The sequence below is a fragment of the Mesoplodon bidens genome (genome assembly GCF_964165515.1).
Source record: "Mesoplodon bidens genome assembly, chromosome: 4".
Lineage (NCBI taxonomy): Eukaryota > Metazoa > Chordata > Mammalia > Artiodactyla > Ziphiidae > Mesoplodon > Mesoplodon bidens.
Window position 1 is genome coordinate 117,694,512 of NC_138160.1, and position 121,896 is coordinate 117,816,407.

The window sequence follows — 121,896 nt, forward strand, 5'->3', positions numbered from 1 at the left end:
CCTGGTAAGTCCTTCCCTCTCCCTCCCCCCCACCCCCCCTCCTCACCAAGGAAGCTTCTACTACCTCATCCCCATTCACCATTGCCTCACTTTTTCTCTTTTTGGTAGGTCAGTGAACAATTTCCTGATAACAGGTCCCAAGGTAGGATGATCTCCTGCTCCTGTTTTTACCCATCCAGGTTCCTAAGGGAACTCTTTTGGGGAAGGAAAAGAGGGGAGAGGAGATAGTGCCAGAAGTCACCCACCCAGAGGAACCTATGATTGATTATTCCCTAATGGAGAGCTAACCCATTTGAGTCTTGCTTGCACCCTCTGACCCAGACGACCTGACTAGAGCCAGGGTTGAAGCTCACATCCTTTTCCCTCTGCCAGGCCTATCTGACCTACACCACCAGTGTGGCCCTGGGTGCCCAGAGTGGCATTGAGGAGTGTAAATTCCAATTTGCTTGGGAACGCTGGAACTGCCCTGAAAATGCTCTCCAGCTTTCCACTCACAACAGGCTGAGAAGTGGTAAGTTTGTGCACCTGTACAAGGGGGTATATGTCCATGAAGTTGGGCTTGAAGTATATATGTATGTGTAACATGTATGTGTACAGTGAAATGAAAAAGTTAGCAGTGATCTGCCACTTCCTTGTTGTGTGACCTCAAGTGAGTTACTTCTCCCTCTCTCAACTTCAGTGTTGTCATTTGGGTCAATAAGGTCAGCTGCTTAGCTCACCAGGAGTGTTGTGAGGGTTGAATGAGGTGAATACAAAGGTATCTCTAAAGAAATTAATTACTCTATTTTTTAATGCATGTCTGTATTTGTGTTTGTATACACTTATCTTGTACTGATTTGCATGAAACAAAAATGGGGAAAGGGCTCTGTGTTTGCAGCCTCTGAGGGAGTTTCAACTGTCATAAAATCCCAACAACAGAGAAACTGAGAGATCACACATGGAGCTATGCTTCAACTTGAGTGTGTGTGTGTGTGTGTGTGTGTGTGTGTGCAGTTGTTTGTAACTATGTATAGTAGTTTGCATGAAAGTTGTTTATGTAGAAACTATTAATGAAGAGAGTTGCCTGAGAAAAGCTGGGAGGAAGGGAGTAAAGAAGATGGGGAAAAAAGTATCTTCCTGTGGGGTATACAAATAGGATGAGAAATAAAATGGGACAATGTTTATAAAGAGTTAGGAAGATACAAGCTCAGTAAGTGGTAGGTATTATCATGATGATTATTACATCGCTCCAACTCCATGTCAGAGAGAAGAAAATACCCTTCTCTCTTTCATAAGCCAGCCTCATAGCTCTGAGTCCTCACTGCCTAAGGACAAGAAGCAATGGCTAACGAACAGAGGCCTAGGCTGGATATCAGGGGGATAGTGTCCTGGTCCCAACACCATAACTGGTGAGGAGAGTGGCCTTGGTCTCATCACTTTATCTCTGGGTTTTACTTTCCCCATCTGTAGCATGGGGATGCTCATTCCTGCCTGGATGAAGTAAGGATGCTGGAAAGGCATGCACTGTTCTCTCAAGTAGAAAAGCATTCTCTTAATAAACCCAAAGAGGGAGGGGGACAGGAGAGAGAAATGAAATGGCATTGCTTTTCCAAAAACTCTGCTTTGGGTCATCAGGGTCCTGGTTTCCAGCCCCCTCTTTCTTTCCAAAGCCACCAGGGAGACTTCCTTCATTCATGCTGTCAGCTCTGCTGGAGTCATGTACACCATCACCAAGAACTGTAGCATGGGTGACTTTGAAAACTGTGGCTGTGATGAGTCAAAAAATGGAAAAACAGGTAAGTTGTGCTCTCTGATGGGGGTGGGAAGGGGTGAGGGGTATAGAGCTGAGCGTAGGCTAAACTCTTCCAGGGAAAGGCTGAGGGACACAGCTTCTTCAAACCCCTAGACTCTAGCAGCAGCTTCATTGGTGGGAGCTCCTAGATCTAGACCCTCCTAAGAACTGAGCTGGATCCATGATTCCAGGATCAGCAAGTAGCACCAAGCTCTAAAGCCAACAAGGCATCTAGAAAGGAGGCCAAAGAGAGTTTAAAGCTAACCCTTGTATTTCAGGCTTAGAATGACTTGTACATAATCCAGAGCTACCCAATTATCTGCAGACAGCCTAAGAGACTTAGATTTGTCACTAATGAGGGAGGAGGTGGCTCTAACAAGACTACTGTAGCATAATGGTACAGAATTCTAGAATGTTTGAACTGCAGTGAACATTTGAGATCCTCTAGGCCAGCCCCAGCATGCCTACCTTTACTTTGGGTATAGAGTTGAACTGTCTAGAGTTGGGGAGTGCCTGAAGGGTGGGCAGTTGGCTTTGGGAATAGGACTACCCTCCACTCCCACCCAAAATACCTCCATTTCCCTGTTTCACCTTTTTCTTTTTCCTTTTTTGGTTGCCCTGCGTGGCTTGCAGGATCTTAGTTCCCTGACCAGGGATTGAATCCCAGCCTTTGCACTGAGAGTGCGGAGTCCTAACCACTGGACTACCAGGGAATTCCCTCCCTGTCTCACGTTTAGCTATAGCTTTACACACTTCTAGGACTCTTGGGGATGGTTTGTCTATGTCAGCTAAAATGACCTTGATTCTTCTCCAGGGACTTAGCAGGAAGCTATATGCAGAACTTATTCTTTCCTTATGTGTAGGAGGCCATGGCTGGATCTGGGGAGGATGCAGCGACAATGTAGAGTTTGGGGAAAGAATCTCCAAACTCTTCGTGGACAGTCTGGAGAAGGGGAAGGATGCCAGAGCCCTGATGAATCTTCATAACAACAGGGCAGGCAGGCTGGTATGTATAAGAGTTGACCAATGAGCCAACAGGCTCAGTATTTACAAAAGCCTCACATCCATACAGACCTTCACAACTTACCAAGAGCTGTCTCATACATGTTTCATCCTCACACCACTCAGCAGGACTGGGATAGCTACCCCCATTCACTGGATGACAAAGCCAGTTAAGGCAGAGCTGTGGCTTGGCCAAGGCAATACAGCTAATAAGTATCAGAACCAGGCAATGAACACAGATCTTCTAGCCTAGTCCTTTTATCACTAAACCTTATATGCTAACTCCTTCTACAGGCAGGTTTCTGAGAACACAGAACAATACAGAACAAAGGCCTTGCTTCCATGACTTAAAATTTTAACCATTTCAACTGCATTTCTAGGAAATTAACAGGGGTTTATCATACAACCTATGTCCTAATGTCTTTCTGGGCTTGGAGGGGTTGGGACTGATCTAAGCTTCTCTGGAAGGTCTAATCTCCCCCAAGACTTCTGGTGGGGTAGCAATCCTTGGAGTGTTCTGAACTGAAATCTGGAGTCTAGTTGTATTAGAAGCTAAGAGCATAGAAATTTCCCTTTGAACCTATACCTAGATGTCCTGGTTGCCCATGGCAAAGGGAAGAGGTTTTCAAGGCAATTACAACCATGGGTAATCACCTTGGGGGTAGGGATTCAGAATCCAGAGCTTCCTTCCCTCTGGGAGAGGGCCCAAAAGACAAATCCAAATACCTACAAATACTCTAGCCCCCAGCTTCAACACAATAACAGTGCCAATGATCATGTTTTTCATTTTTAATTTACAAAATACTTTCTTGATCATTCTTATTCTTATGGGCAGAAAGAGAAACAAGCTCACAAGTGATGAAGTTGGGCCTTCAGCCTAGGTTTCCTGACTTCAGTAACCTTCTCAACACTTGCCTCACTTCTTCCATAAGAATCACTCAGGGGAACGTTAAAATCACCAATACCATGGCCTTTAAACCTCTGAACTTCCTAATTGAGAAGATATGAGGTAGGGCCCAGATCTTCTTACGGGACTCCCTCATAATTCTAACGTACTCTAAAGTTAAGAAGCACAACTCTAAAATATTCCATTGATTGCTAGCCTTTGGTCTTCTCTACCCAGAGCCAATCTCCTTTTGTCCTCCCTCTCTCTTTCTCTCTCTGTGAAGGCAGTGAGAGCCACCATGAAAAGGACTTGCAAATGTCATGGCATCTCGGGGAGCTGTAGCATCCAGACATGCTGGCTGCAGCTGGCTAACTTCCGGGAGATGGGCAACTACCTAAAGGCCAAGTATGACCGGGCACTGAAAATTGAGATGGATAAGAGGCGGCTAAGGGCTGGGAACAGTGCCGAGGGCCACTGGGCACCCACTGAGGCCTTCCTTCCTAGCGCAGAAGCTGAGCTGATCTTTTTAGAGGAATCGCCTGATTACTGTACCCGCAATTCCAGCTTGGGCATCTATGGCACAGAGGGTCGGGAGTGTCTGCAGAACAGCCACAATACATCCAGGTGGGAGCAATGCAGCTGCGGGCGCTTGTGTACAGAGTGTGGCCTGCAGGTGGAAGAGAAGAGAACTGAGGCTATAAGCAGCTGTAACTGCAAATTCCAGTGGTGCTGCACAGTCAAGTGTGACCAGTGTAGGCATGTGGTGAGCAAGTACTACTGCACGCGCTCCCCAGGCAGTGCTTGGTCCCAGGGCAAGGGCAGCACACGATAGCACCCCATAGGAACTTACTTGCTCAGTTGCATGACAATGGAGGGGAGACACAGCTTTTCTCTGGGAGAGAAGAGATAAGAAAAACAATTGGAAGGTCACAGGGTTGATCTGTAGTCCTCTTGATATCTGCTGTACATGGGAAAATGGAGGCCTAAGATTATACAGCATGTTCTTGACAGAACTGAAATGGGAATCTGGGCTTGGGTAGACCCCATTTCATCTTTCCTACAAGTTACTTCCTGGTCTTTCTGCCTGTAATTTTGCAGCTTGCTAAGGGGGAGTTTTGGTTTGGGGTCCATATCCAAAAAGACCTTCAAAGTACTTGCCCCTGGAGTTTCAGACCATGTCCAACCCAGCTGTGTGGCTGAGAATCAGAGAATGGAAGCCAAAAATGAGAGTTCTGTCCAGACTCCTGAAGGAGCAACGTTCCCCGCCTCTGGCAAGCTCCAGAAAGACCAACTACAAGTTCATACAGATAAGTGGGGCAGAGGCTACATACCTGCCTAGAAGGAGGTATTTAAGGTGTTGGGTTTTTCACCTCAATATGCACTTTTGAAAAGTTCACCCCACCCAACCCTGGGGAAACTAGTACCCAATATAACCTGATGACTTTTCCAGCTCAGAAACTAGCTCTGGAGCCATGGAGAAGGGATGGTTACAGTAAGTGGACAGATGACTACAACTTACCTGTTCAAGGCCCCCCAAGAGGGATTTTCCCCCAAAGAGCTGTACAACAACTCTCTTTTGTTATTTTCCCAGATTGGGAACTCATCTTCATTCTGCAATAAATGCTTCTAGAATATATATTTAATTGAGACCTTTTATTTCTCTCCTTGGAAACCTTAGGATCAGAAAGGGAATGAGAAACCCTGCTTCTATATCCCAATTATACACAAGGCTAAAAGGAGAAACTGGAAATATCCAACCCCCTTGATATCAGTGTTTGTCAGATAATAAAATTGAGACCCAAGAACTGGCCTATAGGAAAAGAATCCAGATTTCTGGATTTGGAAAGTACTATTTTAATGCAACCTAAGCAACTTGAGGAACAAGCAAGCCCTTCGAACTTGAATCATATTCAAAGTGTGTTTGCTCTCTTAACTTGGGCTTCCTGGGGTGTCTGTATGCCAAGGACCTGGGCCCCAAGGCAAGAGACTAGGAAAGTTGTGGATTCTACCTTCCTCATTTACACTTCTACATCTTCTACTGGTAAGCTTTGGGGGAGGAGTAGTTTCCCATAAAGAGAGCCCTAGGGGCTCAACCACTGGTCTCCTAAATCTGAGCATCTTGGCCTTTGGAGTCTCCCCTCTCTGCAAAGGTCAAGCACCCTGCAGGGGGCACGTATTTCAAAAATGTTGAATAAACAAGTAAAATGACTGGTCACCAAGAGTGGGAAAACATTCTTAGCTTAATGTTTTAAATTAAAAAACAATTTAAATGTTCAACATCAGGGCAAACTAGTTAAGTCATGGCTATACAATGGAATATTAGCCATTAAAATAATATTCTGAAAAATATTTAGTAACATGAAAAACATGCATGATATAATTAAGTGAATAAAGTTAATTGCAAAACAGCATGTTCAGGATGAACCCAATTTTGTTTTAAAAATAGGAAAATATTAGCTATCATGTAATACCAAAATAGAGTGGTTTGTTTTCCTTTTTGTGTTTTTCTGTATTTTTATATTTGTCTACAATAAACAAATATTTTTGTCATCAAAAAATTAATAGTAAGTTATTTTTTTAATGTCAGCAGGGAATAACCAATCCATTTTTTTGTTTGTTTGAGTGAAAAGGAAGGTGAAATGTTCATTAAGGAAGTTGGCATCTCAGGAGAAAACATAAGCAGGTGCCTTGAAAGTCTACCCTGGTATCTATTACTTCTGTGCATTTAAAACTACCACAGATGCCAGACACCAGAGATAAAGAGAAATCCATAAAAATGTAGCCTATGTCAAGGAAATGGAAGATTTCCTCTACCTCCCTCCTTCTAAGGAAGGTTAAAAAAAAAAAAACACTACAGTTAGCAACGAAGAAGTGTGTATGTGTGTGCGTGTGTGTGTGTGTATGTGATGGTGGTGGTGGCAGTGGTAGAAGGGAGAATGGAAGAGATACCATCTAAGCACAAAAATTGTGGTGAAGCAATAGGCAACCAAAAGAAAAGATTATTTCCCTGGGGCTCAGACAAAAAAATAAAAAACAAAATTATCTAGCTTGATGTTAAACCCTCAAAACCCTCAGTAAACACAGACAATAAACACAGACGCCAAATTACTCATGAAACCTGTGTTGTGACACTGCCAAGGAACTGAACAAACTAGACTTTTCTCTTTATTCGTAACTGAATCTCCATCCAAAGACCTCAGGTATCTGATGCTTTGACATTTTCCCCAGGACCTTGTTGACATTCCCAAATAATCTTATGGGGGATTTTCAGAAACAAAACCATCCCTGATGCCTGGTACAAACTGTCATTCATGGAGAACATGCCTTGTGTTTTCTACGGGTTTGTATCTGAGGTTTTCACTAATGAAACTGAGAACAATTGGGAATTCCATGAAAAGTTTGCCTACTTCCCCAAAAAGCTCATAGTCCCACTCCTCCCAAGCCTCTTCCAACCTCATTCATTTTACCCTCATGGTAATCAATCACATCAACCAATCTTCCCACATGGACCCTGGGCCAGAAACTAAAGGAATTTGGATTTCTCTGCATCCATCACCTTCCTGTCAAGGACTCATTCCAAGGCATTACAGTGGCATTCAGATTCATTAGTTACAACCATACACTCCTTCCCTTTTGGCTCATCCTTAACAAGCTGGCTATCATTAAGGTGACAGAACAGTAAAACCCCCGTGTTCGTTAGGTCCAGGGCCCAAGACAGGCAGGTTGGCAGCCACAATCTGAAAGTAGATCTTGAAAAGCTGCTGAAAAAGGAATTGACTCAATGAGAGAAACCTGTCCATGAGCCTAGTCCCACATTTCAGTAAATCCAGGCACTGATTCACATTGCCTGGAGAACAGAAGCCTGTATTTTCTCAGTCTATGCTTGCCAGGCCCCTACAAAACTTTTTCTCCTCCTCCTCCACCTCCTCTTCCTTCTTCTTCTTCCTGTCTGATCTTTGCCATGGGCAGAATTAAGAATACCCTCAGGGCCTATTCCCAGAGTTTCCCATGGTCCCCTGCCAGTCGCCTCAGGGCTTGCTGGTGGGTGATCACAAGGGTGGAAAGGGAGTAACTGAGCACCTACTAAGTGTCAGGTACTTAATATATACTATATCCTTCAATCCTCAGAACAATACAGTTAAAGAGTTACATTTATTTCCCTCTTACTACTGAGGAAACTGTGGCTCAGAGAAGTTAAGCACCCAACCTAAAATTAAACACATGGAGGTAGATTTGAATTCGGACCTATTACCACATAAATCTATACTCTTCCTTTATACCACTTACACTCTGGGACCCCAGGGATCTCTTGCGACATTCTCCAGCTGTCAAGACAGCTTTGTAGAATGACTCCATTTATATGCAGTGAAAGGTGTCCTTTTCCTCCCTCTTCTACAAGTAGAAGAGTCACATTTCTCAGCCCTTCTCCAGAAAGAAGAAACCTAACTTTTGACTTGCAAAGGCCTTCCTTAGAATGATAAAGCAGATAGCCTGGCTCCTGCTGACTTGGGAGGGCAGAATCCTGGTTCTCCAGGGGGTACTCAAAGAAAAAGGCTAACCATTGTGGTCAACATTGGAGGTCAAAGTTTCAAAGGAATGTCAAAAGAGGGGTGTTTATTTTAGAGGATAGAGGAAAAAAATACAGGATCCTGAGAAAGACAAATTTCTAGCCCCAGATCACAAACTACTCATATCATTGATCACAAAAGACAGTGACCAAGGGCCCAGATAAAGAGGTTTGAGGTGCGGGGGATGAAACGAAAAGAAAGACCAGAGCAAAGACTTCCAGAAGAAGTTAAAGACCTTCGGGTGGGACTAGTGCTCTACACAATTTTAATTCAGTAGCATTCCCTACCACAGGAGGTAAGCTAGGTTTAGAGGAGGAAAGTTCCCCCGCACCCAGGATCACCAAGTGAGATAGCTGAACGTTAGACTCCAGGGCTCTGAACACTCTCCATGGCTGGTGCCCTGCCCACCCTGCCAGGCTGCCCTTTTTATCAGGAAATGAATGTATGATGACCAATGAAAGCACTGAAGAAATTAGGCCCAGGCTCTGGGAAGCCTCAGACTGCACTTGGTCAGTGAGGGAGGAGGGAGGCTGTGGGTAAGAGAAGTGGAATATGGGTACGGGGTGGGTGGGCTGTGGGTAAGAGAAGTGGAATATGGGTACGGGGTGGGTGGGATGTGGGTAAGGGAAAGGTGGTACACATTCCTCTCAGATTCTCAGATACCTGCCTAGATCTATGATAGGACTAGGGGATCCTAAAATGGCCACTTCTTCATCAGGAGCTTCTTGCAATCTATAAGAGATCACTTGATTCAGCTACCTGCTTCTTAACAGGAGAGCTCCTAATCTAAGGCCTAAGGAAGAGGAGCACATTTTACACTCTGTGTTGAAAGACCATCAGAGCGGGAGGGAGAAGCTAGTACTTCCCTACCTGGGATAAAGTGCCTATTAGGACATTTGCTGCATGCCTAACCTGAATCAGCACTGCTATATTTTAGCAGTACAACCAAGTGAATCAGCTATATGTATACATATACCCCCATATCCCCTCCCTCTTGAGCCTCCCTCCCACCCTCCCTATCCCACCCCTCTAGGTCACCACAAAGCACCGAGCTGATCTCCCTGTGTTATGCGGTTGCTTCCCACTAGCCATCCATTTTACGTTTGGTAGTGTGTATATATGTCAGTGCTACTCTCTCACTTCATCCCAGCTTTCCCTTCCCCACCCCACCCCCGTGTCCTCAAGTCCATTCTCTATGTCTGCATCTTTATTCGTGTCCTGCCACTAGGTTCATCAGTATCGTTTTTTTAGATTCCATATATAGGCATTAGCATACGGTATTTGTTTTTCTCTTTCTGACTTACTTCACTCTGTATGACAGACTCTAGGTCCATCCACCTCATTACAAACAACTCAATTTTGTTCCTTTTTATGGCTGAGTAAGCACTGCTATATTTTAAGTCTATGAAATCTTCTAGGACCTCTCATTATGGATTGAGGCCTTCAAAATACTCCTTTTCTCCAAGCCGAATAACCCTAATTACTTCAGTTTTTCACTAATTCTCTCTCACACACTTTTTCTTAGACCGTCTTCAAATGTACACCAGCTTTGGGTTTCTGTGAGGGGTTAGGTGAGGGTGTGAGCCAGAAACCCTTCTCAAACCTCAATTGCCATCACCTCTTTGCCCTCAAGTATCTGAAGAATCTGCCTATTCTTGGCTGTCACAGAGCTTTGATTGTCCCATCAGGCCCCACTTGCATTTCTCCATGGCCCAAGTTCATGTCTAACCCCTTCATTTCAGCCAAGTAGCCTTGATTCCCAGCTGCATCAGCTGGAACCTCAGTCATCAGGGTCCTCCTGTGCTAGAGGCTTGCAGGCAGTGCAGGGCAAGAACATGAAACTGACAGGACACACTTCCTTCTCTGCTCTCACCCGTGAAGCATTTAGCTACTTTAAAATTCCAGTTTTATTTCTGTGCTGATGATTCCAAAATCCCCACTTCTGTGCAAGGTCTAGGCACCACAGCTCTAATATTCCATGGGCTGTTTCAACTTGAGTGACAGAATTGATTTTCTCTATGATTCCTCTGCTTCCATCAGTAATCTAATGAAACTTTGAGTGACTAAGGCTTACTAATGAGTCACCCCTCACTTGTCCCTCTGCTCAACTCTTCATATTGTACCTGAATTTTCACTAACTCAATAACTGATATTTTGCCCCTCAACTCTCCACCTAACACAATGCTACCATACTTTTCTTACTAGTACACTACATTCAATTCATCATTACCTGATTAAAAACAAAAAACCTGCAGTGTCCTAGAGAATACAATTCCAGTTCTTTGGCCTGACATTTCAAGTCTCCTAAACTTGACACTATCTTACTGTAAACATTAAAAATTTTTTTCTATAAATATAATCTCATAAAAATCCAAAAAATTTAAAAGTAAACAGACCAAAAAGTGAATAATACCTTCACTCCCTTCTTCCCCCAGCTCACTGCCCTCCCCAGAGGTAACTGTTCCTATTTTGCTTTTCCAGTTTTATTCCTTGCTTCCTCAGTTCCAGCTAGACCAGGTTATGACAATTCTCTGTATATGCCATTCCCATGCAATTTCTGTATCCCAGTTGAGACCATTTCCCTCCCTGAGATACCTTTGCCTCCTCAACTTCAAATACTCCCTCCTTAAGGTCTATCTGCTCTTTGAAATGACCTGCCATTTATTTGAAAGAATCTAAATTTCACTGCCTATGATATCTAGGCATTATGTATTTCTTTATGCCTCAACAATAGAGCTGACAAGTCTCCTCCTTGGAGGTAGGGCCATGTTACCTACCTTGGTGCCTCTGCAAGCCTCTCACAACACTCTGCATTTGGTGGGTGATTATTGCTCTCCAGACATTAGCCAGTCTTGCCCAAAGGTGGTGTTAAGTGTACAGGTCATGGAATTTCAGAGATGGAAGAGACCTTAGACTTCATCTCCTACAAACCTCTCACTTTACAGAAGAGGAAAGACATTTGCCCAAGGTCATTTGCCTAGTTAAAGGTCAAGTTGAGGATAGACCTCAGGTCTCCTAATACCAAGTTCAAGCAACTGCTAGGACCTCTGCTCTTGCGGGTGGGGGGAGTGGCCCCAAATACTCTCAGGACCAATCAGCTAGGCAGTAAATCAGACAGGTAACTGATGGGGGAGGGCTTGTATATGGTATGTGATATTAAAAAAATTTTAAGTTTAAAGAGAACACTTGAGGTTCCCAAACATACCATTACCACTTGAGCCCAAAGCAAAGGAAAAAGTCAGCCCATTCATTCCCCCTGCTACACTACACTTCATGGCATGTACCCCTTTTCCGCCTCCTCGGTATTCACCTTAAATTGGCTTCACCTGAATAAAAATGTTGAAGGGCACAAAATCAGAGTCATCTTGGATGCTGATATCTCTAGAAATCCAGTGCTCTTCCTATTGCTTCATGGTTTATGCCTGCTGTCCCAAGTATAATTGTAATTGCGCTTCCTTTCACTCCAAAAAGTGTATTGTTTGATGGCAATCATATAGTCCTCCTATTTATAAACCAATTCATCCATTCAATAAACATTTCTTGACCACATATTCTGTTATAGGCATAGCACTAATGTGAGAGATGAAGAAGTTCATGACATTGACAAGGTCTCTGCCCTCATGGAACTAGCATTTTCATGGAGGACACATACAATGAACAAGTTAAAAAACAGATTATTATAGATTGAGATAAGTGTCATGATGGAAATAATAGGGTTCTTATAATAAGGTGGCAACATCTTAAGAAAAAGTGGTCAGAGAAGGTTCTCTGTGAAGTTGACATTTAAAGTTATACCCAAAGGAACTAGTTATAAGAGCTTCAAGAAAACATATTTCAGAGAGAAGCATTAACAAGCAATAAGGCCCAAAGCAGAAAAGAGCTTGGAAAATTCCAGGAACTGATAAAAGTTTGATATGACTGGAGAATGCTTTGCATGTGGTGGCATGAGATGAACTTAGAGAAGTAAGCAGGGGTCAGATCATTGAAGACCCAGTCGGTCACAGTAAAATGTCTGAATTTTGTTCCAGAGAAATGGAAAACCATTAAAAGATTTTAAGCTAGGGGATGATAGGATCCTATTTACCTTGTAAGAAAACTGGATGTTATCTGGAGATAGTCAAGCGTGGAAGCCTGAAGACAAGGAGGCAGTTGTATTAAGACAGGCAAGAGCTGATAGTGACTTGGACTAAGGTAGGGATAAAGTGAACAGAGGGAAGAAGGAAGACGGGCAGTATGTATAAGAGAGGTAGAACCAATAAAATTTGCTGATGGATTGGATGTGATGGGTGAGAGAAGGGGAAGGATCTAGGGTGACCTCCAGTTTCCTAACTTTAGTAACTGAGTGGCAGGTGGTGCTGTTTATGGACATAGGCAAAATGAGAGGACCAGGTTAGGGCTAATGGGAAGATGGGGATCAAGAGTTCCATTTCAAGCACATTAACTTTGAAATTTTTCTGAGACATTCAAGTGGAAATATCAAGCAGGCAATTGGCTATTAAGTCTGGGAAAGATACTAAATAAACTAGAAAAGAAATTTGAGATGGAGATGCAAATTTAAGAGTCGCCAATACAGAGAGAGTTTCTGAAGCCATGGGAGTAAATGAGATTTCCTAAAAGGAGTAGGAAGTGAAGGGAAGAGGGCACAGGTCCAAAGAAGCACCACACCTCTCCCATTGACAAGTGCCTATTGAATAACCTGAGCAACTGAGCCTCTTTCTTATTTTAGGAACAGATGGGTTCAGATTTGCCAGCAGGTAGGGAAATATGAGCTAATCTTTGTGGGGGGCCTCCATCAATCTATTCAATCAGTAAATGTCTTCTATGGGTCATGATGGACTGTGCTAGGTGCCTGTCTGGGAGGTAAACACGAAGGGACACGTTCCCCCCCAACCAAGAAGGAAAGCACACCTATGCCCATAAAAACGTGGTGTGATATTCTAATAAAAGTGTGTACAAGGGGGCTTCCCTCGTGGCACAGTGGTTGAGAGTCTGCCTGCCGATGCAGGGGACATGGGTTCGTGTCCCGGTCCGGGCCGGGAAGATCCCACATGCCGCGGAGCGGCTGGGCCCGTGAGCCATGGCTGCTAAGCCTGCGTGTCCGGAGCCTGTGCTCCGCAACGGGAGAGGCCACGACAGTGAGAGGCCCGCGTACCTCAAAAAAAAAAAAAAGTGTGTACAGGGGCAGTAGGAACATAGGGATGAAAACAACCAATCTCTGCCTGGCCCAAAACTGAGGCAAACTCATCCAAGTAGTGAGAGGAGTTGAACATTAAAAGGGTGCTCTGAAGCCAGAAAGGCTTCCTTGCACCCTGTTTGCTTCTGTTTTGCTTTAAAACAAATCTCGTACTTCCTAGAATCAAGGTAAAATCATGACAGGTTGGTATGGGTAAAAAAGGAGGCTTTGGCTCTCTGTCCTTTGACGACAGAGACTAGCCCTTTCCAATGAGCCTTAATCAGGTGTGGGGTGGGGGTAGGGGTTAGAGGAAAAAGTGGAAGAAGAGAGTGGTTTATGGCTGTTCACAAAAAAAAAAAAAAAGCAATAAAATACTTTGCCCTGAGCTGCAGAAGGGTCATAATTGGTATGATAAGCTATCATTTAACATGAGGAGGAAATTGAAGTTTCATTTCCTTGCTTTTGTGGCACCCCTTGAATTGGGTTGATGACACCATTCAGTCAGTCAGCATGAGGCCTGCCTTACCAATTTTGTTTTGCAAAACAAAGCCAGTCACGGTCAAACTCAGTTGGTCAATTCCATAGATTAACATGAGAGACCCCTGGAAAGCAAGACAGCTGGGTTAGCTCTGGCTGGGAAATGACGGGTTAATCCTAGGCCAGCTAGGCAGGGCGCTTTCATAAGATCTTTCAGGCCCCTGGCACCCTCCCACTCCTCACCCCTCCAAGAGCTTCCCACACTCACCAGTGTCCTGGGGTTGACTCTAAATAATCTCCAGAGTTTGAAGGACAGGGCTGAGCTGAGAGTATGGATGCATTTCCCCATTGTGCCATATGTTGATTGTCATCTTCTCGTCTTGATATTTTAGATGCAGACTGGGTAGTATGGTGTGACAGAAAAAAAAGCAGGCAGGAATCTATATGAGCACAAACTGGGAAGAATGAAATTTTCTTTAAAAATTGACAATAATACAAAATTTCTCTCTAATTCTGGGCTCTAATAGGTGTAACTACTCATTCCACAACCTAAAGAAAACAGCAAGATGAAAATTTTGTTAAAGTTCTACTGAACAGCCAGACAGTTTTGTTGTCTCTATGGCTAAGACATTAGAAAAGAATCGTTGATTCTCTTAGAGAATGATTCCCATTCTGATTCCTCTTCATGTCCAGAAAGTTGCTGAAAAATCGAGGCCACTTCAGAATAGATCACAATCTGGAGACTTTCAAAGTTCCCATTTAGCTGAAATAATTCCATTTTTCTCTCTTTCTGAAGTCTGATGTTTCTGGTGAAAAACAATTTTGCCAGTAACACATAAGGACTATCAAAAAGCCAAGAAAATCTGCACATGCAATGAAGTTGCCTGAATAATAATGGGGTTCATGTTCCAAAAGGAGATTAAGGTAATGTTTAATTTTAGTTCCCTGAAGGTTGTCTTACATTTTTCCAAAAGGATTTATTCCTGCGATCTTCTGTGACAATCAACACAATTTAATTCTGAGGTAATCAAGAGAGGTAATTTAGTATTGTGGGGAAAGTGCTGCTGATTTTGCCACAGATTTTACTGTAAAGCCATGCAAATCACTTTTTGTGCTTCAAAATCTTTACTATAAAAAAGAAGGGAATTTGATTAGATTACATTAGATATTCACAATTTTTTTTTCAAATTCTAAAATTCTATTTTGAGCCTCTAAATTTTTCTATCCTGACAGTTCTGGCCTTTATAAGATGTCCCATGCCAATTGCCATACAGAATAAATTAGAACCCCTTCTGGTTTCAAGAAACATATAGCCTGTAAAATAGCAATAGTCAGATGTTCTTCATGTACACAGAGTCTTATGATTAGATTTTACTAATTTGAATTTAGTGCAGAAGGAGGCTTCTTTGTACATTATATGTTACAAGGATTTACTATTAAATTACCACAAGTAAGATGGCAGGTGGAGGTTTTTAACTGCTTATGACAATAATATTTTCAAGTGCTTCTTCTCAAGGGGTTCCTGGTATAATGAATATCACTCTGGGTATGAGCCAAGAACATGGATCATCAGCCATTAGCTTTATGTGTGACCTTGGGCATGTCTCTTAGCTACCCTGAACCTCGTTTGCTTCAATTATAAAAAAAGGGGTTGGATTAGGTGGTTTAAAATTAATTAGTGGGCTTCCCTGGTGGCGCAGTGGTTGAGGGTCCGCCTGCCGATGCAGGGGACACGGGTTCGTGCCTCGGTCCGGGAAGATCCCACATGCTGCGGAGCGGCTGGGCCCGTGAGCCATGGCCGCTGAGCCTGCGCGTCCGGAGCCTGTGCTCCGCAATGGGAGAGGCCCATGTACTGCAAAAAATAAAAATAAAAATAAAAAATAATAATAGCTAACTTTAACTGAGTGCTTACTCTGTGTCACAAGGCACTGTTAGGTACTTTTACACATTTAATCCTTAAAACAACCCTGTAAGGTAGGTACTATCATTATCCCCAGTAGAGAGATGAGGAAACAGACTCAGAGAGGTTAAGCAAATTTTCCCACAGTCACAGAGCTAGGAAGACATGGAGTTATGATAGAAAACTGCTTTGCTGTTTCCAAAGCCCAAATGCTAAACCATTTCACCATATGTCCAGTACATTATGTCAAAGGAGTATATTATTAAGTGCCAGATAAGTCAGCAATTAAGCTGTATTAGAGCAAAACTATATGAAATTGTCTCCTAGGCTAGGAATTATACAAGCATAAAAGAATAGGAGAATCTTCAGTGTTTGTGATGTAGGATGGCAGAGTAAAGGAAAGAATGGCTTTAGCAAATGAGCAGAATTAGGAATGAGCAAGGTGAGCAAACCGACCACTCTAGCTAGAACAGTGTCCATAAGGCAGGTTCTGGGGATATATGTTTGGAAAGATAAGCATTGACCAGTCTGTGGGAGCCCTGAATGCCAGATTAACAATTATAAAATATTTTTCCAGCATATTATGTATATACAAGATAATAAGTATTTGTTGACTGTCACAAAGTAGTGAACATTAATTTCAAACAGCTACCCATGGAAGTAGGAAACCTGTTTTCTATACGGACAATGTCTATTCAACTTGGGTTCCCCTGACCAAATTGAATAGGAAGAAAACATGTTGGCACACTCTTTTTAACTCTTTCACTCTGTGATGTGCTTCATAATTTCAAAATCTTTTTAAAAATCATATTGCAATATAACTGACATATCAAGATCTTTATAGCAGTTTATGGTCAAGAATACTAAACTCACTGATAAAGATAAAGGGAAATGATCAAGATGAGGACAGGAAAAAAGATGAGGAGACTTTTAAAATAATAGAGCTCTAAAAAGGAAGAAGAGTATTCTAAGAAGATACGAGGGCATGGAATCCAGTGAAAAGGTCAGCTCAGATGGCATAGGAGATCCCAGGGTCAGGCCTCAGACCTAGGTAACTACTGAAGAGCTGAGGACAGGTTGAGGGCACCCAGACCTACAGGAAGCTAGACAAAGGGTCTGGCTTCCTAAATACAAGAGTGTGTTCAGGTTGGACGTACAATATTAGCAACAGAAAGAGGAATATAACAATGTGATTTCACTAATGTGCCTAACAATATTACATTTTGACTTAATTTAGTATATTGTGTTTCTTACCATAAAGATTACAATGGTTTCAAATAATCCATTTTCTCAAACCATCTCTGAGAGGCATGAAGGAACTCATAATGGTTTGCTACTTACGTGTTGAACTTGTATCTCTGAAAGGTGCAAACAAGTTAGACTAGAACTTGGGGGTCCTAGTAGATATTTTATTTTAATGGAACTTTGAAAGACTGAAGCTTTAAAATCTAAAAATTTTCATCTGGGATGTTTAGTCTGTAGCTAGTCATCGGATGGTTAGAAGTTTGGCATGACTAATTCTTCACAGTCCATTTGTTAAATGACACATTATAAAAGCAAGCACCACTGAAAAGGATGTGCTTGTTTCCAAAGCTTCAACCTCATTGTAGACTGAGTGTTTTATGTGGGTCCGTGGCTAACCGTTTTATGGTGCAAGAGGCTCTAACCACATATATATGTTAAAGACGCCTTGAAATGTTCTCACATTGGCAAGGACTAGGAACACTAGATAAAGACCAGAGAGGCTGTCATTCTGGCCCCAACATAAAGGCCACCCAGAAGGATCAGGATTTTATAATCCTGATTAAAATAAGATTTATTAACCCCTGAGATGCTTATTCTTAAAAAATAGCTTTACCCTCTCTATCCCAAAATTAGAAAACTTGGGCTGAAACGTAACTAGGTCTTAGTAGAACAGTTGAGAATGCTTACTAAGTAAGTTCAGTAGGGCTGCTTCAAAACTAAAGAGTTGAGCACTGAGAGATCCAAACAATGATGACAGAAAGTTTAAAGAAGGATCCAGAAATTGTAGTTTAGGTTGACATATTGTTGGTAGCTGTGTCTTTAAAGGACTTTGTCTATTTCATCTAATTTGTCAAATTTATAAGCATAAAGTAGTTCCTACTATTCCCTTATTGTCCTTTTACTACTGGTAAGGTCTGTAGTGATTTGACAATATTGGGCTACATAGAATTGTTTGAGAAAGAAAAAAAAGGGAGGGAAATTTGAGATTGCTTTATGTGAAGCCATAACTTTTCCAAGGAGCATTCCATCGCCGTCTCAGCCAAGAAATGCAGATGAGGCAAGTGGGGGAAAAAAGGCATCTTTTTTTTTATGGTTCTAGTGATGGGCTGTTGGTTGGATTAGCTGCCCATTTGTTTGCAAGCTGCTTTCTCCTCCCATTCCGAGCTCCCTGCCATCACAGTGCAGCTGCTGGCCAGGAAGCCTGAGGAAGGGGCTCCCTCTGGAGCTGATGGCAGTGGCACTTTGGAAAGTGCTGGCAGGGGGTGGGCTATAAAAAACAATTTGGTCTGGGAACAAAAGGCATCAATCACAGCAGTGTCATCAACCCTTGATTTGGATGAGGGGAGAGAACTTTCTGGGTCATCCTGGAAGCAGGAAAGGAACAGACATCATATTCAGTCATCTCCCCTTTCCAATGGACTAAAGTATGTAGTTAATTTAATAGGAAAACTATGCTGGACTGCTCCACAAAGATTTTTTTCTTTAGTTATGTCCTCCAGTGAGGTGGGAGAAAGCTATCTCCCTTACAGTATTTATCTGAAATTGCCAAAAATCATTGGACACTACCTTTAGAAGTGAACTTCTCTACTAAAGGCTCTCATAAGCCAAGGAGTTTCTGAGATTTAGTTAACTTCTGTAAAGTAAATGAAAGGTGCAAAGTTAGTACAGTGAATGTTATTAGTAAGGGGACTAACAAAAATAAAGAACCCAAGATAAGTACCTAAAGTCAAAGAAGTAGCAAACAAAGAAGAATTGAGCCATCTCTGAATGAAAATTCAAAGCTTAATCTAAATAGTTCTTATATAGAGTTAACAACAAGAGAGAAGTGGCAGTATTTCTGAGATGGAAAAGTACTTCTCGAAAGTATCTGTGACACTTTCAAATCAAGCTAATCTGTGGCACCCTTAAGCCAGGGCAGATAAACTATTGCCCTGGGTTCTCCAAATGGGGGGGGGGGGCTTCTACATGTCATCCCAGATCTAAACTTCTAAAGAAGTAAAGAAAAATCTAAACTTCTGTTTAGTCCCAAGTCATAAGAGAACTGCATGCTTGCTTGCTTTTTTCTCTGATCTCTTTGAGTCCTAGAGAAAGAAACTAAATGAAGTGGTATATCTTGATTAACCAGAATACCACACTATCATTCAGTGCAAGAGAAATGCATTAAATCACCACTACTGAACAATAACAAATGTGTACACAGGACTTTGATACCACCTGACAGGTTATATCAGAAGACAGTCTTCTCATTTTCTTATTCATTCTATGCTATACTTTCCAGTTCTGGCCCATGAAATAATGACCTCAAATGTGTCACAAGTTTAAAAATCCTATGGATAACTACATTGTTTTCCATCTGCATGTATTTTTATCTATTTTTTCTCCAAAATGTATCTCAAATTAGTCTGTTTTCTCTATTTTTTTCTTCCACTTAAAAAAAGAAACCAAAAACAAATGGCAGATCTGACTTCCAGTATAGAATTTTTCTGCCATACACAGTGCTGCCTCTTTTTTGCACAAGAGGAGGCTCTTGTGGTGGAAATGACCTCCTGAAGCTGGAATCTCATTGTAAAAACCGATTTGCTTTTTCCTATATGCTCTTGACCATTGCTCAAAATATAGCCATCCACTTTTTATCTTTGCTTTTAAGATTTTAGTTTGTCTTCCCAACACGATGTTAAAGGTGTTTTGAAATACAGTGGGCACAACAGTCCCAGGAGGAATATGTCCAAAAATTCATATAAACACCATGACTGAGAACTCATAAAACATCTTGGCTCTAGATAGCTTAAAGATAGTCTATTAATAAGGAAGTGTTTCTAACCCTTTTAATGTTGACAACCATTAAGATATTTATCTTTTTAAACCCTTTAAAAAATGACAAAAGCAGTAGTATGAACACTGTAGAAAAATTAAAATACAGCTAAGCAAAAAAAAAAAAAAATCAGTGTATTCCCACCATCCAGAGATTATATAATAACATTTGAGTGGGCGCCCTTCTACATCTTATTCCACACATATACACATATATGTATTTCTTCATCAAAGTAAGATCTCACTGGGCTTCCCTGGTGGCACAGTGATTAAGAATCCACCAGCCGGGGGGGTGGCCGCGTGGCGCGGGGGGATCGGCTCGGTGCTTTGTGGCCGCCTGGAGGGGTGGGATGGGGAGGGTGGGAGGGAGGGAGATGCAGGAGAGAGGGGATGTGGGAACAGATGTATATGTATGACTGATTCACTTTGTTGTAAAGCAGAGACTAATAAAAAAATAATAATAATAATTAAAAAAAAAAAAAAAGAATCCACCAGCCGGGGCTTCCCTGGTGGCACAGTGGTTGAGAATCTGCCTGCCAATGCAGGGGACATGGGTTCGAGCCCTGGTCGGGGAGATCCCACATCCCGCGGAGCAACTAGGCCCGTGAACCACAACTACCGAGCCTGTGCATCTGGAGCCTGTGCTCTGCAACAAGAGAGGCCGCGATAGTGAGAGGCCTGCGCACCATGATGAAGAGTGGCCCCCACTTGCTGCAACTAGAGAAAGCCCTTGCACAGAAACGAAGACCCAACACAGCCAAAAAAAATTAATTAATTAATTAATTAATTATTAAAAATTTATTTAAAAAAGAATCCACCTGCCAAAGCAGGGGACGCAGGTTCAAACCCTGGTCCAGGAAGATCCCACATACTGCGGAGCAACTAAGCCCGTGCACCACAACTACTGAGCCTGCACTCTAGAGCCCGCGAGCCGCAACCACTGAGCCCGTGAACCACAACTGAAGCCTGTGCACCTAGAGCCTGTGCTCTGCAACAAGAGAAGCCATGGCAAGGAGAAGCCCGGGCACCGCAGCAAAGAGTAGCCCCCACTTGCCACGACTAGAGAAAGCCTGCACACAGGAATGAAGACCCAGCGCAGCCAAAAATAAAATAAATAAAATAGGGACTTCCCTGTTGGCGCAGTGGTTAAGAATCCGCCTGCCAATGCATGGGACACGGGTTCAAGCCCTGGTACGGGAACATCCCACATGCCGCGGAGCAACTAAGCCCATGCACCATAAGTACTGAGCCTGCGCTCTAGAGCCTGCGAGCCACAACTACTGAGCCCGCGTGCCACAACTACTGAAGCCCGCGCACCTAGAGCCCGTGCTCCACAATGAGAAGCCACCGCAATGAGAAACCCACACACTGCAATGAAGAGTAGCCCCTGCTCTCCACAACTATAAAGTCCATGCACAGCAATGAAGACCCAATGCAGCCAAAAATAAAGTTAAATAAATTTATAAAAATAAATAAATAAATAAATAAAATTGATTAAAAAAAAAGTAAGATCTCACTGTACATATTGCTTTGTAATGTGTCTTTTCAGTTAACAATCTTTACCTTCAAAGACAACACATTTTCATCGTATCAAATACTCAGTCTAGATTCAAATCTTCCCAGTTATCTCAAAAATGTCCTTTGCAGGGCTTCCCTGGTGGTGCAGTGGTTGAGAGTCTGCCTGCCAATGCAGGGGATACGGGTTTGAGCCCTGGTCTGGGAAGATCCCACATGCCGTGGAGCAACTAGGCCCGTGAGCCACAACTGCTGAGCCTGCACGTCTGGAGCTTGTGCTCCGCAACAAGAGAGGCTGCGACAGTGAGAGGCCTGCGCACCTTGATGAAGAGTGGCCCCTGCTCACCGCAACTAGAGAAAGCCCACACACAGAAACGAAGACCCAACACAGACATAAATAAATGAATGAATGAATGAATGAATGAATGTCCTTTGCAGCTTGTCTGCATAAATGAGGGTTTAATCTAGAAACTAGTGTTGATTCTGATTATGTATCTCACGTCTCTGTTAATCTAAAAGAGTCCCTTTTCTCATAACACCAATTTGTTGAAAGACCAAGGCAGCTGTCCTACAGAACATCCCATCTTGTAAATTTTTGCTTCTTTATGGTATCATTCAGATGGCCACATTATTTCCTACTACTGTAAGCAGGAAGGTGGGCCTAAAGGCTTGATAATTTTAAGGTACACGTTTGGCTAAAACACATCACAGATGATTAGTATATGTCATTTTTATATCAAATCAAGAGCTATATAGTATCTGAATGGTTCCCTATCAACAATGTGAAAAACTGATCACCAGCTTTTGATAATAACATACAGATCTTTTTTCCCCAACTTCATTTGTGAATAGTTTTAAAGCACAGAAAAGTTGAAAGAATAGTACACTAGAGTGCCCACCACCTAGACTGAAAAATTGTTAATATTTTGCTAACTTTGCTTTATCTTTACATGTATAAAAATATTTCTTGCTGAACCATTTGAAAATAAGTTGCAAACATCAAAAAATTTCCCCTAGAAATTTCAGAATGCATCACCTAAACATGATATTCTTTTATGGCCATATCATTTTGACCCTTTGAAATTTAGCAATTATTCCCTAATATCACCTAATATTTAGTCCATATCTAAATCTCCTTAATTGTCCCCCAAATGTCTTCTATAGATGTTCTTTTAGTCAAGAGCTACTCATTGCTTTTGGTTAAGGTGTTTCTTTGGTCTTCCCCATTTCCATTTTTTGTTTTATAATGACATTGCCTTTCTGAAGAGATGAGGCCAGTTTAATTATTTACTCTTAAAAAAAGCCTTTTACAACTTGGATCTTTTTTTTTTTTTTTTTTTTTTTTTTGCGGTACGCGGGTCTCTCACTGTTGTGGCCTCTCCCATTGTGTAGCACAGGCTCCGGACATGCAGGCTCAGCGGCCATGGCTCACAGGCGCAGCTGCTCCGCAGCATGTGGGATCTTCCCGGACCGGGGCACGAACCCGTGTCCCCTGCATCGGCAGGCGGACTCTCAACCACTGCGCCACCAGGGAAGCCCTGGATCATTTTTAAAGTAAATTAAAATTTCTTTAATAACTGAGAATTTTCATTTTTTGAAAACTAGCACTTCATCACAAAAACATAATTGAGAAATATTAACCTAAAGACTTTGGTAGAGGGACCAATCATTCCATTTTGTGAAGGATTAAGGGGCCTCACAGGATGCAGGACTTTCAGTGATACAACCAGAAATGAGTTGTCATGCTACTGTCTGGTCACCCTTGTAGGGCACTTATTAATGTTGAGGAAATTGTTATATATGACTGGTTAAAACTATAATTGAGTTCTAACCATTTTCATTTTACTCAATATAGGTAGCCCCCCTTTCTGAAAGTTCACTTGATGCCACTTTGCTCTTACAAAAGACCTGCATTCGTATCTGTTTTCACTAACCAAAAGAAATCTGAAGAGGATTTTTGCTTTTATGATAAAAGGCAAAAAGGGAAAACAGAACTATTTGTTTTGCAATGAGCCAATTCAAAGGCAGTGTGCACACCGAGCAACAAGAGTAGCACCACCGATGTCATTCCTAGGGAACTACACTCAGAATCCCAGCATCCCAGCATCAAGCCGTGATAGCTTTGAACTGTCAGTGAGCACCTGGGCTTTATCCCAATTTATTCTGTGCATCTGTGAGCAACTTGTGAACTAAGGTAATTGATTCTTCACATTACACCCTTTCAGCTTATGAAAGGTTTCATAGGAACACTCTACTATTGGACAGTGGAAAAAACCCGTAATTATTTATATACTTATACTTTTTAAACTCAGCTGTCTGAACTATGCATTAATTATGCATGTAGATATAGAATATAGGCTAGGGAAAATATAACGGAAATTCCACATCTTCTCGAAATTAAAAAATAATAAGCAATATCTTACATCAGCCTTTTATTACTTAATGCTTACATCATTGTTAAAATCATATCCTAAATTGACAGCCATTGCAACACAATGAGCTCCACAGAGACAGCACCAGGGCAAGTGAGAGTCAGATGGGCACTGGATGACTGTGACTCAGGAGGAAAAATAACTAAATATGAGAAAGGATATCCTAAGAGACCAAGAAGCACCATCATATGCATTCTTTGGGCAAACCTGCCAGAAGGAGCACAAGAAGTACCCAGTCACCTTCTCAGAGTTTTCCAAAAGTCCTCAGAGAGATGGAGGGCCGTGTCTTGCACTGTAAAGCTGTGCAAAACTTGTTTTTAAACTGTATAGTGTCTTTTGTGTATAGTTAACATACTACCAAATGTGCCTTTAGCTACCCCTGTCCTGGTGGTATTTTCAATAGCTACTAACCTTGCCTAGTACATTATGGGGGTTGTAAATCGGCAGAGAAATTTAAAGTAGGTTCTTATTGGTGCACAGCAAAAATCAGTTATATATAGAAATGGTATCTTATTATCTTCAGTTGTCTCTGATGCATCCTATATGAATTATTGTTCTCTTAACTGAATACCACTTTGTAACTGTAAAAATAAAAAGTTGCAGTTACTTTGTTGACATTCTAAATCCTGCTAATACAATTTTCTTATTAGAAAAAAAATCATACCCTAAACCAATATTTTACTTTAGATAATGTTATCTGCTGCACGAAATAGTTATTCTTTTAAAATTTATTTTTAAGAAATAATTTATTTCACATGTAGTTACTTAAACCCTTAGGAGTTACTTCTTTCTTAAGTAGAAGCATGCCTTTTACAGTGAGATAGTTCGTGATTTGTTCTTTGAGGGCTTTATTTTAATAAGGTTCTTCTGCAACTGGATGATGACAAAGTTTGGGTTTGTTGGGATTATTTTTCAGCAACCAATCAGCCAGCCAAATCTACGGAAAAAAGAAAAAAAACCCTTACGTTAATTAACGTTTACATATTTCTTCAATATATACTATTTCAATTTAAAACAGTTTCCAAAATCACTTTAAGAATAATAAGAAAATGACCATTAAAAATTGAAACAGGGGCCTTCCCTGGTGGCGCAGTGGGTAAGAATCCACCTGCTAATGCAGGGAACACGGGTTTGAGCCCTGGTCCAGGAAGATCCCACATGCTGCGGAGCAACTAAGCTCATGCGCCACAACTACTAAGCCTGCACTCTAGAACCCGTGAGCCACAACTACTGAGCCTGTGTGTGACACAACTACTGAAGCCCACGTGACTAGAGCCTGTGCTCTGTAACAACAGAAGCCACCACAATGAGAAGCCCGCCCACCACAAGGAAGAGTAGCCCCCACTCGCCACAACTAGAGAAAGCCTGCGTGCAACAACAAAGAGCCAATGCAGCCAAAAATAAATAAATAAATAAATAAAATTTTTTTAAAAATGAAACAATAAGTTTTACATTAAGCAATATTGTCAAGTATAGATCCAAATTGGAAAGGAAGGTAAAACTATGTCCATTCACAAATGACATGACCCTATTATATATAGGCAGATCTCCATTGGTTTATTGCACTTTGCAGATACTGCATTTTTTTTAATACAAATTGAAGATTTTTGATCACTCTGCATTGAGCAAGATTATTGGCACCATTTTTCCAACAGTATTTGCTCACTTTGTGTCTCCATGTCATATTTTGCTAATTCTCACAATATTTCAAACATTTCCATTATTATTATATTTGTTAGAGTGGTCTATGATCAGGGATCTTTAATGTTACTATTGCAAAAAAATTATGACTCACTGAAGGTTCAGATGATGGTTAGCATTTTTTAGCAATAAAGTATTGTTGCACACTTAATTGACTACAGAATAGTGTAACCATAACTTTTATACCCATTGGGAAACCAAAAAATTTGTATGACTTGCTTTACTACAATACTTGCTTAATTGTGATGGTCTGGAACCTAACCCAAAACATCTCCATGGTATGCCTGTATTAAAAAAATCCCAAAGAATCAAAGAAAGCTACTAGTGCTAATAAATTAATATGGCAAGGTTGTAGGTTACAAGATCAATTCACAAAAATCAATTGTGTTTCCATATATCAGCAATGAATGATTCAAAAAGGAAATTAGGAAATCACTTTCATTTATAATGGATTTGAAAAAAACATCTAGGAATAAATTTAACAAACTTGTGTCCTGAAAATATAAAACATTGCCAAAAGAAACTTAAAAACCTAAATAAATGGAAAGACATCCCATGTCCATGGATAGATTTAATAACGTTAAGATGCTAAGATGTCAATATTACTCAAAGTGATCTATAGAGTCAACACAATCCCCATCAAATTTCCAACAGTTGTTTTTGCAGAAAAGGAAAGGACAATCCTCAAATTCATATGGAATTTCAAGGAGCTCCAAATAGCCAAAACAATCATGAAAAAAAAATCAAGTTGGAGAATTTGTTCTTCCCAATTTCAAAATCTTCTATAAAGCTACAGTAATCAGGGCTTCCCTGGTGGCGCAGTGGTTGAGAGTCCGCCTGCCGATGCAGGGGACACGGGTTTGTGCCCCGGTGTGGGAGGATCCCACATGCCGTGGAGCGGCTGGGCCCGTGAGCCATGGCTGCTGAGCCTGCACGTCCAGAGCCTGTGCTCCGCAATGGGAGAGGCCACAACAGTGAGAGGCCCACGTACTGCAAAAAAAAAAAAAAGCTACAGTAATCAAAACAGTGTGGCATATAGATATACACATAGATCAATGGAATAGAATTAAGAGCCAGAAATAAACCCATATATATATGGCCAACTGATTTTTGACAATGGTACCAAGTCCATTCAGTGGAGAAGATATAGTTACTTCAACAGATGGTAGTAAGAAACTGGATTTCCACATGCAAAAGAATGAAGTTGGACCCCCTATCTCACACCATACACAAAAATTAATTCAAAGTTAATCAACAACCTAAATATAAGAGCTAAACCCATTAAAATCTTAGAGGAAAATATAGGAATAAATCTTCACGACCTTGAATTTGGCAGTGGATTTAGACATGACACCAAAAGCAAAGGAACAAAAGAAAAAAGAGATAAATTAGGTTTTTGTCAAATATTCAAAAATTCCATGTGTCAAAGGACCTCATTAAGAAAGTGAAAGGATAACCTATAGAAGAGGTGCATATATTTGCAAATCATATAAGGGTTTAAAATCTACAACAGGGGCTTCTCTAGTGGCGCAGTGGTTGAAAGTCCACCTGCCGATGCAGGGGACGCAGGTTCATGCCCTGGTCCGGGAGGATCCTGCGTGCCATGGAGTGGCTAGGCCCATGAGCCATGGCCACTAGGCCTGCATGTCCAGAGCCTGTGCTCTGCAATGGGAGAGGCCACAACAGTGAGAGGCCCGTGTACAGCAAAAAAAAAAAAAAAAAAATCTACAACATATAAGAACTCCTACAACTCAACAACAAAAAAACAATTAAAAATGGGAAAGAACATGAACATGAATAGAAGTTTCTCTGAAGAAAATATACAAATAGCCAGTAAACACATGAAAAGAGGGTCAACCTCATTTGTCATTAGGGAATTGTAAACCAAAACCACAATGATAGGCCATTTCACGTCTAATAGGACAGTTACAATTATTAAAAAACAACAAAAAAAAAACAGAAAAGAACAAGCATTGGCCAGGACATGGAGAAACTGGAACACTCATACATTGCTAGTGGGAATGTAAAATGTTGCAGATGCTGTGAAAAACATTTTAGTGGTTACTCAGAAAGCTAAACTTAGAATTACCATATAACCCAGAAAATCCACTCTTAGGTATATACCCCCAAAGAAATGAAAACAGGTCCTCAAACAGATACTTATACACCAGTGTTCACTGCAACATTATGTACAATAGCTAGAAGGGAGAAACAACCCAAGTATCCATCAACAGATGAATGGATAAACAAAATATGATATATACATATACAATCAAATATTATTCAACTATAAAAGGGATGGAATTCTGATACATGCTACTACATGAATGAACTTTGAAAGCATTATGCTAAGTGACATAAGTCAGACACACACAAAAACAAATATTATATAATTCCACTTATATGAAATATCTAGAATAGGCAAATTTATGGGGACAGAAAATAGACTACAGGTTACTAAAGGCTGGGGGAAGGAAGTAATGGGGAGTTATTGCTTAATGGTTACAGAGTTTCTGTTTAGGGTGATGAAAAAATTTTGGAAATAGGTAGTGATGATGACTACACAACATTGTGATTATAATTAATGCCACTGAACTGTACACTTGAAAATGGTTGGGCTTCCCTGGTGGCACAGTGGTTAAGAACCCGCCTGCCAATGCAGGGGACATGGGTTCAAGCCCTGGTCCAGGAAGATCCCACATGCCGCAGAGCAACTAAGCCCGTGTGCCACAACTACTGAGCCTGCACTCTAGGGCCTGTTAGCCACAACTACTGCAGCCCGCATTCCTAGAGCCCATGCTCCGCAACAAGAGAAGCCACCGCCATGAGAAGCCCGCACACCGCAACAAAGAGCAGCCCCCACTCAACGCAATTAAAGAAAGCCCATGTGCAGCAATGAAGACCCAATGCAGCCAAAAATAAATACATAAACACATAAATAAAGAAAGAAAATGCTTAAAATGGCAAAGTTTATCTTATTTATATTTATCACCAAAAAACTTGTTAAGTATATACAGAAGTACTGAAAATGCTGTTAAAAGCAATTGTTTATTGTGGTACTGTTGTTAGAACATACAGATCCATGTAACAGAATACATGCCCATATATAGAATTTAATGTGTGATAAATGAGGCTTCAAAAATCAATGTACAAGGACACCTGGTCAGAATAAAAATCAATTTAGATCTTCATCTTGTAATTTATACAAAAGTAAATTCCAGATTCATAGGAAAGTTAAATATAAAAAAACTAGAAGAATAGTGAATATTTAGCAAAACTTTCAATGGGATAGAACTTCCTAAACTTAAATGGTAAAGTCAAACTCACAATATGAAAAAATCAAGGTTTGACTTATTAAATATTACTTAAAAGGCAAAATTAAAATTTAAACAAAAAGGGAAAAAATTTTGCAGCAAGTATGACAAAGGTTGATGTAACTACTATATAAAGAATTCTTACACGTATCCTTCTCAAACTCTTCCAAAAAACTGAAGAGGAAAAAATGCTTCCAAACTCATTCTATGAGGCCAGCATCCCCCTGACACCAAAATCAGACAAAAACACCACCAAAAAAGAAAATTACAGGTCAGTATCACTGATGAACGTAGTGGCAAAAATCCTCAATAAAACGTAGAAAGCTGAATTCAACAATACATTAAAAGAATCATACACCATGATTAAGAGGGATTTATTCCAGGGATGCAAGGATGGTTCAATACCTGCAAATCAATCAATGTAATACACCACATTAACAGACTGAAGAATAAAAATCATACAAACATCTCAATAGATGAAGAAAAAGCTTTTGACAAAATTCAACATCCATTTACAATAAAACTTCTCAGCAAAGTGAGTATAGAGGGAACATACCTCAACATAATAAAGGCAATATATGACAAGCCCACAGCTAACATCATACCAGAATTCCCACTTTTGCCACTTTTATTCAGCATAGTATTAAAAGTCCTAGCCACAACAATCAGACAAAAAAATAAAATAAAATAAAGTAATCCAAATAGGAAAGGAAGAAGTAAAACTGTCAGTGTTTGAAGATGACATGATACTCTACAGAGAAAATCCTAAAGATACCACCAAAAAAAAAATTAGAACTAATAAATGAACTCAGTGAATTTGCACAATACAAATTTAATACAGAAACCTGTTGTGTTCTATACACTACCAACAAAAAGATAAATTAAGAAATCAATCACATTTATAACTGCATCAAAAAAAAAACCCTAAGAATAAATCTAACTAAGGAGTAAAACACCTGTACTCAGAAAACTATAATACACTGATGAAAGAAACTGAAGACACAAATGGAAAGATATGTCATGCTCATGGATTAGAAGAATTATTATTGTTAAAATGATCATACTACCCAAGACAAAATTCAATGCAATCCCTATCAAAATACCCATGGCATTTTTCACAGAACTAGAACAAATAATTCCAAAACTTGTATGGAAACACAAAAGACCTTGAATACCCAAAACAATATTGAGAAAGAAGAACAAACCTGGAGGTATCACATGTCCTGATTTCAAACTATACTACAAAGCTAGAGTAATCAAAACAGTATGGTACTGGGGGCTTCCCTGGCAGTCCAGTGGTTAAGACTCCATGCTCCCACTGCCGGGGGCATGGGTTTGATCCCGCATGCCATGCAGCATGGTCAAAAGAGATAAAATAAAATAAAATAATAAAATGTACAGTATTGGCACAAAAAGACACATTGATCAATGGAAAAGAACAGAGAGCCCAGAAATGAACCCACACTTATATGGTCAATCAATCTATGCCAAAGGAGACAGGAAATACAATGGGGAAAAGACAGTCTCTTCAATAAATGGTTTTGGGAAAACTGAACAGCTACATGCAAAAGAATCAAACTGGACTACTCTCTCACACCATATACAAAAATAAACTAAAAATGGAATAAAGATTTAAATGCAGACAGGAAACCATAAAATTCCTAGAAGAAAACACAGGCATTATGCACTTTGAAATCAGTCTTAGCAATATATTTTTAAAAATTTTATTGAACTATAGTTGATTCACAATGTTGTATTATTAGCAATACATTCTTGAATATATCTCCTCAGTCAAGGGAAACAAAAGCAAAAAAAACCCAAATGGGATGACATAAAACAAAAAAGCTTCTGCACAGTGAAGAAAACTATCAACAAAATGAAAAGGCAGCTTACTGAATGGGAGAAGGTATTTGCAAACAATATACCTGATAAGAGATTAATATTCAATATATACAAATGACTCATACAACTCAACATCAAAAAAACAAAAACTGAATTTAAAAATGGGCAGAGAACCTGAAGAGACATTTTTCCGAGGAAGACAAACAGATGGCCAACAGACACATGCAAAGATGCTCAACATCACTAATCATCAAGGAAATGCAAATCAAAAACACAAGGAGATATTACCTCACATCAATTAGAATGGCTATCATCAAAAAGAACAAATAACAAATGTTGGCAAGGATGTGGAGAAAGGGAACCCTGGTGCACTGTTGGTGGGAATATAAATAATTGATACAGCCACTATAGAAAGCAATATGGAGGTTCCTCAAAAAATTAGAGTCAGAACTACCATATGATCTGGCAATTCTGCTTCTGGGTATCTTTCTGAAGAAAACAAAAACATTAATTTGAAAAGATATATGCACCCCTATGTTCATTGCAGTATTATTTACAATAGCCAAGATAGGGAAGCAACCTAAGTCAATAGATGAACAGATTAAAAAGATGTGATAGAGGGCAGACAGCAGAAGCAAGAACTACAATCCTTCAGCCTGTGGAACAAAAACCACATTCACAGAAATATACACAAGATGAAAAGGCAGAGGGCTACATACCAGATGAAGGAACAAGATAAAACCCCCAAAAAACAACTAAATGAAGTGGAGATAGGCAACCTTCCAGAAAAAGAATTCAGAATAATGATAGTGAAGATGATCTAGGATGTCAGAAAAAGAATGGAGGCAAATATCGAGAATATGCAAGAAATGTTTAACAAAAACCTAGAAGAATTAAAGTACAAACAAACACAGATGAACAATACAAAAACTGAAATGAAAACTACACTAGGGCTTCCCTGGTGGCGCAGTGGTTGAGAGTCCGCCTGCCGATGCAGGGGACATGGGTTCGTGCCCCAGTCCGGGAAGATCCCACAAATCAAAATCAAAAAATACCTAGAGACAATACCTAGAAATAGAAAAATACCTAGAAATCAAAAAATACCTAGAGACAAATGACAATGAAAACACAACGATCCAAAACCTATGGGATGCAGCAAAAGCAGTTCTAAGAGGGAAGTTTATAGCTATACAAGCCTACCTCAAGAAACAAGAAACATCTCAAATAAACAATCTAACCTTATACCTAAAGGAGCTAGAGAAAGAAGAACAAACAAAACCCAAAGTTAGCAGAAGGAAAGAAATCGTAAAGATCAGAGCAGAAGTAAATGAAATAGGAACAAAGAAAACAATAGCAAAGATCAATAAAACTAAAAGCTGGTTCTTGAGAAGATAAACAAAATTGATAAGCCATTAGCCAGACTCATCAAGAAACAGAGGGAGAGGACTCAAATCAATAAAATGAGAAATGAAAAAGGAGGTTACAACAGACACCACAGAAATACAAAACATCCTAAGAGACTACTACAAGCAACTCTATGCCAATAAAATGGACAACCTGGAAGAAATGGACAAATTCTTAGGAAGGTATAACCTTCCAAGACTGAACCAGGAAGAAATAGAAAATATGAACAGACCAATCACAAGTAATGAAATTGAAACTGTGATTAAAAATCTTCCAACAAACAAAAGTCCAGGACCAGATGGCTTCACAGGTGAATTCTATCAAACATTTAGAGAAGAGCTAACACCCATCCTTCTCAAACTCTTCCAAAAAATTGCAGAGGAAGGAACACTCCCAAACTCATTCTATGAGGCCACCATCACCCTGATACCCAAACCAGACAAAGATAGTACAAAAAAAGAAAATTACAGACCAATATCACTGATGAATATAGATGCAAAAATTCTCAACAAAATACTAGCAAACAGAATCCAACAACTCATTAAAAGAATCATACACCATGATCAAGTGGGATTTTTCCCAGGGATGCAAGGATTCTTCAATATATGCAAATCAATCAATGTGATACACCATAATAACAAATTGAAGAAGAAATACCATATGATCATCTCAATAGATGCAGAAAAAGCTTCTGACAAAATTCAACACCCATTTATGATAAAAACTCTCCAGAAAGTGGGCATAGAGGGAACCCACCTCAACTTAATAAAGGCCATATACAACAAACCCACAGCAAACAGCATTCTCAATGCTGAAAAACTGAAAGCATTTCCTCTAAGATCAGGAACAAGACAAGGATGTCCATTCTCACCACTATTATTCAACATAGTTTTGGAAGTCCTAGCCATGGCAATCAGAGAAGAAAAAGAAATAAAAGGAAAACAAATTGGAAAAGAAGAAGTAAAACAGATGACATGACAATATACAAATAGCTTCCTAGAGATGCCACCAGAAAACTACTAGAGCTGATCAATGAATTTGGTGAAGTTGTAGGATACAAAATTAATGCAAAGAAATCTCTTGCATTCCTATACACTAATGTTAAAAAAACTGAAAGAGAAATTAAGGGAGAACTCCTATTTACCATTGCAACCAAAAGAATAAAATACCTAGGAGTAAACCTATCTAGGGAGACAAAAGACCTGTATGCAGACACTGATGAAAGAAGTTAAAAATGATACAAACAGATAGAGAGATATACCATGTTCTTGGATTGGAAGAATCAATATTGTGAAAATGACTATACTACCCAAAGCAATCTGCAGATTCAATGCAATCCCTATCAAATTACCAATGGCATTTTTCAAAGAACTAGAACAAAAAATCTTAAAATTTGTATGGAGACACAAGAGATCCCGAATAGCCAAAGTGGTCTTGAGGGGAAAAAATGGAGCTGGAGGAATCAGACTCCCTGACTTCAGACTATACTACAAAGCTTCAGTAATCAAGACAATATGGCACTGGCACAAAAACAGAAATGTAGATCAATGGAACAGGATAGAAAGCCCAGAGATAAACCCACACACCTATGGTCAACTAATCTATGACAAAGGAGCCAAGGATATACAATGGAGATAAGACAGTCTTTCAATAAGTGTTGCTGGGAAAAGTGGACAGCTACATGTAAAAGAATGAAATTAGAACACTCCCTAACACCATACACAAAAATAAACTCAAAATGGATTAGTGGCCTAAATGTAAGACTGGACACTATAAAACTCTGAGAGGAAAACGTAGGAAGAACACTCCTTGACATAAATCACAGCAAGATCTTTTTTGATCCACCTCCTAGAGTAATGGAAGTAAAACCAAAAATAAACAAATGGGATCTAATGAAACTTCAAAGCTTTTGCACAGCAAAGGAAACTACAAACAAGACGAAAAGACAACCCTCAGAATGGGAGAAAATATTTGCAAACGAACCAATGGACAAAGGATTTATCTCCAAAATATATAAACAGCTCATGCAGCTCAATATTAAAAAAACAACAACCCAATCCAAAAATGGGCAGAAGACCTAAATAGACATTTCTCTAAAGAAGACATACAGATGGCCAAGAAGCACATGAAAAGCTGCTCGACATCACTAATTATTAGAGAAATGCAAATCAAAACTACAATGAGGTATCACCTCACACCAGCTAGAATGGGCATCATCAGAAAATCTACAAACAACAAATGCTAGAGAGGGTGTAGAGAAAAAGGAACCTCGGGCTTCCCTGGTGACGCAGTGGTTGAGGGTCCGCCTGCCAATGCAGGGGACACGGGTTCGTGCCCCGGTCCGGGAGGATCCCACATGCCACGGAATGGCTGGGCCTGTGAGCCATGGCTGCTAAGCCTGCACATCCAGAGGCTGTGCTCTGCAATGGGAGAGGCCACAGCAGAGAGAGGCCCATGTACCGCAAAAAAAAAAAAAAAAGGAACCCTCTTGCACTGTTGGTGGTAATGTAAATTGATACAGCCACTATGGAGAACAGTTGGAGGTTCCTTAAAAAACTAAAAATAGAATTACCATATGATCCAGCAATTCCACTAATGCGCATATACCCAGAGAAAACCATAATTCAAAAAGACACATGCACCCCAATGTTCACTGCAGCACTATTTACAATAGCCAGGTCATGGAAGCAACCTAAATGCCCATCGACAGATGAATAGCTAAAGAAGATGTGGTACATATATACAATGGAATATTACTCAGCCATAAAAAGAACAAAATTGGGTCATTTGTTGAGACATGGATGGATCTAGCAACTGTCATACAGAGTGAAGTCAGAAAAACAAATATCGTATATTAATGCATATATGTGGAACCTAGAAAAATGGTACCGACGAACTGGTTTGCAGGGCAGAAATTGAGACACAGATGTAGAGAACAAATGTATGGACACCAAGGGGGGAAGGTGGCGGGGGGTGGGGGTGGGGGTGTGCTGAATTGGGTGATTGGGATTGACATGTATACACCGATGTGTATAAAATTGATGACTAATAAGAACTTGTTGTATAAAAAAAAATTCAGGGCTTCCCTGGTGGTGCAGTGGTTGAGGGTCCACCTGCCGATACAGGGGACGCGGGTTCATGCCCCGGTCTGGGAGGATCCCACATGCCGCAGAGCGGCTGGGCCCGTGAGCCATGGCCACTGAGCCTGCACATCTGGAACCTGTGCTCCGCAACAGGAGAGGTCGCAACAGTGAGAGGCCCGTGTACCGCAAAAAATAAATAAATAAATAAATAAAAATAAAAAATTCAAAGAAAATGATGTGATATATGTACACACACACACACACAATGGAATATTACTCAACCGTAAAAAGAGAAAATTTGCCATTTGCAACAAGATGGATAAACCTAGAAGGTATTATACTAGTGAAATAAATCAGAGAAAGACAAATACCATATGATTTCACTTATGTGTAGAATCTAAAAACCAAATGAATAAACATAACAAAACAGAGTCACAGATAGAGAGAACAAACAGGTGATTGCCAGAGAGAAGGGGGGTTGGGGATAAGTGAAAGAGGAGAGGGATATTAAGAGATACAAACTGCCAGTTACAAAATAAATGTCACAGGGATGAAATGTACAGCATGGGGAATATAGTCAACAACATTTCAATAAATTTGTATGGTGACAGGTGGTAACTTGACTTAATCATAGTGATCATTCTGTAATGTACAGAAATATCAAATCACTATGTCATGCACCTGGAACTAATATAGCGTTGTAGATTAATTATAATTCAGTAATAAAAAAGGAATTCATACAAAACTCCAACAGATAAGTGGACAAAAGATAAATAGATAATTCATAAAGGAGGAAATACAACTAAACATAGAGGAAAATGTTTAACCTCACCATTGTGTGAGGTTAAAACAACTGAATGGAAGTTAAAACAATTGAATTACCATCTTTAATCTATTTTTCCTCTTATCAAATCAGTCCCACTCCCACTCCAGTGTTTTTAACTTATATCTAATACTTATGTGGATGAGGTGAAATGGAAATTATACATTGGTGATCACACTATAACTTGGGATGGCCCTTTAAGAAAGCAATGTGAGGGGCTTCCCTGGTAGCTCAGTGGTTGAGAGTCCGCCTGCCAGTGCAGGCAACATGGGTTCGAGCCCTCGTCTGGGAGGATCCCACATGCTGTGGAGCAACTAGGCTCGTGCGCCACAACTGCTGAATCTGTGATTTGGAGCCCATGAGCCACAACTACTGAGCCCGCACACCTGGAGCCTGTGCTCTGCAGTGGGAGGGGCCACTGCAACAAGGAGCCTGCACACCGCAAACAAGAGTGGCCTCCACTCGCCGCGGCTAGAGAAAGCCTGTGCGCAGCAACGAAGACCCAATGCAGCCAAAATAAATAAATTCATTAAAAAAAAAGTAATGTGAGAGTATGTATTGTGACTGAAAATATTCACATTAGAAATAATAATGCAAAACAAAATTAAGAAAATTCTGAAAAAAGAGTAATTGAAAGGTTTAGAACTATCTGATTTTGAAATATATTACAAACCTATAAGACTTAAAGCAATGTGGTACTTACAAATGAACAGATGAAATTAACAAACCAAAAAGAAGAAAAAAGAAACCACTAAATGCATGTAAGAACTTAGTATATATTAACAGTGGATTTTTAAATTGATGAAGAAAATACATACTGTTCAATAAATGGTTTTCGTCCATTGAGTAACCAAGTGGAAAATAAAATAAAATGTGGCTCTCTACCTCACTCCCTATAGCAAAAAAATATTCCAGATGATCAAAGACATATACGTGGGGGGAGAAAAAGGAAATATTAAAAAGTACTAGAAGTCAGAATGAAAGAATGTTACTTATAATCTTGAAACAGAAAACCTTCTTCAAATATAACAGAAACCTGGAAGGCATAAAAGAGCTCAACAAATATAGTACAAAAATTAAAATATATCGTGGAAATAGTGATAAACTGAGAAAATCTACTAACCAACAAAATATGTTGGTTAAAATATGTTTAATTTCTTAAACATAGAGAGTACCAATACAGTAAGAAAAAGACCTAGACGATAAAGCACTGGCAAATGGACAAAGGCCTGGGGTAGGAAGTTCACAGAAAAGGAAATGCAAATGGCTTTAAGTAGCATATACTAAAAGATACTTAAACTCACTCACAACAAAAGAAATACTAATTAAGTTACGAGATAACCATTTTTCACCTGAGATTGGTTAAAAAAAAAAAACCCCACAAAACTTGAAAAAACATCAGGTACTCTCATTCACTTTTAAAATTTTAATTAATAATTTATTTTTGGCTGCATTGGGTCTTTGTTGCTGCACGCGGTCTTCTCATTGTGGTGGCTTCTCTTATTGCAGAGCCTAGGCTTTAGGCACACAGGCTTCAGTAGTTGTAGCTCACGGGCTCTAGAGTGCAGGCTTCAGTAATGGTGGCACATGGGCTCAGCAGTTGTGGCTCGTGAGCTGTAGAGTGCAGGCTCAGTAGTTGTGGCTCTCGGGCTTAGTTGCTCCACAGCATGTGGGATCTTCCTGGACCAGGGCTCGAACCTGTGTCCCCTGCATTGGCAGGCGGATTCTTAACCACTGCACCACCAGGGAAGTCCCCTCTCATTCATTTTTGATCAGAGTTTAAAATGGTACAACCATTACAAAAGGTAATTTGGCAATATTTATCCAAATTAAAAATGCACATATCAAAAACATCAAAATAACATTCTTTTTGACTTAGTATTTTCATTTGTAGGAATTTATTCTACAAATAAATGGTATGCTGATGAATGAATATATTCACTGCAGCAGTTTATAATAACAAAAGAGTGGAAACAACCTGAACAACCATCCATATGTGACTAATTAATAAATTGTAGGGAATTCCCTGGCTGTCGAGTGGTTAGGACTCCACCCTTCCACTGAAGGGGGCATGGGTTCAATCCCTGGTCAGGGAACTAAGATCCCACAAGCTGCGTGGCCAAAAAACAATTTAAAAATTTGTAGAAAATCCATAAAACAGAATGCCATAAGCTGTTCTTTTAAAATGGGGCCGTTTTGTTTATGGTGCTATTTAATAATTTATAATACATACTAAGTATATAAGGTAGGGGCTTCCCTGGTGGCGCAGTGGTTGAGAGTCCGCCTGCCGATGCAGGGGATACGGGTTCGTGCCCCGGTCTGGGAGGATCCCACATGCCGCGGAGCGGCTGGGCCCGTGAGCCATGGCTGTTGAGCCTGCGCGTCCGGAGCCTGTGCTCCGCAACGGGAGAGGCCACAACAGTGAGAGGCCCGCATACCACAAAAAAAATAAATAAATAAATTAAAAAAAAAAAAAAAAAAGTATATAAGGTAAAAAGCATCAAATAGTGTGTTTAGTAGCTAGCATTTGTATCTATATGTTTTTTGTTTTTTGTTTTTTGTTTTGTTTTTTTTTTTTTTTTGCGGTATGCGGGCCTCTCACTGTTGTGGCCTCTCCCGTTGCGGAGCACAGGCTCCGGACGCGCAGGCTCAGCGGCCATGGCTCACGGGCCCAGCCGCTCCGCGGCATGTAGGATCCTCCCGGACCGGGGCACGAACCCATGTCCCCTGCATTGGCAGGTGGACTCTCAACCACTGCACCACCAGGGAAGCCCTCTATATGTGTTTTTAAGTACATATAAATAATAAGTATTTTAGTTTATGTTTATATATGTATAGAGTTTCTCTGAAAGGATATACTAGAAGCTGGTAACAATAATCAACTCCAAGGAACAACTGGGTAGCTGAGGAAGAGGAATGGAAAGGAGAGTTACTTTTCACTATATATCCTTTTGGAAATTTTAAATTTTATACCATATTCCAACATCGCTTATTCAAAAAATTAAACAGCTTAAAAAATAAGTAAGTTCTTGGGCTTCCCTGGTGGCGCAGTGGTTGAGAGTCCGCCTGCCGATGCAGGGGACACGGGTTCGTGCCCCTATCCCGGAAGATCCCACATGCCGCGGAGCGGCTGGGCCCGCGAGCCATGGCCGCGGAGCCTGTGTGTCCGGAGCCTGTGCTCCGCAACGGGAGAGGCCACAGCAGTGAGAGGCCCGCGTACAGCAAAAAAAAAAAAAAAAAAAAAAAAAAAAAAAAATAAGTAAGTTCTTGATTTAAGGGATAAAAAATTTTTTAAAATTTCATGTTTTGAATTATAATTTGACTTTTTGATCTCTTTCCAAATGAAATAATCTCAATGTGTGAAAAGCGTTATACTCAGAGATGTTTATTGTTACAGTATTTATAATAGCAAACAACTCAAACAGCAAAAGAATGGTAAAGGTAACAAAAGAAACATCATGTAACTATTAAAATAATCTCTATAAAATATATATTTAAATATAGCAATATTTATGGGATATGTGTTTATATGTAGTGATATATAAAAATAAAATCTGGGCAAAGAAAAAAAAACAGGACTAGTTGTTTTGAAATTAAACAGGATTAGTTTCATTGGAGATACAGGCTTTAAAAACCAAACCAAACCAAAACAAAACAAAACCAGTAATAGCAGCAGCTAATGTTTGAGCACTTACGCACCAAGCGCTTTAAGAATTTTGCATGCACTAATACATTTAATCCTAACAATATCCCTACTAGGTAGGTAGGTGCCAATATACCTACATCTTACTGATGAGAATAAAGAGACTCAAAGAGTGGTTAGGTGTCTGGAGTCAGAGCTGAATCCAAGCAAGATGACTTGGGAGACCATGTTTAGGAAATGGAACCAGGAGTATCTTTTTCTTCTCTTCTTTACATTTTTCAGTAGTTTCAGGTTTCTTACTGAATGAAAATATACTATATCGGGCTTCCCTGGTGGCGCAGTGGTTGAGAGTCCGCCTGCCGATGCAGGGGACACGGGTTCGTGCCCCGGTCCGGGAAGATCCCACATGCCGCGGAGCGGCTGGGCCCGTGAGCCATGGCCGCTGAGCCTGTGCGTCCGGAGCCTGTGCTCCGCAAGGGGAGAGGCCACAACAGTGAGAGGCCCGCGTAACAAAAAAAAAAAAAAAAAAAAAAGAAAATATACTATTTTCACAATGAAAAAGACATATTAAAGAAATAACTTGTCAATCTTTTTCTTTTTGGTAAAAGTGGTAATGTTAGTGGGAAAGATTAAATCTTTTGTCTTCCAAAGGGGATTCCCTTTGAGAATGCTAACAAAGGCTAGAGATATTATTTTGGTACGGCTGGTATTAAAATAACCTTCCTTGATTATCTCACATGGGTGGGAGTATCTATAAAGAAGGACCCCGGCTGACACTTGGCCCTGGACAATCATCCTAGGTCCTCATACTCAACCGTTCTTCCCCCTGAATGAGCAATGTTGAAGCCTCTAGGTATGTGAATAAATACGTTTTCTATTAAAAAATTTTAGATAGCATGAGAAACAAAAATGTTGAACACAATTCAAGTAAATAATTTTATCATTTGATTATATAAATTATATACAAAAACAATGCTCAGCAATGAAAGGATGCAATGACTGAAAATGTACTTAGGAAGAATTTTTTTTAAGAGTTAAAACACAGCAAGAAAATAAGTACAATTGACCCTTGAGCAACATAGGTTTGAACTGCGGGGGGTCCACTTACACGCAGATTTTTTCCAATAGCAAATACTACAGTACTACACAATCCACGACTGGCTGAATCCAGGATGCAGAATCACAGATACAGAGGAAATGAGGATACGAGGGTCTATTATAAGTTATATGCCAGATTTTTGACTGCACAAAGGGTCAGTGCCCCTAACCCCAACTCTCAAGGGACAACTATAATCAAAAGTTATACAAGGGCCTCCCTGGTGGCGCAGTGGTTGAGAGTCCGCCTGCCGATGCAGGGGATACGGGTTCGTGCCCCGGTCTGGGAGGATCCCATATGCCGCGGAGCGGCTGGGCCCGTGGGCCATGGCCTCTGGGCCTGCGCGTCTGGAGCCTGTGCTCCGCAACGGGAGAGGCCACAACAGTGAGAGGCCCGCATACCGCAAAAAGAAAAAAAAAAAAAAAAAAAAAAGTTATACAAAATGAAGTATCTAAAATGTATATTAAAAGTTTTTTAAATGACTCTCAATATGTTTCAAAGAATATAATATTTTAACTATGAAAACTATAGACAATATTCTTTAGTATGAATAAAAAGATTTCTTACAAAAGGATCTGCTGGTTTTTGCTTACAAAGCTCTGCAAGTCCTTTAAGCAGAGTTGGCGTTACATACAAATTTAAATAGTCCTTAGCAGCTTGTCCAACTGGAATGGGCTCAACGATCACTGAAAATACAAATGATTAAAGCTAATATAAATGACAAAATATTATACAATCATTAAAAAGGACACCTTCAAATAAATTTTAACAGCATGAGAAATACTTAAGAGTTATTATTTTTTTAAAAAAAGGAAACAGAACTATATACATAGCAATAATAGTTTGTTCAAAAACACACAAGCACACACATACAGAAAATAATAAGACTCATAAGACTGGCAAAAAAACCATCAAAATGCTGATAGTGCTCATACCTAAGATTCTGATTATGTTTTCAACAATCTCCTTTTCTGCATTTACATTTCCATGTTTTTTACAGTAAATACATAATGGACAATGTTATGAAAAAGAAAAATATGAAGAATGTGTATAATCTAGGAGACTAATTCATCACAAAAATTAACTCAACAAAATGGTAGGCATTTTGCAAAGTGTTACAGATACAACAGTGAATAATACATGCTTCTTGCTCACTTACAGACTACCGAATATACACATAAAACCTATTTCTATAATAGTTTGAATATTCCTGCTCTTATTTTTCAGGTTTTAAAATAAATAATGTAAGATTTAGGGAAATTTTAGTGTTTTCAGCTTTTTTGAACACTATGTAGGTGAACCAGACTTGCAGTACAACAAAAAATATATTTCTACCAGAAAGAAATGTGTAAGTCTTCATAGGTCTTTTGAGGTTGATCTCCATCAATGTGCTTTTTTTTTTTTAAATAAATTCATTTACTTATTCTTGGCTGAGCTGGGTTTTTGTTGCTGCACACAGGCCTTTTCCAGTTGTGGCTAGTGTGACTACTCTTCATTGTGGTGAACGGGCTTCTCACTGTGGTGGTCTCTCTTGTTGCAGAGCATGGGCTCTAGGTGCATGGGCTTCAGTAGTTGTGGCTCACAGGCTCAGTAGTTATGGCTCACAGGCTTAGTTGCTCCGTGGCATGTGGGATCTTCCCAGACCAGGGCTTGAACCCATGTCCCCTGCATTGGCAGGCAGATTCTTAACGACTGCACCACGAAGGAAGTTCCAATGTGCTACTTTTGATAAAGATAAGAAAGCAAAGCTACTAGTCTCATGTGTTCAGATCTAAATCCTCATTGGCCCAAGGCAAAAGAAGGTGGGAGGATAATTTCTGTATGACTGTATGTATATGTGTATAGGCTCAGTCTCAATGAGACAAAGACTAACAATGGGAGTCATTTGCCAGGATGCCATGAAGAGCTGGGAGAAGTCTCACAGGTATTGGGTAACAGGTTCCTTTCCTATTAGTCTCATAATAGTACCCTTTATTACACTGATTACTGTAAAAATTTTGTTTTAATTTGATTATATAAATATTTGCAATCTGTCTCTTCTACTCTGTAAGACCATGTTAAGACCATGTTTATCATGTTCACTGGCCCCAGGTCCTTTTATATTATTTTAAAAATGAAAATCTGAAAAAAAATAAATTAATTAAATTAAATTAAAAAATAAAAATGAAAATCTGATTTCACTTCCATCCTTAAAATGCTTCACTGAGGGGCTTCCCTGGTGGCGCAGTGGTTGAGAGTCTGCCTGCCGATGCAGGGGACATGGGTTCGTGCCCCGGTCCAGGAAGATCCCACATGCCGCAGAGTGGCTAGGCCCGTGAGCCATGGCCACTGAGCCTGCACATCCAGAGCCTGTGCTCCGCAACGGGAGAGGCCACAACAGCGAGAGGCCCGCGTACCGCAAAAAAAAAAAAAAAAAAAAAATGCTTCACTGATTCATTTCTTTTCTGTTCTTTTTTATACACCACGTTCTTATTAGGTATCCATTTTATACATAGTAAACATGTCAACCCCAATCGCCCAATTCATCACACCACCCTCCCCCGCCACTTTCCCCCCTTGGTGTCCATACATTTATTCTCTACATCTGTGTCTCAATTTCTGCCCTGCAAACCAGTTCATCTGTACCATTTTTCTAGGTTCCACATATATGCGTTAATATACAATATTTGTTTTTCTCTTTCTGACTTACTTCACTCTGTATGACAGTCTCTAGATGCATCCACGGCTCAACAAATGACTCAATTTCATTCCTTTTTATGGCTGAGTAATATTCCACTGTATATATGTACCACATCTTCTTTATCCATTCATCTGTCGATGGGCATTTACATTGCTTCCATGACCTGGCTATTGTAAATAGTGCTGCAGTGAACATTGGGGTGCATGTGTCTTTTTGAATTACGGTTTTCTCTGGGTATATGCCCAGTAGTGGGATTGCTGGGTCATATGGTAATTCTATTTTTAGTCTTTTAAGGAACCTCCATATTGTTCTCCATAGTGGCTGTATCAATTTACATTCCCACCAATAGTGCAAGAGGGTTCCCTTTCCTCCACACCCTCTCAAGCATTTGTTGTTTGTAGATTTTCTGATGATGCCCATTCTAACTGGTGTGAGGTGATACTTCATTGTAGTTTTGATTTGCATTTCTCTAATAACTAGTGATGTTGAGCAGCTTTTCATGTGCTTCTTGGCCATCAGTATGTCTTCTTTAGAGAAATGTCTATTTAGGTCTTCTGCCCATTTTTGGATTGGGTTGTTGTTTTTTTAATATTGAGCTGCATGAGCTGTTTATATATTTTGGAGATAAATCCTTTGTCCATTGGTTCGTTTGCAAATATTTTCTCCCATTCTGAGGGTTGTCTTTTCGTCTTGTTTGTAGTTTCCTTTGCTGTGCAAAAGCTTTGAAGTTTCATTAGATCCCATTTGTTTATTTTTGGTTTTACTTCCATTACTCTAGGAGGTGGATCAAAAAAGATCTTGCTGTGACTTATGTCAAGGAGTGTTCTTCCTACGTTTTCCTCTCAGAGTTTTATAGTGTCCAGTCTTACATTTAGGCCACTAATCCATTTTGAGTTTATTTTTGTGTATGGTGTTAGGGAGTGTTCTAATTTCATTCTTTTACATGTAGCTGTCCACTTTTCCCAGCAACACTTATTGAAAGACTGTCTTATCTCCATTGTATATCCTTGGCTCCTTTGTCATAGATTAGTTGACCATAGGTGTGTGGGTTTATCTCTGGGCTTTCTATCCTGTTCCATTGATCTACATTTCTGTTTTTGTGCCAGTGCCATATTGTCTTGATTACTGAAGCTTTGTAGTATAGTCTGAAGTCAGGGAGTCTGATTCCTCCAGCTCCATTTTTTCCCCTCAAGACCACTTTGGCTATTCGGGATCTCTTGTGTCTCCATACAAATTTTAAGATTTTTTGTTCTAGTTCTTTGAAAAATGCCATTGGTAATTTGATAGGGATTGCATTGAATCTGCAGATTGCTTTGGGTAGTATAGTCATTTTCACAATATTGATTCTTCCAATCCAAGAACATGGTATATCTCTCTATCTGTTTGTATCATTTTTAACTTCTTTCATCAGTGTCTGCATACAGGTCTTTTGTCTCCCTAGATAGGTTTACTCCTAGGTATTTTATTCTTTTGGTTGCAATGGTAAATAGGAGTTCTCCCTTAATTTCTCTTTCAGTTTTTTTAACATTAGTGTATAGGAATGCAAGAGATTTCTTTGCATTAATTTTGTATCCTACAACTTCACCAAATTCATTGATCAGCTCTAGTAGTTTTCTGGTGGCATCTCTAGGAAGCTATTTGTATATTGTCATGTCATCTGTTTTACTTCTTCTTTTCCAATTTGTTTTCCTTTTATTTCTTTTTCTTCTCTGATTGCCATGGCTAGGACTTCCAAAACTATGTTGAATAATAGTGGTGAGAATGGACATCCTTGTCTTGTTCCTGATCTTAGAGGAAATGCTTTCAGTTTTTCAGCATTGAGAATGCTGTTTGCTGTGGGTTTGTTGTATATGGCCTTTATTAAGTTGAGGTGGGTTCCCTCTATGCCCACTTTCTGGAGAGTTTTTATCATAAATGGGTGTTGAATTTTGTCAGAAGCTTTTTCTGCATCTATTGAGATGATCATATGGTATTTCTTCTTCAATTTGTTATTATGGTGTATCACATTGATTGATTTGCATATATTGAAGAATCCTTGCATCCCTGGGAAAAATCCCACTTGATCATGGTGTATGATTCTTTTAATGAGTTGTTGGATTCTGTTTGCTAGTATTTTGTTGAGAATTTTTGCATCTATATTCATCAGTGATATTGGTCTGTAATTTTCTTTTTTTGTACTATCTTTGTCTGGTTTGGGTATCAGGGTGATGGTGGCCTCATAGAATGAGTTTGGGAGTGTTCCTTCCTCTGCAATTTTTTGGAAGAGTTTGAGAAGGATGGGTGTTAGCTCTTCTCTAAATGTTTGATAGAATTCACCTGTGAAGCCATCTGGTCCTGGACTTTTGTTTGTTGGAAGATTTTTAATCACAGTTTCAATTTCATTACTTGTGATTGGTCTGTTCATATTTTCTATTTCTTCCTGGTTCAGTCTTGGAAGGTTATACCTTCCTAAGAATTTGTCCATTTCTTCCAGGTTGTCCATTTTATTGGCATAGAGTTGCTTGTAGTAGTCTCTTAGGATGTTTTGTATTTCTGTGGTGTCTGTTGTAACCTCCTTTTTCATTTCTCATTTTATTGATTTGAGTCCTCTCCCTCTGTTTCTTGATGAGTCTGGCTAATGGCTTATCAATTTTGTTTATCTTCTCAAGAACCAGCTTTTAGTTTTATTGATCTTTGCTATTGTTTTCTTTGTTCCTATTTCATTTACTTCTGCTCTGATCTTTACGATTTCTTTCCTTCTGCTAACTTTGGGTTTTGTTTGTTCTTCTTTCTCTAGCTCCTTTAGGTATAAGGTTAGATTGTTTATTTGAGATGTTTCTTGTTTCTTGAGGTAGGCTTGTATAGCTATAAACTTCCCTCTTAGAACTGCTTTTGCTGCATCCCATAGGTTTTGGATCGTCGTGTTTTCATTGTCATTTGTCTCTAGGTATTTTTTGATTTCCTCTTTGATTTCTTCAGTGATCTCTTGGTTGTTTCATAACATATTGTTTAGCCTCCATCTGTTTATGATTTTTACGTTTTCTTCCCTGTACTTCATTTCTAATACGATAGCGTTGTGGTCAGAAAAGATGCTTGATATGATTTCAATTTTCTTAAATTTGCTGAGGCTTGATTTGTGACCCAAGATGTAATCTATCCTGGAGAATATTCCGTGTGCACTTGAGAAGAAAGTGTAATCTGCTGTTTTTGCATGGAATGTCCTATAAATATCAATTAAATCTATCTGGTCTATTGTATCATTTAAAGCTTCTGTTTCCTTATTAATTTTCTGTTTGGATGATCTGTCCATTGGTGTAAGTGAGGTGTTAAAGTCCCCCACTATTATTGTGTTACTGTCGATTTCCTTTTTTATAGCTGTTAGCAGTTGCCTTATGTATTGAGGTGCTCCTATGTTGGGTGCATATATAATTGTTATATCTTCTTCTTGGATTGATCCCTTATCATTATATAGTGTCCTTCCTTGTCTCTTGTAACGTTCTTTATTTTAAAGTCTATTTTATCTGATATGAGTATTGCTACTCCAGCTTTCTTTTGATTTCCATTTGCATGGAATATCTTTTTCCATCCCCTCACTTTCAGTCTGTATGTGTCCCTAGGTCTGAAGTGGGTCTCTTGTAGACAGCATATATATGGGTCTTGGTTTTGTATCCATTCAGCAAGCCTGTTTGTTTTCATTGGAGCATTTAATCCATTCACGTTTAAGGTAATTATCGATATGTATGTTCCTATGACCATTTTCTTAATTGTTTTGGGTTTGTTTTTGTAGGTCCTTTTCTTCTCTTGTGTTTCCCACTTAGAGAAGTTCCTTTAGCATTTGTCATGCAGCTGGTTTGGTGATGCTGAATTCTCTTAGCTTTTGCTTGTCTGTAAAGCTTTTGATTCCTCCATTGAATATGAATGAGATCCTTGCCAGGTAGAGTAATCTTGGTTGTAGGTTCTTCCTTTTCCTCACTTTAAGTGTATCATGCCACTCCCTTCTGACTTGTAGGGTTTCTGCTGAGAAATCAGCTTAACCTTATGGGAGTTCCCTTGTATATTTGTCATTTTTCCCTTGCTGCTTCCAATAATTTTTCATTGTCTTTAATTTTTGCCAATTTGATTACTATGTGTCTCGGCGTGTTTCTCCTTGGGTTTATCCTGTATGGGACTCTCTGCGCTTCCTGGATTTGGGTGGCTATTTCCTTTCCCGTGTTAGGGAAGTTTTCGACTATAATCTCTTCAAATATTTTCTCGGGTCCTTTTTCTCTCTCTTCTCCTTCTGGGACCCCTATAATGCGAATGTTGCTGTGTTTAATGTTGTCCCAGAAGTCTCTTAGGCTGTCTTTTCTTTTCATTCTTTCTTCTTTCTTCTGTTGCCCAGCAGTGAATTCCACCATTCTGTCTTCCAGGTCACTTATCCGTTCTTCTGCCTCAGTTATTCTGCTATTGATTCCTTCTAGTGTAGTTTTCATGTCAGTTATTGTATTGTTCATCTGTGTTTGTTTGTACTTTAATTCTTCTAGGTCTTTGTTAAACATTTCTTGCGTCTTCTCGACCTTTGCCTCCATTCTTTTTCTGAGGTCCTGGATCATCTTCACTATTATTATTCTGAATTCCTTTTCTGAAAGGTTGTCTATCTCCACTTCATTTAGTTGCTTTTCTGGGATGTTGTTTCTTCATCTGGTACATAGCTCTCTGCCTTTTCATCTTGTGTTTCTGTGAATGTGGTTTTTGTTCCACAGGCTGCAGGATTGTAGTTTTTCCTGCTTCTTGCTTCATTGATTCCTTACTGCACTTATATTCAAGACAGAGTTCCATACATTGGCCCACAGTCTACACTATGTGACCTCTGTTTACCTCTTCAACCTCATCTTAGTGTCTCTTCCTCCAGATCTTTCAGTTTATATATGTGCCATATTCTTTCCTGCTCATCACTTGAGCACTTGCTGGTCTTCTGCTAGAATGTTCTTCCCTTTCTCTGGTTAACCACTATTTATCCCTTGGATCTCAACTAAAATGTCACTCCTCAGTCGGGCCTGTCTTGTTACCAGTCTCTCATGATACCCTCTAATTGCCATTTAATATTTACCACACAATAATTATGCAACTGTTAGATAATAACTATGCAATTATATAGGTAATTATTATTTAATGGCTATCTTTTAAACACTAAACTATAAACTCCATGGGAGCAGAAACCTCATCTATTTTTTATAATTTTTTAAGTTTTATTGAGGTATAATTCCCTTATCATGAAATTCTCCCACTGAAGTATACAACTTATTTAATAAACTTATATAATTGTGTGATCCTCACCACAGTCATTTTAGAAAACTTCCATCATCGCAAAAATGTTTCCTTGTATTCATTTGCAATTCACCACTACCACTCCCACCCCCAGCCCTTGGCAACCACTAAGCTTCTTTCTGTTTCTAAAAACATCTTTTCTGGACATTTCCAATAAATGGATTATATAATATATGGTCTTTTGTGCCTGGATTCTTCTACTTTGCATAATGTTTTGAGGTTCATCCATGTTGTAGCATGTATCAGGAGCCTGTTCCTTTTAATTGCTGAGTAGTATTCCACTGTATGGCTGTATGGCTATACTAAATGCTGTTTATCCATTGGTGAACAGTTGGATTGTTTCCAGTTTGGGGCTGTATTAAATAATACTACCATGAATATTCACATGTTCTTTAAGTAGAGTTTTGTTTTCATTTCTCTTGTGTGGGTACATGCTGCCAGGAGTGGAACTGCTAGTGGAGTTACATGTTATGTAGATGTTTTAACAGTTTAAGAAATCACCAAACTGTTTTCCAAAGTGGCTGTACCATTTTACAATAATGTATGAAGAATGCCCATATCTCTATACCCTTGCCATTGATTATAGCCATTCTAGTGGGTATGCAGGTGGTATCTCATTGTTTCAATTTGCATTTCCCCAATGATTATGTTGAGCACTTTTTTATGTGCTATTAGCCATTCATCTTCTTTTGTGAAATGTCTATTCAATTCTTTTGCCCAGTTTTTAATTCAGTTGTTTGTCTTAGTATTGAATTGTAAAAGTTCTTTATATATTCTGGATACAAGTGCTTTACCTGATATATCATTTGCAAATATTTTCTCCCGGTCTGTCGTTATCTTTTCATACTTTTTTTTTTTTGTGGTACACGGGCCTCTCACTGTGTGGCCTCTCTTGTTGCAGAGAACAGGCTCCGGACGTGCAGGCTCAGCAGCCATGGCTCACAGCCCTAGCTGCTCCGTGGCATGTGGGATCTTCCCAGACCGGGACACGAACCCATATCCCCTGCATTGGCAGGCGGACTCTCAACCACTGCGCCACCAGGGAAGCCCAATACTTTTTTTTTTAAAAATTATTTATTTATTTATTTTTGGCTGCGTTGGGTCTTCGTTGCCGTGCGCGGGCTTTCTTTAGTTGTGGCGAGTGGGGGGCTACTCTTCGCTGCGGTGCGTGTGCTTCTCATTGCAGTGGCTTCTCTTGTTGCAGAGCATGGGCTCTAGGCATGTGGCCTTCATGTGAGCTCAGTATTTGTGGCTCATGGGCTATAGAGTGCAGGCTCAGTAGTTGTGGTGCATGGGGTTAGTTGCTCCATGGCATGCAGGATCTTCCTGGACCAGGGATAGAACCCGTGTCCCCTGCATTGGCAGGTGGATTCTTAACCACTGTGCCACCAGGGAAGTCCCCTTTTCATACTCTTAATGATGGCTTTTGAAGAAGAAAAGCTTTGAATTTTGATGTAGTCGAATTTATCAATATTTTCCTTTATAGATCATACTTGTGATGTCATATTTAAGAGCTTTTTGTCCAACTCAAGGTAATGAAGATTTTCTATATTTTCTTCTAGATGTTTTTAGCTGTTATGTTTAGGTCAATGATCCATGGTGAGTTAAATTTTGTGTGTGGTGTGAACCAAGGGTCTAAGTTGTTTTGTTTGTTTTTGCATGTGGATATCCAGTTGTCTCTGCACCATTCGTTGAAGAGCCCACCCTCTCCCCATCAAATTTTCTAGGTATTTTTGTCGAAAATCAATTGTACATAAATGTAAGAATCTAATTCTAGATTCTGAATTCTGCTTCATTGATCTTTATGTCTACCCTTATGTCAGGACCATACTGCCTTAATTATTGTGGTTTCATAATAGGTTTTGAAATCAGGTTAGTGGAAGTCCTCCAACTTTGTTCTTTGTTTTCAGAATTGTTTTAGCTCTTCTAGATCCTTTGCAATTCCATATAAATTTTAGAATCAGCTTGTCAATTTCTACATAAAAGCATTCATAGACTTTTATAGGGATTGTATTAAATTTATCAATCAATTTGGAGAGAACTGCCATCTTGACAATATTGACTCTTCCAGGAACAAGGAATGTCTATTTATTTAGATATTCTTGAATTTCTCTCGGTAACATTTTGTGCTTTTCAGTGCACAAGAATTTCACTTCCTTTGTTAAATTTATTATTAAATATCTTATTTTTGATGCTATTGTGAATAAAACTGTTTCCTTAACTTCATTTTTGGATTGTTTGTTTCTGTTTTTGCTGACCATTTATTATTTGTCTCTGACCACTTACTATTTGGAAGTTGGAGGACTTCCACTAACCTGATTTCAAAACCTATTATGAAACCACAATAATTAAGACTGTATGGTACTGACATAAGGATAGACAATAAAGATCAATGAAGCAGAATTGAGAATCTAGAAATAGATCCTTACATATATGGCAAACTGATTTTCGACAATAGGGCTGGATGAATTAATGAGAAACTAAAAAGTGTTTTCACGTTTCTTACATAGATAAACTTTCAATGTACTTTTAAAAGCTTTTTCATAGCATAATTTATATACTGCATTGTATATTTATTTTTATAGACTTTTAAAATACAGTCTTCTTGAAAAGAGCAGAGGCATCTTATTCATCTTTGTATTTCTGGCACACAGTAGTTAACTCAATAAATTTGTTGAATGAATGGAATATAGCAAAGCTTTGAATCAGCCATCCCTATTAAAAGGGAAGGGAAGAGCACTAGCTTTTTCAAGGATTAGGAATATGTTTTAGAATATCTTTGTAACTTGCTTTAGTGACTCCTCATCATATAGGGTTTTGCATATAGTTCCTGACTGGCTGCTAAGCAAGAGGGAGCTCATATAATAAACTCTGAGAACTTTCTCTCAAGAACTTCACATTCTCATAGCAAGAGATCTGCAAGGTAGTAGGTAATAAATCATTTATCTTTATCCTACAACTAATGCTTCTCAAATGTCTAACTGTATCTAGAGGAGTAATTAATGGGTAAAATCAAAGGCAATCTAAGATAACAGTTTAGGGATAAAACCCTATGAGTAAGAAGTGCTTCCAAAAATATCTTCTACTTAAGATAAATGAGCTTTAAACTCTATTTTAGTTAAAAGTTAAGGAGGAAAAGTCTAATTCACTAGTAGGACTAAATCTAAAGATCTACCACATTAAAAAGACATCTCATGTTTAAGATGTGCTCCAAAATAATATGGAAGCAGGAAAAGTAGGAGCAGGGGTTATAGATGAAATAATACTGAACTAAATCAACTATACTTCAATTAGAAAAAAAAAAAAGACTGACCAAAATTGTTGAAGCTGGGTGATGGGTTCATTAAGGGTTTATTATACCATGCTATCTACTTTTGTGTAAATATTCCACAATAAACAGTTCCAATGAAAAAGATATCTTAATGGGATGGATATGACAGAAATTTCTGTCACAGAAATAAAGTATGTAGTAGGCAAATCCTTTTTGTGTACAGATATCTTTAAAACAGTTTTTGTTCAAAAATCTGAACTTTTAAATCTCCAAGACAATTTTCAATTTTCTTTGAATAAATCTTTAGCAGAAAATACTGAGGAACAGGTCTAAATTACTTAGAGAAAAAAAATGCCAAAAAAATTCAAAATTGCCCAATGCTTTGACTTTTCTTTATAATGAAAATCACCAAAATTCCTTTCTGCTCTAAAAATATTATTGAAAATAAACTAAAAACCTCAGTGCTGCTCCTTATTATACCCACTTATAAAAGGTTTGTAACTTTCATAACAGATTGGAAACAAAAAGAGGGCCTGAGAACTATTAATTTCATAAAACCATGAGTGTTTGTTAGACAAACAGTAAACTGTTAGAGAAAATAGCAAATCAGTCATAATTTCCAAAGAAGATTCTTTTTTCAAGTGTAACAAATTTGACTGATGCATTTAGGGATAACTAAAAGGAATTACAACACAGAAGAAGAAAAACCCAAGAGAAAAGAAAGAAAAAAAAGTAAACTCTTCTCAAAAGATTCCCTAGAGGTCACAATTTAGTTCTGAGAAAAATGTTTTCTACTCTTGGCTTCAAGTTAAGTAACTACAACTTGAAAATATGACAGAATATACTGGAGAAAAACCCTGTTATCTTCCTTCCCAGCGTCATCTCCAAAATAAAAGAGAAGGCAAACAATAAGTAGATGCAATTGACTAATTACTCATCTGTAACTCACCTGCAGGAAACATGAATCGCATTTCTCTTTCTGCTGCAGCAAAATCATTACTTCCATGAAGTGCATTCCTTAGCCCATCTGTGCCATAAATTGCCCTTAGACTAAAAGCAAGTTAGAGATGATGACCATCCAATCTGACATACTTTCTTTACTTTTTACATATGCATTCTATTTAGGAATTTTACAGAAGCATCGCCACTTCTCACATATGGAGGTCTTAATCTATTTTGAATTTAAGCATAAATCTATCTACATGAGGGTCAAGTATATTTAAATCTGCGGGAGGGATACACTGGAAAAATAAGAGTTACCTGGGTGAAAAAGAGGTGTTGTTTTGTGACAACTGAAAAAGCAATGCATTTTCAAAGTGCAAGAACTCAATGCCCTCTGGTTTCCAGACATTAATGATAATGCTGAAAATCTGAGTTTCTGGTCCTGCGTTACCAATATTCCCATGAAAAATCCTACATCAGTGGCAGTTTAATTCAAGGATGAGAGAAAAATAAGGCTAGTCAACCATAAATCAAAATTCTCTGAGACCTTTTGTGGTATTTGATATTAAAATACACATTTAAGTAGTTAAAACACAAAATGGACCTCCCCCACCCAGCCCTCCACCACCACCAAAAAAAATCAGGTTATTTAGGAAAACCTTCAAATTAAAGAAAATTCCTATTACAATGTAATCAGATTTTTTTTTCATTTTCATAGTTGGATTCCATTTCTCCCCCAGGGAAGTTACCTGTCTGGGTGTGTCTCCTTAGCTACTAAGCTATTACTTGGTCCCAAGAGTTCTTTCCAGTAAGAGATGGCTTTATGTCTAGCTAATATCATGGCAACAAGTGGTCCAGAACTCATGTAAGCTGTTAAATTGGGGAAAAACATTTTCCCATACTGTTCCACATAAAAGTTACTACAGTGCTCAGGGCTGAGATGCAGTTTTCTTCTCTAAAAGAGAAACAAAATCAACAAAAGCATTATTGACAGTTCAATAATACCTCATTAAGTCATTAATAATTTGATATTAGTACCAATCTGACCACAAATTTGAGATTTATTTTTGTATTATGAACAAAGGGCAAGATAAGAAAGTTAAATGTAGGCTGTAAATAAGAATTATTTAACCTACTTAAGAAAAACTATTCCTGTTGGGCAGCCTCTTTCAACATATGGTATGTTAATGACAAATTCATCATATCTCCTTCTTAAAGTAAAAACACGCCAATCATCAATATTCTGTTAATACATACTTTGCATAAAGTAACAAAATTGGACTTTAGAATATTCCAAATTCATCTTTCCCTATCTATTTGTGATATTTTCCTATTCATTGTGAAATTTTCCTACATATTTTAGGGAGCTGGTCTCATTATGGTATTTAGAAATAGTACGCAGGGTAATGATGCAGTAAACAAGTTTTTCACTTGAACATGAAAGTTGTATATTCTTTATTCTGGTTCTGTCATAAATATGTTGATTCACTATGATTTTAAGAATAATTAGTTAGCATTAAGTTTGTTAATTTGAAAGAATATGAAATGTTTGGGACAAATAAATGTTACTTTTGTTCACAAATGAGAAACTATATGAATGAATTATTAAATTTTAAAAACCAAAGAAGCTGAGTCAGTCATTCTTCCAATTAGAAAGCTTCACATTTTCCCTAAGAACAACTATTTGAGTACATCTTGTTTATTTATTTATTTTTGGCTGCGTTGGTCTTCGTTGCTGCGCACGGGCTTTTCTCTAGTTGTGGCAAGAGGGGGCTATTCTTTGTCGCCACGCACGGGCTTCTCATTGCGGCGGCTTCTCTTGTTGAGGAGCACAGGCTCTAGGCACGTGGGCTTCAGGAGTTGTGGCACGTGGGCTCACCAGTTGTGGCTCACGGGCTCTAGAGAGCAGGCTCAGTAGTTGTGGAGCACGGGCTTAGTTGCTCCGTGGCATGTGGGATCTTCCCGGACCAGGGCTCGAACCCGTGTCCCCTGCATCGGCAGGCAGGTTCTTAACCACTGCGCCACCAGGGACGTCCCTTGAGTACATTTTTTAAAAAATCACTCCATTACTACTGTTTATCAGATCCACTAAAGGTGGATCATGAGGGAAAGGGCTCAAAATATAATAGAGGGATTCAAAGTAGACATCGAGGAAAACTCGCTGGAGTAAGGATGATGAGACATGGAGATAAATTACTAGGGGAAGGCTAAAAATCTCCAAGATTAAGGCAGATATCTATCTTTCTAAAATGGGTTAGAGGGCTTCCCTGGTGGCACAGTGGTTAAGAATCTGCCTGCTGATGCAGGAGACATGGGTTCGAGCTCTGGTCTGGGAAGATCCCACGTGCCACGGAGCAACTAAGCCCGTGCGCCACAACTACTGAGCCTGCGCTCTAGAGCCCGCGAGCCACAACTACTGAGCCTGTGCTCTAGAGTCCATGAGCCACAACTACTGAGCCTGTGTGCCACAACTCCTGAAGCCCACGAGCCTAGAGCCCATGCTCCGCAACAAGAGAAGCCACTGCAACGAGAAGCCCGTGTACTGCAACAAATAGTAGCCCCCGCTCGCCACAACTAAAGAATAGCCCAAGCACAGCAATGAAGACCCAATGCAGCCAAAAATAAATAAATAAATATATATATTTAACTAAATAAATAAAATAAAATGGGTTAGATTTTCCTGAGAGTACAGTGTGAATTTTACCAAGTGACCTACTTCTTAAAGTCCCTTCCAAAACTATCATGTGTCTTCAAGTTTCAGAAACTTGATAATATTGCTTGGTTTGTAGAGAGGGATCTAAACTGCCCAGAGCAAGAATCTTGTAGAGATGCTTACTAGGTAGGTCAGCAATGCTATGAACAGGCTCTACTGGACAAACATAATATTCTCACTAGTCAAGGATCAGTTACAGTACTGTAAAAAAAAAAAAGGTGCTGACATCTATTCTCATATTAAAATTCATATAGTCAAGAAATAGAAGAAATTTGAGAAGTTATAACAGTGCCTGATTTAGTATAATCCTTGATTTTATTATTTAAAATTAAGATATGCCAGTATTTGTGATTCTTATGCATATTGATTTGAGTGCTTTTTTTGCTGCATTGTAAGCCCTTATCTGCCATTATACCCCTTAACAAGCAAGGGAAGCTATATTCTGCAGGTATGCTAGCTAATGCAGCATAATTTTAAAAATTAAGGGCTCATCTTAAACTAAAGTTGATACTGAATCAGTGATTCCATCAGTTGCTTTAAAATTAGATCAGAAAAACTTTTTTGGAATTTAGATTAATATTTTCACAAAGAGGGAATTTCCTGGCAGTCCAGTGGTTAGGAGTCTGTGCTTTCACTGCCAACGGCATGGGTTGAATCCCTGGTAGGGGAACTAAGATGCCGCAGCTGCGGCCAAAAAATAAATAAATAAATAGAAATCAACAACAACAACAAAAAAAAATATTTTCACAAAGAGGAGTCATTAGTTTGTAACACAGGAAAGACTGCTGCCTACTGAAAGAATACATCATATTTTAGGAGGTTTTTCCTAGATGGGACAAGAAAGCCTCAAGTTCAATGAACTCCCACCTGTAATAGAGCCTATTTTTAAAGCATACTATACAAAGGACAAATGATTCCACTGACATGAGACACCTGGAATAGCAAAGTCATAGAGACAGAAAGTAGAATAGTGGTTACCAGGGGTAGGGAGAGGGCTAAACAGGGAGTTAGTGTTTAATGGGTACAGTTTCAGTCTGAGATGATGAAAAAGTTCTAGAGATGGATAGTGGTGATGGCTGCACAACAGTGTGAAGGTACTTAATGCCCCTGAAATGTACACTTAAAAATGGTTAAAAAGGTAAATTTTATGTTGTGTATATTTTATCACAATTAAAACAAAAAAGAAGCATACAATATACCAAGGTGTTCTTTGGTTTGAAATTTCTTGCTGACTAGGGAAAGTGTTAAATATTAGCATTTATACTAAGTTTTTTTTTAACAGTTTTAATTTATAGTTATCATTAACTCCTTAATTATTTTTTCACTAATTTTTTTCAAAATATGGACTTAAAAGACAAATTGGAAACTTTATATTATTTGTATACTTTGTTTTTTTCTCAAATTAATGAGTAATATACTTACAGGGCTAAAAAACTCAAAGCAATATAAAAAGGTTTATATGAAAAATCTCATTCCCATCTGTCCTAACCCAGCCTGTTCTTCCTTGCCCTCAATATGCAACCATTTTTTAATGGTTATTTATCTCCTAGTTTCATTTTGCAAATACCGGCAAACATGAATATATATTCCTTTTTCTCTTTCTATCACAGAAAGTAGCTACACATTGTTCTGCATCTTGCTTTTTTCCAGAACAGGACACAGAGAGGTTTATAATTAGTTGCATGGTATTCAATTTGGTGGATCGCCAGGGTCAATTTAACCAATCTTCTAATGCTGGGTTGTTTTCAATCTTTTACTTGTAAATAAATAATACTGCAAAAAATAACCTAGATATAGGTCACTTCATATTAATACATGGGTTATAGGAGAGATTCCCAGAAGAGTACTGCTGGGTTTAAGGGTATATGCATCTGTAATACTGATAGATAATTGCCAGATCCCCTTCCATAGGGGTTATGTCATTTACTTTTATATTCTTGCCAGATGGTATCTCAGTGTCATTTTAATTTGCCTTTTTCCTGCTTAGAGATTGAGCATCTTTTCCTATGTTTCAGAAGCATTTGTTTTTCTTTTTCTGTGACCATCCACATGTACTGCCCATTTTCAACTGAGTTTTTATCCTGTTCTAGCAGCTTTTTATATACTAGGGAGATTAGCCTTTGTGATATGAATTACAAATCTTCTTCCCAAGTTTGTCATTTGTTTTGACTTTGTTTATTATGTTTATTTGGCCATGTGCAAGTTTTTTATATTTATACTTTTATCAATCTTTTCCTTTATGGTACCTAGACTTTTTTTTTTAATAAATTTATTTATTTTTGTCTGTGTTGGGTCTTCATTGCTGCACATGGGCTTTCTCTAGCTGTGGCGAGCGGGGGCTACGCTACGTTGCAGCGCATGGGCTTCTCATTGCTGTGGCTTCTCTTGTTGCAGAGCACGGGCTCTAGGCACACGGACTTCAGTAGCTGAGGCACATGGGCTTCAGCAGTTGTGACGCGTGGGCTCAGTAGTTGGGGCTCGCGGGCTTTAGAGCACAGGCTCAGTAGTTGTGTCACGCGGGTTTAATGGCTCTGCAGCACGTGGGATCTTCCCAGACCAGGGCTCAAACCCATGTCCCCTGCATTGGCAGGTGGATTCTTAACCACTGTGCCACCAGGGAAGCCCGAGTTTTCTCCTTTTTTTATTTTTTAAAAGATTCAATAGGCAATATGACACTGTATATTTATTAGAGAATAAAAAACTGAAATTTCAAATAAGGATGGTAGAGAAAAAAGGAAGATTAAAAATATTCCATTCTAAAGACGCAGACATAGAGAATGGACTTGAGGACATGGGGAGGGGAAAGGGTAAGTTGGGTCACAGTGAGAGAGTGGCATGGACATATATACACTACCAAATGTAAAATAGATAGCTAGTGGGAAGCAGCCGCATAGCACAGGGAGATCAGCTCGGTGCTTTGTGACCACCTAGAGGGGTGGGATAGGGAGGATGGGAGGAAGATGCAAGAGGGAGGAGATATGGGGTTATATGTATATGTATAGCTGATTCACTTTGTTATAAAGCAGAAACTAACACACCATTGTAAAGCAATTATACTCTAATAAAGATGTTTTTAAAAAAGTCCATTCTATTTGTTAATTTTTTTTAATTTGATAATGTTTAACAACACTCTATATTCATTTTCAAAACTACCAACTGCAGAACAAGTATAAGGCTTAAAACATTAAACGTTTGTAAATAACTGGAAAAAAAAAACAACAACCAAAAAAACCACCCAACAGGTGCTTCCCTGGTGGCGCAGTGGTTGAGAGCCCGCCTGCCGATGCACGAACCCGTGTTCGTGCCCGGGTCCGGGAAGATCCCACATGCCGCGGAGCGGCTGGGCCCGTGAGCCATGGCCGCTGAGCCTGCGTGTAAAAACACTCAACAGTCAAGAGAATACCAAGTAAATAGACTGTGGCTCATCTGTACAGAAGAGTATTACACAGAAGTTAGGAAGAATGAGATAGATTCAGATGTAATGATCTAAGGGACTATGATAATAGTAATATCTGAGGGACTCTGTAAAGGGGGTCAAGGGAAGGGGACTGTCCTACTTTATGGGGGGAAAATGTTTGTAAATGCATTAAAAAAATCCTAGAAGAACAGGAAAAGTGTTAAGTGGTTGCCTCTCTCTGGAGTTTAGGACTTGAGCTGGGAGAGGAGAGATGGAAGAAAAAGAAATTTTACTTCTCATTTTATATCCTTTTGAAATGTAAAAAATCTTTTGTAATATTATCACATGTAACTTTTATACTTACAAGAATAAACCTAAATTTCATGCTAAATACTAAGGATCTAAATGGGCTAACACATTTACATAAACATTTTTAAAAGGTAAAATCAAAGGTAATCTTGGACTTCCCTGGTGGCATAGTGGTTAAGAATCCGCTTGCCAATGCAGGGGTCACGGGTTCGAGCCCTGGTCGGGGAAGATCCCACATGCCGCGGAGCAACTAGGCTCGTGCACCACAACTACTGAGCCTGTGCTCTAGAGCCCACAAGCCACCTACTGAAGCCTGCGCGCCCAGAGCCCGTGCTCCGCAACAAGAGGAGCCACTGCACTGAGAAGCCCACGCACTGTGACGAAGAGTAGCCCCTGCTCACTGCAACTAGAGAAAGCCCGTGTGCAGCAAAGAAGACCCAACGCAGCCAAAAATAAAAATAAATAATAGTAATTAATTTAAAAAAATAAGGTAATCTAATATAAGTTTAGGGATATAACCCTATGCCTAAGAAGAGTTTCCAAATATATCTTCTACTTAAGATAAGTGAATTTTAAATTCTATTTTAGTTAAAAGGTAAGGAGGAAAATCCTAATTCACTAGAGAGAAAAAAAAACATGATGATCCTGCCCAGAAGTTACCTGAACAATGGTGAATCCAGATCTGAGAATAATATCTTGTATCTCCTCCTCTTTGTCAACAATATCTGGTTTGATAATGGCCAGAGTCTTTTCTACATAGATCTGAGGTGGGGGCATTGATAGCTCCATTCTGGCTTTTCAGGGTACAATTTAAGAGATTCTTGATTGGTATCAACTGCAATGACAGGCACCCCCCGCCCCAAATTTAATGTAATTGTGACTAAACAGCATTATCAGGTGCTTGATTTTATTAATTTATAAAGCTGGAAACTGTCATACCTTTTTCAACAAGCAGCGTCTCAATAATACGATTTCTACTCTGCGTCTAAGTCCTGCCGTGGGTTTTCCTAAGCACTTTCATGGAGGTGGAGAGACCAAGGAGCAAGGCGAAAGCGGACCCTGGGGGCCCAGGAGGAGACTAGGTCTGCAACCCTCCGCGCTGCTCAGCGTCCCGCCCCCCGGGAAGCTTAGCGTCAGGCCCGGTTGGAAAGCAGAATCCCTGACCCTCTGTAGGCTGCACCCCCAGATTCCTTCTGAATCCGACCCTCATCTGGGCACTCACCTCAGCCCGGGCTCCTCGAGAGTCACCACATGTTGTTGCTAGGAGACCGGAAACTCAGCTTAGAGACGGTGGCTGCAGAGGCCCAATTCCAGCAGAGCGCTTCACAGCCCTTGGCTAGCTCAAGAAAGGGAACCAGCCACAGGCATTTTTATTTCCCTTGCACATTTTAAAAGCAATAGACGTTTTCTAACATTTTCCTCATAATTTATCTTACTTCATCCTCCTAGCCATTCGAAGGACACTTCAATTATCTCCACTTTATAAATGAGACAAATCATACACACTTTCCCTCGTCCTACCCCAGCCCCTTCCAGACAGTGTATGTAAGAAAACCCATGTTAAATACCTTCCCTATTTCACCAGATAATGCTATCCTCTCTATTCCCAGCTTCTGTAAACATGAAAAGGCAATCTTCGACTTGTGAAATAACATTTATTTAAAGAGCAGTAAAAGAGGTTTCATCTATTTACCTCTAAATTAAGCCTATGGAACAAAGACATGGGCAACATATATGGCATAACCCCAAATCTCAGTTTTCTGTGTTTTCTTTATATTATGTCCACGGGCACCTTTAATTCTTTGGTTGTAAGTTAAGGCATTATTCTTATTGGAAAAGAAAACAGAGAAGTGGTAAACAAGTACTGGGATCTTCTCTAGGTCAGAGTCTCAATGAAAGATCCAAATTCCAGAAAAGTTCAGGGTAGCAGCTCCAAGTTAGCAAAACAGGTTTTCCATCATCCATGGGGTTGGTTAGTTCTCATTCCAGACTATTTAAGTCTCTTCTTTCGTCTAACCAAATACTCAGCACCTACAGGGTCAAGGAAGACAGCAAGCTATGAAACTTTATGGAGGTTTGAAAGCAGTTTTATTTCTTTCTCTGCAGAGATTCGACTACACTTTTCTTCTTTAAAGTAAGAAGCTGCCCAGAAAAGAAACCCTGAAATGTCTTCTTCTGGCTACCATATCTTATCTCCTATAGATGGGAAAATGTGAACATATATTAATACCAACAGGTACAGCAACCAAAAAATGGACAGTGACTCCAGCCTCTGGTCTGCATGTTCAGCCCTCTGACTTGAGGCTCTGGAAGCAGATGCGCCCATTATTTATCTATCCCCAGGTCTCTTAAGAGCTCTTCACTGCTGCCTGCCTTCCTAGACTATTTTACTTCACTATCTATTAAAGCTGGTCCCACAGAGGCTCAGTTTTCCAAACCAGCAGGTACAATGTCAGTCCTTCAGGTCCTTGAATCACCTCTGAACATAAACTCTGGGAACACAAGGTCACTTCAACATCACCCTTATTCTCACAGACTTTCTAAAATCAGATTCCGGAAACTACATTCCTTTTTCTTGCAGCTCTCTACCTTCAGTACCTGAATCTGTTCCAAGACTTCTCGCTGCATCTCCACAGCCATATGGTACACCTGATGATCAGAGTCATTGTACATCACAGCATTCTGGAACATCAGCATCAGGTCCCTCTGGAACTGAGTCATGGTGCGAATACGTCCCTTAGACAGATTCCTTTTCAGGCTAGTTAAGTCCATGGGTCTACAGGTGGCCAAGAGAAACCAGAGGAAATCAAACCTTCATGTGGAACATGTGGTGACCTCACATGCTCTCCTGAAGAACTAACCAGCTCTTAATGAAAACAGTAGTAAAGATAACAATCCCCATCAGATAATAAAATAGCAACAGCAGCTAATATACGACTGCTTACAATAAGCCAAGTGCTATGCTAGGTACTTTCTAAATGAACTCACTTGATCCTCTCAATAAACCTATATGGTAGGTACCATTATCACAATTGGCAATGAGGAAACTGAAATCAAAGAAGTTAGGTACTTGCCCAAAGTCACACAGCTTAGTTTCCAATTCAGAAACAGCCTGACTCCAGAGCCCACAGGCCCAGCCATTTCACTTTACAATTGGAGGTAATCAAAGTTATAAAGAGCTCCAATGATCAGTTTGTCACAGGGTGGTTACTGACCGATTGTTTACAATGTGTAGTCACATACTAGGTATTTAATCAACTGTTTTTACTGTATAATCAAAAGCTCAGAGTTTTTTTTTCTTCTTTCATGGAGATGAAAAGAGAATCAAGTGAATATTAAGGTAAATATTATATAATGTGATACAGAGAGTGGGTATATAAGAGAAGGCACAGCAGCGTAGAAAGAGGACTGAACTGGGAGGTAAGACTGGGGTTTAGTTCTAGCTCTGCTATTCACTGTTGATCACAGACAAGTCATGACCACCTCTGAGTCTTAGTTTCCTCATCTACAGAATTAAGGAGTCTGTCTCCAAAGGTTCTTTTCTGATCTTTTATACACTACTAACATACACTGGTTTATGACAGCATTTTAGATGAACTATGCTATAAAAATCCAAAATACTGCAATCAACCAGTGTTTATAACATCCATTTGGATTACCAGCTTTGCCTTAGCATACCTATAACTGCCTGAATGAATAGTGTTCCTTTTAAAGTTTTGCTCTGAAATAAGTGACAAAAACTACCAAAGGCTAATGTAAGATTATAATAAATGGATCATATTACTTAAAAGTCAATACTGATAAAAGCCTCTTTAGCCTTTTGTTCCCTATATTCTCAAATGAGGACTGAGCTTACCTTACCATAAGTTTATAAACTTGTTCAGCTGTAAAGTATATCTTGAGCTTAAGTAATGTAAATGAAATAAAGAAATAATATAACAAATGTGAAATAAAGTATGAAAAGACAGATATAAAAGCAACCAACCTTTCTTGACCCCTTTTCCACTGACCTTTTCACCACATCCTTGTATCCTGGGGCCTGCCTTTCTGACACAGGCTTCAGAAACAGACTGCTGAACCTGTTAAGGGACAAACCCAGAGAGGATGAAGAAACCCTGGAAAGTCACCCTAAATGAGAAGAGTGGCTGTGAATACCGAGAGTGGCTTGGAGTCCTACCTGTGACTGGCTATCATCTTCCAGACTGGCAGGAGAGTCTTCTTAAATAGCAAGTGATCCTGAACAGGGTCACTATGGCCTACATCAGACCTATAGGATAAAGCAGAGCAGAAAAGAAACAGTAACTTCACAGATGGTATTCTGTTCCCCCTAGATGCTTGATAAGGTTTCCTCAACACATAGTGCTCCTAGTTAACATCTGAAGGAAATAACACCACAGGAATGAAACATGCTTTCATAAAGGACCCCAGACTCTATAAATATTCTCTTACTGATCAGTATTATCAAATGAAGTGGTTAGATTCTTGTAAAGTGTACTAAAAATAGGCAACTGCCTTTGCCTTTTGGAATCTTGCTGATTTGCCCATTAGCACCTGTGACTCTAAAGAACTGGTCTATAAAAGTAGTCTTTGTTCACTGATGTCTCCCAAGTTCCCGGTACATACTAGGTGCACAAATAAGTATTTGATAAATGAATCTGGTCCTGTTTTTTATGCAGAAATATGCCACATTAAGAAGTATCTCTCCCATACTTCCAGGGGAAAAAATACTTGGTTTCATATCCCACGGAATTCTCTTACACTTCATCTGAATGCTATACAATTTAAATATTTTTCCTTTTCACTCTCCTCTGTACAGTAATCTTTAAAATACCAAGAAAAATCCATTTCTCCTCATGGTCCTTCCTTCTCTGGGCTAAACTGCCTAATTTATTTAGTTTTTCTTTAGAAGTGCAACTGCTCAATGTTTTATTTCATTTTATAATTTTCCCAGTTGGCAAGTTTTCTATTTACCTCAAAGTTAAACATCATGTTACACCTCACACTTTATACACTGCATTATTCTCTCTAAATAGGCTCTCTTCACACCTAAGGTTTCACACCCTCATTTTGCTTTATGTACCACATTGTGTGCATCCATTTGAGCACAACTCATACCTTATCATTCTCCAATTTGAATAGCTCCACATAACTAGTCATTTTCATGATGCACTATCTCACCTGTATCTAAATTACATACCGCAAAAATCAATTTTTCCTTAAGCCCAGAACCCTACAAGAACAAGGGACTTAAAGCCCAAAGCAAACCTCTTCCTTTGTCTCTCATCAGTCAATCAGAATAAACAATAGGTCCTTGGTACTGATGCAATTTTGTTCATATAGCCACAAAACAGGTATTTATTGTTTCCATTACATGAAAGGTACTACAATAGGTTTTGTAACTTCATAATCACCTTTGCAATATTTTAAGAAACAATCCCTTGCTTACCTTTATTTCCATCTATTTGGAAATGCATGCCAAGCAACTACAAGTAAAAGTGTGGGAGTGGAAAGGATATGCAGACTTAGACTGGTACTCCAAAGGTTCTACTTTACTCCTGAGAGTCAGAACAGACTAAGGAAGAAGCCAGAAAAGAGGGGCCTAGGGAATGTCTATCTTTCGAAGTAGTTTTAAGGTTCCCTAATGATAGCACAAGAACTCAAATGCCTATCTCCCCTTAAGCTATCTAGCCAAGCAGACTCAATTACTAATATCTACTGCTTTCTAATAAAGATTTCATGTTTAACCTAAATTCTAAGATAAGAGTGTGGTGTTTGCGTTACAAGATACTGAAATGTCATGAGATAAAACATCCCAGATTATTAGAGATTTCCCGTTTTGGGGATAGTCATCATATGCCATCTGCTCATACTCACAATTGGAGTTATAGAAAAGCAAAGGAAACAATTCTTCAACAAGCTAGGTTTTTAGCTGCATTCTATTTGTGTAACAAAAATTTGTAATCTGCTATTTACAAAAATATATATGCATGGTTCAGTTGTATACCTTAAACAAAAGAAGGCTAAAATAATTACTGGTTTGCCTTCCCACAGATAATGTAGGTGGATCTGGGATAGAGGAAAGAAAAAAAAACAGTTCATACTATCTTCTCTCAATACTTAGACACAAGACTAGGCCCAGAAGATGAACTATTTGTTACATAACAAAAATAACTTTGTTTTTCTGATTTAAAAAGAAATTCACTTTACTGAAAAAAATTAAGATTCTAAAATGTGCCCTCTGGCCCCATAGTTATTTATGTTAAAAACAGACAATTATATAAACAATTTCCCAAGATGTGTGAAAAAGGAACAAGGGCGATAATAACTTAAAAATAATTTTTAATTTCAAGTTAATAGGAGATGCTTTAGTATTTTTTAAAGTATAGTTTGTATAATATTGGACTTGAGTGATAATCTGACTCAGCAACATTTCCTGAATAAATAGAGAGAAGGATTACTTATGAAAGAGATTCTTAATGTTGGTAAAACAGTCTTGTTTTATAAGATGAAAGCATACAGACTCTATTTATACAGTAAAATTATATTTAATTCTAGTTCTAGTGTTTTCGAGCTCTAATTCTCTACTTTTCAATTTACAAAAGTAATCAATGTCCGTGGCAACAAATTCAAATAGGCGTAAACAGAAGTAAAAGTATTAATCCTAACAACATGGGATAAAAGTCTATACTTACAGCTTTGAGGAGGTAGCATGGCTGAAAATGATATCCACCAGAGGAGTCTCCTGGATGCTGAAGCTATCATCACACTCACCTGAAGAACGCTGGTCTTCCATCTCTGACACATACCCTTCACTCTGGTCCTCCTCTTTGGATTCTTGCTGAACCTCCCCCTGGGAATGCCAGGAAACAAAGGAAAGTTTAGAAAGAGATTTACTATCTTCAAGGTAATTTTTCTTGCATGGGGTAACTGAAGGCTGACCTTAAGGTAAGAATAGGCCAGTTATATAAAGTTATAGAATAAGTTGGAGAAAGGTGACTTAACTAGACCTAAGACAAAGAATTCTTAGAGAACTCTGACTCTGTATCCCAAGAAAAAATGAAAAAGCAATATACTCTATTCTAGATAGATGTTGTTTTCTTTTAAAACTGTCATTATTACTTGTGGCCCTGGAGCTAACTAGTCTAGCTGGCCAGATAATATTAATGATAATGGTACTCTAAATTTTACTGATTGCTTACTATGAGCCAGGGACTATGCTAAGTGCTGCACGTGAATTATCTCATTTAAAATTCACAGTACACCTATAAGGTAGAGCACTATTATTCCATTTCAGAAGAGAAAACTGAGGTTCTAAAATGTTCACTAGGGCTTCCCTGGTGGCGCAGTGGTTGAGAGTCCACCTGCCGATGCAGGGGACATGGGTTCGCGCCCTGGTCCGGGAGGATCCCACATGCCGCAGAACGGCTGGGCCCGAGCCATGGCCGCTGGGCCTGCACGTCCAGAGCCTATGCTCCACAACGGGAGAGGCCACAACAGTGAGAGGCCAGCGTACCGCAAAAAAAAAAAAAAAAAAAAAAATGTTCACTAACCTGCCTAAGCCTACACAGCTAACTGATGCTAAAACCAGGATTTAGACCCCGGTAACTGAACTCTCTGGAGTTAGCCTATGTGCTCTAACCATTCGGCCTGCCTCTTTGTGCAGAGGACTGATCAGACAGCTGGTTTAAGTTATTCACTTACCTCTTCACTCTCTGTGGGTTGTTCCTGAAGTGCCCAAATATCTGAGGGAGGTGGAGCCACCTCTGGCCTTCCATTTTCTCCCAGTAATGACTTCTCAGCTACCAAGGGGTCTACCTTGGCTGAAAGCTCTTCAGGCTCTTTGCAGGGCTCCCCCTCTCCTTCAGTAGCTTCAACTCCCCTCGCCTCTTGTTGTCTGGTGCCAGATGAAGGGCAGCAGCCTTCACGTGATTCTTTGCTGCTAATGCACAATGGCTCCATTAAATAAGCTACCTGCAATCATAGTTTACTGTTAGATGTATAAGAACACCAGTGGAAATCATCATCTACGTATCAATAATGCCACATCATTACACTACCAGTGTGACTAAGTTTGAGATGGTAAGGGTTAATTGATTCATTCAGTCATTTTAAATTTATCAAATATCTTATATACACAGGTACTGGGCTAATTGGTAGGGACCTAACAGTAAACAAGATAGACATGATTCTTGCCTCAAGGAGCTTATGTTCTAATTTTTCATCTCAAGTGTCAACTCGAATCAACTGGTAACTACTGTCTAAAAAACTGCTAAAAACTTTGCCTGCCACAAACAATGCAGATAAATTGGCAATATGTGAACAATTGGCAAGACCAGATTCTTGCTGGTCTTGACCTAGGTTCTACTGAGTATGTAGAGTTGCCACATAAACTCTCTGTCCAATTCTCTTTATTTCTGGTCCTCAGCCCTTCACTAGGGAAATACGAACACTGCAAAATATTGCCTGGAAGTCTTAACATTATAAGCTTCAAGGGGAGTTTGGGCAAGTGTCACCTCCCATGACTCTGAAAGAATGAATTACAAGGATACTCCTAAAGATAGGCCTATATACAGAAATCCCACTTCCTCTGATCAGGCTCCTAATGACTGGGATCTTAGAACATTCAGTCAAAAAGTACCTATTTGGCCCATGTTTTGTATCAGCACCAAGTGCTGGAGACACAGAAATGAACTCAGTTCCTGCCTATGTGGACCTTATATTTTAGTAACCAATAATGAGAGTGGTAGAAGTATGTATGGGTAAACATTCTCTTAGGAAGTTGAGATTCTTCCCACCTTTGGAAATAATGGCTCCCCATTACCTCAGAGAGAAAGTGGAGGAGGTTCTGGCGGCTGACTTGCTCCGCCTCTTCCTGAGATTCCTCACTGCCTCCGTCCCCCACAAGCAGCTCATGAGGTTCTCTCCCTGGGCTGCTTTCCTCTAGTTCCTCAGCCCCTGGCTCCTCAGTTTCCCTCCAGCTGCCCATATCAAGATCCAAACTGGAGTCCCATGAGCTGAAGAGTGACCTGCAATCGTTGCTCAACTCAGAGTCATTGGGATAATCTTGTTCAGAATCCAACCAAACCCATTCATGCCCCATCTGTAAATACACAGAAAAAAAAATGCATTAAATTCACTCAAACCAATATCCCTAAGGCATTTCCATCTCCCAATTTTGGTAGAAAGGAGTCAGAAATTTTTTTCGACTCAACATCAGGAAGAGTAAAAACTAGCTGAAGGGAGACATCAGGATCCGTCATTAGGAATAAAGTGATCCGTCATTGGGAATAAAGAATAAGCCCTATGTCAAACAGTATAATAGAATTATCACCCAATAATTATTTGATGCTAGATTTCCTCATACTCTAATTTAGAGAAATAACTGGAGCATTGCTAGCTGAAATGAATTCCTCTATCCCAAACCACCCTTAAACTCAACTGCAAGGCAACAATTATGATGGACAAGGGATCTTTTCCTCAGCATATAGACATTTTTAACCTATCAACCATTAAATCCTCAATGCATACTAAGATACCTGTGGCATCCTTCTGGTCATATCCAGCTCTCACTTCTCAGAAACAGAACTGCAAATCAAGTTTTAAAAATATCTTTCCTTGCTTTCAGGACACCGCACTCCTGGTTTTCTTAGTCCTTCGTCCTCTCCCTTTTACAATTTTAATACATCCATCTTCTATGTTCTTGTTTGGGCCTCTGCTTCCTTAATACATCCTTTAAAAAATGCAGCTACTTTGAGGTTTCAACTTTGATCTTTATTAAGGTGGCTTCCAAATCTCTCCACCTTTACTTTTTATATGCATTCTGGTCTCATTTCTCCATGCACCCAAAGGTCAACTCCCTTTAGGTGCCCTACCACCTCCTTCAACTCAACACTTATAAAACTAAAATCACTTTTCTTTCTGAACATCTCCCAATAATTTGCTCTCCCGAAATTCCTTACGCCTATCATCACTATTTTCTTAGTCCTGTTTTGACTCTTTCTTCTCTTATATTCAGTAAACAAGTCCACTTCCCAATTTTCTTCCACAATAATTTTTCTCAATGCCCATCCTTTATATCTGAATAAATGTGATAGCCTCCTGGTCAGTTTCTCTTAATCCAACCTGCTCTGAATAGTCTCCCTATTCAATGCTTTACAATAGCTATCACCTCAAATTTCTCAATCTGTCACTCAAAGCCCTCCATAAATCAGGCTCTATTTTGTCCCCTTATCCTGGTACCTGTAATTCACTATTCTTTAATATGATTCCTAATTACATTAGTCTCATTTCCCCCACCTCAGATGCCTATACCTTAATTTAGCTTGCTAAGCTTATAAATCACATTCTCTAACAACCCCAAATCTATGTCCTTTAATGGACCTCTTCCTCCACAAACTTCTCCAACTTTTAGGGCTCCGTTGCTTATATCACATGCATGTTTGCAGACTGCTTTGGGAATATACTGTAATTGCATTTAATTTTCTAACTCCTGGATTGATTGAACTATCACTCACAAACACGGTATCTTCTACTTCCTTAGGATCCTAGCAAGCTTTATAGTTTTACTTAAGCCAAAAAGATCTGTGACTTGCAATCATAAAGTTCTATATCTTTCTCAAGAAGGCTCAAAATACTAGACAATACCCTATTAATCTCCATCTCTTTTTAATAAAAAGCTCACTAGTTCACTTCACTGACTTAGTTATTTAGTAACAGAAGTTGGGATAAACTCAGGTGATAAACTTGATAATTGAGTCTAGCCTTCAAACAGTAATGTTATGAACTCTAAAATACACAAGAACCCTACACATAGAAATAGAAAGGAATAATAATATACTATTCAAGAAATACCATGTGCAAAGACAGTATAAGTAAAACAAATGCCAAGGATAAAGATGCTAGCTATATCCATGCTTTAATCTTCTTTAAGCAATGACATGAACAGAAAACTCTGAAAACTTTAAGTTTTACCAAACATTGAAGAAAGGCTGAATATGGCAGTACTTACGGCACAATGCAGTACTTTTAAACATTATAAACTCAATCTTGGTTACTTACCTTCTCTGACCTGTAGAACAGTTCATATTATAAGACCACTTTCCCCCAACAATCTCATTCCCACAAATGACGAAAGTTTCTATATAGAAGAAATCACAAGTTTCACACACACATTCACACACTCAAAGAACACATCAAAGGCTAGAGTTTTCTTTTCTTTCAGAGTTTATTGTGTACACATACACTTCACAGGTTTTTTTTTTTTAAGTCTGTACACTTCACAAGACAGTACAAACTAGCTACAATCTGCTAGCAACACATCAGGACATTAACACATCCCATGATTTTTGCCCTAAAACAGGCAATTGTGCTACTCCAACTCTCTGAGAGAGATTTTTCCAGCTCATGTCATGTGGCCCAGACACCTCCTCTTCTGTAACTTCCACTTCTGGAACTTCCACAAGCCCAAGCTCTATCTTTACTTCTATTTCATGTTCAGCTCAGTGCAGATACTCTGAGGCTTCACTTTTTCATCTTCATATCTGCTTCAATGGCACAGCGGCGCCCCCTGGTTCCCCCATCCTAGATGACAGGCAGACAAAGAAAGGGAGCATGAGTGAGTTAGCTATGAGGTAAGAGAAAAGGTGCAACAAGAATGCTGGGGATTTGGTTTTTTGGGGGAAGGGGGGGAGAATCAGCAGAAAAATCCAGGAAATAAGGGGCATTTATCTGTCTTCCCACAGAGTGGGCTAAAAAGCACCTGGTAGTAGTGTGTGAGGAAATGTAGGACAGAGTACCTTGCTTCTGCCCACCATAGAGGTCACTGGAGTTCACCTGGGGTCCCACAGAATGACTATCAGTCATCCCACCCAGGCCCCAAATCATGTGCAAAGGAAGAGGAAGAGTAAAAGATGGGTGGGAGAGTCAGAAAGGGCAGTGGATAGTGAGATTCTTGGCTAACATACCTGTCCAGCTGTTGATCCCTATAAGAAAGGCCTTTCCTGCAGACTGACCCTGGCACTAGTTCCCTAGCACCTCCTGAGTTGTTTTCCGTGAGATCAGGACAATCAGAAGGCTTCTTTCCATCTGCTGCTCTCTCCCTGCAGCCCAGCTCCTTCCTCTTGTGCAATACTTTGCTGTCTTCAATAGATAAAAGATTCTATTAACCAGCCTTGCAACAACCAGCCAATTGCTTGGGGATCCAGAGTCACTGTTGCAGGCCAGTAGGAAAGAATGGAGATTACAGTGTTCTGTCTGTGGTACGGACTAAGGCCTGTAGGTAAGATGAGCTAGTGAACACTTTTGCTGGGCCAGGCCATTTTTACATTTCTAACATGCAAGGACTCTAAAATTCTTAGAGCTCATGAACACAAGTTGCCTTTGAGGCAACAGTAAGTATAAAAATACCACCCTTGCATTTGTATAACACTTCCTTTTTTTTTTCAAGCCATTTTATCCTCATTTTATCCTCACAACATCCCTGTGAGGTACGCTGGACAGGCACCTCATTATATTACCTCCATCACACAGATGAGGAAAACAAAGCTCCAAGAGATAATCCAGAGTTTTAAGATCATGTGGTTTTCTAGGCTGATATCCTTCCATTACATCATGACTTAGTGCCTCATAATGAACAACAGAGAGTCAGAGTATTGTTCAAATCACAGAGGAAAAGAATAGAAGTCTTTAGGCTAGCTTTACTAAGCTTATCTCTAATTCCACCAGCCACTACTGTATGTAGTGGTCACTGTTACTGAGATCTTTATCTTAAATTTTACTGAATGTTTGTGTATCAGTCATCACTCTTGCAACTTAATATTAGAGGAAAATTAAAAACCCATGTGCTGAGTATCTGTAGGTATGAGGAACACTTTTTAAAAGCCAGCTAGCAGTTGCTGCTCTGAGCAATCTTCTATTTGTAAGAAAAGAACTGTCAAAAGGTGCAGTCAAGAAATAAGGAGCAGGTGCATCCTAGATCCTTACCAATAATACCTCATTTCAGCTCAGTGAAGTCATAAATAGTCCCTACCCAGCCCACACACACACACATGCAGACAGACAGGAGTGCAGAAGAGAGAGTTTCTTATTCGATGACTTGAATAAACAGAAGTTTAAGACATTGCCACAGTCTGCATGTTCGATTTCCCTCTGCCACCCACCCCCAGCAAGAGCTGAGAAACTTTGTGGCAACACCACCCCTTGCAGCCATTCAATACTTACAAAGAGAGAGAGAAGGAAGGCAGGAGAGCCCATGGGGACACTGTCCTGTTAGAGGACAAACAAACACTGATCAGGTTCCACGGAAACTCTCAGCTGCAAGCACCCCAAACCTCAGGACAGAGACACAAGCACCACACACACAAAGACAAAAATCTTAAAACTCAAGAATAAGAGGAAAGAGATCCAAAAGCAATCTGGCCATTATGCCTCTGGAATAGGAACTGATGGTCCCCAAATGCTGCAAGCTATGTAATTTCTCCCACTTTGTGAGCATTCTCCGAGAGGAGATAATAATTCATGCACTCAGCTCACAATTTCTCCCATGTGACTGGGTCTCCCAGTCACAGCAGGTTTCTTCAGTGTTTGGATGGGAGCAAACAACTACCATTTTAAAATCTTTATGTCTGTATACCATTGGAATGTAGAAGCCTGGAAGTACCAAGTAGTAACATAAGGTTCCTTGGATGCTTCAAACTTTTATCACTGGAACACTGGCACACAGGCTCTTCCTTGGTCTCCTCACCTTCTCTGAAGAATCCTGTTTGCGGGTAGAATCTCTCCCTCGAAGACTTTTAGCACTGATCCCAGACTCAGATGTCTGCATAATCAACTGTGTGGCCAGGAATTGCTGTAGGGAGAAGAAACAGAGTTGGCCCTAGAGACCTGATCCATCAAGGAAGAATGAAGACACCTTAGGCTTTGTAAATAGGAGTACAGTACTGTTCTGCAAACAGCATTCAAATACGTCTTGAATGATTAGGAGTTTTAGCACATTAGGTTTTAATTCTAGTTGTGCATGCTAAGGAATCGGAAAATGCCAAATAGCTCTAATTTTTTGTTGTTGTTATAATATAGCATCAAAATCTCTATGCTCTTACTCTATAGCACAGGGAATTATACTCAGTATCTTGTAATAATCTATAATGGAAAAGAATCTGAAAAGAATATACATAAAAAATTGGGGTGGCCAAAAAGTTGGTTAGGATTTTTTTCTGTAAAATGTTATCTGAAAAACCTGAACAAACTTTTTAGCCAACCCAATAGATATAAAATTGAATCACTTTGCTGTCCACTTGAGACTAACATAACACTGTAAATTAACGATATTTCAATTTTTTAAAAAATCCTAAAAAACAAATTTCTATGCTCTAAGAATGACAGAGAATAAAACTAGATGAACCAAAGCAATTTAAGTAATCAGTAAGCAATTTAAGTAGATTGGCAGACTCTGCAGAGATAGACAACATCCCTCCAAGTTCAATATCCCAAAGGGTGCCTGGTAATGTAACTACAGGTTAGAAGTAGGTTCCCTGCAATGAAAAGAATCGTCTACCATGTACATAATTCATATCACTTAAAAATATACATTCACCATTTTACAAAAATTTTATTAAAAAACTTCAGGAAACAAGATATTTGACCAAGAAAGGCAGAATATTCTCTCACAACTCTTTTACCAAACCAACAAGAGAAAACCATCATGAATCCAGCAAGAACAAAATTGTATCTTCCTGTGTCCCTGATGGCTATTCCAAGCAAAAACCACAACACCCCTTCCTAACATCAATACAAATCCTTCTTTTGAGTATTTTAAAATTCTCAGGATCCTCAAAGTACCTGGATCTGCTCCAAGACATCTCGCTGCATTTCTACTGCCATGTGATAGACATCGTGGTCTGAGCTATTATACATCACAGCATTCTGGAACATCAGCATAATGTCACGCTGAAATTCAGCTGTGCTGCGGATCAGTCCATTTTCAATGTTTTTCTTAATAGTTGACAAATCCATAGGCCTAAAAAACAGAGCAGGGGGAAATGGGAGCATAGAGGGGAAAGGACTCCGCTGGATCTCTGAATATATTATTACCGTATGCATTTCCTCATACATACCTTTAGTCCCAGCTGCCAGGACTCAAACACCAAGCCCTAAAACAAGTACTTAACCCCAAAACCAAATTCAGCCTGTATAGTAAGTACTGAGAAAGGTAATAAAGGGGGTTAATTCTTTTAGACTCAGTGATCCAGTCAGTGAAATAATTAGTTTAGCACTTGGTCATACTTACATCAAAAACATCTGCTTTAAACTTTCTGTCTAAAGCAAAAGTCCACTAAGGGGCTTCCCTGGTGGCGCAGTGGTTGGGAGTCCGCCTGCTGATGCGGGGGACACGGGTTCGTGCCCCGGTCCGGGAGGATCCCACATGCCGCGGAGCGGCTGGGCCCGTGAGCCATGGCCGCTGGGCCTGCACGTCCGGAGCCTGTGCTCCGCGGCGGGAGAGGCCAAGGCAGTGAGAGGCCCGCGTACCGCAAAAAAAAAAAAAAAGTCCACTAAGACTGGACAACTTACAATTCAGGCCTAGTCAGCATGCTGAATGGATCATGGCTTACCTCTGTACAATGCTGTGGTAGCCAGGTGCTATGTCATCTGTAACAGGCTGCAGGAAGACATTAGCATACCTGTCCAAAAAGAATATGGTGCAATTACTGACTTATCCTTCAAGAAGCACAGGTGAGAGAACTTGATCTAAGCGGCTGAAGGTTGTAAGAGACAATGCCATCAGTCCTGTACAAGCGTACTCACTTTTTTCTAATTACCAACAATGAGGAAGAGCAGGAGAAAATGTTCCTACTACTTGGTAAAGCCCACTCACCTATGATTAGCTGCGGCTCTCCATACAAGCATGATGGCTTTCTTCCAGATTTTCTGTGCCTGAATAGCTTCCTGATCCTCACTACAGACAGAGCTGAAATAAAAGAAATATGGGAGTCCCACTTGGCATAAGTCCAAAATAAAAAGAGTCTTAATTATTTCTTGTCAGATGTTTGTTCCAGGCCAAGAAACAGAAGATGAAAAAGTAAGACTAAAGAAAAGATCCTCTCCTACTTCTCACCTTCACTGCCTTGACCTCAAAGAAAGAATTGCAGATACTCACAACTGTGAAGAAGCAGGGCTGCTGGGGATGGAGTCTGCCAGTGTGTGGGACTGCAGCGTAGCATTGTGTATGCTAAAGCCATCGTCACTCTCACTCACAGGGGGCTCATTATCCATTTCTGACAAATAGCCTTCTCCTTGATCTTCTTCCTTAGGCTCCTCTAGGCTGGCCGCTTCACTGACTCCATCTTCCTCCTCATCCTCACCTGGGGCATCCTTAGACATAGCGTGCTCCAGTCAACAAATGAAAGGAGAGCAAAGCTATCCAGCAAAGCATCATTAAACATGATCTGTCTTTTGGGTTAGATCAGTTCTAGAAAATGACCTCACACTGTTTCCTGACTGAGCCCTCTATCACTTATACTACCATCTACTTAAAGACACTGGCTGATCAAGTAACTTAGAACCTGGACAAAGAATAAGACCCAGGATCTTTTTAAAAGGAAGAAAAAAAAGCTACTTACTTAAGACTAAGCTAAGAGGCGTTCCTTCTTCCCCCTTGCTCTTGAGAGGAACTCTGACCCTGGGTACAAAGTTATCAAAAATAGTTTTTATTTTGTGTCTCATCTGATGGAGCAAGCTCACATCGCATTAAGTCTGTTTGTTACTACTGCTTTAGTAATTCTAATAAGAAAACTTTGGATGACTTTCTCCGAATAGTATAATTAATAATCTGATTTCTATATGCTCTCCCTGGCTCTGATATCCCTACTCACTTCAAATCACTCTGGATGTATCAAAGCTTCTTTGTGCATTATATGCAAAGAAAGGTCTGTGTGATATTCACAAACTCTTTCAATTAGGAAGCACCTGTTGCCATAGTACTCCCACTATGCCTAACTGTCCACTGCAGCTTTTCCCCATGCAACTCCTTAACCAGTCTCATCTCAGAGAATAATGATGCGAGTTTACTCAAATTCATTAAAAAGGTAGTGCTATAGGGAAGTCTAGTCACACAGCAAGAGGAATAAAGAAAAGTCTGAAATACCTTTATCTGGCTTCCAAAAATAGTCCCTGATTCTTCTTTCAATGAGTCTGCAGAGGAGAGAAAGACTACCTGAAGATTTTTCCACCTTAGCCTTCCCCTTCCTATGGACAATAGTCTCCTGCAGCTCTCCTTTCCATGCTGACCTATTCTACCTTCTCTACTTGCCCACAACCCACAAATCCCTCAGAAGCCAAAGCAAATGATTTAAAGTTAGTTATAGAGTACATATTTCCTGGCTTTATTATTTACCTGACATTTCAAACTTGTGCTGAGTCTCTGACTCTAAAGGATCTTCAATAGGATTTGAGCCATGTGAGGGAGACAACATGCTTTCAGGGGATGCCTGAAGACCAAAAAGAACAAATACCTTAAGTCCTGGTAAATCACTACAGCTTATACATTATTCTTCAATGATAATGAGACTATAGAAATTCTAAGTCCTCCTACCCATGTAATATGATTCTAATGGTCACCTTAATAGAACAGGGTAAGTATATACAGTACTGATCATACCTATGGGCTTTGGACACATCAACATGTCAGAACTCAGGCATGCAACAGGAAAACCAAAGGCCTAAAATGTCACTTCTTACCTAAGATATAACCCTCCACCCCCTGCCCCCATCCCCCAAGCCCCCGATCTTAAATACCTCTGTCTTCACTGTTGTAATTGGAGTTTCATCGCCTCTCCTACTGGAAGCATCTGCTTCAGTAATTTCTCCAGTTGCAGTACTTCTGGGTTCCTCATCTAAGTCCTGACTCCTGAGTTCTGGTGGCTCCATACTCGTGGCTGGAACAACTCCAGATACTATTTCAGCCCCTGAAATGCCTTGCTCTGGTTCGGCAGGTTCCATTTTGATCTCAACACTGGGTTCCCTGATGTCCACCAGTTCATGGATTCCTTTGCTTTCTGTTTCTTCAAAGTCCAGCCTCTCTTGCTTGACCGTCATCTCTGGTGCAGGGAGAGGTACTGGCTTTTCCCGTTCCTGCTGCATAGGGTGCTCCCAGGGGCCAGGCAGGGACTGGGGATCATCATTCTCTTCACAGAATGACAGTGCTGCTTCCACTGCTGCCACATCCAGCACTTCAGGATGATCATCTACCTGTCCCATAATACATACACTGTTGAAGTCACAAAAAGAAGCCCAAGTCCCTCAATTCATTAGCACCAAATGAGATGGCCTGAATCTGAAGCTTCTCTCTCCATCTTCTCCATGTAGCAGAAGCAACCAATGGACAGGTACCTGTCTGGTGCAAACCAGTAACATAGGAAAGGCTGGGTAGATGACTAGTATGTCAGCATCAAAGGGCTTTGGGACTACAGAGATGGAGATGGGAAGAAGCAGGAGAGTTGTTTATGTAATTCTTACTACAAGAAGCAAGGAGAGGCTGAGGAGAGAAGCCTATGTAGGACCCATGAGACATTCTTTGGGGCTTTGCTGAAGTTACCTTGTCCTCAATGATGGCAATGATGTCCCCAACAGTCTCAAAGTCCAGCTCTTCACCTGTGTAAGACACAGCAATATCCATCTTCTCAGCCAGATCTAAATCTTCCTTCCCATCAATGCTAGGAGCCTTTGATCCTCCAGGGGCCTCTGCTACCCCTGACCGGAAACACTCTTCTTTGATAGAATTGATGATCATGGAGATTTCACTGCTATCCATGGAGACAGTCACAGTATGTGGATCCCCCACAGCCTCCATGGGAACACAGGTGTCAGGCTGACTCACTGAATAACAGGAAAAGAAAACCATCTCAGAAGCTTATTTGGTACCAACTGCCCACCTGGAGATCACACCAAAGCTGTGGACAGATGTCAAGCACCCATACACTTAAGCTCAGTAAAAGTTATCTTACATCTACCTATGTTTTCTTCTCCTCAATTTTATCTAGAAAGGTGAAAACACATTCTCAAGCCCATTCATATATGTACACTTAGCCCTTTTGCCCCAACACATAAATGCCCACCCACTTCTTCTCACATCCTTGTTTTTGTAAGAATAAAGACGGCACATGTCCACAGAGAACAGAAGCTGATGCTCTTGGTCACCTCTAACTGAAGCTCAAAATGAAATTTTGGATCTAGTTGCTGCTCAGGGCGTGGGTCAAGGACGCACCTGGAGCTACATTCTCAGGAGTGGAGACAGCCGGAGCAGAGGATGGTGCTGGCAGCGCAGGCATCATGACAATGGTAGCCTGGGACACAGACTCTACAGGGGGTGGCACAATTTTAACTGGAGGTTCACTGGCAACAGTAGTGAAGGAAGCAAGAGGTGTGGTGAACTGTGTAGGACCAGCTTCTAAAAGCCGGGAAAGAGTGGGAGCACCTAACAGACAAAGAGGTACACAAACGAGGTAAGAAGAAAGCACATGAGCAAGAAGCAAACAATAGCCACTTTAAGACTCAACCAAGAAAATTTTTAGTCTCAAAGGATGAAAGTAACTCCTCTGTTAAATAAGCTCATTATCTATATCCTTATTTTTTCAAACCTTACTTAAGATCTTCTGCCAAGTTAGGAATGACTCAAAGCACCAGAATACATAATTCACATGAAAAATGAGTGGTAATTTTTTAAAAAAGGTATGAATAAATCTGACCCTTCTACTGAAGTTAAGCATGCTATAAACCACCCAAATTTAACACTACTCAAATACTAAAATCAAATGTTTGGCATTTTTTAAAACTCTTTTTTGCTTTACATTTTCTACCTCATTTAATTCTCACTACATCCTTGTGAAGTATATATATTGCAATTAATAAAAGAGGAAACTGAGGCTCAAGAATTAAGTTACCTATCCAAGGTCACAAAACCAGTGTGTGGCAGGCCTGAGACTCTTTAAGTCTAGTGTTCTAGTTCCAAATCTTATCTGCCTATGCTATAGTCTCAGGTATCCCTAGCACCCTTTTGTGATTTTTGCACCTTCACCATTAACTTCACTATTCCTCTCAATCAGTATCTATGCTGTGGTCATCCAGGACAATCAGTATTTTGAAGATGAAATGGATTTACAATTTCGAGCTCCATGTGGTTTAACAGGTAAAGTAGCTCCAAGGTTGGGCTTTAAATCTAGGATTCACAGTTGCTTAATAACAAAGGCTAGAAACCAAGGGCAGTCAATGCCATGTTCAACATCTCTAAAATAAAGTCGACAACAGAAAAGTAGTGACTTACCTGAGGCAGCTGGGGAGGCTGCAACAGTGTTGGGTGTTTGCTGCATCTCCCCACCATGTATCATGGGAAGGACCCCGCCTACCTCCAGGAGGACACCTGTACTGTTCAGGTGGCCAGAAGCCACAGCCATTTCACTCTCATTGACCTACCAGGGAAGAATAGAGGTGAAGGCTACACTCAAGCTTTCCTTTATTACCACTTCCCAAAAAAGCTCCAGCAGTTGGCCAAACTTCATGAAACTAAAAGTTAATATCCAAAGAAAATGATTTCAGACCCAAGGGAAACACTGATTTTCAAAACTTATTGACAAGAGTTCTCTGGAGAAGAGAACCAAAATAATTATGGTTTCAGATACCTCAGGACCCAAGGATACTATCAACTATTTTGTTTTGTTGTGTTTTTAAATTAACATTTAACTAGGAGATCTCTTCCTCTTTTGAACTTTTTTTCCATGTTATATTTTAGGTCCCAGGCACTCCCTTCCAAATTACTTAATCACCACAGCTCTCAAACACCCACAGAAGTCTCCATACCAGTCTGGGGCTAGTAGGCAGGAGGCTGCCCTTCTTCAAGAGCTCTGACAGCAGAGGGGAGGGGGGTGGAGTTGCTTTCTGTCCAAGCATCTTTTTCTGGGGTGAATCATCTGTTACTGGGGTCATGGGGGCTTCTAAGGGTGCAGAGCCTGGAGGAAGGGTGTCAGGAATTCCAGGAAACGAGGTGACTGGGGTACTCGGCAAAGTCCCAGGGGTTACCTAAGAGACAACAGAGAACCTTTATCTGACTTCTCAAACTCAGGAAGGTTCCCTACTAATCTGGATGGGTTAGTGTGTCTACCTATTACTTTATTAGTCCTGAGTGGAACTGCCCAGAAACCCTCTACCCGTCTTGCTCTCAACCACACCTTTCTTCCCCACAATTTTTTCTCTTCTACTCACTCAAACCCAAAGTGACTCAACCATTCCACCCAACTTGCCTTTTATAAACTCCTTACCCACTACCAATATTATATTTACATAGAAATCACCCTATATTTCAGCAGGAATTTCGTAAGACCAGTACACTTACAAGTAATTCCTTAAGTTAGTCTTTTACCTATCTCTAAAAATGTCAAAAGCCTCAATGTTTTTAGGTCCATTCTTATCTTAGAGCACAGAACATGGTAAATTATGTCTTTAGAATTCAGACCAAGAGAGGAAATTGCCTCTAAGCCAGAAGTGGTTTCCTCATCACTCAGCTCTCTGCTGGCTTACTGCCCCTTTGCCGATCAATTCCTGTGGATGGAAATATACTCACCCCAGAGGTGGCCTCTTCCATAGTGGTTGCAGTCAAGTCGGCAAGTGGATAATCACCTCCTGGGGAGGAAGAATCTATAGGAGAGCGAACCATCACAGTAGGTAACCTCCGAGGGGGTGTTTTTACTGCTTGACGGGCTAGAACATACAAACGAACAATTTCTGTCTTCAAGATTAAATAAATAAAGCTAGACTCTGCTATTATATAATAAAGGACAAATAGGGATGTTACATTACTAAGGCAGCATTAAGAATCTGGATTAGAAAGCTTTCTTTACAAGATTTTAGCCTAATTTTTCCTATGAGCAATTCTCACCCTAAGCAAACTTGTGTACCCTAAAGGTCCTTGGAGTAGGAAAGTAGTTTAAACATCCCTCAATATCCTCTTCAACAACTTAAGATTCTGCTTTTAACAAGAGGGAAAGACCTCAATGGCTCAAAGCATGTATTCCTAGAATTACAAATGCTTAAGTTCCTCCACTTATCCAATGACTAAGTTATTCTCAATCTTTTTACAGGCTTTGACTTCTAAAACCTTGTTTATGTTCAATATGTTATTATCAGGCTTTTGTGTCTTAAAAGAACACATGGTCTAGTGAGATCTCAGCAGAGCTCACTTTCTAAGAGTTTCCTCCTGGACATAAAGGGACGTTTTTATTCTGGTAAAAGAGAAGATGACAGAGAAAAGCATGCAATTGGAATTAGTAGATTCTGTGTTAACAAACAGTCTTCAACTGTCATCGTCATGCAGTAGTGTATAGTCAAATTGTTAAACGGAGTCACTAGGTTCACCTTACCCTGATAAGCCGCATCCGTAGCCTTCCTCTTTACTTCAGCCTCCTCTTCCTCCAATTTCTTTTTCCTAAAGAGGAAAATAAGGGTTAGATCCTAGCCGGCTGTAGCTCCTTCAGCAGTGCCCTCACAGGGAAATTTTTTGCCAGGCTAGCACTTTCTAGAGGAAAAACCTAAAAAATAAATCTTTATCAGCAAAATAGGGAATTTTGAGTATACTCCCTAACTACCAGTTCTTTACCCAGGCAAACTAGAGCCACTTTTAAGTTAGAACTAAGTTATGTTCTCAAACTGAAATATTCTATCACATTACCTTCTAGGACTCACTACCCCCTCCCAGCCACCAGGCCACTCTGCAGCTTTCCCTTTCCAGAATCTCTCAAGTCTAAAGGGATGGCAGATGTAGGAAATAAGCCAGATTACTTAAGAAGTAAAGAGGATAAAAAGAGAAAAAGAAGTACAGATGGAAGAACAGTATAATATAACCCACATCGCAATGTCATTGCAAAGCTCATCCAGTCTGCTGTCCATGTGCCCAGCTTGAATTAGTTCTGCATCTCTTTTCAGCCGTCTGTAGGATGAGAGGTAGGTAGACTGGGTTTTTTAATCTATTCAAAAAATTCTGACTAGTATAAGCCAGCCCGATTTGTCTCTCCCAACCATTTTGCATTCTCTGAGAAGTACCTATATTTTTCCTGGGTTTCCTTTATCACTTTCTTTAGTTCCTCAACTCGCTCAGCAGTCAGTTTCCGAACAATGACATCTTCAACAGTTTCTACCACTTCTCCCTTTTCACCCCGTTTCCGTCTATGGAAAAATTTTAAAAACAAACAAAAACAAAAACAAAAAAACAGATACACACTTGAATAAGAGAACATTTTTTCCTACTCCCACTTGCTTTCTTTGAGCCTTCTCCAACATCTAACCAGAGATAATTTCTAACTTTTATCACACCATGATATAAACATAAAAAAACCAGACTTCCACAGTAAATATTCTCCACTAAAGAGATTTGGCTCAAGTGCCTGGCTTTGTACTCACTTTGGGGTCTCAGTGGTCTCTAGGAGCTCTGAGTACTGGGAAGCACAATGCTATGGAAAAAAGTGAAAATATGATGAGCAAGCCTAAAAAGGAATGACCTTTCAAAGTTTCAACATATTAGACTAAGGTTTAGACAGGGGAGCTATATTTAAGGTAGGAGTAGCTTCTAGGAGGACAAATTACTTTGCAATCAAATTAGTTCAAAATAATCAATACCATAACACAAAAAAGGGAGTCTTCTGGCCTGGAGTTTGTCTATTTGAGGAAAGACAAGCTAAGAGCCAATATTTATATTTAATATCAACTGAGTAGTTACTGTATGCAAGGCACTGTGCTAAATGCTTTCTAGGTATTACCTCAACTAAATATTTTCAACAATCCTGAATCTACTTTTATCCCTATTTTACAAATCAGAAAACTGAGGCTCATGGTTCAAAGCTTTCAAGTGGAGTCATATCAAACCCAGATCCATCTAATGTACAAGACTGGCCTTTTAACTGTTATGCTACGCTGACAAGAACAGTTTGTAATAGTGTGGGCATACATGGATGGATTGGCAAATATTGAGAAAAAGAAAAAGTATTCTCCAACTATTCTTCATGGTACAAAAGCCTTGTGATTAAAAGGGTAGGACCTGGTCACACTGGTCAGAATGGCCATCGTTAAAAAGTCTACAAATAATAAATGTTGGAGAGGGTGTGGAGAAAAAGAGAACCCTCTAACACTGTTGGTGGGAATGTAAATTAGTGCGGCCACTGAAGAAAACAGCACAGAGATTCCTCAAAAAACAAAAAATAAAACTACCATATGATCCAGCAATCCCACTACAGAGCATATATCCAGATAAAACTATAATTTGAAAAGATACATGCAACCCTATGTTCACAGCAGCACTATTTACAATAGCCAAGCTAAGACATGGAAACAACCTAAATATCCATCAACAAGTGAATGGATAAAGAAGATATTCAGATATAGAGAACAGATTTGTGGTTACCAAGGAGAAGGGGGTGTGGGGGAGGAAAGGATGGGGAGTTTGGGATTAGCAGATGCAAACTATTATATACAGGATGGATAAACAACAAGGTGCTTTTGTATAGCACAGGGAACAATATTCAACACCCTGTGATAAACCATAATGGAAAAGAATATGAAAAAGAATACATGTATGTATAACTGAATCACTTTGCTGTACAGCAGAAATTAACACAACATTGTAAGTCAACTATACTTCAATAAAATTAAAAAAAGAAATAAACGTAAGAACAAATAAATAAGATACTTAAAGACCAAAAAGAAAAAAGGCAGGACCTGGAAGGGAACCCACTTCACATCTCAAAAAGTGCTCTAAAAGAACGCTTACTTGGGAACTTACTTTTTGAGAGAACCAGTCTGGAGGGCGGCCAGGTTCTGCAAAGGGCTTGATTGCTCTGCTAACTGATACCCTACAAAATTAGAAAAGCCTTATCACATATCAAATTGAAAAAAAAAGGGAGAAGGTATACTTAGAGTTCAAGGTTTAGAGTACAAACTTTGGAGTAAAAAATTGTCACTGGGAAATATTCTGGAATATGTGACTATGGAAAATGACACAGCTACTGAAAAGTCATTTTAGAGGGAAAGTGTCATTGCTAAACAGTTTTCCTACATGATGTATTTCCTGAGTGAAGTGAAGCTACTAGGACCTAGTAAAGTATCATTTCTGTTCATTTGGGAAAATATTTTTATGTTGATCTTGGTTCTTTCAGAAAACATCTGTCATTTGGGAAGCAATCTGTAAAATATTCCAGCCCCCCAAAAGTTATCTTTTGATCTATTAATACAGCTCTTAGGAATATAAGAAAATAACAAAAGAAGCAAGCACCAGGAAGAAAGCACCATGTAGACTTGACCAAACTGATGAACAGTTAGGTTTTTCCTAAATGCCTGCAAGAGGATGTTTAACTTATGGCACTTCACCTCTAGAAAATATTAAACAACCCATAAAAATAACTATGAAATATAATATATATGGTGATACAGAATGTATTTATAACATAATATTAACTGAAAAAAGGTGACAATTTTCTGCTATGATGCACTCATATGACTTTTTAAAAAGTTACAGGTATAAAGACAAAGGAAGAAATAGGCAAAAATGAAAATAGACTGAAATGGCTTGATGCAAGAGCATGAAGGGGCTTCAACTGTGTCTATTTCTTTTTTTTTTTTTTTTTGCTGTATGCGGGCCTCTCACTGTTGTGGCCCCCCACCCCCTGTTGCGGAGCACAGGCTCCAGATGCGCAGGCTCAGCGGCCATGGCTCACGGGCCCAGCTGCTCCGCGGCACGTGGGATCTTCCCGGACTGGGGCACTAACCCGTTTCCCCTGCATCGGCAGGCGGACTCTCAACCACTGCGCCACCAGGGAAGCCCCAACTGTGTCTATTTCTTTAAAAAGATCTGAAGGAAACATGACAAAATATTAAGATTTCTTAAATCCAGGTACCAGATACATGGGCATTCTGTATGACTCTCCCTACTTTTCTATGTGGCTGAAGTATTTCACAACTTTAAAAACAAAAGAGTTTTGAATTTTGTGTTGGGATAATGGTTTCAGAGTTTTTTCTTTTATAAAAAATTTACTTTGGGCTTCCCTGGTGGGGCAGTGGTTGAGAGTCCGCCTGCCGATGCAGGGTTCGTGCCCCAGTCCGGGAAGATCCCGCATGCCGCGGAGCGGCTGGGCCCGTGAGCCATGGCTGCTGAGCCTGCGCGTCCAGAGCCTGTGCTCCGCAACGGGAGAGGCCACAACAGTGAGAGGCCCGTGTACCGCAAAAAAAAAAAAAAAAAAAGAGTTCAGTTTATATTTGAGTTATATTTAAGTTCAATCTGAGATTTACCAAATTAGTGTGCTTCGTTTTGTCGCAGGATTTACCAGCTCGAGAACAGTTGCTACCTGGAAGATCCTGGTTTCATCTTTGAAAACTTATTTGAAAAACACATAAAATTGTATAAGTGCTAAGTGTGACCAGCAATGGTGCTTTGGTAAACTCATTTGGTTAAAGTAGTAGAGATATACCATACAAATGCAAATTTGTATATTAAGTAATCTGAACACTTAAGACAATTAAAAGGTGTCCTTAGATCCTGAGGGAAAAAAGAGGGGGGAAAAAAAGGACTAATGTTAAAAATGAAAGTGTATGTCCTGGTAGCAAAAAAGACTGGAAACCACACACAGTCCTATTTTCTGGTACTTAAAAGAAATACTGAGTGCTAAGACAATTCAAAAGGGAAAGAATAATCTTTTCAACAAATACTGAGTCCTGGGACAGTTGCATACCTACATGCAAAAGAGACTCCTGCCTTACAACCTACAAAAAAATTAACTCAGAATGGATCAAAGACCTAAATGTGGAGAGTTGAAAGCTGTTAGAAGAAAATATAGACGTAAACAGCTTCTTAGCTATGACACCAAAAGCACAAGCAACAGAAGAAAAAATAAACTCATATCGAAACTAAAAACTTTTGTGCTGTAGACAATACCAACAGGTATCAACAATACCAAAGAAAGGCAACACACAAAACAGGAGAAATATTTGCAATCATCTATCTAACAAGGGATTTGTGTCCAGAATATATAAAGAATTCTTTAAACTCAATAATAAAATGAAAAATAATCCAAGGGATCTGAGCAGACATTTTTACAAAAAAGACATACAAATGGCCAATAAGAACATGAAAACATGCTCAACAACACTACTGGTCATCAGGGAAATGCAAATCAAAACCACAATGAGATACCGTTTCATACTCATTAATACAGCTATAACGAAAAAAGACAACAATAAATGTCAAGCATGCAGAGAAATTGGGGCCCTCATTTATTGCTGGTGGGAATGTAAAACAGTGGGGCCACTTTCTAATTTGGCAGTTCCTCAAAAAGTTGAATAGAGAATTACAATCTGATCTAGCGATTCCACTCTTCCAAGACAACTGGAAACATGTCTGCACAAAATCTTGTACACAAATGTTCATAGCAGCATTAATTATAATAGTCAGAAAAATGGAAACAACCCAAATGTTCATCAACTGACAAATGGTAAACAAAATGTGGCATACCCACACAAGGGACTATTATTTAATCAAAACAAGGAATAAAGGGGACTTCTCTGGTGGTCCAGTGGCTAAGAATCTGCCTTCCAATGCAGGGGACGAGGGTTTGATCCCTGGTCAGGGAACTAAGATCCCACGTGCTGTGGGGGAACTAAGATCCCATGTGAGGCGGGACAACTAAGCCCTCGCGCCACAACGAAAGATCCCGCATGCTGCAACTAAGACCTAATGCAGCCAAATAATGTTAAAAAAAAAACACACAAGGAATAAAGTACTGATACATACTCCAACATGAATGAACCTTGAAAGCACTATGCTAAGTGAAAGAAGCCAGTCACAGACAACCACAAACTATATGATTCTATCTACATGAAATGTCCAAAATAAGTTATCTATAGAGAGACAAAGTAGATGAGTGGTTGGTGGGGAATGGGGAGGGGAGATGTTAGAGAGGTAAAGAGGAGACTGGAGAATAACTGCTAAGGGATAAGAGGCTTCTTTCAGGGGTATTTAAAATGTTCTAAAATTAGACTCTAGTGACGGTCTTACAATTCCAAATATACTAAATCCTGTGAATATACTGGGTTAATTTTATGGTATGTGAACTATATCTCAATAAAGCTGTTAAAAAACAAATGCTGCTTAAAGGTTAACTGTTGGAATCCACCGGTATAAAAAAAAATACCCGACAGTTTCTAATACCCAAGAAAGCAGACATCCTAGATACCTTACCAATTTTGATCTCCACTCCTCATAACGGAAGACGCTAAACACAGCTTCTCTCGGATGGACCATGGCTCTGTAGGGCCAGTACTCAGCAGCTTATGTTCTGAAAGGAGAGAAGACTTGGAGACAACCACTGAGACACTAATTCTAAGCCCCAAAGGGAAGACTAAAAGCCTAACACAAAACATCCCAACCTGTAAGGACAAAGTGAGCCACTATCACCAAATCTTGATTTTCACCTCTTTAGTAAACACCACCACTAGGGTGATGCCTATTCATTGCATGAGAACTGCACTGAGTATATGGCAAAACTTTTCTTCAAATGCCATGGTTACTATATGTTCAAAAAAAAAAAGAGTCATTAATTTATCGCAGTTCTCCCCAAAGACCCAGTTTTAAGAATGCTTTATTCCAGGGACTTCCCTGGCGGTCCAGTGGTTAAGACTCTGCACTTCCACTGCAGGAGACACGGGTTGGATCCCTGATGGGGGGAACCAAGACCCTGCATACCCCGCGGCGCAGCCAAACAAGAATGCTTTATTCCAATTTGGACGCAAGGGCTATTTCCCAGGATTCCGAGCGGCCAACCCCCACACCCTACCCCGCACTGCCCCACCTCCTTCTTAGCATAAACTTGTTTACTTCTCTCAGGAACACCCACTCCCCTTTAGCTGTTGAGCCTAAAAGAGCTTTTCACTCCGTGAAACAGGCGGAAATGGCTGAGATGCACGAAATGCAATTTTCCCCCAGTGGCAGAAAAAGCTCACGGTTAAGATACCCCATTTCTCTGTGAGTACAGGCCTCACAAACGTTCGTCAGAAAACGACTCTTTGAGACGCCGGCCATTCCATATAGCTGTTGTGTGGACAACATGTCTGCCCACACGCCCGAGCCTCTGAGGCACCTTTTTTCCTCCCACTCTGCTGAGCTCCCAAACATACAAGGACTCCCTGAGGTGCTTCTCTCAAAACTCCGCGGCCTTACTGAAACAGAGACTCTACGCTTCTAGGCCCCCAACCGTTGGCCTTCACAACGCCGGTCGAGCGCAGGTCTTTGACGGCCCTGGGCCCTCAGGCAATTCATTGCTCCTACTCTCTAAGAGTGTGACAGAAATCTGTTGCCTGGCCTTGGCTCTACAAACACCTTCCACACAAGAGCAGCCCAATTACTTACTGCCCGTTCCTGCCGCCATCTTGGCCCCGAAGTCTCCAACCCCGGAAGGAAGACCGTCTGGTAGGGCTAAATCCCGCGGGATTCTGGGAAATCGAGTTCCGGTGTTTGTTCGCGGTGCGTCATGGGAAATGTAGTCCCCCACCCTCCCACCCCCCCCAACACCCCCAGGATGAACAAGCGCCCTAAACTAGGTCTCTTGTGAGAGGATGGCGACTGAAGCCTAAAGAATGCTTTTAGGCTTCTTAGAAAAGAAATGCCTAGGGTTCAAGAAAAACTGATAAACCGGAGTTCCAGTGGGCCCAACTCCAAACTCCGACAGTTGGTAACCCGTCCAGCATTAGAGCAGAGGTCAAGCCGTAGCGGTTTTCCGGTCTCGCCCGCCCCCTTGCGCCGATTGGTAGGTGCAGATTTCGCTATCTGATTCGCCGAACGAAAGCAGCGCGTAGTTTAAAACATTGTATCAGTAACAAAGGTGCACCTCGTGGGCGGAGTTGTGCTCTCAGGCTGGGAAAGTCCAGGTTCGGCCGCGGAGTGAGAGTGAGCCGGTACCGTAGGAGAAGTGTGGCGTCTTCGGGTGAGTGTGCGGCTGTGCTTGAGCCCAGCTGGGGTACTTGCTTTTGCCCTGGCGGATTCGGCTTTCAGAAAGCGGAACTGCCGCCATCCCTTTTTTTCTTAATACCACTGTCCTCACTGTGGGCCTGGGAGGCGAGGTTGGAGCAGGAGCCTAGGGCTACTGACACCGCCTCCACGACACCGTTGAGCGAGGCACCCTACTTGGAGCGTGGCCTTATGCTTTCGGAGCCGGATATCTGTTCATTCCTGTTCGCGGTCCGAAATGCTGCCTCAGATTGGATTAAATGATTAACTCTTTCTCTCATTCCCTTCCCCTTTGCTGGTAGTTTAAGGGAAAAAGGAGTAAGAATTCAGGCAGCGAGACTAGATTGTCCTGGGGCCAGGGAATTGTTTCTTACCCAGAATTTGCTGCCCCTTTTATCCCTTAAGGTTCTCCTCTCTACCCACTCTTGTCTCTTTTTAGACCTAAACTGCCCCTGCTGAAATGTCACAAGGGATCCTTTCTCCACCAGCCGGCTTGCTGTCGGATGAGGAGGTCGTAGTCTCCCCCATGTTTGAGTCCACAGCTGCAGATTTGGGATCTGTGGTACGCAAGGACCTGCTGTCAGACTGCTCTGTCATCTCCACCTCCCTGGAAGACAAGCAGCAGGTAAAGGAGTTGAAGAGTGGCTTGGGGACAGAAAGTGATATCCTCAGCCTACTAGTTGTCCATACAGAGTAGCATGAGGTAAAAAATCCAGCAATCCTAGGGTTTGAGGGATCAACTCAAAATTAAGAGCATGACAAGTAAAGAATGTACAGTTGTGTGTCCATAAGAAAACTATTAATTGCATTGCATTAATGAAACATCCTCAAATGCATACTCTCAGTTAATCCTATGAGGGAAGGCAATTGTTGTGTCTACTTCACCATGAGTCCCAGACATTTTAAATAATTTCCACAAGGTCATATTGCCATTATGTAGGTGGAATGTACATTCAGGTTTTAATATCAACCACAGCTTCCATTTAAGGAGCCTTTCTTTCTGCTGAGCTGAGGTTTCTCAGCTGCAGCATTATTGATGTTTGGGGCCAGATAATTCTTTGTTATACGGGGCCGTCCTGTGCATTGTAAGACGTTAAGCAGCATTCCTGGCCTCTACCCACTAGATGTCAGTAGCTGCTTACCATTTGTGACAACCAGGAAACCTGTCCTGACATTACTAAATGTCCCTTGAAAGGGAAATGGCCATGGTTGAGAAGAACTCTACTCAGAAGTCTCCCCTTTTGTAGAAGTTTCATGAGAGCAGGAGCCTTGTTAATGTTCTTCACTGTGGACTACCAGAGCTCTTAGAATTTCTGGGCCAAAGTAGACAGATCTCTAAATATCTGTTGAATGAACGTGGTGGGTGCTATTATTAACCCCAATCTACAGATGAGGAAACTGAGGTGAAAAGAATTTAAAGAACTTGTTCAAGATCTCATAGTTACTAAATTATGAAATTGGGACTCAAATTCAGGTATGTCTGCCTCCAAGGTGCTTAACTGCTGTCTTTTGCTATATCACACACTGATCTTCATACCAGTCAACTAGTTCTGACTCAGATAATCTGTGGTAAGCCAAGTTTTCAGGATAGTGAAGAGACAAGGAAGGGTGATTAAGTACTGAAAACTCCATGTGGGTTGGAATGATTATGGAACCCAAGTAATGGCACAGAGTCATTTGAGGTGGAATAGAGGTAGTGTTAGCATGATTCCCAGGAAATATGCTATATTTTCCCATCTGCTCAGAAGTAACTGTTGAGATTAATCTGTGATATTGGCCTGCAATTCTGCCACAGGTTCCATCTGAAGATAGTACAGAGAAGGTGAAAGTATACCTGAGGGTCAGGCCCTTGTTATCTTCAGAGTTAGAACGACAGGAGGATCAGGTAAGTTTCTGAGGAGGGAGGATTCAAGGTGGAATGATACAGTACAGTAGAGGTTCCCAGGAGTGTTTCCTTCTGTGACAACTGTGTTTTCCCCCTTCTCAGGGTTGTGTCCGTATTGAGAATATAGAGACCCTTGCCCTACAGGCACCCAAGGACTCTTTTGCCCAGAAGAGCAACGAGCGAGGAATTGGACAGGCCACCCACAGATTCACCTTTTCCCAGGTACGGAGTTACTGACATGTGAACAAGGGACCAACACTTAAGGGCAACTTTATTCCCTCTTTAGAAGGAAAGCTTTTTACTTGACTGTGACTCCTTATATATTCATGTCTACAATCTGGGAGATGCTTGTTATGTGCTAGTCAGTGTGTCGAGTACTTTATGTGCATTAATTCCCAACAACTCTATTGTTATTATTATCATCATTGTCCCTAATTTCCTGGTAAGGATACTGTGGCTCGGTGAGTATAATGTTGCTGAAGCCATGTAGCTAGTCATTGGTGGAGTTAGGACTTGAGTCTAGATCCATCTATTTCCCAAGCCCATGCTTGTGAACATTATGTTGTTCCATTTTGTGTGCAGCATTGGACTTAGTGGATAGCATTCCATAAGTATTTGTTGATTTGGATGAAAAATGGACTGGCAGAGAGTATTTAGGCAGCAGCTGGCAGCAATGCAGGAAGAAGTTGCTTGAGTAGTCTCCAGAGCCAGCCACCCAGGAAGGGATGTATCTGCTGGCTCTGCACAGAGAAAAGTGGGAGACGAAGGATGGGCCTCTGAGAAATTGGGTGTGTCTCTAGATCTTTGGGCCAGAAGTGGGCCAGGAATCTTTCTTCAACCTGACTGTGAAGGAGATGGTCAAGGATGTACTTAAAGGACAGAACTGGCTCATCTATACATATGGAGTCACCAACTCAGGGAAAACCCACACAATTCAAGGTGAGTAATAGGCCTCACAGAACTGCTGTCTTTGCCTTTTGATACTGAGTTGGGGAACAGCACTTACTACAGCTGTCCACCTTTCACATGCCTCCAGGTACCATCAAGGATGGTGGGATCCTGCCCCGGTCCCTGGCTCTGATTTTCAATAGTCTCCAAGGCCAACTTCATCCAACACCTGATCTGAAGCCTGTGCTCTTCAACGAGGTAATGTGGCTAGACAGCAAGCAGATCCGGCAGGAGGAATTGAAGAAACTGGCCCTGATAAATGGAGGCCTCCAAGAGGTAAAGTGTTGGTGTTCACAGAGGCAGGGATGGGGGACAAAGTCTCCAGAAAGTTTTGTGCTTATCTTATCCCTGGACCCCTCCAGGAGGAGCTGTCCACCTCCTTAAAGAAGAATGTCTACATTGAAAGTCGGATGGGTACCAGCACCAGCTTTGACAGTGGCATTGCTGGGCTCTCCTCCACCAGTCAGTTTACCAGCAGTAGCCAGCTGGATGGTATGTACCATGACTGGGCTCTGTGCCAAGTAACAGTAGGAACGTATTCTCTACTCCCAAAAACTTCCAGGGGTACAGACCAGAGGTTGCAACCTGAGCTCCACCTTCTGAGGCCCCTGCAGGCCAAAAGGGAGATGGACTACTCGAGTTGATGCTCTGTACATTGGCTTCTTCCCCAGAAACGAGTCACCAATGGGCACAGCCAGACACTGCCCCAGTAAGTGTCCCTGCAGATATTCGCTTCTCCATCTGGATCTCCTTTTTTGAGATCTACAATGAACTGCTTTATGACCTGTTAGAACCACATAGCCAGCAGCGCAAGAGGCAGACACTGCGGCTGTGTGAGGATCAGAATGGCAATCCCTATGTGAAAGGTATGGGAAAGCAGGGAGGCTAGCATGAACCCTGGAGGGGACCTTGGGAGAGACTAGGAAAAGAGTTAGGTGCTCCCCTCTTATGTATGCCCTTCTTTCCTTGGCCTCTCAGATCTCAATTGGATTCATGTTCAGGATGCTGAGGAGGCCTGGAAACTCCTGAAAGTGGGTCGTAAAAACCAGAGCTTTGCCAGCACCCACCTGAACCAGAACTCCAGCCGCAGGTTAGTGGGTTATGAGTCAGCCTTTCTTTCACTGTGTTCCAGGAAACATTAGTCCTCCACCTGGTCATAGAAGATATGCAGTGACTTTTCGCTCTTTCTTAACTTCCAGTCATAGCATCTTCTCAGTCCGGATCCTGCACCTTCAGGGGGAAGGTGATATAATCCCCAAGATTAGCGAGTAAGTTTTTCCATTTAGAAATCTGGGCTCTTGGCAATAAATGGTAATTGGGGGAGGGGACGAGAGCGGTCCTCAGGGGAATTACTTCCGTTAGATTCATGCTCTCCTTCCTTGGGTACAGAGATTCTTCATGGGTCCTCCCCTCTCTAAAACTATACAAAGGGCTAGAAAGCTCATAACATGTGGGGTCCTTATGTTAGATCCTGTCCATCATTCAAGGTTATCACTCTGTGATCTGGCTGGCTCGGAGCGCTGCAAAGATCAAAAGAGTGGTGAGCGCCTGAAGGAAGCAGGAAACATTAACACTTCTCTGCACACCTTGGGCCGCTGTATTACTGCCCTGCGCCAAAACCAGCAGAACCGGTAAGCTTTTCACTGCAAGCCAGGATGGCCTGGAGCTCTGCAGTTTGCTAAGAGACTTCCCGGTCATCACTGGGGCTAGTGCTAGGATACCCCCAAGGGCTGGAGTTCTGCTCACAGCTCTATTCTCTGATTCCCTGCCAGGTCAAAGCAGAACCTGGTTCCCTTCCGTGACAGCAAGTTGACTCGAGTGTTCCAAGGCTTCTTCACAGGCCGAGGCCGCTCCTGCATGATTGTCAATGTGAATCCCTGTGCATCTACCTATGATGAGACCCTTCATGTGGCCAAGTTCTCAGCCATTACTAGCCAGGTGAGAAGCTATAGGTGTGATGACTGTGCTCACTTTGGGCTGGTACCTGTACTTAAGGAAGCTACTAGGGACTAGAAATGGATTCAGTTAAGATTTTTCCCCCTCACTAGCTTGTGCATGCTCCACCTGTGCAACTGGGATTCCCATCGCTACATTCATTCATCAAGGAACACAGTCTGCGGGCATCTCCCAGCTTAGAGACTGGAGCTAAAACAGACCCAGGCCTTGATGATGATATTGAAAATGAAGTTGACATCTCCACATATGGCAAGGAGGTGAGAATGCAAGAAAGCTTTGGTGCAGCAGCTTGATGGCTATACATTTTCCATGCTACCTTCCAGGTAGGCCTGTGCCTTTTTAGGGCATGGGCTTCTAGTGACCTCTGACCTGTGTTTCCCTCCTAGGAGCTTCTACAGGTGGTGGGAGCCATGAAAGCACTGCTTTTGAAAGAACGGCAGGAAAAGTTGAGGCTGGAGATGCAGCTCCGTGATGAAATTTGCAATGAGATGGTGGAGCAAATGCAACAACGGGAACAGTGGTGCAGGTACCAGCTGAGTAACCCCTCTTGTTCTGTCACCTAGACCTAAGGGTGGGAAGCAGAGGCTAGGATGGAGTAGTGCCTCAAGATCTGCTCTCCAAGCTCACTCAGAATCTTCACTCACTTCTCTCTTCTCTGACAGTGAACATTTGGACACCCAAAAGGAACTACTAGAGGAAATGTATGAAGAGAAACTAACGATCCTCAAGGAATCACTGACAAGTTTTTACCAAGAAGAACTTCAGGTGAGTTGCCCTGAACCAGTCCCAACTAGCTGCTCAGATTCCCATCGCCAGCTTGCCTGAGATAAACATTATATAAACTCTCATAGGGGTAGGAATATGTAATTCACCTTTCTATAGTCTCCTTAGTGCTTTGTACGTGTCAGTCTATGTTTAATTAATTGATTAAGAGTTTGGCCAGGAAATGGTGTAAGTGCTAACAAACAGGATTTTGAGGCCCATGTATCAGGGAAATTTTTGTTCATTGTTCAGTCACCTATTCCTGTAGGATTTGTCTGACTCTGAATGGAATTGTGCTCTCTACTTCCTTCTTAGGAGCGGGATGAGAAGATTGAAGAGCTAGAAGCTCTCTTGAAGGAAACCAGACAGCAGCCAGTGGCCCATCAACAATCAGGGTCTGAACTGTCCCTACGGCGGTCACAAAGGTTGGCGGGTTCTGCCTCCACCCAGCAGCTCCAGGAGATTAAAGCTAAACTGGAACAATGCAAAGCAGAGCTAAGCTCCACCACTGAAGGTGAGGAAGGAGACAGGGCCAGGAAGCATAACAGTTTCAGGGAAGAGCTGTTCTTCAAACTTGGGCCTTCTGGTGCCAGCTCCAACATAATTTCCTCAACTCCAAGCTACATCCCCCTGACCTTTCATCTTAGGATGCACATAGCATCACTTGTTATGTTTGCTGCAAGCTACTGTTAATTCAGTTAAAGAGATAAGTCCAAGGCTAGAAAGCCTACACATGTAAGGTTATTGTTTCCTTCTCAGAGCTGCAGAAATATCAGAAAATGTTAGAACCACCACCCTCAGCCAAGCCCTTCATCGTTGATGTGGACAAGAAGTTAGAGGAGGGCCAGAAGGTAATTACCTTTCTCTGTTACCAAAGCTCTCACCTAAGGCAATTTCCAACACTATATCCCTGGTTCATATGAGGACAAGATGTTTTCTCTGCAGTCCTAGAGAATGGCTACTTCATTCAAATGACTAGCCTTTCTAGTTTTACTTCTCTTCAAATGGTTCTCCGACTCCTCCAGATCACTGGTTGATCTTCGCCACAATTTGGTTCCTACTCCTCCTTTTTCAGAATATAAGGCTAATGCGGACAGAGCTACAGAAACTTGGTGAGTCTCTCCAGTCAGCAGAAAGAGCCTGTTGCCACAGCACTGGAGCAGGAAAACTTCGCCAAGCCTTGGCCACATGTGATGACATCTTAATCAAACAGGTTAGGGAAGCCTATATACCACTTTCTCCCATCAGCCCACTTCAGAGTATACATGAGAAAGAGAAAAGGTAAAGACTTTTAGGCTAATCTTATAGTGAGGGGAGTTTCTATTCCTTGCAAAATAACCATTCACTAAGTACAAGGCATTATGTTAAGTAATTTGTAGGCTTTTTCTGTTATAACAACCCTAGAGAGGTAGATACTATCATATTTAATCCAAGATGCTTAGATTATAAGAAACAATTAATTGTAAGATAAAACACTAACAATTAAGCTATGACACTGTCATCAGTAAATGCATCCTGATTCCAGATGTATTCAAATGTAAAAAAAAAAAAAAAAAAAATCCTAGGCTAATTTGATACCTAGGAACTGAGGCTCTTGGAGGTTAAGTAAAATCATTCAAGCTCATACCACCTGACGTGTTAGAAAAGGTCCTTCTATTCAGTGCTATTTGTTTGGGTCTTAAAGAAAATACCCTCCTATTCAGTTAAAAGCTCTAAGCATAAAGAGTTAATCTTTGTAAAAAGCAGTTTTAGTAACCAGTAGTGGATAGTGTGTATTACCTTGCCCTCCTGTTTCTCTAATAGATTAGACAGAAATGTTTTCTATAACTTTGTTGATCTTCCTTAGGATCAGACCCTGGCTGAGCTGCAGAATAACATGATGCTAGTAAAACTGGACCTTCGGAAGAAGGCAGCATGCATCGCGGAGCAGTATCATACTGTGCTGAAACTCCAAGGCCAGGCTTCTACCAAAAAGCGCCTCGGTGCCAACCAGGAAAACCAGCAACCAAACCAACAGCCCCCAGGGAAGAAACCATTTCTTCGTAACTTACTTCCCCGAACACCTACCTGCCAAAGCTCAACAGACTACAGCCCTTATGCCCGGATCCTGCGCTCACGGTGCTCCCCTTTACTCAAATCTGGGCCTTTTGGAAAAAAATACTAAGGTTGTGAGAAGGAAAGAGCATTGCTCTGAGGTGGGTCAGCTGCTCAGCTTAAGAAATAGGTCTCTTTAAAGCTTTACTATATATATATACCTGGAACTCTATCCAGAATGCAATATTCAGACATTAGTTTTTCTCCCTTTTGTAATATAATCACCTATGTAATCTTACACTTCTTTTACTTATATGGTTTCTATGCACACAAAAGTTATATTAAAATAAAGATATTGTTCACATTTTAAATTTGAATTCTAAATTTAGCATAATCATTGAATTATAAAAGGGGCAGAAAATTTGAAAATCAAATATCATTCGGGCCCCTGGGAACTTTGCACAGGAATGGCAGTGCAGACCAGCAACTGGTGCACAGCTAACCCAAGAAAGCTTGGTAAGAAATTAATTCAAGGGACATTAGATATTCTAAACCTTCCTTAATATAAAATGAAGTGTCACCAATAAAGATGTTAAAAAAACCAAAAAAACAAAAACAGGTTAATTAACTAAATGATTAAAAGGTTAATAAAAAAGTTATTCATAAAAAAATAAAATAAAATAAAATGAAGTGTCATACATTAGGAGATGAATGGGTAACAAACTTGTTTTGGAACAAAAATAAAGGAAGCCTGGGCCCTGAGCTCAGAATAACCCATAGCATCTACTGTACAAATTCATTACAGCAGGCATTATAGTCATAGCATATTACCTCCTACTGAATACACAAGCACAGGCCTGAAACTCTCCCAAGAGCATAGTAAGAATGATTACTTTTACCTTGTCTAATAGATGAAGGCTAGAAAAAAAACATTCTTTTGGAGATGGGGGGAGAGACAATTATGGCAAAATATTTATTAAAACAGACCGACTCTAAGAGTTTATTCTTATCTGTACAATCACAGAAGTTATCACACCCAAATGTCCATGAAACTCTCTGTAACCCTGCCTCCTTGCTCTGCTTTAGTAGGGGTATAGCCAACTCTATAGACATCTTTTCCCCTTAGTAGGGGCCATCAGCAGTTCCACACTCAATGAGAGTCCTTTTGCCCCTTCTTTTGTTCAACTCTAGTAAGTTACTTCCAATTTGAAAGCTTCTAGGAGACGCCTCAAAACCAAAACAGCAGAATGTCTCCCCAGTAAGAACAAAAGTATACCTTCACCCCATTTAAACCTAATCTCTGATATCAGAATAGTCATGCTCAGCAAATCAAAGAATGATGAGTCATGTCTATACAGTGCCCTGACCTTCCTAGGGTATCCAGTGCCCTACCATCAGCAGAGGGTACAGTGGCAAGCTTTTCTCCCTTCTTTCTTCCTTGCCTCTCTAAAGAAATCTCCCACTCCCAGCAGCATTTAAACTTTGTCCCTGTAGCCTTGCCTGTGCTAAAGTGCTATTAAAGGGATGTTTTGGGGTGGCAAAAAGGTCTGGGGAAAAAGGCCAAGATCTATAGCCACTCTGAACAGAAGGGAGATAGAAGTGCTTCATACTGGCAAAGACAGTATCTGTTCCTGCCAGGATTCTTCTGTCAGTCTACTCTGCAGGTGATTCTATAAACTGTCCCCAAGGAGCTGTTTCCATGTGTACAAACAAAAAGAACTAAGGTCCTTGGAAGAATAGACGTGGCTGTTCTTTACATGGAGGTAAGGCTTAATATGGGTCTGGCAATGTGCTGGCTTGAAAGTAGCCAACTATGGTGTGACTGAAGACAGGTTGAGTGGAGAAACTCTGCGTGTGGGAGTGTTGTTAGCAGACAGTGAAGCAGGGAGGAAAAAGGGAGCAGGCATCTCGGTGGAGGGAGTCTCGCCTTGGTTCCGAAGCTGTAGGATTTGCCGGAGCAAGGCCTTACCTTCTTCCCGGGTCTGAAACAAAGTCAGGCAAATGTGTCAAAATATGTCCAAGGCTTTTCTCAAAAACAGTTTCTAAAATACTGACATACAAAGTTCCACAGAACAAGGTAGCCTTTCCACTCACCCTGGTTTTTTTTTTTAAATCTTTATTGGAGTATAATTGCTTCACAATACTGTGTTAGTTTCTATTGTACACCAAAGTGAGTCAGCCATATGCATACATATGTCCCCATATCCCCTCCCTCTTGAGCCACGGCAATCAGAGAAGAAAAAGAAATAAAAGGAATACAAATTGGAAGAGAAGGAGTAAAACTGTCACTGTTTGCAGATGACATGATACTATACATAGAAAATCCTAAAGATGCCCCCAGGAAACTACTAGAACTAATCAATGAATTTGGTAAGGTTGCAGGATACAAAATTAATGCACAGAAATCTCTGGCATTCCAATACACCAACAATGAAAAATCAGAAAGAGAAATTAAGGAAACAATCCCATTTGCCATCGCAACTAAAAGAATAAAATACTTAGGAATAAACCTGCCTAAGGAGGTGAAAGACCTGTACTCAGAAAACTATTAAACACTGATGAAAGAAATCAAAGATGACTTAAACAGATGGAGAAATAGACCATGTTCTTGGATTGGAAGAATCAATATTGTGAAAATGACTATACTACCCAAAGCAATCTACAGATTAAATGTAAACCACTCACCCTCTTAACCACCTTCCACTTTCCACCCCCAGATCATAGTAAAGTCATGTGCTAGAACCTAAAATCCAAACCTTTTACTAAAGAACTGATACTCACATCATTGAATGCACAGCACTTTTGGGCACAAGCTGAAGCTTCATCCCACAGCTTGCACTTAAAATAATACTGGGCCAGATAGCGGAAAGCAGTGCTCTCCTCCAAGTGTTCCACTATTTCCTAGATAAGGAAATCAGGAATGACTGAGGTGACAATAATAAGATCAGCAACCCAATTCTCATGCTCATGGCACATACCCCACATGAATAGATATCTTGGATATATTTGATGTAACATTGGGCTGCCTGTTCTGACTCAGTCAACTGTTCATGAAGCCTACAAAAGAAATTGGTCTTTAAGTATAAATCATATTTCAAAGCAAGCTAGTGATAAAAAGTAAAAGCACACAATTAAGATAAAAAAAATGATAATACATAGACAAGTACAAATTTTGACATAAATGACACAGTGGGACCCAGAATAGTATTAGTGCCCAGAGGTGGTGGTTACTTCATCAAAGCTTAGAATCATTACTCTGCTACTGGTGATGGAGGGAAAGTTAGTAAACACTTAAGCTGGATAACATACCATTGCAAAAATTCCCTGGTAATAAGCTGAGTGAGATTTAAAAAGATACCAAGCAATTCAGATTTTTTGTAAGAATCCAGAAAAGAACTGGCAGGAATGAAATTGCATTTAAGAACCTCTTTCCTTATCATTTCTGAGTTATTCCTTATTTTCCTGGGCCTTATCAGGAGGAGATTAGTACCTAAAGTAGTTTTCCTAGACTGCTCTGACATAAAAATTTCATTTCTTTCTATTCATTCTTGAATTTTCCAAATAGGAAAACAATTCCTCTTCAAAGAGAAGTAGCATTCTCTTGAGTCAAGATGGCTAAATTTCCAGATCAGTAATCATACACTGTGCTACATCCCCTCATTCATGTAGATGATGGACGGGAAGCTCTAGAATGTGCAGGACCCACCTCACCAGAGAAGCCAACAGAAATATCACTAGCGTGTCACTCTTTCACTCACTTTGCCAGTTTCACCAAAGCCATCTTTTCCACATCTCCCACGGCATAAGCTCTCCAATAGCACTGTCAAAAAAATAAATAAACTGGTCACTTCAACCACTGCCCCATCTGCCATGACTAATCACACAGAGACTCAGGTCCTGCAAGCCTCCCAGAAGTTCAGACTTGGAGAATACAAAGCATTTTTACTAGATCTGATAGGTCCAGGCTACATACTAACATTCCCACTAATGATGTCAGCCCCACTTTGCTTTATACACCTTATGTGCCTATAACTATTCAGACTTCCCTAAGTAGATAGATCCACATGAAGGAAAATTAAGCACAGATAGCTCAACCCCTCATCCAAACAGCAGATTTCCACACAAATTCTTCAGGACCCAATTTCAGATACCTTTTTGGCTTCCACTAGTTGATTGAGTTTCTCATAACATTCTCCTAAAGCGACCAGCATACGAGAATCATTGGGCCTGAGAGGGAAGAGAAATAGGAAATCCAAGCAAAAACTGAAGTCCTCCCTTGAGGAACCACCACCACTATTTCAAAGCTATGAAGGGAATGGGCTTTAATCCAATACTTCATGTAATTATATTATTTTGTGTTCACAATTATACTATTAACACATTAGTAGAATACACTACATAAAAATGACCAAACAACATATGGCATGTTTAAACTTAGGTCTCTAAGAGTCAAAACCATTCACTGTGATTCTTCAATAGCTATCAAAAGAGAAAGAAAAGTGTCAGCCCTTCCCACAACAAACACATCATCAAGTGGCCCAACTTACCGAAGCTGGTGGGCCCGTCTATAATAATAAAGGCAATAAAATGGCATCTTAAGGATTTCATAGGTCTGCCCAAGGCCATACCAGGCTCTGTAGTCCCGCTTATTGACCTCAATAGCATGCCTAAGAAATGGAAGAGAGACCGGTAAGAGAGCAGAATCAAAGTTAGCGACTTGCAGGCTCAATAGATACTCCTAAAATCACAACAATCTGCTCCATCTCCCCCTCCAACTAAATGCTCACCTATAAGCCTGAATAGCAGCAGATGTGTTCTTCATTTCCATGTACTCATGTCCCATCAGCGTCCAGGCACCAAGATACCGAGGATTCAATTTCAGTGCTCTCTGGAAATACAAGGCTGCTTTCTCATGCTGAGAACGCAAACTATAATAATTGCCTAATTGAAAAACAAACAAACAAAATATATAAATAACTAGAAAGGCAAAAATAAGTCACTGGGCTTCCCTGGTGGCGCAGTGGTTGAGAGTCTGCCTGCCGATGCAGGGGACACGGGTTCGTGCCCCGGTCCAGGAAGATACCACATGCCGCGGAGCGGCTGGGCCCGTGAGCCATAGCCGCTGAGCCTGCGCGTCCGGAGCCTGTGCTCCGCAACGGGAGAGGCCACAACAGTGAGAGGCCCGTGTACCAAAAAAAAAAAAAAAGTCACTAAAATAGGCAGCATTCCACAGAGTAGGCATGAACCATAACCCATTCCCCCAAAGTCTTTGCAGAAAAGCCAAATTCTACATATGGGCAACATCATCATTCCCTTGGAAAATATATTTTATCTATCACACATTCTGGTTGTTTAAAAAAAATGTTTCCTAACACCACAAAGGTTTTCTTCATTTTATTTCCTCTCGATATAGCATTTATACACATATTTCCTTAATAAAGGTAGGAAATTCCTAGAGTATGCTTTAGATTGGTGGTTTTCCAACTATCTTCCTAGGTTTCTAAGGAGGTACCTAAAGGATTAAAAAGGTAGCACTCTAAACTCCCCTCTTCCATAAGAATCAAGGAAGTTCTATTATCATTGGTCTTAAAAAGAATATATGAAAGATTTTAAGATTGTATAAAAAATTTTATTTGAAGAAAGGGAATAAAGGCCATCTTTCTTATACTAACTAGTAAATGGATAAACGAAATGTAGTATATACCCAGACAACGAAATACTTCTCAGCAGTAAAAAGAGAAGAACTACTGACATATGCTGCAACATGGACAAACCTCGAAAAAGAGCTCAGTGAAAAAAGCCAGACAATAAGACTAAATATTCCAAGATTCCACTTATATGAAATTTCTAGAAAAGGCAAAACTATACAGATAGAAGGCAGATCTGCTGGGGATTGGGAGTAGGACTGACTGCAAATAGACCCAAGGGAACTTTTTGGGATGATGGAGTATTCTAAACTGGATTATGATTATGGTTACACAACTGTATAAATCAGCAAAAACTCAGTGAACTGTAAACCTAAAATAAGTAAATTTTATGTTATGTAAATTATCCCTCAATAAAGCTATTTTTAATATATACCAATAAAATGGATAACCTAGAAGAAATGGACATATTCCTAGAAATGTATAATCTCCCAAGATTAAACCAGGAATAAGTAGAAAATATGAACAGACCAATTACCAGTAATGAAATTGAATCAGTAATAAAACAACTCCCAACAAAAAAAGTCCAGAACCAGATGGCTTCACAGGTGAATTTTACCAAACATTTAGAAAAGAGCTAACACTTATCTTTTCCAACTTATTCCAAAAAATCGCAGAGGAAGAAATGTTTCCAAACTCATTCTACAAAGCCAGCATCACCCTGATACCAAAACCAAAGATACCACAAAAAAAGAAAATTACAGGCCAATATCACTAATGAACATAGATGAAAAAATCCTCAATAAAGTATTAGCAAACTGAATCCAACAATACATTAAAAGGATCATACATCATGATCAAGTGGGATTTATCCCAGGGATGCAAGGATGGTTCAATATCTGCAAATCAATCAATGTGATACACCACACTAACAAAATGAAGAACAAAAATTATATGATTGGGCTTCCCTGGTGGCACAGTGGTTGACAGTCTGCCTGCCGATGCAGGGGACACGGGTTCGTGCCCCGGTCCGGGAAGATCCCACATGCCGTGGAGCGGCTGGGCCCGTGAGCCATGGCCACTGAGCCTGCATGTCCGGAGCCTGTGCTCCGCAACGGGAGAGGCCACAGCAGTGAGAGGCCCGCATACCGCAAAAAAAAAAAAATTATATGATCATCTCGATACAGTAAAAGCTTTGAACAAAATTCAACATGCAGTTATGATAAAAACTCTCCACAAAGTAGGTACAGAGGGAACATCAACATAATAAAGGCCATATATGATAAGCCCACAGCTAACATCATACTCAATGGTGAAAAGCTAAAAACTTTTCCTCTAAGATCAGGAAAAAAATCAAGGATGCCCACTTTTGCGACTTTTTTCAATGTAGTACTAAAAGTCCTAGCCACAGCAATCGGATAAGAAAAAGAAATAAAAGGAATCCAAATTAGAAAGGAAGAAGTAAAACTGCCACTGTTTACAGATGACATGATTCTACACATAGAAAATCCTAAAGGTGTCACCAAAAAATTACTAGAGCTCATCAATGAATTCAGTAAAGTTGCACAATACAAAATTAATACAGAAATCTGTTGCATTTCTATACACTAATGACAAACTATCAGAAAGAGAAAGTAATGAAACAATCCCATTTACAATCACATCCAAAAAAATTAAATACCTAGGACTAAATTTAATTAAGGAGTTAAAAGACTTGTACTCAGAAAACTATAATACATTGATGAAAGAAAATGAAGACACAAACAGAAAGATACACCTTGTTTATGGATTTGAACAATCAATATTGTTAAAATGACCATACTACCCAAGACAATCTACAGATTCAATGCAATCCCTAACAAAATACCAACGGTGGGATTTCCCTGGTGGTCCAATGGTTAAGACTCTGTGCTCCCAATGCAGGGGGCCCGGATTTAATCCCTGGTCAGGGAATGAGATCCCGCATGCCACAACTAAAGATCCCACATGCCACAACTAAAGATCCCACATGCCGCAACAAAGACGCCACACACAGCAATGAATATTCCGTGTGCTGCAACTAAGACCCAGTGCAGCCAAATAAATAAATAAATATTTTTTTAAAAATACGAATGGCATTTTTCACAAAACCAGAACAAATAATCCCAAAATTTGTATGGGAACACAAAAGACCTTGAACAGCCAAAACAATCTTGAGAAAGAAGAACAAAACTGGAAGCATCACATTCCCTGACTTCAGACTATACTACTAAGCTACAGTGATCAAAACAGTATGGTACTGGTCCAGAAACTCACACACTTATGGTCAATTAATCATGACAAAGGAGGCAAGAATATACAATGGGGAAAAGACAGTCTCCAATAAGTGATGCTGGGAAAACTGGACAGCTACATGTAAAAGAATGAAATTAGAACATTTTCTCATACCATATAAAAAAATAAACTCAAAATGGATTAAAGATCTAAATGTAAGACCAGAAACCATTAAAACTCCTAGAAGAAAACAGAGGCAAAACACTCTTTGACAGAAATCATAGCAATATTTTTTTGGATCCATCACCTAAGGCAAAGGAAACAAAAGCAAAAATAAACAAATGTGACCTAATTAGACTGAAAAGCTTTTGCACAGCAAACAAAACCATCAACAAAACGAAAAGACAGGGACTTCCCTGGTGGCACAGTGGTTAAGAATCCGCCTGCCAATGCAGGGGACATGGGTTTGATCCTACATGCCATGGAGCAACTAAGCCCATGCACCACAACAACTGAGTCCGCACTCTAGAGCCCACGAACCACAACTACTGAAGCCTGCACGCCTAGAGCCCGTGCTCCGCAACAAGAGAAGCCACCACAATGAGAAGCCTGTGAACTGCAATGAAGAGTAGCCCCTGCCTGTCACAACTAGAGAAAGCCTGTGCATAGCAACAAAAACCCAATGCAGCCAAAAATAAATTAATTAATTAAAACAAAACAAAACAAAAAGACAACTTACTGAATGGGAGAAAATATTTGCAAATGATATCCAAAATATATAAACAGTTCATACAACTTAATATCAAAAAATCAAACAACCCAGTCAAGAAATGGTCAGAAGACCTGATAGACATTTTTCCAAAGAAGACGTACTGATGGCCAATAGGCACATGAAAAAATGCTCAATATCATTAATCATCAGAAAAGCAAATCATGGGGCTTCCCTGGTGGCGCAGTGGTTAAGAATCCGCCTGCCGATGCAGGGGACACGGGTTCAAGCCCTGGTCCAGGAAGATCCCACATGCTGCAGAGCAACTAAGCCCGTGTGCCACAACTATTGACCCTGTGCTCTAGAGCCCGTGAGCCACAACTACTGAGCCCATGTGCCACAACTACTGAAGCCCGCGCACCTAGAGCCTGTGCTCCGCAACAAGAGGAGCCACCGCAATAAGAAGCCCGCACAACCACAACGAAGAGTAACCCGCAACTAAAAGAAAGCCCAACTAAAAGAAAGCCCGCGTGCAGCAACTCCTAGAAGAAAATCTCAACTAAAAGAAAGCCGACGTGCAGCGAGGACGCTACGCAGCCAAAAATAAATAAATAAATAAAAATTTTTTTAAAGAAAAGCAAATCAAAACCACAATGAGATATCACCTCACAACTGTCAGAATGGCTATCATCAAAAAGACCACAAATAACAAATGTTAGTGAGGATGTGGAGAGAAGGGAACATTTGTACACTGTTGGTAGGAATGTTAATTGGTGCAGCCACTAGGGAGAACAGTATGGAGGTTCCTCAAAAAACTGAAAATAGAACTACGATATGATCTAGCAATTCCACTTCTGGGTATATATCCAAGGAAAACAAAAACACAAATTTGAAAAGATACATGCACCCCAATGTTCACAGCAGTATTATTTACGATAGCCAAGATACGGAAGCAACCTAAGTGTCCATCAACAGAGGAATGGATAAAGAAGATGTGGTATACATACATAATGGACTACTACTCAGCCATTAAAAAGAATGAAATCTTGCCATTTGCAACAACATGGATGGATCTGGAAGGTATTATGCTTAGTGAAATGTCAATTTGAGAAAGACAAACTATCTATTATCACTTATACATGGAATCTAAAAAATAAAACAAACGAATGAATATAACAAAACAGAAACAGACTCACAGATAAAGAGAACAAACTAGTGGTTACCTATGGGGAGAGGGAAGTGGGGAGGGCAAGATAGGCGTAGGGGATTAAGAGGTACAAACTACTACATGTAAAATAAATAAGCTACAAGGAAATATTGTACAGCACAGGGAATATAGCCAATATTTTATAGAACTTTAAACAGAGTATAATCTATAAAAAACTTGAATCACTATGTTGTACACCTGAAACTAATATAATATTGTAAATCAACTATACCTCAATTTTTAAAAAAAGAAGAGGGCTTCCCTGGTGGCACAGTGGTTAAGGATCCGCCTGCCAATGCAGGGGACATGGGTTCGAGCCCCGGTCCGGGAAGATCCCACATGTCATGGAGCAACTAAGCCCGCGAGCCACAACTACTGAGCCCGCGCGCCTAGAGCCCGTGCTCTGCAACAAGAGAAGCAAGCGCACTGCAACAGAGTAGCCCCCACTTGCCACAACTAGAGAAAATCCGCGCACAGCAGTGAAGACCCAATGCAGCCAAAAATTAAATACGTGAATAAATTCATTTAAAAAAGTAAAAAATAATAAAAGAAGAAAAAACAATTTGAGATATACCAAGACTCTGAGGGATTTTTCATGAGATATTGTTGAGTGAGAAAAGTAAAATACAGAGAAATGTGTGTAATATGATCCTATTTTTGTAAGCAAACAGCCCATTAAACCCTGCATATGTGTATGTGTATGTTTCATGTGGTATGGGACATGCTAACACAAGTATTTTAAAGGAGGAAAGGTGCAGTGAGGGAAAAAAAACCTGCAGTTAAAAAAATCTCCTTCATGTATAAATTGCATGTGCATAAACTAGATAAAAAGATGGATTTAAATGTATATATACTAATTTACAGAGATAATGATATACTGTCAAACAGAAAAAGCAAATTGCAGAGAAATTATACAATTCTACTTTGGTAAAAAACAAGTAATAAGATTTCTATATATGTGTTTGTCTTTGCTTTTAATTTTCCTAGATTCAGCTGTCAGTTTGATTCAGGAGAAATTATTTATAACAATTGTCTGTATCACTTAAGATCATTCAAGTTCACATTCACCTGGGAAAAAAGCAAGATGGAGGGCTTTATGTCCTATAAAAGGATACCTTTGCTTCTGCCACTGACTCGGACCCAGAGACAGAGGAATAAGCAAATTCTAGGCAGACTGTCCAAAGGTTAACTTCTGTAATAGAATAGGAGAAGTGAAGTAGTGGTAGCAAGGGTATAAGCTTTAGCTGCTAAAGGAGTCAGGATGACAAAGGAGATGTTAAGGAAGTCAGAACAGGCAAGTTCTGGGCAAAGATTAAGTAGATGAGATTTTCTGACCAGTTGGAACAGCTAAAATGTACTGAATGATTACAATGTGCTGGGCAACTTACATTGTTATAAGTGCTTTTTTTTTTTTTTTTTTTTTTTTTTTTTTTTTTTTGTGGTACGCAGGCCTCTCACTGTTGTGGCCTCTCCCGTTGCGGAGCACAGGCTCCAGACGTGCAGACTCAGCAGCCATGGCTCACAGGTCCAGCAGCTACATGACATGTGGGATCTTCCCGGACCGGGGCACGAACCCATGTCCCCTGCATCGGGAGGCAGACTCTCAACCACTGTGCCACCAGGGAAGCCCTATAAGTGCTTTTTATATGTTAATTTACTTACTCCTCACAACGAATACATGGGAGAAGGTTCTACTGTTATTATCCCTTTATGGATGAGGAAAGTATAGCGCATAGAAGTTAAATCCAATGTCACACAGCTAGTTAGTAGCAAAACCAAGATTTAAACTTGGGCAGTTTTGTTCCAGAGTCCAAATCTTAACCATGCTATACATATATATATATATATATATATATATACACACATATATATATACATATATATACATATATAAATACACATACATATATGTATTTGTGTGTGTGTGTGTGTGTGTGTGTGTGTGTGTGTAAAGCTGCCTCTCAGAGACTGGGACTCCAGAAAAGATGCAGAAGGAAGCATTCAATTCACATCAAGACATAACTGCAGAAGCAAGGACTAAACAAGTAGGAGATTCTTGCCATCACTCTATTCTTAAGTTGTTTCATTCTCTTTCAGGTCCTCAGTTTCTTCTCTTCTCTCTCCACCCTTATTTCTCCTTTGTGAAAGCTGAAATATATTTTTTGTCATATCTAATGTTCCTTTTTCTTGATTTTTAAGATAGCTGAGCTGAATTCAACAAACATTTATTGACAATATGTCAGGAACTTTGCTAGGCATTACAGATACACTGAAGAAAAAACAGTTCATTAAGAAGTTTACCAAACGATTATTTAAAAAAACAGATGGGAATTCCCTGGCAGTCCAGTGGTTAGGACTCCGCACTCTCACTGCCGAGGACCCGGGTTCAAACTCTGGTCCGGGAACTAAGATCCCGCAAGCCGCGAGGCATGGCCAAAAAATAAATAAATACATAAAATAAAAAAAAAGAAACTCCTAAAGCATTACTCTTCATATGTACATATCCTTTGATTTTAACTAGCCTTAAGTTAGTAGGCTAAAAAAGGAACAGTTCATTATCTCCCCTACCTCTATTTCCTTTCTTCAGGTGAAGGACACTGTTACCAATCTGGTTACCCATTCACCAATTCCTGCATGTTCTACTTCCTAAATATCTTCTAAATCTAATCGCCTCTCTTCATTCCTCCTGCCAATACCTCAGCTTGGGCTCTCATCATATCTAGACTGGATTATTGCAAAAGCCTCCCTGTTGGTCTTGCCCTTTTTCTAATCCTCCCAGCACACTGTCTCCAGTTATCATTTGAAAATGAAATTCTAAAAACATCATTCTCTGGTTTAAAATCCTTCAGAAGACTTCTCCTGCCTTAAGAATAAAATCCAAACTTTTAGTAAGGCACAAAAGGCTCTTCAAGATCAGGCCCCATTCAGACATTCCCTCCTCCCACACCATGCTTCAGGACACTAAACTATTTCAGGATCACTGTCTGTTTCACACTTCAATGCCTCTGCACTGCAATATCCTTCCCAAGTCAATCCATCTCCTCCTTTAGTGAACTCTTTCACTCCTGCCATCCTTCAGGTATCACCTTCTCAAGAGCCTTCCCTAATCAGACTGGATTAGCTACCTTTCCTATGTACTCTCTTAGCATCCTATGTTTACTTCAATCATAACCCTCAACCCACTATATTATAGTTGTTTCTTACTGGTCTTCCTCAGTAGGTAATGGGGTAGGTACTGCAACACAAACCACCGTATCTGGCACTCAGAAGATGTTCAAAAGATGTTTTCTGAATAAACTGGAGTTCCATCCTCACTTTAACGGACTTTATACTTCATTCACAATGCTCTGATATTGAAAAGATCATTTGTTCCTCTTACCTATGTTCCCATAGGATTTTTCTTTTTTTAATATTTATTTCCCATACTAGTCTACAACTTCCTAAAGGACTGGAAATATTTATTGAATGACTGAATTGAAATTCTAACAGTTTATTAACAACATCCTAACATACACATGTATGTTCTCAATGCAGTGTCACCAAAGATCCAGGAACAGGGTCTTTCATCTCCAGGAGACTTAGGCTTTCAATCACAACCAACCAAGCTTACTTTTATCCAGGAGTGGCCAATTATCTATTTATGTCAACTGATTATCAGGCCACAGTAGTGTGGCCAAGTACATAGGGCCATGGTTCTCAACCAAGGATGATTCTGACCCCAAGAGGTTATTTGGCTTTATCTGCACAACTGGGGGAAGGAGGTTACTGACATCTAGTGGGTAGAGCTGGGTATACTTCTAGCATCCTGCAATGTACAGGACAGACCCCCACAAAAGAAATTATCAGCCAAAAATGTCAATAGAGCCAAGAGTGAGACACCCTGATACAGAAAAAGATACACTCTCATCTCTTTTCATAGGATTGGAAATTCTTACAAACATTTTAGTAATATTAGTAAGTTTAAAATACACAGGATTTGGGACCTCCCTGGTGTTCCAGTGGTAAAGAATCTGCCTTCCAATGCAGGGGACGCAGGTTCGATCCCTGGTCAGGGAATTAAGATCCCACATGACATGGGGCAACTAAGCTGTAGCCACAACTACTGAGCCTGCGTGCTGCAAACTAGAGTCCACGTGCTCTGGAGCCCGCACGCCACAACTACAGAGCCCATGAACTCTGGAGCCCACGCACTCTGGAGCCCGTGCACCACAGCTAAAGAGAAGCCCGCGTGCCACAACAAAAAGCCCACGCCACAACAGAAGATCCTGCATGCCTCAACGAAGACCCCGCGTGTTGCAACTAAGACCCGACACAGCCAAAAAATAAATAAATAGGGGCTTCCCTGGTGGCGCGGTGGTTGAGAGTCCGCCTGCCAATGCAGGGGACACGGGTTCATGCCCCGGTCCGGGAAGATGCCACATGCCGCACAGCGGCTGGGCCCGTGAGCCATGGCCGCTGAGCCTGTGCGTCCGGAGCCTGTGCTCCGCAACGGGAGAGGCCACAACAGTGAGAGGCCCGCGTACCGCAAAAAATAAATAAATAAATAAAATAATAATTTTAAAATACAGGGACTTCCCTGGTGGCGCAGTGGTTAAGAATCTGCCTGCCAATGCAAGGGACACGGGTTCGAGCCCTAGTCCAGGAAGATCCCACATCCGGGGAGCAACTAAGCCTGTGTGCCACAACTACTGAAGCCCATGTGCCTAGAGCCCGTGCTCTGCAACAAGAGAAGCCACCACAATGGGAAGCCCACGCACCACAACGAAGAGTAGCCCCCGCTCACCACAACTAGAGAAAGCCCGCATGTAGCAACGAAGACCCAACGCAGCCAAAAATAAAATAGATAAAATAAATAAATTTACTAAAAAAATACACACACATATATATATTAAATACACACATTTTTGATCCAGCCTTTCACTGCAAGGAACTAATTATACAGAAATAGTTGCATAAACATGCAAAAATAAAAATATACATACAAAGATGTTTCCTGAAGCAATTTTTATGTTAACAAACACTAGCCACAACTTATACAACAGAAAATGATTAAATAAAAATAATGGCACATCTATATAATAAAATACTAAATAGCCATCAAAAATAATACAATACAGGGCTTCCCTGGTGGCGCAGTAGTTGAGAGTCCGCCTGCCGATGCAGGGGACACGGGTTCGTGGCCCAGTCCGGGAAGATCCCACATGCCGCGGGGCGGCTGGGCCCGTGAGCCATGGCCACTGAGCCTGCGCGTCCGGAGCCTGTGCTCCGCAATGGGAGAGGGCACAACAGTGAGAGGCCCGCGTACCGCAAAAAAAAAAAAGAATAATAATAATAATAATAATAATAATACAACTCTACATGTACTAGCATGGAAAGATGGAAAAGATATATTGTTAGGTTAAAAAAAAGGACATTACAAAGCAGTGTGTATAATGATACAGTTTTTGCGAGCAAACCATACACACACATACACCATTTTTAGTACTCACACAGAAAAATATTCTGGAGTCATATCCACCAATCTTGGGGGTGGGATTACAGTGATCCTTCACATTCTATTGTATATAATTTTGTTACCTTTGACACTTATTTTTTTTGGCTGTGCTGTGAGGCATGCAGGAAGGCAGGATCCCAGTTCCCCGACCAGGCATCAAACCCGTGCCCCCTGCAGTGGATGCGTGGAGCCCTAACCACTGGACCACCAGGGAATTCCCTTTTTTTCTTTTGACACTTTCATATTATTGTTATTTTTACATTTGGATTACTCACAATAAAGATTAAAAAAGAAAAAAAGTGGTGACTCTTACCAATTACACAGCATGTTTCTACACGATATTTATCAATCTCACAGAGGTTGTGAGCCAGATAACTCAACTCAGATTTCATGCTCTGAAAGAAAAGAAAGACAATCTAAGCATGGAAAAGGAACCCCTACATAACTTTTCTTGTAGCTAATGCTACTAGGTGACAATCCAACCCAGGAGATCAAAGCACAAAAGAGCTTAAGTCCAAGCAAAGGAAGGAGCTCACCCTGACATAAAGAAGGTTGGAGAATGTGTCCATATTTTCGATCCTGTAAGGGTCTTGTTTCCTTAGCTCATTAAAAATAGAGAGAGCTTTGTCGATATCTGCAGAAAGAAGACAGAGAGTTCAGAAAACAACACAGCACTACCTTCAGGGTTTGATGGTATTTCGTTGTCCTTATTCACTCACCTCTGATATTGTGATAGGCAACTGCAATTTGGGAAACAATATATGAGCTCTTAGAGAAGCCCACATCAATGAGATTCTGATACTTTTGCAGGGCCTCCTCTATCAACTGCAACTCTGTGTATATATGAGCCAGAAAAAACTCTTTCATCCAGGTGTCTGGCAAAGACAGGAACTTCAGCTGGCAGCAGGAGAGAGAGGAACACACTTAATATACTTTGACCTCTCTCCCAAATGAACATCAAGGAACTATCTTTACTGTCTAAAAGAATTTATCACCAAAATTTTATTAGAGTACCTAATAATGAACACAGGGCAGTTCAATTAAGTGAATAGGACTTACAAGCACAATAGGGAGGAATAGGGAGGAATGGTCTAGCTGGGGACAGCTTCAAAGAAACGACAGGATTTGAGGCGAGCCTTGGAGGATGGGTAGAAACTGAATAGAAAAAGGGAGAGGAAGAGAAAAAAGACAACATTCTAGGTAAGGACAACAAAAATAGAGGAAAAACAGTCATGATGAGTGTGGGTAAATAGAATGATGCAACTAGCTCAGTTTCAGGGGAGGCTATGTGTTGGGAAGTAGTGGAAAAATAAGACTGAACTGATAGGGTGGGTCCTATGCTGCAACAGGAAACCACTACAATTTTTTTTTTTTTTTTTTTTTTTTTGGTGGTACGCGGGCCTCTCACTGCTGTGGCCTCTCCCGTTGCGGAGCACAGGCTCCGGACATGCAGGCTCAGCGGCCATGGCTCACGGGCCCAGCCGCTCCGCGGCATGCGGGATCTTCCCGGACCGGGGCACGAACCCGTGTCCCCTGCATCGGCAAGTGAACTCTCAACCACTGCGCCACCAGGGAAGCCCCCGCTGCAATTTTTGACAGGAGAATGACATGATGACATGGGTGCTTTAAGAATAAGTTTGGAAACAGTATGTCAGATGGCTTGGAAATGGGAGTATAAAAATGGGAAAGCTAGATAGAAAGTATTTATTACTTTTAAGTAATCCAAATTTGAGATGATAACCAAGACAGCAAAGAAAACCAAGAGAAAGAGATGCAGACAAGAAGGTAACCATGGCAATGTCTGGTGACTGACTAGATTCAAGGGAAATAAGAGAAAGGGAAGAGACAAAATGTGACTCTGAGGCATCAAGACTGAGTGCGTCCTGAGAAACAGAGATACAACTGAGAGTCCGTCAAGTTGGGAGGAAGAAAGAGAATTTGGTAGGCAAGATGAGAAATTTGGTTTTGCATATTCTGAGTTCAGAGATAAAACAAACTTTCAATGAAAGTCTAGTAGGCAGTTAGAGATAGGTAAATACAAGTAAACCAAGATTAAGATTTCAGAAACAAATGTAGTAGCATGTATCACTACTGGGGAAAATCAACCAGCCCTTGGTCCTTTAGAGCCAACAAAAGGAAGTGTGTTGTTGCTTCTATTAACTATTGAAGAACAGCAAAATAAACTTTGTAGACAATGTTCTCTAACAATGACTAATAAAACAATGCAGTTTATAAAGCAATTTCATATACATTATTTCATTAATTAACAAATCTCTAAATCTCAACAGAGACCTATGACAGCTCAGAAGAAACATTAAAAATGTTTTTAGGGGCTTCCCTGGTGGCGCAGTGGTTGAGAGTCCGCCTGCCGATGCAGGGGACGCAGGTTCGTGCCCCGGTCTGGGAAGATCCCACATGCCGCGGAGCGGCTGGGCCCGTGAGCCATGGCCGCTGGGCCTGTGCGTCCGGAGCCTGTGCTCTGCAATGGGAGAGGCCACAGCAGTGAGAGGCCCGCGTACCACAAAAAAAAAAAAAAAAAAAAAAAATGTTTTTAATTCAATTCTTGATATCAGAGAAATCGTTCCTATAGCATCTTTGGAATTAGGAGAGAAACTATAATAACATTTAGTCTATAAAACAAGTTACAGTAAACCTTGAATGTGAAAACATGAACATGAAAAGATATTCTAAGTCAACTGAATGCAAATGCAACAGCAACTACCAAACAAGATCTAGACATCAGTCTTTCAAATAAAGACCTAAATCCCAACAGTGAAAGAGACTAGAGAAGGAGCAATGAGGTAGCTATAATGAAAGGTTTAGCAAAACTTTCTCCCCCTACCCCATTATTAAAGAATTACATAAGACTTGAAGCAGAAGATTTTTCACATAGCTCATCTCAATTTACCATCTCCTTGTCTGTAATCAAGTTACAGAGTTCTAGCCAGGCTCCCCAATGCAAAGGCAAAACATGAGTAGCCTCCACAAACACATCAATGGCCTCTTTCACCAAGTCCAGCTTTCGAAGCACCACACCATACCTAGGAAAGAAGGGAAGGATCACAGAAGTTAACAACATCTCCCCTCTACTCAGAAGAATATCTCACATAAGTTCCAAATTACTATAACACTTACAGATAAAGGCCAAATCCATCAAGTTCCCGAGCCTGGTGTTTTTTGCTGAGCTCCACTCTCAATTCTCTGAGAGCCTCATTTTTCACTTGACCTTTCTCCAGGGGGCCTAGGAAAGAAACAGAGTTTCTGATCTAAGGGTAGACTGCTGTTTTTCATTTCATAGACCTAGATATTCCCTTTGGCATCAACCAAAGTTACACCTGGAACTTCCAGCAAACACTCACAAGTGGCCAATGACATCTTTTTTTTTTTTTTTTTTGCGGTACGCGGGCTTCTCACTGTTGTGGCCTCTCCCGTTGCGGAGCATAGGCTCCAGACGTGCAGGCTCGGTGGCCGTGGCTGACGGGCCTAGCCGCTTCACGGCATGTGGGATCTTCCTGGACCGGGGCACGAACCCCTGACCCCTGCACTGGCAGGCGGACTCCCAACCACTGCGTCACCAGGGAAGCCCCCTCCAATGACATCTTACACAGTCCATTTACTTTATTATAGAATCTGCAACTGATAACTGGTCTGCAGTCATATTTTGTTAGGCCCACACAGGTTTTTAAAAATCTGAATTAATTATCAATGTTGAAAAACCAGAAGCTTCAACTAAAAATCTAAATTTCCAGGTTCAGGTTGCAGGGAACAGGGTAGGGCCAGTGGAAGAAAGCCCCTGACAACACCAAGCACACATTCCCACAGGGCAACCCTCAGAGGGAGTTGGGTGACAACCAGCCAGTTGTGCTCTCCAATTTGCAGACTCCTCCTCAGTCCACTTCCCACGTTTATATTACCTGCCTGGCTCCTATAGGCATTATAAAGTTTGCAACCTCTGTTTTAGTCCAAAAGTTAAGAGAAAGAAATTCATACCTAGGCTATCAACTGTTTCATCATCCTTCTTCTTTTCTCCAGACTGTAAGAGAAAATCAATAAATAGGTCTTTTTTTCCGCTTATTCTGAAACCTGTAGCAGCCTGATTCGACCTAAAGGGTACAAGTCCAACCAAAATGACATCTACTATTGGTCACTAATTTTAAACAACTATTCGGGGGCTCCACTGGCCAAATCTGGAATAATTTGAGTACCAAAATGATAAAGTGAAACAATGAATTATAAACAATTAAAAATATAGGAATTCTTGAGTCCATACTGATACTAGATAAATACATAAATAAATGGAGAAGGGGAAGACAGACTCCTGCTTAGAGTAGAATTTACTACTCAAGAGAGTGCTGGAGTAGAAAATCATCATTTTGCAACATTATAATAAAGAATACTTCAGGCAAAAATTAACAATGAATATCTTGACTAATGGTTATTTAGGTTTTTAATTTTTTTGTCTATTAAAAAAAACCCTTCAATGAACAGCCCTGTACATATATATATCCTTGTGCACATACTGAAGTATTTCTATTGGACAAGTTAAGCTTCTTAAGGAAGAATTGTTTGGGCATAGTATTTCAAATTGACATAATCTGCCCGGAGCAGCGGCCCACACATGTCGGGGCCTGGGTTTCATTTCCCCATACCAAGGAGTGGGTGGTGGGCTGAGGCCCCAGTGGTTCTGGGCGCCAAATCTCACCTACAGGCACGCCAACCAAACCAACGCCAAACTACTTTTACTCCTGAAACAGAGGGTCTACTGCCCCATATTTGTCAATAATGAATATTACCAATATTTTTATATTTTCTTTCGTACCATCATTTTTTTTACTTTACTTATGATGTCTTCTTTATTATTGCTAAATATTTATAAAGTATATTCACCAAGTAAACTATTTGAAGATTAAACTTTTGCTACTGGGATTCTAAATATGGATGCTTCACTGACAGCAGAATGACATCTTAAAATGGCCCTCACCAGATATCTAGAATACATGTACAGGAAATAGGCTTTCTTGCTATTGCAGCCATGTAGGAAATGTGCTGCCCGATCATACTCTTTAACGTCAAAGTAGGCCTTGGCCAGGGTGTAAGCATCCATATCCTGGGCATCCTCCTAAAAAAGAGACAAGTTTATGTAAGTGGTTAGGAACAGGATAACAAAAGTTCAAATCCAAGAATATTCATTAATTTCAAGATGTAAGAAAAAATAATTATTTTCCTCCTCCCAAAAACCTAATACTTATTTATTAGTTTATGAAGTAAGGTCACAGAACATTTTTTCAAAATAAAAGCTTGGGGAAAAATATTAAAATTTAAAAAACTAAACCAATGCACTCAGAAGCTTATTGTTTCTGCAAATGTTGTGGGAAATTGCATATGCTTTAGTGTTAGGGACTTGGATTTAAATTCTGACTCCTTGATTTCCTGGTTTCAAGACATTAGTAGGGAACTTACTTAGCTTCTCTGAGTATTCACTTCTTCGTCTGTAAAATGGAGCCAGTAATACAGATTTGATATGAGGAAAAAGTGAAAAAGTCATGAAAAATGTCTAGCATTAATATCTGACATGGCTTTCCTTCGGCAGACTTTTAAATTTCCACATAAATGCAAGATGCTGTGGAATTACTTATACTTTTTCTACTTCCAAAAGTTTTGACATGTTAGTATTGTATAAACCAAAAAAACACAGCTATAATTCTCTATGTAAAAAAAAAAAAATGCAATGATGCACATTTGAAGTAAAAACATACAATCCCCCCAAATTCTAAGGATAAGTTGATTAAAACTTTAGTAATTTCATTCTCCTCATCCTTCATGTCCAAATATTACCAGCACAAAACTGGAACCAAAATTATGTTCAATATTTTCTTCATTGGATGAACATGTCCTAAATATGGCCATTCAGGTTAGGATTCTGGTGGCCCTTTTCACGTACACTCACCATTTACTTATTTCTTCTCCTGCCTCTTTCACCTGCATTGTATCTTTTGGATTAAGGAACATTCATTGTTTTTAAGTGTGTGTGTGTGTGTGTGTGTGTGTGGTTGGTGGGGGTGGTAATCAAGAAATGGCATCTTCAGGAAAAATAAAATGGATTATGATAAAGATCTTTCAGATGACACAGACTATGTAAACATATATACTATAGATCATATATAAAATGTATTCCTATCTCATTTAATTCTCTCAATATCCCCACAAAGTAAATACTATTATCCACAGATGGGGAAAACTGTGGCTCAGGAGGTTAATTAAGTTGCCAAAAGTCACTAGTATGGTTGAGATTTGAACCCAGAGCTGTGTGGCTCCAAAATCAGTTTCGTGCTGTTGTACTGGGTTGGCCAAAAAGTTCATTCGGTTTTTTCCATTAGATGGCTCTAGTAGTGCTTAGTTGTGTTTAACTTCATTTGAAACAATTTTGTTAGCGTGTATTGTGACAGCTGTCATATCAGGGTTAATTTTTTTTTTTTTTTTTTTTGCTGTGTTGGGTCTTCATTTCTGTGCAAGGGCTTTCTCTAGTTGCAGCAAGCAGGGGCCACTCTCCATCGCGGTGCGCGGGCCTCTCACTATCACGGTCTCTCTTGTTGCGGAGCACAGGCTCCAGACGCGCAGGCCCAGTAGTTGTGGCTCACGGGTCTAGTTGCTCCTCGGCATGTGGAATCCTCCCAGACCAGGGCTCGAACCCGTGTCTCCTGCATTGGCAGGCAGACTCTCAACCACTGCGCCACCAGGGAAGCCCTCAGGGTTAATTTTTTTAAAAACTTATCAAAACTGGTGTACTTTTGTGTAGCCATTTTAATATCGAAGATGGAAGGAAAAAAGCAACATTTTCCACATATTATATTTTATTATTTCAAGAAAGGTAAAAATGCAACTGAAACGCAAAAAAAAAAAGATTTGTGCAGTGTATGGAGATGGTGCTGTGACTGATCGAACGTGTCAAAAGTGGTTTGCAAAGTTTCGTGCAGGAGGGCTTCCCTGGTGGCGCAGTGGTTAGGAGCCTGCCTGCTGATGCAGGGGACACGGGTTCGTGCCCCGGTCCGGGAGGATCCCACGTGCCGAGGAGCGGCTGGGCCCGTGAGCCATGGCCGCTGGGCCTGCGCGTCCAGAGCCTGTGCTCCGCAACGGGAGAGGCCACAACAGTGAGAGGCCCGCGTACCGCAAAAAAAAAAAAAAAAAGTTTCGTGCAGGAGATTTCTCACTGGATGAGGCTGCATTATTGGGTAGACCCGTTGAAGTTGATAGCGATGAAATTGAGACATTAATTGAATACAAGCAACGTTATACCATGCAGGAGATAGCTGACATACTCAAAATACCCAAATCAAGAGTTGAAAATCATTTGCACCAGCTTGGTTATGAGAATTGCTTTGATGTTTGGGTTACACGTAAGTTAAGCGGAAAAAAAACCTTCCTGACCGTTTTTCCGCATGTGTTTTCTCTCTTAAATGCAATGAAAACGTTCCGTTTTTAAAACAATTGTGACGGGCGATGAAAAGTGTATTGATACTGTACAATAATGTGGAACGGAAGAGATCGTGAAGAACCGAAATGAAACACCATCAACCACACCAAAGGCCGGTCTTCATCCAAAGAAGGTGATGTTGTGTATATGGTGCGATTGGAAAGGCGTCCTCTATTATGAGCTCCTTCCGGAAAACCAAACAATTAATTCCAACGAGTACTGCTCCCAATTAGACCAACTGAAAGCAGCACTTGATGAAAAGCCTCCAGAATTAGTCAACAGAATACGCATAATCTCCCATCAGGATAACGCAGGACTGCATGTTTCTTTGATGACCAGGCAAAAACTGTTACAGCTTGGCTGGGAAGTTCTGATTCAACTGCTGTATTCACCAGACATTGCACCTTTGGATTTCCATTTATTTAGGTCTTTACAAAATTCTCTTAATGGAAAAAATTTCAATTCCCTGGAAGACTGTAAAAGGCACCTGGAACAGTTCTTTGCTCAAAAACATAAAAAGTTTTGGGGGTTTCCCTGGTGGCGCAGTGGTTGAGAGTCCGCCTGCCGATGCAGGGGACACAGGTTCATGCCCCGGTCCGGGAAGGTCCCACATGCCGCGGAGCGGCTGGGCCCGTGGGCCATGGCCACTAAGCCTGCGCGTCCGGAGCCTGTGCTCCTCAACGGGAGAGGCCACAGCAGTGAGAGGTCCGCGTACCGCAAAAAAAAAAAGATAAAATGTTTTGCTAAGATGGAATTATGAAGTTGCCTGAAAAATGTGAGAAGGTAGTGGTACAATGAATACGTTGTTCAATAAAGTTCTTGGTGAAAATGCGTGATTTGTACTTTTATTTTAAAACCGAAGGAACTTTTTGGCCAACCCAATAAAAACCTTTGACGCTTCTCCTCGTTATGAATACTGTCTAGGGTGAGCTAGAAAACCTAAAAGGCTGAAATCTTAAGTAAGGATTGTTTACTAATCTCTCCAGCTTAAGTAAGAGCACCACTAAGTCTTTCAAAACTCAGCAAAAACATACAGATAAAATCGCTTAAAAACACCCAGCTCTTTGAATGCTTGAATTTCCTCTACAAACATCCCTGCTAAGCAGTATGCTACCTTCCGGTGACAGGGCACTCAGTATCTCTTCTGATGATGGGGAGCACTCACTGTGAAGACGTGCTTACCTCTGTAATAGGAGGCGGCGGCTGCAGCTCGGACAGAGGCAACGCCGGGAGGGAGAAGGCCAACTCCGCAGACCTGGAACACCCACACAAACTGAATCAGCTCAAGACCCCCAAGGCCGAGGATCCAAGCCCGGTCCCCTCGGACTCCGACATCTTACCATTTGCTACTGTGCAGTAGGCCCCGCTCCCGGGTAAGGCCCGCGATAAGTAGCAGCTGCTTCTTAATTTCCCGCAAATTTGAGAAATCGCCGCTCGATGACAGGGCGGGGACCACGGCAGCCGACACTGCCACCGGGACTACAGAGGAGCCGGCAGCCATTTTCCTGTCTTGGCCACCCCAGCCAATCACCAGCGGAAATACTAGCTGCCCCTCCGCACCAAAAAAGTCTGTCTGTTATTGGCACGCTCTTGCTCCAGAAAAACCAATCAGAAATCTTCCTTCTCGGAACGTCAGTAAGAGGCGGGGAGGGAAGAGGCAATTACTTCTCCGATTGGCGAAGAACTAGCGGGGCGCGAAAGTTAGAATAAGAAAGAGAGGGGAATAGCCACGACTTCTGGGCGGGGCAGAGAGGAATGAGTGATTGGGAAGGTGGCTTGGGAAGCTAGGGTTGGGAATAGGGGCAAGAAAGTGCAGAATGATGTGATTGGACGCAAGATAAGAGTGTAGTTCGTGGGCAGATTCTGTGCCGCTGGATGACATAGTGGTGTATATGTGTAGCAAGGATGTCTGGTATCCTCTAGATTTTTTTCTTAAAGAAGTAAGTTGTATGGCCACAGGTGGAGAATTCTTCCTCTTTACCCACCTTTTTCTTACCCCGGGGGAGGGGGGAGGGTAACTAACATTTATTGAGGGCTTACCTTGTGACAGGTTCGGTACTTTTACATACATAATCGGGTTTAACCATTAAAACAGCTCTATGATATTGTATCATCCCAGTTTTACAGATGAAGAAAACGAAAGCTCAGAGAGTTTGCATCACTCTTCCAAGGAGAGTGTTTAGATTATAACTCAGCTCTGACACCAAAACCCAGAGTTCTTAAACA

General features: G+C 40.4%; 6 protein-coding genes across 12 annotated transcripts in view; 2 read left to right on the forward strand and 4 right to left on the reverse strand.

The window, feature by feature from the left end:
- The window catches only part of WNT8A (Wnt family member 8A), a gene marked incomplete at its 3' end in the record, with an annotated part of 4,570 nt that extends 79 nt beyond the window's left edge, over positions 1 to 4,491 (forward strand). The window contains exons 1-6 of the mRNA XM_081232345.1: positions 1 to 4; positions 109 to 142; positions 373 to 511; positions 1,650 to 1,775; positions 2,635 to 2,777; positions 3,943 to 4,491. The exon at positions 1 to 4 is cut by the window's left edge and continues 79 nt beyond it. Of these exons, the coding sequence (XP_081088471.1) occupies positions 1 to 4; positions 109 to 142; positions 373 to 511; positions 1,650 to 1,775; positions 2,635 to 2,777; positions 3,943 to 4,491 (995 nt within the window). The remainder of the gene's footprint in view (positions 5 to 108; positions 143 to 372; positions 512 to 1,649; positions 1,776 to 2,634; positions 2,778 to 3,942) is intronic.
- A 19,276-nt stretch (positions 4,492 to 23,767) lies between these two features.
- Positions 23,768 to 60,547, reverse strand: NME5 (NME/NM23 family member 5). 3 transcript variants are annotated; one of them, XM_081230916.1, is made up of 6 exons: positions 60,507 to 60,547; positions 59,945 to 60,119; positions 53,615 to 53,820; positions 52,873 to 52,973; positions 41,254 to 41,372; positions 23,768 to 24,717 (listed from the first exon to the last, which is right to left on the reverse strand). In XM_081230916.1, the coding sequence occupies exons 2-6, from the start codon at positions 60,071 to 60,073 to the stop codon at positions 24,634 to 24,636; spliced, it is 639 nt and encodes a 212-aa protein (XP_081087042.1). In that variant the 5' UTR covers positions 60,074 to 60,119; positions 60,507 to 60,547; the 3' UTR covers positions 23,768 to 24,633. The 3 variants fall into 3 exon arrangements, with proteins under 3 accessions (XP_081087042.1, XP_081087044.1, XP_081087043.1); XM_081230918.1 differs by having other exon boundaries at positions 59,945 to 60,074; positions 60,507 to 60,542; XM_081230917.1 differs by lacking the exon at positions 60,507 to 60,547 and adding an exon at positions 60,224 to 60,292.
- Positions 60,548 to 61,033: 486 nt separating this feature from the next.
- On the reverse strand, positions 61,034 to 68,841 carry LOC308616360 (bromodomain-containing protein 8-like; the record flags this gene model as incomplete). The annotated part of the gene is made up of 8 exons (XM_081232617.1): positions 61,034 to 61,315; positions 61,883 to 62,060; positions 63,295 to 63,363; positions 63,462 to 63,551; positions 65,977 to 66,134; positions 66,986 to 67,255; positions 68,106 to 68,384; positions 68,821 to 68,841. The coding sequence occupies 8 exons, from the start codon at positions 68,839 to 68,841 to the stop codon at positions 61,265 to 61,267; spliced, it is 1,116 nt and encodes a 371-aa protein (XP_081088743.1). The 3' UTR covers positions 61,034 to 61,264.
- Positions 68,842 to 70,489: 1,648 nt separating this feature from the next.
- On the reverse strand, positions 70,490 to 88,808 carry LOC308616909 (bromodomain-containing protein 8). Of its 5 annotated transcripts, XM_081233413.1 has the most exons (22): positions 88,710 to 88,808; positions 87,543 to 87,639; positions 84,096 to 84,165; positions 82,721 to 82,770; positions 82,364 to 82,486; positions 82,170 to 82,250; positions 81,685 to 81,749; positions 80,889 to 81,025; positions 80,129 to 80,347; positions 79,596 to 79,740; positions 78,540 to 78,749; positions 77,871 to 78,151; positions 77,072 to 77,524; positions 76,671 to 76,764; positions 76,422 to 76,468; positions 75,435 to 75,649; positions 75,153 to 75,245; positions 74,890 to 74,958; positions 74,120 to 74,297; positions 73,026 to 73,130; positions 72,503 to 72,547; positions 70,490 to 70,864 (listed from the first exon to the last, which is right to left on the reverse strand). In XM_081233413.1, exons 1-22 carry the CDS (start codon positions 88,726 to 88,728, stop codon positions 70,805 to 70,807), a joined length of 2,856 nt encoding a protein of 951 aa, XP_081089539.1. In that variant the 5' UTR covers positions 88,729 to 88,808; the 3' UTR covers positions 70,490 to 70,804. The 5 variants fall into 5 exon arrangements, with proteins under 5 accessions (XP_081089539.1, XP_081089543.1, XP_081089542.1 ...); XM_081233417.1 differs by lacking the exon at positions 80,129 to 80,347; XM_081233416.1 differs by lacking the exon at positions 78,540 to 78,749.
- Positions 88,809 to 89,142: 334 nt separating this feature from the next.
- KIF20A (kinesin family member 20A) lies at positions 89,143 to 97,268 on the forward strand. The gene is made up of 19 exons (XM_081231575.1): positions 89,143 to 89,283; positions 89,746 to 89,931; positions 91,102 to 91,191; positions 91,294 to 91,413; positions 91,992 to 92,130; positions 92,228 to 92,415; positions 92,502 to 92,631; positions 92,811 to 93,005; positions 93,118 to 93,229; positions 93,339 to 93,407; positions 93,627 to 93,770; positions 93,912 to 94,077; positions 94,188 to 94,352; positions 94,482 to 94,621; positions 94,758 to 94,860; positions 95,173 to 95,371; positions 95,617 to 95,708; positions 95,933 to 96,070; positions 96,704 to 97,268. The coding sequence occupies exons 2-19, from the start codon at positions 89,767 to 89,769 to the stop codon at positions 97,019 to 97,021; spliced, it is 2,673 nt and encodes an 890-aa protein (XP_081087701.1). The 5' UTR covers positions 89,143 to 89,283; positions 89,746 to 89,766; the 3' UTR covers positions 97,022 to 97,268.
- Positions 97,269 to 97,863: 595 nt separating this feature from the next.
- CDC23 (cell division cycle 23) lies at positions 97,864 to 121,184 on the reverse strand. Its single transcript, XM_081231576.1, has 16 exons — positions 121,011 to 121,184; positions 120,853 to 120,925; positions 117,181 to 117,318; positions 116,190 to 116,232; positions 115,335 to 115,440; positions 115,108 to 115,240; positions 112,919 to 113,096; positions 112,736 to 112,833; positions 112,513 to 112,594; positions 101,679 to 101,832; positions 101,439 to 101,558; positions 101,043 to 101,118; positions 100,650 to 100,711; positions 99,870 to 99,948; positions 99,673 to 99,792; positions 97,864 to 98,873 (listed from the first exon to the last, which is right to left on the reverse strand). Exons 1-16 carry the CDS (start codon positions 121,169 to 121,171, stop codon positions 98,703 to 98,705), a joined length of 1,794 nt encoding a protein of 597 aa, XP_081087702.1. The 5' UTR covers positions 121,172 to 121,184; the 3' UTR covers positions 97,864 to 98,702.
- Positions 121,185 to 121,896: the final 712 nt, after the last annotated feature.

Bases quoted from the DNA above. Each gene is read 5' to 3' on its own strand.
- CDC23 (XM_081231576.1), bottom strand. From the start codon at position 121,171: ATGGCTGCCGGCTCCTCTGTAGTCCCGGTGGCAGTGTCGGCTGCCGTG. The intron at 117,319-120,852 runs GTAAGCACGTCT...TCTCTTTTTTAG, and splicing joins CGCCGCCTCCTATTACAGAG to GAGGATGCCCAGGATATGGA. The intron at 98,874-99,672 runs GTGAGTATCAGT...ACTTTGTTTCAG, and splicing joins AGTGCTGTGCATTCAATGAT to ACCCGGGAAGAAGGTAAGGC.
- LOC308616909 (XM_081233413.1), bottom strand. The intron at 82,771-84,095 runs GTAAGTTCCCAA...TTTTTTCCATAG, and splicing joins CAGACTGGTTCTCTCAAAAA to CATTGTGCTTCCCAGTACTC. The intron at 73,131-74,119 runs GTACTTTGAGGA...TTCTCCCTACAG, and splicing joins ATGTCTTGGAGCAGATCCAG to CAATTCCTGGCCACACAGTT.
- NME5 (XM_081230916.1), bottom strand. From the start codon at position 60,073: ATGGAGCTATCAATGCCCCCACCTCAGATCTATGTAGAAAAGACTCTG. The intron at 53,821-59,944 runs GTAACTTCTGGG...TTTCTCTTTTAG, and splicing joins CTGGATTCACCATTGTTCAG to AGAAGAAAACTGCATCTCAG. The intron at 41,373-52,872 runs GTGAGTTACAGA...TTGTATTTTCAG, and splicing joins GCGATTCATGTTTCCTGCAG to TGATCGTTGAGCCCATTCCA.
- KIF20A (XM_081231575.1), top strand. From the start codon at position 89,767: ATGTCACAAGGGATCCTTTCTCCACCAGCCGGCTTGCTGTCGGATGAG. The intron at 93,230-93,338 runs GTTAGTGGGTTA...CTTAACTTCCAG, and splicing joins AACCAGAACTCCAGCCGCAG to TCATAGCATCTTCTCAGTCC. The intron at 94,078-94,187 runs GTGAGAAGCTAT...CCCCCTCACTAG, and splicing joins TCTCAGCCATTACTAGCCAG to CTTGTGCATGCTCCACCTGT.